Here is a 115,725-nt window from a genome sequence, read left to right on the forward strand (position 1 = left end):
GCTCTTCACTAGACTGTCCACATGGAGCTGTGGCCAATCCTTGTATATTTGAGCGCCTAGAAGTCCATTGAATTAATGCTTGCCCCAGTTGTTAAACGGTTGCCTGACATCGATCCACTGTTTCTTTGAGACAATTCTTTGCCTCTTGATGCAACCGGCTTTCATAAATAGGATCATAGTGCTCTTGGATTGATGGATATGGAGATGGTGAATATTGAAATGGTGGTTCTTGCGAGTAATTAGGTTGGAATTGGGGTGGTTCTATATATGGTTCATATGGCTCATAAGGTGGTTGGTATGGTGGATGTGGGTTAGGGTCATATGGAGGTGAATGGTGGAAAGAGGCTTGTGAGTATGGCGGTCCCAAGTTGTGTTGAGGAAGTTCATAGGCATATGATGATGGTTGTTGATAGTCCATTGGAGGTGGTTGTTGCCATGAGGGTTGATTAAATCTTTGTGACTCCTCCCATCTTTGATTGTTCCAACCTTGATGCCTGTTCTCATTGTAATTTCTTCTTCCTGCAACATAATTGTAACCAGACTCATAGCCAAAGGGGTGAGAGTTCATAGTAGCAAAATAAAAATAAAAAATGAAAATAAAAACAAATTTAAATTAAAAGGTTGTTTAAATTTTGAATTTTAAATTTTTGAAATTCGAATTTTTGAAATTTGAAATTTGAAATTTGAAAATTTTTTAATTTAAATTTTGAAAATTTTTAAATTTGAATTTTGAAATTTGATTTTTAAAATAAGATAAGATAAGATAAAAATTTTAAAAATAAAAATCTGAAATTTTTTTTTTCGAAAAAAATAATAAAAATATTTTTGAATTTAATGTGAAAAGAGAAAAACAATAAAATGACACCAAATTTCAAATTTTTTAGATCAAAACGAAGAAAACAACTAAGAACAGCTTGAAGGTCAAGATGAACGCGAAGAACAACTTGAAGATCAAGATGAACACTAAGAACAAATTTTTGAAAAAAAAAATTTTTTATAAAAATCAATAACCTCTTAATTTATGAAAAAGCAAAAATAAAAACAAATAAACAAGCAAAAAAAATCAAAAAAATATTTACAATAACCAATAATAAGGCACACGTTTGCAATTCCCCGGCAACGGCGCCATTTTGACGTTAGGATTTTTGCCAGTAAAAAATGTCATAAAAACAGTCGCGTTGTAGATATAGTCTCTAAACCGACAGAAATCCCTTCGTACAAACGTTTTGGTTGTTACAAGTAACAAACCCCTTTTTAAATTGATAACCGAGTATTAAACCTCGGGTCGTCTTCTCAAGGAACTGCAGGGAAGTATGTTCTTATTATTGGTTATGAAGATTGTAAATTGGGGGTTTTGGAAGTAAGGAAGCAGTATGTTGCACAAAAAGAATAAGATAAAATAGTAATAATAAAATAAACTCTTGGCAAGGTATGAAGACTGGAGGTCCTATCCCAGTTATCCTTATCAATTGTAATGAGAATTGGATTTTTCTCCCACTTTATTAACCTCTAACTATGAAGGTAAGTTAAGTGGATGAATTAATTCTTGAAGAATTCCAATTTTCAATTAACAATGAGTTTGATAACTCAAGAGTCACCAATTATTTAACCAAAGCCAAAAGGGGGGAAATTCTACTTGAATGAAAATAATTTGGATAAATACAGGGCATTAATAAATTAAAGAGAGCAATCATGAATCTGAAATACTTCGAATTATATTAAATAAAATGTTCAAATCATAAAATGGGAATTTATAAATTAAATTGAAAAAATAAATAAAAATAAAGAACCTGGGATTGAGAGTCACTCCTAAAACTAAGAGAAATCCTAAATCCTAATCCTAAGAGAGAGGAGAGAACCTCTCCCTCTAAAAACTACATCTACTCCTAAAATTGTGAATATTAGAGCCTCCTGATGAATGGATGCATTCCCCCACTTTATAGCCTCTAATCTGTGTTTTCTGGAATTTCCGTCATTGCGATGCGGCCGCATGGATCACGCGGTCGCGTCGCCTAGCGTCAGGGAAATTATAACATATTATATATCAAATCGAAGCCCCGGATGTTAGCTTTCCAACGCAACTGGAACCGCGTCATTTGGACCTCTGTAGCTAAAGTTATAGCTGTTTGAGTGCAGAGAGGTCAGGCTGGACAGCTTAGCAATTTCTCCAACTTCTTGCATTCCTTCCACTTTTGCATGCTTTCTTCCCATCCTCCAAGCCATTCCTGCCTTATAATATCTGAAATCACTTAACACACATATCAAGGCATCTAATGGTAATAAGAGAGGATTAATAATAAGCAAATATAAGATCAAAGAAGCATGTTTTCAATCATAGCACAAAATCAGGAAGGAAATATAAAACCGTGCAAATATTATGAATAAGTGGGTAAAGAGTTGATAAAATCCACTCAATTGAGCACAAGATAAACCATAAAATAGTGGTTTATCACAATCCCTTAGTAATGGATCTGCTAGCATATACTCGGTTCCTATATGTCCTATGAAAATCTGTTTTTCCTTAAACTTTCTCTTTGACAACTAAGAACTTGATGTCTGTATGCTTTGATTTTGCCAAGGTCTTATTATTGTTGGAGTATAGTATTGTTGACTTATTGTCACAAAATATCTTTAATGGCCTTTCAGTGTCATCTACTATATGCAGCTCAGTGACAAAGTTTCACAACCATATGCCATGAAATCGGAATCAGAGTACCTAATGATCTCCAAATTTTCTGATCTCTGATAAATAAGCATGTAATCCTTTGTTCTCCTTAAATAAAGCATTACGCGTTTAACAGCTATCTACTGATCTATGCTCGGATTGCTCAAGTATCTACCCAACACTCCCACTATAAATGATATATCGGGACGTATGCAGATTTGAGCATACATTAAGCTCCCTAGTGCTAATGCAGAAGGTTTATCATACATTGTTGTCCTCTCAATATCATTTTTAGGACATTGCTTGAGACTGAGCTTGTCTCCTTTAGTTACGGGTGTGTCCATTGATCTACATCTTTCCATTCCAGATCTACCTAAAATATTTTCGATATAGTTCTTTTGTGATAATCCAAGAATACCTTGAGAGCGATCTCTTAGTATCTCGATTGCTAATACAAAAGAGGCATCACCAAGATCTTTCATTTCAAATTTGTTCGATAGAAATTTCTTAGTTTCATGCAACAAGCCTATATCGTTATTGGCAAGTAGAACGTCATCAACATATAAGACCAAAAAATTATTTACTCTCACTGAACTTGTGGTATACACATTCATCTACAATATTTACCTCAAAACCATATAAAGTAATGACTTGAATAAACTTGTGATACTATTGACGGAAAGCTTGTTTGAGATCATATATGAATTTGCTCCTTTTTTTTGTTGGATCTCTTTAATGACACTTCTTGAGGTTCTTGAGCTTGTTGTATGGGTTGGGATTGAGGAGGATTCTCATTATTTTCCTGTACTGTAGCAGTATCTTGAGCAATAACAATATTCTCATTATTCTCGTGTACTGTAACTGGATCTACAGTAGGATTCTCATTGTGCTCTTGTACAATAACTGTATCTTGAACAATAATAGGCACAAAGACCTAATCATTGTCAGTTACAGAATCCTCATCAAAAGCAACATTTCTAATATTTCCTTCCCCCCCAAACTAAATATCCCAAGAAATCTCGCATTTCCCGTTTCAAAAATAGACCTTGATGCAGGATTGTAAAATCTGTACCCTCGTGAACGCTCAGCATAACCAACAAAGTAGCAACTAATTGTCCTTTAGTCCAATTTTCTTTCATGCTGCCTATAAAGTTGTGGCTTAGCTGGACATCCCCAAATATGAAAATGCTTTATACTGGGCCTTTTTCCAGTCCAAATTTCATAAGGGATTTTTTTCACTGCTTTGTTTGGCACCCTATTAAGGATGTACACTGCGGTCTTTAAGACTTTTCCCAGAGTAATTCAGACAAGGAAGAATGACTAATCATACTTTTCACCATGTTCTTAAGAGTTCGGTTCCTTCGCTCTGCAACACCATTCATGCTAGGTTTGCCTGTGATGTGTGAGCTTCCTTTCTATCTTTTCCTAGTGAATTTCCATCTAAATTACTAAGTTTAATCAAGATTTAATTACTTTTAGCCACTATGAATGCTACTTTGAGTTGTTTGAAATTTTTGTTTATTTTAGATAGCATTCGGATGGATTTGACAGAGTTTTGTAGCAGAAAAGGAAAAAAACGAATGATGCTGTCAACCCCGACCCCCTTGCACTCAAACAGAAATAACTTCAGCTACAGAGGTCCAATTGATGTGATTTCAGCGGCATTAGAAAGCTAACTTCCAGAGATTTTCAATGATATATAATAGTATACCCTTTTCTTCCACTTTGTGCGAACACTCCACGCCGACGCCAGATCAAAAGCTCCAAAGAAAGCTTGCGCGCATCACTCCACGCTGAACTTAGGTTAATCCAAGTTCAGCGTGGACTCAAGAAAAAGCACGAGTTTAACCACTGCCTCCTCCACGTTGAACTTGCGAATCCTCAAGTTCAGCATGGACGTTAATGAAGGAGTGGTCCCCAATACGTCCAGAGGCTGCACGAGAAGCAATTAATAAATTTTGATTAAACTTTATTTCTTTTATAAATAGGAAAAGATATTATTTAATTTTTAGAAAATATATTTTACATTAATTAGGATTAGATATAAAAGGAAAAAGAATCATTCCTTCGGAAAAATCTCTTCTCTTCTACCTCATTCCGCAATTTACAGTTTTTCTGAATCCTAGTTTTCTCTCTAAACCATGAGCAACTAAACCTCCACTGTTAAGGTTAGGAGCTCTGTCTATTGTATGGATTGATACTATTATTTTTCTATTTTAATTTATGTACTAATTTATATTTCAAGAATTATTTTCGTTTTTTATCTTATGAATTTGGGTGGAACGGAAGTATGACCCTTTTCTAATTGAGTTCTTGTATAACTTGGAAAAGCTCTTTACTTGAACAACATCTTGAAAATAATTTCTCCTAAATTTCTAATTACCTGGACTTAACGGGATACGTGACATATAATCCTCTTATATTTGGGTAATTAGGGTTTTTGTGGCATATAAACTAGAATTAAGCTTCACCCTCTAATTGGAATTAAGTGACCAATGAATTGGCGGTTGATAAATTTTAGAGGAGACTAAAAAGGTATTAGGGTTTAGTCACACATAGTTTGCCATGAATTAAATCTTGCATGATTGAAACAGTTAGAAAGAAAAGTCAATCCGAAAGATAGATAACTCTGAAGCATTAACTATTTCTCCATATATTATTCACAACTTATTCACTGCTTGCTTTCTGATATTCCGAGTTTACTGTTAATACTTCTGAACTCTCTAAACATCATTTTCTGTTTTGTCTAACTAAGTAAATCACTTAACCATTGTTGCTTAGTCCATTAATCCTCGTGGGATCGACCCTCACTCACCTGAGGTATTACTTGGTACAACCCAGTGCACTTACCAGTTAGTTTGTGGTTGTAAATTCCACACCAAATTTTTGATGGTGTATTGTGGAACAATACCGCACTTCTCTAGAAAAAGAGCGAAAGGCCCAGGACATTGCTCACCTGAACCATCATATCTTCCGTAGTATTCACCACCACGATCAGATTTGACAGCTTTAATTTTCTTCCCAAGTTGAAGTTCAACTTCAACTTTGAAAGACTTGAAAACATCCAAGACTTGGCCCTTTTATGGATTAAATATAGATACCTGTAACGAGAGTAATCATTTTTTAACGTAATAAAATACCGTTGTCCATTCCAAGAAACAATAGGGAATGGGCCACATATATCGGTATGTATCAGTTCTAAGACATCTTTAGCTCTCTCGGCACCTAATTTCCTTTCGTTTGTCCGTTTCTCCTTTATGCACTCAATGCAGACTTCAAAGTCCGCCAGATTTAGGGGTCTAAGAATTCCATCCTACACGAGCCTCTGAATTCTCTGTTTAGATATGTGACCTAGGCATTTGTGATATTATGATGCCAAATTCTCATTTAGTTTTCGTTTTGTACCTGTTTGCAGTATTTCATTATTATAGAAATTCAAATCAAACCTATATAGATTATCCACCAAACAACTAGAGTAAATATTATTCAAATTATAAAAGAAACTGACTTTATTGTTTTCGAATGAAAAAAATAACCTGATTTGTCCAAACGAAAAACAGAAACTAAATTCTGTCTAAATGACGGTGCATAAAGTGTCTCTAATAAATCCAAGTAAAATCCACTCGTGGAACATAATCTAAAGGTTCCTATAATTTCGACTACAACTATATTGCCGTCTGCCACATAGAAGTATCTTGCAACATCACTTGGTGGTCGGCTCCACAAGCAATCCTGCATAGTAACACTTACATGAGTAGTAGCAGCAGAATCTACCCACCAAGTATCAACATGTGCATAACTTAAACTAGTTTCAGAACAAACGAAAGTAAGAATTATACCCTTCTTTACACGCCAAGTGGCATATTTGGTACAGTCCTTCTTCATGTGTCTCACCTTCTTACAAAAGAAACAGGTTGGAATTTGACCCTGTTTCTTACCCTTTTTTCTGTTGAGAAGGCACATCCGCAGTAGTATCACGCTTTCTTTTATATTGAGAAGATGAAGCCATGTGAGCACTTTCAGTCTTATCTTGCTGTAGCCTCTCTTCTTCTTGCACACAGTGAGATATAAGCTCATTTAAGAACCAAATGTCTTTCAGAGTGTTATAACTCACTTTGAATTGCCAAAGTGTGCAAGAAGGGAGATCAAAATAAAATGTATGAGTAAATCTTCAGATAACTCTAACTTTAGTGCTTTCAATTTTTGAAGCAAGATGAGACATTTTTGACCTCATTGAGATTTTTTGGAGTGGAAGTGGGTTTCTCCTCTCGAAGAGCTATATCCAGATACATATAATCGAGGACAATCTCTACGGTATCCTTCCAAACCTTAGAGTTTGAACTATTCAGCATGAAAATACTGTTATTGTGCAGAAATATTGGCAGTTGAAGCTATAGTTTCTTTATTAGAACAAAAAAGGAACATGCAGTAAATATTAGTTAAATAATGGAAAAAAAATCCATATTGATATATCTAGAACAATATTAATTTTCAATCTTTGGATAGAAAAATTAACTGTAAGTGATACTCTCATTGTAGTAATAAAATATTGTCAAAATTCCTGTCACACATTAAGTCTTTCTATGGACCGACTGAATGCGCACATGGAAACTTAAACTTCGCAACCTATTTATTACCGCATATATTTTCTATTAATTGGCCAAACAATAACCTTCCATTGGGCCGATTATTGACCGCATCATTAATAGAAAATAAACAAAAGTGTGCAATGCTTATTATTTGGCCAAACAATGAACTTCTTTTGGGCTGATTATTGTCCGCATAAGTAATAAGCATTATTTTATTCTTAATTAGTTACCCAAACATGTATTTACTATCAATATGTGTATATAATTTGGCCAAATACAGATCTTTTTTTTGTCTGATCAACATTCGTATGAATTACATATCACTATATTCTTAATATTTTAAATAAATCAATTTTCACAAAAGAGACTACTTTAGCAGTATAATATTCAATCAATTTATTCCAAAATCAAATCTTTATAAAATAGGTGGGTATAATAATCCTCCTTATGCAACAATTAAAAAATATTTAAATCGCAAAAGGAATTAAATCTTAATAGCGTCTTCTTTTTCAGACTCTAAAGAGAAAAAACGTGATTATAACTATGCAACAAATTCATGTGCCAAAAAAATTTTTTTGATCCGTTAAGATTAGAATCAATCATTATAATTAAATCCACGCAAAACATAAAAAAAAATGAATTTGCCAAAAGAATAAATCCATATGGAATAAAAAAAAAACAAACGAAGAACCTTTCTTTTCTTTAAAAAAAAACTGGATTCATATTCACAGGTTAAATCATGGTGCCTACAAAAAATTTTATAGTAAGTATGCTCTTTATGTACTATTTGTGTATTTTTTATACACTCTTTATTTACTCTTTCAATTTTATTAAAATGTGCTACACAATCCAAAAGCAGCACATATTTGAATCTAATTTCACAAACTCAAATTAAAATTCAAATTCAAATTAAAAAAATTTATAATTTTTTAATGGTTTAATCATAGATGGCTCTGATACCACTAGTTGTCATTTTTCATGATTCAAAGATTATCCATGTTAAATCATTACGAAATAAAATATCTGAATGCGGAAGCGTACCTGAATTCATAAACATGAATCGCGATCAGAAGAGTTTGGATCTTGTGGTTCTTTCGATCTTCTTCAACCAAAGCCTTCTATATTCCTAGGCGGCTAAATTGCAACTTCTCTGATGGGGAAAGAGTTGTTGAGGCGGTTTTGGTATGTTGGGAACCGAAACCTGAAGGCACTATTTATATTTGAGCATGACACCCATTAAACCCTATAACCCAAATAAAATAGTATCTAAAGTCCAAAAAATAATATATCTAAAATACATCAAAAGATAATTATCTGAAGAACAAAAGATAATATCTGATTTTATATATTCTCATTTAATTCCAAATCAAAAGTAATTATGATTTATTCAATTTAGCATTTATAACAATAAATGAGATCACTATTATATAAGTCATTTAATTTGAAATAGCATAATTTGTGATTATAATTAATATATGTATTGCCCACAAAAAAATTAGAAAATTAAATAATTTCCTAACAATCTCCCACTTGGGTCATACATATATATATTATTTCTTAACATAATCACATCTTATAAATTTTATCTGCGCATCTGAATATTATTTCCCTTATTACTTTAACAATTTGGTCTGTCTTATATATTAAATATGAAATTACCGCAGCTTTTATCACGTTAATGTCGTGACTAGACCACGACAATCACCATCCTAATATACTTAACAACAAAGACCCCTTCAATCTTAAAGGCTTGGGTGGAAGCACTTTGAGCTTGGTCCTCAGGAATGAAAATGTAGCAACAAAGATAGCCTTAGTGAGAGAACAACTTCAACAAATAATTGTTTAGATGCAAGACGATGCTGGACAAAATACAAATTGACTCAAATTCTCAAAATGCTTGGAACAACTGTGTAGAATGGGCTAGCAACTACAAGAGGAATAACATTAAGGTTATCATAGAAAACCGTGGGAGATATTTAAGGGCGGAGCCTCATATACAACACACTCCAAATTTCAATTTTTTTTATAAATAATATATAAATTTTAGTTTAGTCCTCCTTAAAATTTTTATATTAATATGTTTATATTACAAAATTGATTTTTAGTTTTTTTATCTCTGCTCTGAGTGTATTCTGAATCTATAAAATTTCTATTTAAATGTCAACTAAGTAGCAAAATATTTTACCAGAAATGAGATAATTATTTTTAAGAAATTTTTTGGTGTCTATGATTTTTGTGTTTAAATTACCTAAAAATAAAGATAAAAAAAGATAAAACCCACTCTTTTATTTTTGAATTCTACGTCTAAAATTTAAGCACGATAGAAAATATCTTGTTTTCAAAGAATATGCAATAGCCAGTGATATAACAAAATATATTATTCCCAAATAAATATAACCTTTTAAGTTTCATGCATGTCTGCATGTTTCTCGTGATTATTACTTATTACATGTTCAATTTGAAATTATTGGTTAGTTATCCAAAGAAGCTATATTACTCTATCATCTTCAATAATGAATATAATAACCACAAATCTATTATGTGTGCAGCATCAGTTAATAACTTAACATACTATTTCTAATTTTCTATGTTCATCAACATGCCAATTATTAAGGTACTACTCAAATGGCAGAAAAACCAGTTTTCGGCGAGTATAAATACCATAAGCCTCCGATTGATGTTTGGCAATTGCAAAGAACACAAGGTCTTGCATTGCAGCATTCATAATAATGCATGTTTTCTTTTTTTCTCTTTCAATGCATGGCTAAAAGAAGAAGTATTCATCATTTCATCTGCGATATGAATCCCTCGTATATGAGCAAAAAATATTATTTTCAATATTTCACCAAGGTTATCAAGGAAACAGCATGGAATAGAAATTGAATAGGCACACATAATATTCTGGAATCCTCTTCTCTGCACTACTTATTTAATAGAGAAGAAATTAGTACATGATGCACATTTATTTTTAAAAATTAACAATTAAACAATTATTTTTCTTAGAGAGAGTCTTGGAAACTAATATTGTAATCAATATTTAATATAAAAAAACTCAAAAATCTTAAAAATAAAAATATTTGAAACTCAATTAAAAAAAATATATAAAATTCAAATTTAACAAACACTCGTTTTAAATAGATTTTATACAGAATTTATTTGGTATTCTGCTGTATTGTTAGCTGAAATCGGTTCCAATAATATTGATTTCCTAACATTATTCTAATAGAAATTTTATAAGTGTTGAAAAGTTATTTGAACCAATAAAATTGGCGGAATTCAGTTTTAATGTATGTATAAAATTATAGGTAATTTGTTAAGTTTGTGAGAATGTTTGGAGACTAATATTTTTAGTAAAAAAAATAAATATTATTTATTCAAATGCAAGAAAAATAAAATAAAATGGTCAATCGCCTAATATTTATCTTAAATGTGGGGCAAAATAATGCAAGAATATCCAATAAAAATGGTACCCATGTGAATAACTAAAGTTTTGGGCTTAAATTTTCACATGTAGTTGGATTGTGGCAATAGGATAGAGTGCTAGGTGTTTAGCATTGAAAGACAAAGATTGAGATGTGTTAAAGGTAGGTGCAGGGACAACAGTTACGTAGAAATTGTTCGTACACGGAAATAAAAATTGATGGAAGCCTAATGTTATTAGTTAACATAAGTTACGGATTCTGTAATCAAATATTTTTTTTTTGGTTTGTATCAGGTATGGCCGGTAGCCCAATAACTAATTTTTTGAGTATTGTAGAGGTACAAAGTGGACAATCCTTTCAAGCAAGTAAGTTTCATTTTCATCTTTTAGTGAGTATCGAACTCGCGAGAAATAGTTAAGTTAAGGAACACAGACCCTCATCTATCTGTGCCCAAATTTAATAATAGAACTTTATGAAGTGGGCTTTTTTGTTTGTAACATTTGTGTAGATAAATAAAAAAAATTGACCAGAATAATTTTTAAAGAAGTGATACATTTTAAAATTTTAGAAATACAATTTTTATTTAATACATCACAGTATATATATACACTAAAGTAAAATATAATTATATCCATGACTAAAATACAAAATTTGGACATACAAAATATATTACCTGTGTATAAAATATCACAAATTATATTTATATTTAAATAATTATTATTTTAATAATTTATATTCAATTTTATTTTTAATATCAAACTTTAATTAACTAAAACATTTTTGTTAATTTCATTTGTATCTATATTTAAAATAATTGAAATTATTATTTTTTCATATTATCATAACATAAATATACAGGACGGATCTATATACATTGTAGTGGAGATAAGTGCCCCCATTACAATTTAAATTTTTTTTGAATAGTACATGATAATAATATTTATTTGCTCCCATTAAATTATTGAATTTAACCTCATAATAATTTTTTACTCAACTTTTGATACTTAATAGTCAGTTTAAGAATTTCATATTAGATGTTTATTAGAATGATCAATTTTCAATTTAAATAAGATTAGTGTTCTTTCTTAAAAATGAACTCAAAAGATATTATTTATCTTTTCTTAAAATTAGTTTTAGTTTTTCCTATAGCAACTATATTAATTGAAAGAATTTTTTTAACTATGAATATTACTAAGAGTTGACTTTTGATTGTATGAGAAGTAAATTTTTAAATAATTGTTTAGTGGTATATGTGTTGAGTTTAGAAAATTTAATTTATAATGATGATCAAATATTATTAAAATATTATTTAAAAAATTATTAAATTGTTATTTGCTTCCAATAGGTTGTTTAATGTGTGTGTTAGTGTGGGTCAAAAGGCAATATGAGCCCAACTTGTTATTAATCAAGCCTTATGCAAAATTAATATAAGTGGTTGTGCATTGAAATGAAAGAAACCCATAAGCTGGCCCAAGAATCTAATAAGCCCAAGCAAACACTTCTCTTGGTCTAACATTATTGTGGATCCGAATTGGAAGAAGAAAGAAGGAATTGGAGCATGCACTCTTTGGTTACCCACTCCATTGGTTAATGGAATTCAAATTTCAATCCAATTGATTGCATGTATTGGTAACCAAATCTCAAAATTAAATTGAGTTTATTGTGTATTGAAAGCTTTGTCTCATCTCTCTCCTCTCTCTTATCTTTCGGTCATGTCAATAGAGAAGAAGAAAGAAGTTATCAGAAGGTTATGAAAGTTAAAAGCTTTCAGAAAAAAAGTAAAGTCACAATAAAGCCTATAGAAGAAAGACTATGAAGAAAGATCTAAAGTAAGGCATGGCAAGATCTTTGCTATTGAAGACAAGATTTTGAAGAAGAACTTCAAGATTTTTCATACTAAGAAAAGAAAGGATCCGCCTCTGTCAGAGAAGAAGATCTCAGTTGCAAAAGTTCACTTCCATTTTTGTTCATCAAAGAAGAAGGTAGCCGCCAAGCTACACGTAGGAAAAAGCAAAAATGGAAAGCAAGGAGCTGTCCTGGGTCAGAGGTTCATCAAGGGTCCGAATTCATTCTTGGGGCTAAAGTCAAGATCAAAGGTTTAGATTGAAGGATCTTGATGAAAAGGGTTGAGAGAGGTACATGCATGTTGGTTTTTGGTTTTCCCTTTCTCTTCTCTTTGTCTGAACCACTGCTGTTTTTTGTTGGAGAAGAAGTTGCTTGGTTGAACCGGTTTCAACCTTGGAAGCTTCCCCTTCTATATTAAGGGTGAACGGTTAAGGGTTGAGATTAAGGAGAGTAAGTGAAAATACAGAGTTCTCATAGCTACCCAAGCTTCCTGAGTTCTTCTCCTTCAAAGATGTTCAATTTGTTTTCTTTTTCTTAGTATTATCTGTCTGGGTCTCATGGTAAAAGACAAACATGGTGAGGTTTGTAAGAAAAAGGCAGTGATCAATATTAGAGAAAAAGCCATAGATGTCTCAGAATTTCTTTGTACATCTGTATGTTGTGTTTCATGATCCTGTGGGGATTCTCTTGCAAGTTGGGTTAGCACTTTGCGGTTAAAAGCTAGGTTTTGAGTCATAGTCAAATTCTGATTGGGTGTAGAATCTGGGTTTGTCTCTGATAGGATTGGATAGATCCTAGCTAGGAAATGAATTGGTGTTTGTAATCTTTGTAAAAGATAGTGAAATTCCATCATCATTGTGATGGAGACTGGATGTAGGCTGTATTGCACTTAGCAGCTGAACCAGGATACTTCTTGGTGTGATTCTCTCTTCTCTGCTTCTTCTTTATTTTTGGTTCACAGGAAACAAAATGAAAAATGTCTCTTAGCTTGTTACAATACAAAACAAAAATGTCTATTAACTTGTTATGAGACAAAAAGTAAAAATATCTTCTGAAGTTCCTTTAAAAGTTAAAAAATAATATTCAGCGAAAATGGAGACTAAGATTCAACCCCCTCTTCTCTTAGCCACTGATTACCATCAATATATATATGAAAAAAAAGAGAGACATTTTGATTGTATTGTTAAAAAAAATTACAAAAAAAAATTACAAAATTTTTTTTAAAGTATGAAACCTAAAAAATAGAATTATAAATTATATATTATTATTTAAATTATTATTTTAGTATTTTAATTTGTAAATTATATATTTTGAAGACTAATCATATTTTACAATAACAAAATATAATTATAACAATAATTATGCTATATGTACATAAAAAGTAACTATCAGTATAGAATACATATTAAAATATAAAATACATATTAGAAATGAATTAAATAATAAATATATTTATACACAGATACATAATGGTTAATGAACAATTTTATAGCTGATTTTTATGCAATATAATATTTTTATTATATAATTTATTAGAGTTTATTTATCTTGTGACTTAAAAATACATATTAAAAATACATATTAAGATTACAAATTGATAATATTTTTAATAGAAATACAAAAAACTTAAGTTTTTAATTTATTTATTTTGCAGTTATTAAATGAAAAAATTTAAAACCTTTCACTAATACTAAACTTGTCATGTGTCTTTAGGACACATATTAGCTAAACCCAAAATTATTATTATTATATTATATATATTTTGCCCACATTGTTAAAATTTTCTGGATTCGTCGCTGTAATTATATATGACATTTCATATTTGTTCCATTCATTTGATCAAATATTGAATCTAACTTTTAATTTTTTTTCTCTTTATTTTTTTTATTTACTCTTCATTCAAACATATAAAAAAATTCATTTTCTTTTTAGTTTTCTTCTTCACATAACTTCTTACCGAATTTAAAATTCGAATGTAAAGATTTTAATAACACATTTTCTAATTATTCAAACCAAATCTCTAAACTACCCGGAACTACGTTCACAAAATCTTCGTACCAAAATATACAAAGAAACCATCCAATTGATCACGACGCACAACGAAGATCGTATCCATGCAATTTTGCATTTCTCGACGTGAACTTCTTTTCCCGGAGAAGAAGCAATGACGGTATCCGGGGAATAAGCATCGGCTAACTCTGTGCCAGCAGCCGCCCTACCAAGAAAAAGACAGAATTTGTAACTTGCTATCCTCTTGCCTAGCGGGCAAAGATTTACTAATTCGACTCATTCACATCCAGATCATGAATGTTTGGAATCCATATTATGCAAGGAGACATTGCTTATCAGACTAATTAGTTAGTTAGCAGGTTACTGATTTAACCAATAAATTACATATTAAAATCATTCATTAAGTCATAATTAAATAATCATATCATATTGGATTTTATTTTACATTCTTAATTTAACAATAACTGTGTTTTTTTTTATTTTATCTTTTATTGAATTAATTATTGTTTTTAAATTTTTATAATTCATAAATTAGTTTATATTTATTATACTATATTAATAAGTTTATATTTATTATATTTTTCAAATATTCATAGAAAAATGAATAAAGACAATAATAACAGAAATCTAAAATATATTGTAATGAATAAAAAAAAATTCAGACAATCATTTTTTTCGTTTCCTCTTGTTTCATGCATCTGTTCATAGCATTATAATTGTATAATTATTCATATTACTTCTTATTATATGTTTGTATCAGGATTAGCTAATAAAATTTATTTAAAACTCCATTATACACTAATTTTCTATAAGCCAAATATTATTTTCGTTTCTTTTTTTCTTTTCATCTGTATCCCATATTATGATTTTTTTTTTTTTCTAAATGTTCACTTTTAAATGTTTCCATAGTTTTTTTAAACATTTTTCATCTACTCAAAAAATAAAATAAATAATTATATATTAACCCAACTTACATACATCTAACCAACTAATTAGAATGTTTTTTGTAATTATTTAAATACACCTACTTTACCAAAAAACATTCAGCTCATCATCACAGCTTGTTATTATTAATTGTTAATTAGTACTAATCTACTTCATCTCCAACAGAAACCAACACACTCATCCACGTAATAATCACTATATACGTCCTGCACAATACTGCAATAACATAAAAAATGTTTTTCTATAAACACTTATCAAAATAGCCAAAAAATAATTATAATATAAGAGTATTACATAAAAATTTCTATTCTTTTGATAAACAAGTGACATACACCTCCTTATCACTTATCCTCCTTCTCACCTACTATTTTGCTACATATTTAAAATTATTAATGTTCTTTCCAAAATTAATTTCACTTTCTTCCAAATCAAATCCCTAACATCTCTCAATCACATTATTATCCATTAAAATGTAATTTCTCTGCAAAAAATATGAAAATTAAATTTAAAAGTTTTAACAACCTCTACTACACAACTTATAGTTTATATATAGACTATTAAAAAATAAAAATAAAATATAAAATATAAACAAAATTAAAAAATAATTTTTTAAAAATAATTATTAACTCGTCATATTAAAATCAATAAATAAGCATACATATGAATATTAAATAAAAATATTAAAATAATTAAAATCATAGTCTATTAGTGCACATATGAGACAATTTAAAAAATACAATAAGACGTATAGTTTAAAATTTGATAATATTAATTATGAAAATTTATTAATTATAAATATTATAGGTATAAAATTATAAATATTATGAATACAAATTATGGATGTTATTAACATGAAATTATGGATGTTATGTGTATGAATTTATAGATGTTATGTGTAAATTTATCAATTGAATAAATTAATTTAAGAATTTGATATTTTTTTTAAATTCAATTATGATAAAATTTAGAAACATATGTGTTAACTTTATATTTACATATGCAATAACTAAAAAATGATATGTGTGTGGATGTAATATCTAATAAACATGAATTTAATTTTTAGATGTTAGTTGTATGTAATTATGGATGTTATGTATATGTACGTATGAATGTTATGTGTATGAACTTAGTTAGTATACAATATAATTATAAATGCACATAAAAGCACAAAAAAAAATTTAAATCAGTTTACTACCATACCTCATCAAAACTAGTGTGGTTTTTCATATTCTCGAAAATTGGTTGACTGACAACAACTTTGTCGAGTGAGTCCGTCTGTTTTTCAAATTCTTCATCAGTATCTTTTACCATAGGTACCGTATTAAGGTCGAATTCAAATGCCATACTATTTGCAACGATAAACGTGACTTCTTGTAAAATTTCTTGACTTATACACTATATATTCTGCTTGCAATGGTATTATAGTCATGATTTTTGAATGATCATAGTTAAATTAATGGAAGGTATATATTACAAAGAATGAAGTGCAAGTAAATGTCTTAACGAAAATAAAAAATTAATGATTTTTTCGTATTTCCATTGATTGATATTAAATGCCTTAAGGGAAACAAAAAATCAAGTGTAATTAACTCAACTAATGTATATTATCATTACCGTCTATTATTATTATTATTATTATTATTATTATTATTATTATTATTATTATTATTTAATGTATTCTTAAATATAAAAATTAAATTATTAAAAAATATTAAATATTAATTATAAGAATGCCTAATAGTAAAGAATATCATACTATAATTAATATCATTAATAAGTAAAGTTGATAAAAATATGATAAGTAAAATGATAAGAGAGTGAGATAAAAAATAAAATTATTATTAAGTAATATAAATAAAAAAATTTATAAAAATTTTTGGCTAATTATGACTGAAAATTTTTTGTTACCAAATTTTTTTCAAAAAATTATATATGCTTCTACACCAGAGAATTTACCCTAAATTTTTACGTTAATGTTCAGATTTCATCATAAGAAGTACGTAGTAGTGCTTTAAAAGGATAAAATTGTTAAATTATTAATGAATTAACAATCTCCAAATTTTCTACCATTGAAAGCTTTAATAAGTGTCAAGTATTTGTTAGCATAATCCAAATTTAATTCACCCTAAATTACCGTGCATGCAATTTATGAAAATAATACGCGTATTTTATCTACCTTTTCTTCTCTTTTTCAATGGTATTTTGTGAATATTTTAATATTTTATTTACGTATCATGATGCTAGCTAACTGATGATCTTAGAGTGCAAACTTGATAATATCCTTCAAATAAAAGATAATATATAACATCTCAATTATTAAACTATATACAAATAAAAATTTTAAAAGATATCATTATAAAATTCATTTCTTCATGAAAATCTAAAGAATGAAAACTAAGCAAAAGTGATAAATGATACAATCAAATGATAATAAATAAATAAATAAATAAATAAATAGCTGGAACATGATTCATGAATGATTCATGCATGATGTATCAAGTTTTTTCATCCAGCTTTCCTTGTAGCGAGTGAGAGGAATACCCACAAAAATTGGTGTGTCGTCATCTCCTCATTATTATTGTCTATTTAGGACTGTCAGCCCCAATGTACGCAGTAGATTATAATTGAGCTGAAATTTACATTCGTATTTTAAATTGATCTTTAAAATTTTAATGGATTTAATTTAATTTTTAAAATTTATTTATAATTTATTTTAATCTTTTATTTTAATTTTTGAATTAATTTTTATCACAAAAATATTAACAGTAAGATAAAATAGACTAATAATATTATCACGTTGAATTATGGAAATATAATGTTATTTTGTTTTTAGCATTCAAATAATAATAAAAAAAAAATCCGTACGAAGCATTTATGGAGAAAAAAATAGTTTAAATAGTTTTAAAAGAATCATTTTTTGGCTATTTGAGTACTATAAAAAAAATAGCGTTATTTTCTTATAATTCAGTATGACAATATTATTAGTCTAACTCAATATACTGTTAATATTTTTATGTTAAAAATTGACTCAGAGATTAACGTGAGTTATAAATATAAATTTTGAAATTTAAATTGAATAAATTAAAATTTTATGGACTTTTAAAATGCATATATAATTTTGGGGGACAAATTTAAGTATTCTCGATTTTAATTTAGGAGATAATTTTTGAGCTTTTTAAAAAAATTAAAGAAGATAAAAAAGGAAAAAAGAAAAAAAAAAAAGATGATGTGCAACGGTTAGTGTAACACTGTTAAATTGTAGAATTAGCTATTTGTGAAGCGAAAGGTCCAAGTTAAATGCGATTCTTCTAAGTTCTCTGTACCAAAACATACGGGAAATATTCTTGATTCGTTATTTCTTGCTAACCTTTAGATTCTGTAGAGAACTAATTTTCTTTTGTCACATTGGGACAGCTTAATTTAATAATTGATAGTTATCCTTTCCGTTACGAAATTAATAATTGTTGCCATCATAATGTTTTTTTTGTTTGGTCGTGATCAAGACAAGTTCGTCAGCAACAGGCTACAGTAATTGTTACATGCACGGTTTTGTGAGATTAGGTAAATAATCTGTTTTGACGGGGAAGAGAAAATAAAAAATAAGTAATTTTTCTAATTTTTTGAATAATTAATAATTTAATATGTGAAAATAGATATTTAAATTAATTAAATAATAATAAATTAAAAAAATAAATTTAAAAAACAACTAATATTTTTTATAATTTATTTTATAGACTTAACTTTAATGGCTATAATAATAATCTCCAAGCTAAGGGCCTAAGGCGCCGTTCATCTTTCTGATGCTATACTGTGTTACGAGATAAAGTTACCTCTGAAATAACTCCAATAATTTTGTGCATATTTGATGCATTATTTTTTTTACGAATGATTAAATTTAATTAAACAAAAATGAAAAGATGTTATAAAAAAATTATTTTTTTGTTCTTCAATATTTAAGTAATTTAATATTTAAAATAATTTTTAAAATTTAACTTTCGACTCAATTTAGTGATTCAATTTTTAATTAATTTAAATTGTACTCTAAAATTTTGAGAGGTGACTTAAACAGACTCTTTCATCTACTTTTATTACCGAACAATGACGTATCACGTTTAATTGACACTTAATACTTTTTACCGTTATATGACGCGACAAAATTCTTATAAGTATAGTTCTCTGAAATTTGAAATTTGAACATAAAAAGCTAACCCCAAATCTCCCAAAATGAACCCCTTTTTTGGTGAATTAGGGAGGATGTTGAGGAGCAGCAGCAGCGAAGCTTTCCAGAGCTTGAGTAGATCACGTTCGCATGGCAGTTGGATGAGAAATGCATATCATGACAAAAGTGGAAAAGTTTCCATCCACATTGGTGTGGCTATGGGATGTAACCCATTTTTTATTGGTATGGTACAAATATGCTAACCCACAAAGACTATTTTATGGATGTCCTAATTATAATGTGAGTTGCTTGAATGTTCGCTACTTGATTCTACATCTTTTTTACTAAATGCCTTTTTAGTTTTGTATTGTTCTTTCTCTTATTTTTTTTTGTTTTTATTTTTTTATTTTTTTGTGTTTTAAATTGTTGAAAAAAGATGGTGTGGTTCATCTGTACAAACAGATGTAAGTAAAAATAATGGTATGATTGAAAAAAATAAAACTCAAATCAACTAAAAATATTGAAAGATCAATCTATAATGGAGAATTAGTGCAGTTAAAACTAAAATTAGAACTTTAAGAATATGAAATATTGTTCTGTTTGGGTTTGTATATATAGGTTATGGTCTATAAAAAAAAATAGTAATTAAAATATGAGATAGCATATAAAATTAGATATATTTTTATTGCAATAAAATGATGAACCATGTCTAAGTAAAAACTGAGTAGAAAATAAAATATGTAGATTACATATAAATATGGTAACTCAAAAGTTATACATATTAATCATTGCAACAGATTAACTACTGTAATATACCAAAATAATTAAACCAAAATAAAATTTAAACATATTAACTAATACAATTCATAGTAGTTAATCATAGTATTCAAGTAGTAGCAGTATTAACTGCTATAATATATCAAACATGATATCTAGAATATCATCAATCATAATTAAATTTCTTCAAATCAAAACACGAAAAACGCAAGCAACTAAATTAAAAGTAGAAAAATACGTTGCTACTAATATCCAACTTAAATCCTCCATTAAACCCAACTTCTCATAAACTAAAAAACAGAAAAATGTAAGCAACCAAATCAAAAGCTCTAAAGCTATCAAATACATTGCCATTAACATCCATATATATACCCAACGCATCACTGATCATTGTGCAAATACAATGAAAAAAATTTTAAACCCTAGCACCCTAACTCTATCAACTATCATAATCAACCCAAATTTTTGATTGACTTATTGATATTAAGTTTAGCAAACAATAATAACATTTTTAGTGATGACAAACATAAGTTTATTTTAGGTTAATAACTCAAGTATGTTGTTGATGTGTTGTTTAGTATATACAAGCTTATGCTCATAATCAAGGTTTTGAAAACCGGACCGGACCGACCGGTTTGACTAATTTAATTGCGAACCGACAATACAAGCGGTCCGATTTATTATCTAAAACTGTTAGAAAGAAAACCGTTCAGAAACCGTCAAACCGATCGATTGACCGTACCGATAACCGGCCGGTTCGAATAAAACGGTGCCGTTTTTTATTTGAAAATAAAAAAATGAAACAAATCCGTGAAGTGTGAACCAACCCTTATTCCCCCAATTCATTCGTCACTCACTCACATCCTGGACTGGAGAACTCTGAACTCTGAAGCAAATGGAACCCTAGCCCTTCTTCGCCGCCGTCGGTCCCAGGTCGTCAGCGCCGCCGCCGTCCCCAGGTCCTCAGCGCCGCCGCTTCTTCCTCTTTCCCGTGTCTAGAACCCAGTTGCTCGGCACGTCCTCTTCATCTTCGCTGGCTTCTCGGCACGGAACCCAGGTTAGTGGCTTCTCGTATTCATCTTCACTGAGGGCTCGGTCTTCTTGGTTTGAAGTTCCGAAATTGTTGTTCTTCGGTCTTCTTCTTCGGTATTCTTCTTCAATTTTTGTTCCATTTTTCTTCAATTCTTCTTCTTCGGTCTTGGTTTGAAGTTTGGTTCTGAATGTTTGGTAAATTGTAATTTCCTGTTGTTGATGGATCTGTCTTGTACTCTTGAATTTGCTAGTTGCTGATGGTTGAAATTTTACAAATTTACAAATTTGTATCATATAGTTTTGAACTTCTGATTGCTCTGTTACTCTATTAAATCATGTGTATTAAAATAAACTTACTCTGTTATATCATTTGTATCAACCAGAACACCTAATACTTACTCTTTTACTCTGTTTTAGTGTTTTCTAATTGCTCGATGGCTCTGATAGTGTTTTACTGGTTCACCAGTTGCTGATGGCTCCTAAATTTTTTGTTCATATTTGCTCATGGTCTGTGGCTGTGGCTGCTTTTAATTTATGTGGCTTAGGCTATTTTTACTGGTTCATATTTTTTTTATTTTTCGTTGATTTCTGTGGCTTAGGCTGTTTTTACTGGTTCATATTTTTTGATTTTTCATTGTGTTGTGGCTGTTTATAATTGCTCGATGGCTCTGATAGTGTTTTACTGGTTTTGTGCTTCTGCTCATTGATTTTGTGCTGCTGCTGTTTTTTTCAGTTTCTAAAATTTTTGTTGAAATTGTCTTGCTATTGCAAAAATTAGAAATAAAATCATTATTGAAATTTTTTTATTTTTGTTTATCTTTATTGATTTCAGGTTTAATGTGGTTACTTTATGCTTGTTTTATAATGTTTGTTGCTGGATGAAGTGTGCTTCACTTGGCATGCCTTGTATCTGATGCTGGAATGGTGGAGCTGCTCCTACAATTTAGAGGGAAGATTGCAACTGCAAAATTACTTATTTTAAGGTAGTTGTGTCAGTAGTTCTTCTATCTTTTAAATGATGTACTTTATGCTCTAAAGTGCAACTTGCCAAAGGCTGCACTGAAGAGGAGACAAACCCATTCGTCTTCATACTGTGTGTCCTATATATTTTATGCCTATGAAATTATCTATCCTAGCTATGAAGATCTACCCCGCCTCTTGTTATATTCTGGTTCTGCACTTGTAGTCACATTTCTTATCTTACTTTATGTGCTAAACATCTAGTTCATGAGAAACTTTATAGAATTAAGGCTAGTGAAACATTGTTATAGTTTACTGGATAATGCATGTTTTTCTAAGTAATACATATACATTTGGTACTTTTCAAGTGTTTCAAGTGATAACAACACTTGAGAGCATTATATTTATGCATTTTTTTTTATTGTTGGAATCAGCCATTCTCTGAGGTAGTTATTAAGGGACAGGACATTTATTCAGTTTCATTATGATTCATTTTGTGTTCATTATTGAGATATTTGTTTGGTTGAATCAGACATTTTTGTGAATATGATAAACACATGATTTGGTATGTGTATAAAGTATAAACTTTTTTTTGATTTCTTACGGTACATACAATTAAATATATAGATGACTTATTAGAATGTTGTTAGTTTATTGCTTGAGTATTATAGTTTATTTTCTAATGATTTATTAGAATGTTGTTAGTTTATAATATAATGATAACGCGATTTTTATTCTAAAACGGTTTTTTCGGTTGGACCACTGATTGAACCGGTTAGACCAATGAACCAGTGAACCAGTGATTAGAGCGATTTGATGACCGGTCCGGTTCTCAGAACCTTGCTCATAACACAGCCTGTAAATCCCGCCAAAAATTGGTAAGTAATTAGTTAATAAGTTGCATTTTAATTAGAAAAGCTAAAAATGAAAAACTAATATCAAAATAGGATAAAGATCGTCGAAATGAGAATTTTGATATCAATATCGAAAATTTGGCCCAAAAATGGGACCGGAAGGATTGAACTGGTTGAATTGGGACCCAAACCGGACCCGTGGGTCCAACCGGACCCAAACTCTTAAATGAAACAACAGCTTTCTTCTTCCTCATTAGCTGCTAGACGCCATAACAGAAAGGGAGAGGAGGAGAGCTCCCTAACCCTAACCAAATACTCCAATCACCATATCTTCCTCGTTTGAGCTACGATAGCCGCATCGTTCGCGGCCACACGCTCAGTGCGTCGAGCTCTACCTTTCTATCCAAACAATTTCACCGGTAAACCTCATATTTGGTTCAGAATCTCTATCCCTCTTTCTTTGGTAAACTTGAAAATCTATGGTGAATCTTGTCCAATTTTTGTGTTCTAGGTTCAAGTTAGCTTCTGGGACTTGTGGGCTCAAGCTATTGAGCATATGGATATGGTAAGAACACCCTAACCCTAGCTCAATCTTGTATTTATGATGGAAAAAACTGAAATTGGAACATGTATATGTATTAGGTGTAGATTAAGTTGGCATATAAGCATTGGATTTGAGTTGGGAGTAATTGGAGGCTTGTTGGTGATCAAGCTTGGTTTGGGGGCTGTTTTAATTGAGCTTGGAGGGGCTGTAATTTTGAGTTGTGAGGCTGCCTTGGGTGAACTAAGTGATTGGCCAAAGTATGGTTTAAGTTTCGCACGTTTAATATTTACGGTGTTATGAAAACTTAGGTTAGAAGAACCATAGGATAAGTTGAATTTGTTAGTGGCATTTAATGAGTAGCTTTGTATTGTTGGTATAATTGTTGATGAACATATATTGGAATTATGAGACATTGAGGTTATTAATTTTATGCTCTTGGACTTGCTTATAATGGGTTGTGTTGATGTTGATGTATTGATGGATTGTTGTTGGTGTTTGTTACTAAAATGTGTTATGTAAAGTTGATAGATTAATGTGTATGAAGGGTTGATTTATGTTAATGGAATTTAATTGGTATATGTTGATGGAAGGTTGACAAATATATGATGAAAGTTGGTATAGGTGAAGAATTGATATGAATAAATGAAGGGTTAATGAGGTATGAGGTAAATGTGGATAATTATTGATGATCAAGGTTGGTTAAGTTGATTATAGGTTATATTGGCAATGGTTGTTGATGAATTGGGTTGATATGGTATTGTAATGCAAGTTTTAATGGTAAGAAACTTAAATCGGAGAAAGTGAGGTTTTGTTGGAAATTGGTTAAAACCAAATTTTGATGAACTTTAGACGTCCATAATATTCTCCTCAAATTTTGGATTAAATTGTGGTTTGTTGCAAATAAAATATGGTTTTAAGAGATTTTGATTGATATCAACTTTGTGGAAAACGGAATTTTGTGGAGAAAGTTATGGACGTTGCAAGTTTAGTGTTTAAATCTGTGTTCAGGATGGCCAAACAGGTTGCTGCAAGTTTCCTGGGCATTCTGCTCATTTTTCGAAAGAACGCCCATCCACGCGTGAGCGTGGCTCACGCGTACGCGTGGAGTGAAATTTTGGCGACGAATGCGCGAGAAGCATGCGTACGCGTGTGATCATATTCACGCGTACCCATGACTCATGCTTACGTGTGACTTGATGTATGCTCTACGCGTACGCGTGGATGCTGCCTGCTGCAAAAATTGGTTTTGACTGTTTTTAAACCAATTTTCCACTTCTAAACCTCTATTTTCTTCCTTTAAGGTTTAAAGTATGGTTTTAGGTCCAGTGGATAAAAGAAGCTAGGAAAATAAGATATCTTGGGGGTGAAGAAAGTTGTAAATGGTGGCTTTTATGAAGGAAATGAGTATGTTAACGAAGTTTAACGCTAAGGCTTGACAAGTGATGATGTATTGATAATAAAATTGCCATGGCTTATGAATAATGATATATGAGATATGAGTTTCTCTGGGTAAAAACCATGGCTCGCCACCACGTGTTCCAGGTTGAATCTCGATACTCTGTTTACCCTACGTCGTAAGGGTGACCGGGCACGTATAAATTCCCGGGTATGGATAGCCCCTATTGAGTGATTATATGATGATTGAATGTGAACTCTATGCATAGACTCTTGGGGATGCGTGACGGGGGACAGTCTAAGGTTTTCGGACTTGTTGGGTTGGCTGGATAACCGACAGATGGGCCCCATCAGCCATAGGACATGCATGCATCATATGCATTTGTTTGTTTTGATTGCTATGCATTTCTTGGGTTTGCCTAATTGATATATATCACCTGCTATCTATTATACTTGCTATTTGTACTATCTGCTCATTACTTGTGCGTGAACTTATTTGGTTGCCTGTTTCTGTTGCATTGTGGATGATGGAGGGATGGAGGAAATGGAGAAATGGTTTGGTGTTAGATTAGGATTGAAATTGAGTAAGTTAGGTAGATTTAGAATACCTACCCCTGTTTAAAGCTTCTGTTTAGTAATTAAGTTGGATAATTGAATGACGAAGTTCTAGGATTGTCTATGGCATTCTCAGGACCTTATTTATTATGCGTGTGGCACTTTTACCGTGCTGAGAACCTCAGGTTCTCATTCCATACTGTGTTACTATTTTTCAGATGCAGGTCGAGAGGCTCCTTGCTAGGCGTCTGGATCTTGAAGCGAAGTAGTTCCTGGATGTATTTTAGGTTTCTGTTCATATTTGTGTATATATATGTGTGTAGCTTACTCCCCAAGTAACTTGTGTATGCTGCTCCTCTTAGAGGTTGAGGGAGAGATATGAGTTTATTGTGGTATTTTGGTATATTTTGGGAATACCTATGTATGTTCATATATATATATATATATATATATATATATATATATATATCCTCCAGCCAGCCTTAACTTCGCAGGCTGAGTCAGGGGCTAGTTATACTGTTTCCTTGGCTTTCCTTTACATCTCGGTTTACCTTTATCTTTTTCCTATTAGGTTTCTTAGTACGCAAGTAATCCTATTCCTTGAGCGTTGCGCTTTTCATTTTGCGATTTTTGTTTACCCGTTTGTTTCAAGGCTCCTACTATACTATTTCTTTCATAAATATATGTATATTTTTATTGTTTAGAGGTTTGTAATACCTTACTATCTCAGTCTTATGGCTTAAGCATAAGATTTAGTATAGTAAGGTGTTACACAGCCCGAATCAAAGAAGTCAAGGAGTCCAACTAAAAAGTCTAAGTGCTCCTAAAACTACAAATTGAAAGATGAGTCCATTACCCAGCCCAATGCCAATCAAAACAAAGAAAAGTAACTCTAAGCTGAAAAGCTATGTTGCTTCAGGTAATGTCCAAAGAAAAAAGAGGAATTCATTTTCTCATTCTATCACTAAACATCTAAGAAAAAAAGTTGCTCTACCTTTCATTAGGCACCAAATCAAAAGAAAAAAAGCAAATGTCTAATCAAAACACAATAAAAAAAAAAGGTAATTTGTTTTCATTTATATGCAAGAAAATCGCTTGATTGTATCTTGTTCCCTCTACACTACCATTTCGGAAAATATGGAAAAAAATGGAGGCAATTTTTTTCTGCTATAAATCAATGGGTAGTATTATTTTTTAGAGCAAAAGCACAAAATTAAGGGCTTGAATTTATCAAATTCATTGAGGATTTGTTTTCAAGGAAGTTGCGTTACTTGTCTCTGATAAAAATATTCCTAATTTTTAGGGCTGATAGAAGAAAGAAAAAGAAAGACCTCAACAAGCTCTAGATTCAAGAAGGTGACTTTGTGAAGTGAGCCCTAGGTGTTGAAACAGAGCTCAATATAAAAAGAAAATTCAACTCGGTTTTGAAGACAATGAGAGAGAATCAGAGCTTTGAGTTTCATTGAGAGTTTTCTTGTGAGAGTTCAATGTTTTGGATAGTATTTCTACATCAAAGAAATATTCCGCCAAGATGGAGAGCTTCATCAGAGAGTGCTGAATCAGGTTCATCTTATAGCATCAAGGCAGTGAAGCATCATCTCCTTCATGGTTTATATTTGAGTATTATGGTTGTATGTAATGTCTTTTTTTATTTCTATTCAGTGAAAAATGCATAAAAGAGAGGCATTAAGAAAAAGTCAATGAGAAAAAGGCATAAAGAGAAATTTGGAGAGAAAAATCAAGATTTATTTCAGAACTTCTTTGTTTGTATTTTTGTTTTGTGTCTGATGTCTGAGTTATATCCCTTACAAGTTGGATAAGCACTTTGCTGTTGAAAGTTAGGGTGAGTTCCTAGTCAAATCTGGCTTGGGTAGAAGTTGGGTTTGTCCCAAATAAGATTGGGTAGAATCCTAGAAAAATTGGTGTATGTAATATTTAATATGATAGTGAAAATTCTACCGCTGTTGTGGTGGAGATTGGATGTAGGTTGCATTGTATGAGACAACTGAACCAGGATATATGGCTGTATCATCTTCTTCTTCACTGCACTAATTCTGTTTTTTATGATTTATGAGATAAAATGAAATGATCTCCTGTATAATCCATCTCACAGACAGAGCAAAAGCTAAGTTACACTTTCTGGTTTGAGGCAAAATTAATCAATTTTAAAAGAAGGTCATAAATCCAACCCTCATTTTCTAAGCCAACAAGAATCTTCTTCAATTGATAAAAAATAACAAAAAATAATGATCAACAAACCTCAACCAACAAAAGATATAAAAATAGAACATCGAAGATTGAGAGTCGTGATTTTGTTACTGACCTACTCTTGCACAAATGGTTGTTCGCAGGTTATTCGTCTTCACTAGGAACAAACGAAGCAGGTAACAACAGCTTCCAACTTGGCCTACAATGACGACATTGGTTCTTCAATTTCAAAGCGTATACGAGAGAAATAAGAAGAAAAAGGGTCAATTGAGTTTTCTGTTATGAATGAACAGTGAATTGGGGTTTAACCTCCTTGTAGTGTCACACGGCTTCGTTTTGCAAATGTTTAGGTAGAAATAGTAAAATGATGTCATCTAATCAGTGTCAGGTGTTAATTAAACATGACACGTCATCGCTATGGTGACAGAAGTGGACGGAAGCGCCAGTTTGAGTCACGCTTCAAAGTTTTAGGGTACAATTTAAATCAATCGAAATTGAAGGGCTAAATTGAGTCAGTGGTCAAATTTCAAGGGCCATTTTCAGTATTAACTTACGTTTAGGCTATGTATTAATTTGGTCTGTAATGTTTCAAATATTTTATTTCAGTCTTAAAAATGTTCGTACGTCCTATTTCAATAAAAAAAATGAATTCAATATTATCTCACCATTAAATTTAATATGAATAATTAGCATATTGAAGATTCAATAACGTTTGATTTCAGTACGTAAGTAAAATCAATCCACCAATGATCACCAATTTAAAAGTTTTTCCTTTGATTCTAGATCGTTGATGATTGATCGATAGGATTTTGAACTTTTTTACAATAAAAAAAATCGAAAAGATGAAATGTTGCAAGAAAATTTTGGTTATATTTTTCGAACACAAAGAAAAAAGATGACTTAATAATAACATTATTAACATATATGTCACTCATTCAGTTAACTATCTGTGTCAAATTTAACGGTAGAATAACATTGAACCCGTTTAAAATTTTTTGGGACAAAATTAAACGTTTGAAATGTTACGGATTAAATTAAAATTTGGCCCAAACGTTGAAAACCAAAATAATACTTTAATTTACCCTAAAAAATTGATAAATTTTATAAATAAAAAATACATACATATATACATATATTTTAATATATAATCTTTTCAAAATAAAAAATATAATCTTTTACTTTTAAATAAATAAATATAAATCATATAAATACATATAAAAATATTTTTATTTATTAAGATTAATTATTATACGGTAAAACTTTTATAATATTAAGGTATTATAATTAATTACAAAATATAAAATAATTAAATTATTTTATACTACTTAACAAAGAATATATTATTATATAATACAATTTTTTAATCCAAATATTTGGAAACAAAGCATGTGCAACTTTTAGGATTCGATAAAAGTATTGGATGCACTAAAAGATAAAATTATTAAATTATTTTATATCACTTAATAAATAATTAAATTATTCGTTAAAAAAACTAAAATTATTTACTTTTGTTAAGAATATAATATTATATAATACAATTTTTTTCAAATATTTTAAAATATGCATTATTTTATTTAAAATATTATATATGCGCTCTAATAAATAAATTAATAAATAAAAGAATGTAGTATTTTTTAATTAAAAATAAATTAAATAATATATAAATATATGGTGATTAATTTTTAATATATATATATATATATATATATATATATATATATATTGAAAATAAAAATCAAATTCAAAATTTTTAAGTCATAAAAATTATGATATTATATAATAACATTTATTTTTAAAAAAAATTAAGCTATTAATAAAAAATACACGAATGATTACGGAAATTTTTATCATTACTAAAAAAATATAATTAACCATTTATGTGATAGGAGAAAGATCCATAGAAATTATAGGAAATTGATGTTGGTAAATAAGGGAGTTGTTGCAGGTGCTTTGTATTTGTGTCTGAAGCTTTCGTTGTTGGGGTTTCATACTAGAATAGGTTTCCCATGTTTTCAATTAAAATACGACATCGACAAATCGTAGGGTATAAATTAAAAGCGTCTTTTTCTTTTCTGAAAATTAATTTCTTCTCATTTGTCTAAATAATAATACGGTATTCTGTTAAACTGAATGTACTATATGTTAAAATAGGCTCGACGAATAACATAATAATTACAAAGTTGTTTTCATATCTTAGTTAATCAATTGAACACTCTTCTTTAGACCAAAAAAAGGTTAATCAATTGAACACTCTTCTTTAATTTTGTAGGTAACAAATCCAGCTTCTAGATTCAATTTCTGTTCTTAATTGGAAAGAATTAATTAACACGGCAAGCACTAAAACCAGTATAATTAATTAGAGTGAAAATTCAATCCGATCCTGATAATGATCTCGAAGGGATAACAAGATTCTTAACAAAAAAAATACCCTTTTCGACTCTTGATTTTTATTTTTATGGGACTGACTAGTTTCTGTGCCAAAAAAATATTAACTTTTTTTAGGACAGGGACTAATCAGCCCCATAAAAATAAAGATCAGAAACTGAAAATGGTAGTTTTTTTTAAGGGTCTCGTTGTCTTTTGAAGTAATTGTCAGGAGGCATTTATAGTTTTTTTCTTAACAGAAATTCTTCGCATACAAGCGATCGATTAGGGCTTGTAAGCCTTACAAGTCCAATTAAAACTAACGTTCAAAACGCGCTTCGAACCGTTCTTCTTCCTCCTCTTCTTCTTCTTCTTTTCTTTCGTTTCTTGCCTTCTCTTTCTCCTCCTCCTTCTTCTTCTTGCTGCACATTCTTCTTCTTCTTCCTCTTCTTTTTTTTTCTTTCATTTCTTGCCTTCTCTTTCTCCTTCTTCTTCTTTTTCTTGCTGCACGTTCTTCTTCCTCGTCTTCCTCTTCTTCTTCTTCATTTACGTGCTTTTCTCTCTGTTTTCTTTCTTCGTTATTCTCGATTTCCATTGTTTTTTGACATCAAGCTCTGAAATCGTTTTTGAAGAAGAAGAAGCAGCAAAAGATGAGGAAAAGAAAGAGAAAGAGTTCTGAATTATGCATAAGGTGTACTTCAACGAATTTTGGGTGTATTTCTTAAATCCTTTGGGTGTAGTTTTGTAATTCTTTGGGTGTATTTCTGTAATCCTTTGGGTGTATTTCTATAATCATTTGGGTGAATTCCTGTAACCGTTTGGGTGTATTTCTGTAATCCTTTGGGTGTATTTCTGTAATCATTTGGGTGTATGTAATGAATAAAGGAGCATTAGCAAAAAGGGGAAACAAAATAGTGAGGCAAAATGACCATAAGGGGGCAGAGTTAGTTAAAGAAAGTGGACACATGGAGCATGGTTTGAATGTACAGGGTGTGAGACGCAGTAGCAGAAGACGCAATATTAGTAGGAAATGAGAGAATCATGTGCAGTAGAAGATTGTGGTATTTGTCTCCTTTCTGAATTCTCATATCTCTTTTCTACCTTCTTTCCTTCTTATAGTCTCTCCTCTCTTCCTCTCGCAGGTTCAAGCAGGACATCATAGCTGCTACCTTTTTTATTTGCCCCAATAATTCCATTGTTATAGCTTTATAAAAACTGTCTTACTCTCTTCCCTCTCTTGCTTATGTTCTGTCACTTAATCCCTACACTTATTAATACAATTTCACTGTAATTTTGAGGCATTTACCACTGCTTATTGTCTATTGCATTGTGTTATAATTTCTGCACCCTTCCATTTGGTGCTTTCATTGGCCATGGCGGAAAACACTTGCATGAAGACGATGGAAGCGGAATTGAAGCGTTTGTCTCAAATGATAGAAATTGTGGCTGAGGAAAACAGAGTAGAACGTGCTCGAGCGCAAGAGGCGACGAATGTGAAATTCGAGGCGATTCAGTCGTCCCTCACTCAGCTCCTCTCCGATCGGTCCCGACAACACTCGCGTCCTTGGTCACAGCCCCGAAGGGTGAGCTTCGATCTTCCTAAATTTGACGGTAATGATGCGTTGAGTTAGATTTTCTCCGCATATCAGTATTTTGAATTCTTTAGAGTACCTCCGGAAGAGCAAATTGGCCTTGCTGCGATGCACATGACTGGCTCTGCGATTCCGTGGTTTCAGATGTCACAACGCTCCGCTCAGTTTCGTTCATAGACGCAGCTCAAGCGTGCTATTGAATTAGAGTTTGGCCCTTCCTTATTTGAGTTTCCCAGGGAGCTTCTGTTCAAGCTGCAAGAACAGGGTTCCATAAGTGACTTTTACGCTGAATTCGTAGCTCTTGCTAATCGAACTCATATCAAATCTGCTGAAGCGTTATGTGACTGTTTCATTAGCGGTCTCCGAGCCGATATTAGACGTGAGGTAAAAGCTCAATGTCCACCCTCACTGATGCGTGCCGTAAGCTTGGCTAGGCTCTATGAAGACAAGTTTTCGACATCTCCGCGGCACACTTCAGGTCCGGCAACCTCTAAGTCTCCATCGCACGGCTCCTCAACACCTGCGCGTGCCTTTCAACGGAACAGCTTGCCTCCCCTGCTTCCTACACCATTTCAGAAGCCAGCTCTCCCACCACCTAAGAACCCCATTCGCCATGTGTCTCCGGCAGAGATTCAGAGTAAACGAGAGAAAGGTCTTTGTTATTGATGTGATGACAAATTCACAGCTGCTCATAAGTGCTCGAATCGGCAATTCATGCTTATGCAAGTTGAGAATGATGAGGTAAATGTAATGGTGAATAGTGAGGACATAATTGTGTCTGAAGGAGAACATTTACAACAGCTGGATGCAGAGGTGATAGACCATCATCTCTCTTACAATGCCATGCATGGCACGTCGGGTCACTCCACTATTCGAATCAATGCTCACATTGGTGAGCTAGAAATCCAAGCACTCATTGATGGTGGGAGCTCCGATTGCTTCATCCAACTGCGGATTGCAAAATTTTTGAATCTCTCCATCGAGCCAGCTCCGGGAGTCCAAGTTGTAGTGGGAAATTTTGACATTATGCAGGTTGAAGGTTGCATCCCTTTGCTAGAAGTGACATTGCAGGGTTATAAAGTGCTGGTCCCTGATGTATTTGTTTTAAATGTTGCTGGTGGTGATCTCGTCATTGGAACCGCTTGGTTGAAACGATTGAGAGCCCATATTGTGGACTATGAAGCAGCTTATATTCGATTCATGCATGAGGGTAGTTTGATTACGGTACATGGGGAGAAGACCAATGCTATAGCTCAGGCAGAATTCCACCACATCAGGAGATTTGTGCATACCAATTCTATTGCTGAGGCTTTCACATTGCAGCTGCAGCCTCAGGTTGAAGCTGCTCATTCTTCCTTGTCTCTGCCTGACGACATACACCCGGAATTGACGAAATTGCTGCACTCATATGCTGGGGTGTTTGCGCAACCTTCAGGCCTACCACCACAGTGCCGTCATAATCACTGTATTCCTCTAATCAAGGGTGCTGAACCTGTTAAGGTGAGACCCTACCGCTACCCTCACAGTCAAAAAGCCCAGATAGAATTGATGGTCCAACAAATGCTTCACGACGGGATTATTCAACCAAGCCGAAGTCCCTTTTTCTCTCCAATATTACTAGTCAAAAAGAAAGATGGTACATGGCGCTTCTGTACAGACTATAGAGCGTTAAACAATATCACCATTAAGGATAGTTTTCCAATTCCTACGGTTGATGAATTACTTGATGAGCTGTTTGGCGCCTCCATTTTCTCCAAGCTTGATCTTCGTTCTGGTTACCACCAAATTATGGTCAGCCCTGAGGATAGATACAAAACAGCCTTCCGCACTCACCAAGGCCTTTACGAATGGCTGGTCATGCTGTTTGGCCCCACTAATGCCCCAGCAACATTTCAGAACTTGATGAATGATGTGTTCCGGCCTTACTTGCGTAAATTTGTGTTGGTTTTTTTTCGATGACATTCTTGTTTATAGCCCTTCCTTTACTTTACATTTACAGCACTTAGAGACTGTGTTAAAGTTATTGCAACAGAAATGCCTTTTTGCTAAGCTCTCAAAGTGCTCCTTTGGAACCAATGAAATTGATTATTTAGGGCATACTATCTCAGACAGTGGCGTTCACATGGAGAAAGCCAAGGTTCAAGCTATTATGGAGTGGCCTCAACCAACCAATGTGAAATAACTGAGAGGATTTTTGGATTTAACTGGGTACTACCGTCGATTCATTCGTCACTATGCCTCCATAGCTAGTCCTCTTACTGAATTACTGCATAAAGATACCTTTTCTTGGGATGAGGGAGCCACAATAGCTTTTAACAAATTGAAGGCTGCCATTACATCTAAACCTGTTTTAGCTCTTCCAAATTTTGAGCTACCCTTTGAAGTCAAGACTGATGCCTCATGGACAAGGGTTGGTGCTGTATTGATTCAAGAAAAGCATCCTATAGCCTTCTTCTCAAAGAAGTTGTCTCCTTCGCTGCAGAAACAATAAGCTTATGTTAGGGAGTTCTATGCAATTACGGAAGCTGTAGCAAAGTTTCGGCATTATTTGCTGGGAAAATATTCATAATTCGTACTGACCAGCAGAGTTTGAAGGCATTGGTTGATCAAACTCTACATACACCTGAGCAACAAAAGTGGCTCCACAAGCTTCTGGAGTATGATTATGAGATACAGTACAAATCGGGGTAGGAAAATGCAGTTGCTGATGCCCTGTCACGATGCTTTTTTACAACTTGGTCTCGTCCTAATGCTGAATGGATGGGGACTCTTAAATCGGAAATTGAGGCAGATGCACAATTACAAGAATTGTGGCAGCAATGCCTTCAAAACAGGCAGGTTGATCCACACTATACGGTCCGAAATGGTATTCTATTATGGAAGGATAGAGTATTGCTCCCTATAAACAGCAGCCTCATTCCTCTTATCCTTCATGAGCACCATAATAGTCTGGGCGGGGGACATTCTAGTATCGCTAAAACTCTTGATCGGATCCGTTCCTCATTCTACTGGCCAAATATGCATAATGACATTCGAAATTATGTCCAGAATTGCTTGATATGTCAGCAAGCTAAGGCTGAAACTACCAAGTCAGCAGGACTGTTGCATCCCTTCCCTATTCCCCACCAGGTATGGGATGACATATGCATGGATTTTATTATATCCTTACCTCCTTCTCAAGGATACTCGATGATCATGATTGTGATTGATAGATTCACCAAATTCGCCCATTTCATTGCTCTGCGTCGTGATTTTGATAGCAAGACAGTTTCTGATGCCTTCATCAAGCACATTGTTAAACTCCATGGTTTTCCCAAGTCGATTGTCTCCGATCGTGATAAAGTATTTATTAGTAAATTTTGGCAGCAATTGTTCCCAGCTCAAGGAACCACTTTAGCGATGAGCTCAGCCTATCACCCGCAAACGGACAGACAAAGTGAAGTCTTGAACAAGACTTTGAAAATGTACCTTCGTTGCTTTTGTTTTGAGAATCCCAAGCGCTGGCTTGACATGCTTCCTTGGGCACAATTTTAGTACAATTCCACTTATCACAACAGCATAAAGATGACCCCATTCAAAGCTTTATACGGACATGACCCTCCTTCCTTGGTTAGATATGAAATTTCAGCAGGGGATGAACTTCCATTACAAGAACTATTGTTAACTCGGGATAAATTGATTGAGCAACTTAAATCTACCTTATTACGCTCTCAACAATTCATGAAGACTCAAGCTGACAAGCATCAGCGATTCGTTGAATTTGAAGAAGGAGACTTAGTATTGGTTAAGCTCCAGCCATACAGGCAGAACTCGGTTGCATTACGTCACAGCCAAAAGTTGGGAATGCGTTATTTTGGACCCTTTCCCATCTGCAGAAAGTTAAGTTCAGTAGCTTACCGCCTAGAGTTACCAGCCGAGGCCAAAATCCACAATGTGTTTCATATTTCTGCCCTCAAGAAATTCAGGGGCGAGAAACATGAATAATACTTGCCACTGCCACTCCGGTCGAGTGAAGAAGGCCCTATTCTCAGTCCGCATACCATTGTGGACCGCCGAGTCATCTTGAAACATGGCCAAGAAGTGCAGCAATTGCAGATACAATGGGGACAAGGTACAGGTGCAGAGAGGACATGGGAGGATGTAGCAGAATTTCTCCAAGCTTACCCAGATTTCAACCTTGAGGACAAGGTTGAAGTTAAAGAGCGGGGTAATGTAACGAATAAAGGAGCATTAGCAAAAAGGGGAAACAAAATAGTGAGGCAAAATGACCATAAGGGGACAGAGTTAGTTAGAGAAAGTGGACACGTGGAGCATGGTCCGAATGTACAGGGTGTGAGACGCAGTAGCAGAAGACGCACTATTAGTAGGAAATGGGAGAATCATATGTAGTAGAAGATTGTGGTATTTGTCTCTCTCCTTTCTGAATTCTCATATCTCATTTCTACCTTCTTTCCCTCTTATAGTCTCTCCTCTCTTCCTCTCGCAGGTTCAAGTAGGACATCATAGCTGCTACCCTTTTTATTTGCCTCAATAATTCCATTGTTATAGCTTTATAAAAATTGTCTTACTCTCTTCCCTCTCTTACTTATGTTCTGTCACTTAATCCCTACACTTATTAATACAATTTCACTGCAATTTTGAGGCATTTATCACTGCTTACTGTCTATTGTATTGTGTTATAATTTCTGCACCCTTCCAGTGTATTTCTGAAGTTCCATTATCTTTAAATTTGGCAAAAAAAATCGTTTTTATGGAAGAAGAAGAAGAGTCGTTCATAATGCATGGTGAGTAACGTGCTTTAGAAACAGGAAGTGGTTGAATACCGTGCGTTTATTTACTCTTGAATGTGAGAGTGTAATGCGTGTATTTTATTGGACTTGTGCCAACTTGTAAGACTTATAAGTCAAAAAGACTTGTATGTGTAGCATGCCTCTTAATTTATATATCTTAGTTAATTTATTAAATAAAAAGTTAATACTAAATACACACCCAAAATAATCTTGCTTATAAACTAAATTATCTTATAATTTCTAGTTTATTAATTATATTATTTTAAAATTAAAATGATTTGATTAAATTAATTTCTCATAATATCCATGATTCATATGTTTTATTTTTTTATCTGTAAGAATAAAAATACTGATAATTTTTATTGGTTGAAAACATTAGATTCTTAGTGAATGTATTGAAATTTGAACGAGTGAGGATTAAGCTACCATTACCTACATATACAGCTTGTCAAACCGTCAAGTTGGTAGGTTGATTTAATTTTACAAAGTGATGAATAAGCAACAATACTATTTCTTTGATTAGATAATAAAGAACAAATTAAATTCAAAGATAGAGATAGATATTTCGCGCTGTCACATCTGAATGTAGATTATTCGTTACTGATTTCCATATATGCTAATTAAAGTAAATACAAATCCCAAATCCTGCACCCACCTGATTTAGAAGCTAAATAAAATACCATGCATTGGTGGATTGCATTCACATGTATGTATATATTTCACTTTAATAATGTGCAGCAGATCATTCCCATCAATTTTCTACTATTTCCTTCTAATTATTGTCTCTATTTTATTATATACAAAAAAAATTATTCATAAAAATAGTCAAACAGTATTTATAGATGACATATTAAAATTTAATTTGATAAAATATTTATTTTCTAAAAATAATTTATAAAAACTAATTTTTAAATAATATCTCTTTAAAAATTATAACATCTATATTTAATAAATTAAATTAAAAATAATTTATAATAAATATAAATAACAATCATTATATTTAATAAAATAATTTTTTAAATTTAAAAATATTATAATAAATATTAATATAAAAATTAAATTTAAATATTAATTGATATGACCAGTAAGATCGGTTACGAATTATAAGCTCGGTAACGCACCCACAATAATAGCCGAGCATTCGCAATGATCGGCATTTATTTACATAACGTCGGACATATGATTAATTTTCTCCCCAGACGTTACGACCTAGAAACAACAGTCATCCCTATCCGAACAAATATAAAAGCAAGAGACAGGAACAAAAGAGGTATGCAATCTCTCTAAGAAAAAGTCTTCATATATATTCTCTTATTGACTTGAGCGTCGGAGTGCCTTTGCAGGTACCCACCTCTCCCACTCTTCCTTTGCCGACGAAGTTTGGATCGCGCCTTAGAAGTTTGCCGACCTTACCAGAAGGACGACTTATACCTCGGCTCAAGCTGGTAAGAACATTGGCGCCCACCGTGGGGCCGAAAAAATTTGAAACATCATTTGCGGTAAGCCCCAAGATCTCCACGCACTCTCATGGCTGATGCTCCCCCGCCCACTTCATCCGAACTTTTGAGGATGGTGACTGAGCTTCAACAAGCAAACCAGCGAATGGCGGAGGACAACCAGAGAATGCAAAGCCAAATTGCGCAGTTAGTGCAAGCTCGCTTAGAGCACCATAACCATGATCATGAGAACAACGAACGGACTCATGTTTCTGAGACACCACAAAGCGACAACGAAGGAAATCAACAGAATGATGAAGCTCAGCCTGATAACGAGGAAGAACAACCTGACAACTCGGCGGGACCATTTACAGCAGATATAATGAACTTCCATCTCCCCAGACAATTCACTCTGCCGACAACTTTAACCCCATATGACGGATTGGGCGACCCAAAGCAGCATGTCAAAAAATTCCGATCTATTATGATTGTTAACGGTGCATCCGATCCAATTCTTTGTCGATGTTTTCCATCTTTTTTAGACGGTCCTGCACTTGACTGGTTTTGCTCTTTGCCTGCAGATTCGATATCCCGTTTTCAGGAGTTGGCTGCCCAATTTGAAGACCATTTTGCAGCGTCCGCAATATATCTACACGATTCTGACTATTTGACGACCATAAGGCAGGGAGCACAAGAAAGCCTGAAGGATTATATCACCCGCTTTACAAAGGTCGCCATGAGGATCCCCGACCTCCATCCAGAAGTTCATCTCCACGCCATAAAAAGCGGCCTCCGCCCTGGCAAATTTCAGGAAACTATCGCTGTGACAAATCCCAAAACTTTAGCCGAGTTTCGTGAAAAGGCCAAAGGTCAGATTGATGTCGAAGAACTCAGGCAAGCAAGGAGGACATAAAGGTCAACCACAAGCAAAGATGACGATAAGCCCCGAGATAGCAAAAAAGCATTTAAGCCGGTCCCTCGTTATGACCCATACACTCAATTCAACACAAAAAGGGATGATATTATCAAGGAGATATTGAACTCTAAACTAATTAAGCCTCCTCGCAAAGCCGGCAATTATCCAGAATCAAAGAGCGTCGACAGATCGAAGTATTGCACTTTTCACCAGAAACACGGACACACCACTGACGAATGTGTCATTGCTAAAGATCTCCTTGAACGACTAGCAAGGCAGGGGCATCTCGACAAATTTATTGCAGGGCATATCCAGAAGAACACTAGCCCCGCCCCAGATACATCAACAGCTGGCGCATCCTCAAAAGGAAAGGAAAAGGCACCGGCCCAACCTAGAGGAGTAATAAACTGTATTTCAGGGGGCTACGCTGGAGGAGGACACACAAGCTCAGCCCGAAGACGTACTTACAGAACCATGCTGGCAGTAACGGATGCCCCAAGCAATCCTCAGCCACTGACGAATGTCCCAGAAGTGACTTTCAGATCAACCGACTTTAACGGTGTTGATACCAACCTAGATGACCCTGTTGTCATCTCCATTCAGTTAGGAGACCTGATAGTAAGAAAGGTTTTACTCGACCCAGGAAGCAGTGCAGATGTCTTATTTTTCACCACCTTCGAAAAGATGAAGCCGAGCAACAATATTATGCAGCCATACCTGGGAGACCTGGTCAGATTTTCAGGAGAACGAGTTCCTGTACTGGGATCAGTGTGGTTATAAACCACACTCGGTGAGCAACCACTATATAAGACACAAGATATTCAGTATCTTGTAGTCGACTGTTTTAGCCCTTATAATGTCATTTTAGGCAGACCCTTTTTAAATAAATTTGCTGCAATCGTATCTACTGTTCACCTTTACGTCAAGTTTCCTGTGCAGGACAATGTTATAGCTACAATTCACGGAGATCTCCAGGAAGCTCGGCAATGCTACAACACGAGCTTAAAGCCATTCAAAAAAGTCGGACAATCTCATATCAACTCCATAATGTCCGAACAGATAACACCAGCCGAACTTGACCCCCGCGCTGACTTCGAAGATCGGCCTATGCCAAATGAGGAGTTAGCAAAGATTACTCTAAATGATGATCCAATGAAATTTACTTTTGTGGGCACTTCCATGAATACAGAGGACAGGAAAAGCCTTGCAAGTTTCCTACAGGAGAATGCCGACCTATTCGCATGGACCTCTGCTGATATGCCAGGAATAGATCCGTCTGTTATAACACACAAATTGGCATTAAATCCAACAGCTCGGCCGATCTCCCAGAAAAAAAGAAACCTCGGCACTGAAAAGCGACAAGCATCAATCGCCGAGGTGAAAAAACTCATCGACGCCAACTTCATCAGAGAAATCAGATTCACCGCATGGCTAACCAATATGGTTATGGTAAGAAAAAATAATGGTAAGTGGCGCATGTGCGTCGATTTTACTGATTTAAATAAAGCATGTCCTAAAGATGCCTACCCCTACCTTGTATTGATACCCTGGTTGATAACTCTTGTGGCTACGGTACTTTAAGCTTTATGGACGCATATTCTGGTTATAACCAGATCCTTATGCACTCAACAGACCAGGAAAAAACGGCTTTCATAACTGAGAATGGTAATTACTACTATAATGTTATGCCTTTTGGTCTAAAGAATGCAGGAGCCACATATCAACGGTTGATGAATAAGATCTTCCAGCAGCAAATAGGCCGGAATATAGAGGTTTACGTTGATGACATGGTCGCCAAAACAAAGCTCGGCGACTCTCATATCCAAGACCTAGCCGAAATCTTCGGACAAATCCGACGATACAATATGAGGTTAAATCCAGAAAAGTGCGCCTTCGGAGTTCAGGGAGGAAAGTTCCTCGGATTCATCCTTACTAGCCGAGGAATTGAAGCAAATCCAGAGAAATGTCAAGCAATACTCGGCATGCAAAGTCCATCCACAGTAAAGGAGGTTCAAAGGCTAACAGGACGATTAGCCGCCCTATCTAGATTTTTACCATGTTTAGCACCTAAATCCTCAAATTTTTTCCAATGTTTGAAAAAGAAAGCAAAACACTTTGAATGGAACCAAGATTGTGAAATGGCTTTCAAAAGCTTAAAAGAATTTCTTTCAAAACCCCCTGTTTTACAAAAACCAAAGTCCGGCGAGCCATTATACATATATTTGTCTATTACTGATGTTGCCATTAGTTCTGCTCTTGTAACAGAAACAGATAAGAACCAACAGCCAGTCTATTTTGTGAGCAAGTCCTTACAGAACGCCGAACTTCGCTACCCAAGGTTGGAAAAGCTCGCCTTAGCCCTAGTATTCTCATCAAGACGCCTCCGACCATATTTCCAGAGCCACACGATCATCGTCAGAACGGGACAACCTTTACGGCAGGTTCTTTCGAAACCCGAGCTGGCAGGAAGACTAATTAAATGGGCCATTGAGTTGTCGGAATTTGACATTCAATATCAGCCAAGAGGGTCGATCAAGTCCCAATACCTAGTTGACTTTGTTGCCGAGCTCACGGAACCATGGTCAGACGCATCAGGTCCAAGGTGGACCTTGTTCGTAGACGGAGCTTCCAATCCTCAAGGCGCTGGCGCTGGAATACTACTCGAAAGCTCGGATGGCATAGTGCTCGAGCATTCCCTCAGATTTTCATTCAAGGCCAGCAATAACCAGTCCGAATACGAGGCCCTCATAGCAGGGCTCAGGTTAGCCACCGATTTACATATCGATAATTTAAAAGTTTACTGCGATTCATTATTAGTCGTTCAACAGGTGAACCACAGTTTTCAAACAAAAGACCCGATCTTATTGAAGTACTTGGATATTGTCCAACAACTACTAAAAAATTTTTCAACAATCCACATTATTCACATACCTAGGGAGCAAAACCATAGGGCGGATATTTTGTCAAAATTAGCAACCACACAAGCCCACACCACTACTATTTTACAGTCAACTCTAGATAAGCTGAGCATTGATGCACTTAATGTTCTAAACATAGTTAATAAAGATAGTTGGCAACACCCTTACATTCAGTACCTCCGTTCTGGATCCATTCCGAAAGATATTGAAAATAAAGGCAAATTCAGAAGACAAGCCTCCTATTATACATTGTTAAATGATAATCTGTATAGGCGAGGATACTCTCGACCTTTGTTAAAATGTTTGAACAGGGTAGAGGCCGACCTTGTCTTATCCGAGGCTCACGAAGGCATTTGTGGAATACACTCTGGAGCTCGAAGCCTGTCACAGAAAATTCTTCGAGCCGGCTTTTACTGGCCAACGATATGGGAAGATAGCAAACACAAGGTCAGAACATGCGATAATTGTCAGAAGCATTCGCCGACCATTCATCTACCAGCAGAGCATCTTCATCATTCAACGGTAAGCTGGCCATTTGACAAATGGGGAATAGATATTCTAGGACCATTCCCTACTGCTCCAAGACATGTAAAATATTTGGTAGTTGCAATTGATTATTTTTCCAAATGGATCGAGGCACAACCTTTAGCAAAAATCACATCAGCACAAATGATAAGCTTCGTTTGGAAAAGCATAATATGCAGATTTGGTATACCAAGTCACATTACAACTGACAATGGTCGTCAGTTTATCGACCAAAGTTTTAAAGCTTTTTTGCAGAATCTAAAAATAAAACAACATTTTTCTTCCGTCGAACATCCACAGTCCAATGGGTTAGCAGAAGCTGCTAATAAGGTCATTCTCCAGGCTTTGCGAAAAAAGCTCGACAGTGCAAAAGGGTTATGGGCCGAGCTTGTCCCAGAAGTATTATGGGCGTATAATACTACAGCTCATTCAACAACAAAGGAAACCCCATTTCGTTTGGTCTATGGATCTGAAGCCATGATCCCTATAGAAGTGTCACAGGGCTCAATGCGGACGTTAGCTAAAGAACACGATCAAGCTCGGCAAACAGAGCTCGACTTAATCGAAGAAATACGAGAAACAGCAGCCATTCGGCACCGAGCATTACAGCAGCAACTTAGCCGACGATATGGGCAAAAGGTGATCCCAAGATCCTTCAGCACTGGTGATTTAGTACTCAGAAAAACAGAGCAAGCTCGCCGACCTCCCTCCCATGGGAAGCTCGCCACAGCATGGGATGGTCCGTACAGAATATCCGAAGTCCTCGGCAGAGGAGCATACAAGTTGGAAGACATAAATGGCACTAAACTCCCTAGCACATGGAACGTCGGGTCCCTGAAGCGATATTACAGTTAGTAAAACAGCAGCCCAGTACTCTTTTTCCTACCATGAGAATTTTTTCCAAAGGGTTTTTGCTCGTGAAGGTTTTAATGAGGCTGGCTTACCTTGAACAATTAAGATATTTTACAGGTACTGCTGTTTATAAAATGTAATTTTTATTTTATTTCATACACACTCATTAAGCAGATCACTCATTCCCCGAAAGGGACTTATTCCACGCAACGATACACTCCTTTAAAGGAGAAACCGATGATATCTAAAGTCGCATTACTACAATAACGAATGCGCAAATAACATAACCATAACTGTCATTCAAGCCATCTAAGGGCAACAAAATACATGATTGGGAAACAGACAACCCTAATCAAAGCAGTTTTTCACAAATAAGTACTTAAGTACAAAATACTAATGTTCAGCAAAAGAAACCAAATTTTTGCTTTGAACAGTTAAACCTTTCAGATATGCAACAAAAAGCAAGTTACTAAAGCTACACAAAGAAAATATCAGTCAACCAAATTATCGTCTCCCTCCTCACCAGTCTCTTCGTCATCGACGAGTTTACCATCCGAATTATCTTGCCAGGATCCATAGCTGAAAAATCTTCATCCGGAAACAGAAACCTTGCTTGATTAACAGCTCGTTGAAACCCCTCAGCAAAAGCATCCAAAATATCACCTTCCTTACGACTCTCAAGCTCTTTCATCTTCGCCGACACCTCGATAACTTGATCACTCAAACTCGTCAAGTCATTTTCTTTTTTCTTCAGCAAACTAGAAATCTCTTCATGACATTCTTTTTCCGCTTTCAAATCAGTCTCAACCTCAGATAACCTTTTTTTCAAATCACTTACATTCGTTTCCTTCAGCAAAAGTTGCTCCTTTAACTCGGCAACTCGGGAGGCCTCACCAATCGACTTCCTATGTTTTTTCTCCTGACTCCGCCCAATGCTAGCTAGCCGAAAACCTAGTACCTAATATTCACAATTCAGTGTTCAGCCCTCAAACACATTTAAAAAAAAAAGAGAGAAGAAACAGAAAAAGAAACCTGTAGAAACTGATCAACCCCTATATCCCCAGCCTCCTCCACTCGCCTAATATCTGTCACAGTCTGAACGACTTCATCGGCCACAATGTTGAAGGGAAACTTCTTGTTCCACACTGACGAACTCTCCCCCTCCTCTTCAAATAGGTGTAGCCTCTCCTGCTTTGTCAAAAAGTTTGATAAATCTTCCAACTGAACGCTTTCGTCCTTACCTTGTACATCATCTGGCAGAGCTGACTCTGACTTCCTTTTTTTAAAAACAATCGCCTTCTTCCTCGGCGGGGCTGATTAACTTCGGCACCTCCATCAGCCTTGTCTTGATTGGACGACGATCCCTCAAAGTTTTTGGTCTTAAATCGAGACCTCAGGCTAGATGCAGTTACCCCGGGAAAATTACCAGCTGCGACATTAAAGCATTATTTGGTCAATTCATCAACAAATGTTAAAACCAACAAACAGTCTTTTCAACGTCTTACCAAAATATTTTATAACCGAACTCTTATCTTCTTCCCAAGGAAGCAGATCCGAAACCGAAATTAAACCACCTTTATCAACCATCTCTATCAGAAACGAAATTATACATTCATTTTGACTGTTTATGAACTCGGGACCTAGTATGTGTTGCGGGTGGCAACACCAGTATATGGAAAATTTTTCCCCCAAATGCTCGTCAATGTAAAATGGAAATTCCTCATCAGCCGATTTTACTTTCAGAAACATTTCTTTGAAATCTTTAAACGACGATTTATAAAGCTTGAAAACAGAAAAACCCGGTGTACTATTCAGATTAATCCACAGACCTTTCCATACCCCTTTAGCTTGAAATAAGCAAAAAAACAGTTCTAAATCTGCTTCAATTTCAAGAAAATCCATCAAAGCTTGAAAACACCTGATAAAAGCCCAGCCATTTGGGTGTATTTGAGAGGGAGCGCAATTCATTTGTTTCAACACATTACATTCAAAACTAGTGAAAGGAAGCTTCACTCGCAACTCCTCCATGACACAACTATACATATAAAAACTTTCAAAATCATTTTATCTATGAAAAACACGATCAGACCAACTGCATGGCAGCAGTTCCACCCGAAACCCAGCCCTAACTATCCTACCCAGATTTACCCTATTGACACTCTCAATATCAGAAAACAATGAACCCCGTATGTGAACGTCTCTCTCAACCCAGCTATAATCCTCATTGTTTTCAACTTGAGGTAACAATTTTTTCTTTTTATCACCCATTCTCAGTGAAAGATTAGAAGCAGAAGAGGTAAAGAAGGTTTACTAACCTCTGGTACTCATGCTTCTATGAAAACCTGATGCTTCCCACTTAAACAGAATAGCAAAGGAACCAACCTTCATCCGAAGCCACTAATTAAATGAACTTTTCAGTTCCATGAATTAATCTACACCGTTTACCTAAAACCCACTTAGAACGGTTATGGAACAACTTGGAAAGTTGAACCCAGTCATAATAATGACTACGCACAAGACCCAATAAAACAAACCGTTTCATAATAACTTCACACTTCTCTATTTATAAAAAGTATTTCTGAGTGAACCACGTTGACCTGGGGCTCCATACACCGAGCTATAACTCGTCAAAAAGCTCAACCCGTCTCCTCAAGACCAGGCTAAGCTTGGGGGCTGTGATATGACCAGTAAGATCGGTTACGAATTATAAGCTCGGTAACGCACCCACAATAATAGCCGAGCATTCGCAATGATCGGCATTTATTTACATAACGTCGGACATATGATTAATTTTCTCCCCAGACGTTACGACCTAGAAACAACAGTCATCCCTATCCGAACAAATATAAAAGCAAGAGACAGGAACAAAAGAGGTATGCAATCTCTCTAAGAAAAAGTCTTCATATATATTCTCTTATTGACTTGAGCGTTGGAGTGCCTTTGCAGGTACCCACCTCTCCCACTCTTCCTTTGCCGACGAAATTTGGATCGCGCCTTAGAAATTTACCGACCTTACCAGAAGGACGACTTATACCTCGACTCAAGCTGGTAAGAACATTAATTAATATATAAAATTATATTAAACTTTTTAATTTTAATAAACACAAACCATACTTTAGATATCTACTCAAAATGCTGCAATCTTCAATGTTAACTTGCGTGCGTCGTTGAAATTCAATGAATCTCTGAGCAACTGAGATAATCGGTTATTAGCATAAAGCTTCACAAATAAACGAAGTCCATTTTTTCTTTGAACGTCAGACATAAAATAAATAGGAATTGAAACATCGTCTTCACAATTTCTAAATAGAGAATGCATTTAAATAATTTTAAGTGATATGATATTGATAAGACCTCTTAATAAAATTTGACTCTTTTAAAGAATTAAAAAAGTTGTTAGACATATTATTAGAAGGTCCAATCCTATCTCTACTCTAATAAATAAATAATAATAATGCTAGGTACAATCCTTCACATGATGGATGAACAAATCCGGTCAACAACTCGGTTCATAAACAGCTAGTCTTTCATTAATGATTTTCGGTTTTATGGTAATTAATTGGCTTTAATAATTTTTCAGTGAGGGGTTTTGACCTAGACTTTGATACATATGAAGCCTAACTTATGAATTATATGTAGCTTAATTAACAATTATGAAGTTGTAACAAATTATTTGCTCCAATTAAAAAATAAAAAAAAAATTGCCAATATATGCAAATGCTGCATTTTACCGATGAAGTCTGAATTCTACTATCTATTTTGTCTTTATGTTTTATTCTTTAAAAAAAAAAGACAGATAGATCCTAACTTTTTAAATTTTTGACAAATACATCTTTGACAAAATTTAAATACAAAAAAGTTTCTGACTTTAATAAATGGAGGACAATTTAGCCTTCTGTCTATTTGCCTCTCATACACCAAACGGAACTGGCTGACGTGGCTAAAACGGTGTCCAGGTGTCTGTTACGGTACCACGCTGGAAGGAGAATAAAGTTCGAAGGACAAATAAGTCATTGACGTCATTTTACAAATAAAGTTCGAAAGATAAATAGGTCATTGAGAATTTTTTTTTCATTATGCTTCTATTATGCTTCTATTATGAGAATTTAGTTTATAAAATTATGCTTGTATTTTGAAATCTAGTTAACTTGTTGTATTTTACAATTTAAATTATTTGTATTAAAATTGCAGAAATTGAGCTTGTTCTGTTTCTACTTTTTTTCTTAAATTGCATTAGTTCAGATTTAGTGCATTTGTGTATTATATTAGAATTTGTTAAATTGCATTAGTTCAGTTTTCATCATACTAGTGGCATTAGTTAGCATCATTTCATTTATGCATCAAGTTAGTATTAGTTCATTTGTGCATCATTCATGTATTAAGTTAGCATTAGTGCATTTGTGTATTATATTAGAACTAGTATTTTTATCAATAATAACATTACGAGAATAAATTTTTTTTAAAATTATAGTTCACTTTGTTCTAACAGTATAAATTATGCATGACACAAAAGATTTATAAAATTAAACTACTTTTACAAAAAAGTCGTAAGTTGACAAAAGTTTCTGACTAAGAAGATCAAGATATCTGCAGATAAAAGATTAAATAATAAGATTTTTAGTTATTATTTTTATATGAAAAAGTCTAATTTTTTATTAATAATTAATTTTAACATTCGTTATCTAAAATTTAAAATAATTTAATGTGTATACTTTTACATTTAAAATATTTTAATTATAAAAAATATCGAATGACATATTTTAATTTGTCAAATTACTAATATAAAATATAATTATATATAGAGTAAAAATAGTAGAGAGAAATATAAAAATGGAGAGAGGTAGATGAGAGAATTTAAGAAAAAAGTTTATTAATTTTAAAAAAAAAAATTTTGAAGGACCTATTTGTTCTTCGAACTTTATTCTCCTTTCAGCGTGGCACCGTAACGAACACCTGGACATCGATTCAGCCACGTCAGCCAGTTCTATTTTGTGTATAAAAAGCAAATAAAGAGAATGACTAAATTGTCCTCCGTTTATTAAAATCAGAGACTATTTTGTATTTAAATTTTATCAAAAATATATTTGTCAAAAATTTAAAAAATCTGGCATCTATCTGTCTTTTTTCCATTCCTTTAATAGGTTAGGCTGGGTTCTCAAACATGAATGAATACTATCAAGTATATATGCAATATCAGTTAGAAAACTTCTAATGTTGATATATCAATTGTATATCGTCACCTAACATATAATTCAATTAACTTTCTTGAAAAATGTATTGGTGTCGCTATTTTACTTAATTTCCTCATCCATTAGCTTGATCAATACACTACGGAGCTAAACCCCATTAAATTCTTCATTTTTCAAATAAATATGGTCCCGAACCGGGGTACGTAAACTTTTTGAACTCCTTCGTAAGGCCATAACACATTAACACATAATTGTGGAGTCACTTGTTTTCTACGGTAGAAGATATAATTATTTACGTATTTTGTTTTATTAGTTTAAATTTTTACCAAAACTTATTTTAGTATTTGTTAATTTAAAAAAAAATTAGTATAAGGCAAATAAAAAAAATACAAAAATAAATACGCAAATTAAAAAAAAAAAAGACTTTTATATAAAACTCAAAGTGAATTAAATCGATTCATGAATTAACTCGAATTTGACTTATTTACAGCTCAATAAACCGAGCTCATGAATTTATGAGCCAAATTTAATTAATTCGGAATTTGAGCTCATATATTAAGAGTTTGTTTAGCGCCATTCTCGTTAAAGATATGTTTTTAAATGATATTTTTTTAAAAGATATTTTACAAAAGTAAAAGTGATTTTATGTTTGGATATCTCATGTAAAAAGATTTTTTTATTTATCAATTATGTTTGAATAAAATAAGATAAAAGTACTTTTTTGTTCATTTATTATGTGAAAAACATCTTTTTTTAAGAAAAAATATCTTTTAAAAAAAGAGGTAAATTGTAACTTCTCAAAAAAATATTTTTATTTTTATTTTTCTAATACTTTTATTTTTACTATTAGAAATTTGCTAAACACACTAAATTTTTTTATTATTAAAAAAATATTTTTTTTATCGATTTAATAGCGTCCAAACAAGCACTAAATGAACCAAACTTAAACTTAGATATATAAGCTCAACTCATTGACTCATAAGATGACTCAATTATATATTACTTATTAATTTTATTTAATTATATTAATAATATATTATAAATTTTATACTTTTAATTTATAGTAATAATATATAATGGAAAAGTCTAGGGGCCAGCAACTTTGTTAAATTTTGACCAGCATATAACCAGCAAAGAAAAGTGAACCGTTGGATGAAAGCTCACACTAATCTCACACCATTAAAATCATTATTGATGGCTATTTGATGGCTAAAAATCACAAAAATTGCTAGCCCCTTAACATTCCTCATATATAATTTTACATATGTAAATAATTTTTACATATAATTATGATAGTTAATATAAATTATAATTAATAAACAGACAATATGGATAAGTGATAGTTTTTCTTATACATCATTTATAATTTATTTATATAGAATTATAGATTATATTTCTATTATTTGAGTCTATTTATAACCTTAAACTAATTTATAAATTTTTGGTGAGTCAAATTTAAACTTTATAAATAAATTTAATTGTTAATCAATCAAATTTAATTTTCATGAATCAAGTTTAACTTTAACCTAACTTAATTTAATTCATCACACTCTTAACTCTATATTCTTATATGAAAGAACGTTAGAAATATAATTATTTTATAATTTTAATAATACCTTTTAAATATTACTAAAATTAATAGCCATTATAATGACATAATGCATGCAGATCATATATATATATATATATATATATATATATATATTCACTTATATATTTTAGGTGTTTTTTTATTAATTTATATGTATCGGTATGATAAATAAAATAAACAAAATAAAGATTATCAATGTATTATATTTTTTAGTCATTATTTTTTATTTATTTTTATAAAAAATATTATATTAAAATATGTACTAAAATTTTCTTATAAATAATTGTAGATAGACATATAAATTTTTCAGTTTATCTATACATTTAAGTGTTTTGGCAATTAAGTTTAATTAAGTTGGACCAAATTAAAAAAAAAAAAACTATTTTCATCATACTAACTTATACATACGTGCATTTCAATAATGCAAAATATACTCTTCTTTATCTTCGTCTTCATCTTTTATTTCTCTTTTTTTATTTCTTTCTCCTCTTCTTCCTCCTTCTTTCAAAAAAAAAATTATAATCTACGTAATAATTATTTATTTATTTATTTTATCTATTGCATCGATACATATAAATATAATAATAGTATGATAATTGAGAATATTAAATGAGATTTGAGAATAATTAGTTATTCTATTTTTGAATTTGAATTATAAATTTGGATGAGATCCAAATCGATTATGTTTTAAATTGTTATGATATGATTCATAAAATTTGAAATATTCAGATTTAGAATTTTAAGATATGATTCAAATTTGAATTGAGATTAAATTTAAAATCAGTAACAAATCTCATACTATATATATGTATGCCAAGTGTTTTATTCTTTTACCTCTACGCACATAAATGTATGTGAGCCTAATTCTTTGAGAAGAATTTTATGGCGTGCAAATAGTTGTAAGAGGTTCCTCAATTTAGATCAGATGTCCATTGATCAAGGAGTTGACAGTAAAGATTGGTCTCTGTGTGGATATGCATAGCGCCTTCGTACTATCGAAGGAGAAAGTGATTTTTACTAAAATATCTAAAGGTATTTAGATCTGATCTATATATATTAAATTATTGGAATAAAATTTAAGCACAAAATAGATCTTTAAGGATTACTTTCTTTTCTTCTGCTGCGTGTTATAAACACATGGTAATCCTTCAATTTTTATAAAAATATTATATTAAAATATGTACTAAAATTTTCTTATAAATAATTGTAGATAGACATATAAATTTTTCAGTTTATCTATACATTTAAGTGTTTTGGCAATTAAGTTTAATTAAGTTGAACCAAATTAAAAAAAAAAAAACTATTTTCATCATAGTAACTTATAGGGTCAATTTTTTGGATATGGAGCTCGTATGTGAGCTTTTCATGGATATGGAGTTAAGGTGGGTTAGACATGGATGTGGGGCAGAATTTTGGCAGGTTTTGGGAGGAGGACTCGGACGGTCCGAGTTCTCTGTTCGTGGCTATGGTAAACCGGAAGACGCACGGTCCGAGTTGGGGGGGGGGGGGAATCGGACCCTGCGAGATGGCATAGGGGAGGTACAACACGCAAGGTCCGAGTTGCGTGCATGGAGTGGATTCGGACCGTCCGTTTTGGCTGGGGATGGCAGAACCGGTTTATGAACACGCATGGTCCGATTTGGTTGCTTAGTATATTTTTGAATGAAGTTAACCTAGTCGGATGGTCCGAGTTGAGTATAGAGTGTATATAAAAGTGTGCAACGAGTTAGCGTTTGGGGACCCTTCTTCTTCCCCTTCTTATGCGCCGCTTCGTTCCTCTGTTTCCTTCTTCTGGATCTCTTATATGCTTGTTCAAAATCAAAGGAGTGTGTAGTTAGTGTTATGTTTTTTTTTTTGTGAGTAGGAGAAATGAGTGATAGAGTACTAATAAAGGTGTATTATTTTGGTCAAATTTTATTAGAAACATCTGAAGGGGTAAAATTTATTTGTGAAAATCCAATAGATGTTGTTATTCCTTTTATCATTTCCTTTGAAGAACTGAAAGGTTTGATCTGTGAAAAGATTGATTCTGAGGGGGCAAAAAAAATATCCTGTGTTCTATACAGATATCCCGTACCGGTATTTGGTGGGTTTGTCCAATTTCAAACAAGATATGTGACGGACGAAGCGAGCATGCAGGAGATGTTTTCAATGTATATTGAAAACCGGGCACAGATCTCGTTTATCGAGTTGTATGTTGAGTTTGAACAATCTGAGGCAGACCGAAACATTCTACGGGAAGATTATAATAGTGACAGTGAAGAAGAGTTCGAAAGCAACTACGAATGTGTTGGTGCAGATGGAGATGACGATCATGGTGAGGGAAATATGGATCCGGATGTGACAGAGGTGGCAGATGCACTCGCAAACGATATGCCGTTTGGGGAGCCTTCATTCATGCGAGTTCTGGACTTGGAAGCCATGCATGTTCCGGAGTTTCCGGAATATATGACTGCAGGTACGTTAATATTTAAATTATTGTCTTTTTTATTTATTTATTGAATTATTTATGAATGAATTATTATTTATTACCCATTATTTAAGCATGCGTGGATGTCATGTATGTGTTAGACATTGAACCGGTTGACCTGATCCTATGTAAAAAAAAATTTTAAAATAGTAGGAAGTTAAAAAAATAAAAGTCAACATATGTGTTAAGTAATGTTTGAAACATATCACATTATTTTAAACGAATATAGAACATAGAATTTAATATTTTATTATTATTTACGTTAGGGTCTGATTTATGTCATACTTGATGCAGTTAATATTGATTTAGTATGGTTTTGAAATATATATGTATTTATTGAAATTTTTCCCATGCTTGTTGTCCTGGCAGAAGTTCCTATTGTCGCAGATGGTGAATTTGCTGTTGGGATGGAGTTTAGTTCCCGGGAAGCTGTTATTAAGGCAATAAAAGAGTATACCATACGACGAAGCGTAGATTACCGGGTTTATGAGTCTGAGCCTTTGACATTTTATGCCAAGTGTACACAGTATGGGTCAGGGTGTGATTGGCTTATCAGGGTTAGTCTGATCAGCAGGAAGTATTGTTGGGTTATAAGGAGGTATAATGGTAGTCACACTTGTACCAGAGCCACCATTTCACAGGATCATGCGAAGCTGGACTCCATCACAATTGCAGAAGCAATAAAGCCATTGGTTGAGGCTGATCCCTCCTTAAAGGTAAAGTCCGTTATAGCAGAAGTGCAATCGAAGTTTAACTATACTGTTAGCTATCGGAAAGCATGGTTGGCTAAGCAAAGGGCAGTAGAAAAAATATTTGGAGGTTGGGAGGCATCGTACGAAGCGTTGCCTATATGGTTTCAGGCCATGTGTCATAAGGAACCATCAGCTGTTGTCCATTTTGAGACTATGCCTGCATACCAAGGCGATGACTTGGTTGGTCATATTCGGGTACTGCATAGAGTATTTTGGAGTTATTACCCCTGTATCAGGGCATTCAGACATTGTAAGCCAGTTGTCCAGGTGGATGGGACTCACTTGTACGGAAAGTATAAGGGTTGTCTCCTAGTCGCAGTCTCACAGGATGGCAACAACAACATCGTTCCAATTGCGTTTGCTATTGTCGAGAGAGAGACTTCTGATGCGTGGCACTTTTTCCTTAGTAACTTGCGTCAACATGTTGTCACTCGGGATGGTGTGGGACTGATATCGGACCGACACGAATCCATCAATGCAGCTGTGGAACGGAGTAACGGAGCATGGTCACCTCCTAGAGCTTTTCATATGTTCTGCATCAGGCATATAGAGTCGAATTTTCTGCGGAAATTCAAGGCACCGTACCTCCAAAAATTGGTCGTCAACATTGGTAATAATTTAAGTAACTTATTAACAGTAGTTAAATATTAATATTTGTTTTCGACTTTTATGATTTTTTTTTTCTTTGGTTTCCTCTAGGATATTCCAGGACGGTGCGGGAGTATGAAGTGCGTTACCAGCGATTACGGGAACGGGGGGAAGCGTATACCAACTGGTTAAACCGAATTCCTCGCGAACAGTACGCATTGGCGTTTGATGGTGGATACCGATGGGGTCACATGACAACGAATCTAGTGGAATGCATCAATTCAGTGTTGAAGGGTGCACGCAATCTTCCTATTACTGCTCTTGTCAAGGCAACATTCTACAGGCTAAACGAGCTTTTCACCAGAAAAAGAGCAGAGGCAGAAGCGCGGATTAATGCTGGCCATGTGTTCTCCGAAGTCGTGACCTCGAAGTTGCATGCAAACCAACTTGCATCAGGAAACATACAGGTCAGTTGCTTTGACCGGCAGAATGAGGTCTTCGAGGTGCGTGAGATGCCAAGCGGACTGGAGTTTGCAGTCGATCTACGCGCCCTTCGATGTGATTGTGGTGAGTTCCAGGTGGACCGGATCCCCTGCAGACATGTGTTCGCATGTTGCGCAAACCAGCGACTGGATTGGAAGCTATATGTGCATGATGTGTATAAGATGGACCAAGTTCGGCGGGTGTACCGAGCAAGATTTAGGCCACTAGGTAACCCGACGACGTGGCCTGCGTACAACGGTCCTCGCTACGTACCGAATCCGTATCTGAGACGTGTCTCGAAAGGGCGCCCCAGGATGACGCGTTTCTTGAATGAGATGGACACGCGAATGTTACGTCGTCCTAGGCGATGTACGCTATGTGGAGCTGAGGGACACAGTCGTAGTAGATGCCGTCAGTCAGCTGGTAGAACTGCCGACGGAGATGCTCAGTAGGTTCACATTGTGGTTGGTGTGGCACGTCACTATTATGTCATGGGTTGTCATTTTGATAGAACTTGACCTGATATGTGGAACATTATGTAATGTTTTTCTGATGTTTTTATGTTAAAACGGTTTATGTATTGCAATGTGTTCCTTGTAGAACTGGCCGGTCCGGTTCAACCGGATTTTATGAATGACCCGTCTGGTCCGGTTCAATCTGATTTTCTGAAAAAACCGGCCGATCCGCTTCAATCTGATTTTTTGAATGAATTGGCCTTTTCGGTGCAATCTGATTGTATAAATGAACCGGCCGGTCCGGTCCAATTGGGTTGTATACATGAACCGGCCGGTCCGGTTCAATCTATTATTCGAAATGAACCGTCCGGTCCGGTGCAATCTGATTTTATGAATGAAATGGTCTGTCCGGTTCAAGCTGATTTTATGAATGAACCGGCCGGTCCGGTTCACTCTGATTGTATAACTGAACCGGTCGGTCCGGTTCAATCTGTTTTTCGTAATGAACCGGCCTGGCCTGTGCAATCTGATTTTATGATTGAACCGGCCTTTCCGGTGCAATCTGAATGTATAAATGAACCGGCAGGTTCCGGTCCAATCTGCTTGTATGACTGAACAACAATAATGGGTACATATACAGCACCTGTACCTTACTGCGTACTAAAGGTTAGCAATACCTGAATAGTGTCCGTAGTGCATAAATACTCTAAACATACAACATAAATGTAGTGCGTACATACTCTAAACATACAACATAAATGTAGTGCGTACATACTCAAAACATACTACATAAATACAACATGGTCCACGTGATTACTACTTAAATAAATAAGTTACAAGGCAACTACTTTCTCATGGCCCACTTCACATCCTTGACTAAATTCTTGCATTTCTTGGCCGCCTTTTTGAAGACAGATGGAGTGTAGCGACTAGCACTGCGACGTGGTGGATCAATCCTCAGATTGTAACCTTTGGAGGTTTCATCCGGAGTGCGTGCATGACCTGTATAGAAATTATAAAAAATAATTAAATTATGCGCAGCAGGTAATCACAGCAAGACATAAACCAAATAAGATTTACTAAAAGTAAAAAATAGATGCCAGTTATGAACATAAAATAAAAAAGTAATGGAACATGTAAAGTAGAATACAAAACATAATACCATCATTACGAGATTCTTCATCCTCGTCAAACTCCTCTATTTCATCGTCATCATGATCCTCCTCGTCATCCGGGTCATCTACTAGATACGCATCTGTCTCCCTCTCGGGTGTGTTAGCATCTTCTTCAATGAGTCCCATGGATACACGGTTAGGATTCTGACTAAAAAAAGCTCCGCGTCCGTCATTACTCCTACTAGAGTCAACCGACACAAACCCCCCAGAAGCAACCGATGATGTATGGCCCGGATACCTAGCATCCAATGAATACCTACCAGCCATGAAGTCAGGCTGTTGGCCATATTGTGGTAGTCCAGGATCTGCAGACATCAACCCAAGCAACTGGCTAAAGGAACCTCCTTCTCCTGTTTCAAATTGTGAGGTGCCCCAATATTGTTGACTGATTGGAACTGATGGGGGGAACTGTGTCTGAGGTACATAATGGCTTGAGGACTGAGGTTGTTCTTCTGGAATCGGTGTTGGAGGTAATATATGCGGCGAATGTGGCTCTTCTACTTCATTGTCAGCATCCATATCCTGACTACCCTCATCGGTATCCTGATTATCCTCATCCAAATCCTGATCACCTTCCTCCATATCCTGATCACCTTCATCATTATCTTGACCCACAAGATTTGACATGTTCAAGTGGTTCCCATATTTTGATCGGTACCAATGCATGTATCTATCTAGTAGATCATGTGAAGGCATCGGAAGCTCAGATAGAATGTAGTTATACCTGTTTGACCAATGCATCACCCATTTTGAATGACTCGCTTCCGTGGCCCAATTAAGATTCTTGGGCCCCTTCAGGGTTTCTCCATGCGCCTTCTCTAGATTCCGCTCCTGACTAGGTAGTCCCTGAACCAAACCAAACTGTCGCCTAAATCTATCGGTAGCATGCCACTCGACACATTCAAATGATACCAACGGAACTGTAGCACTCCAAACCACCGACTGCATGTAGATTTCAGGAGGAATGATGTTCGGATCCACCCGATCCACAGCATAAGCAACCCAAACAAACTGGAAAAAATAAAGGAACCTCAACATAACAGTCCACAAAGCCAATTACAAAGACAATGCTGTATACTTATGTCTTAGACCCTAAACATAAAACTAATACTACTTTCATTGAAACATACCTGCCCTTCCTGAAGTTCATCAAATGACTTCCTAAAGTGAGCTAACTTCAAGTATCTAAATCGTCGGTCACCACGCTCCCAGTTCCGCCACCTATTATGATATATTCAATTACCTCAGCTACCATTAAATGAATCATAAATATCAACATACGGGTACATTCTAACAAATTATTACCTGTTTGCTAGTGGAAAACTTCGAGGTTCCCTAGGTAGCGGCGATAGGTATGGCATCCTGATCCAAGCCCAACAGAGTAGAAGTGTTAGTGGACCATCTATTTCCTTGCAGTTAAAACGGGATGCACGGCATAATGCCCTGTAGAGATGTGTCAGGCATGCCGCTCCCCAACTATACTGACCAATACTACCAAAATCACGTAGCAAGGGTAGAAATTTCCAATGCACTCCTGCCCCAGACTTATCCCCAAACAAGATCGTCCCGATCAACAACATAATATGGCACCTCACATACCTCTGTATACTGATATCATCAATCAACTGTAAATTTTCTTTTAAATCACGCAGCCAGGTAAGTTTTATGCAACTAGATCTACAGTCAGACATACGCGGTGCAACTCCAAATTGAAGCAAACACTCCGCCTCCAACGCTTCATAACTGCTCATTGTCATCCCTGTGACCGGAAGACCATCTGTGGGAAGACCAAGAATCATAGCTACATCTTCAAGTGTCACAGCACATTCACCAATGGGAAGGTGGAACGTATGTGTCTCTGGGTGCCAACGTTCAATTAGAGCATTTACCAATGCTTTCTGACACTGCACTATCCCAATCTGAGATGCATGATAGAACCCGGTAATTCGCAGATGATCCTCCACCCTTTCGTTGTACCGATCCGGAGGAAGTGGATGGTTACATGTCAACATTCTTGATTTCTACAAAAAAAACATAACAAATTACTAATCAAATTATTAAGAATTGCTAATGAAACTCATTACAAATACATATATTCCTAATCATAAATCTCAACAATATTTACAACATCCACAATAATATCGAACATTAATTAATTAATTACACTTTTGTTAAAAAATTTTTCCCCTGCAATACAATACAAAAATTTGAATAAATCTATATATGCCATCATTCATATTCTAACAACGCTAATAATTAACTTGCTAATAATAATTACTACATTTAAAATTATTTAAATTTTCCCATAAAGAAATATCTAACATGGCTTAATTAAAAAAACCTTTCTAATCAACTCAGCATTAACACTTTACCACAATAATAATAACATCTAACCAAAATCGATAACAGTTACACTTAATTTCTTAAAAACACATTCATTCAAATACCATTGGCTTACAAATAATAATTATACTACAATTAAATAAATTTATTAAAAATTTACATTATGTTCTACTTACTACTACAGCCAAAAACACAAAACTAAAGAAGAACAACAACATAACCATAACAAATTTTCTTATCATGATATATATAGTTAATAATACTTAAAAAAATATTTAAATACAACCTAACAAATATTTCAAAATTAGTCATAACCATTCTATCTATTTATATTCTTCAACTACATATATCTCTAACAACTACATAATCATAACAAATTTTCTAATCATGATTTATATAATTATTAATCTGTAAAATAATTTTAAACAAGTCATAATCATTCCATTTATGTTATTCAAATGCATGTCTAACTAACAACAATAATATAATCATAAAATAAATTTTAATCATCATAAACATAATTATTAATCTGTTCAACATAATTTAAAATAATCTAACTAATACTAACAAATCAGTCGTAATCATTCTATTTATATTCTTCAACTGTGTATCCTAACAACAATCATAATATTGAAATTCTATTTTTTAATAACTATAACTATAAAAAAATTAAAAAAATTCAAAAGAAATTCAAAAAATACTTACATAATCAGGATCACTGAGATAGTGAATAATATGAAGCTCAGATCGATCAACATCTTTAATTTTTAATTTTTTCCCCATCAATGATGCTCCTCCACCATGCAAGCTTTCAGAGAAATGAAGATGAAGGTTTTGGGGGAGAAAGGTTGGTGAGAGTGAAGGAGGGATTCGGATGGTAAGGGAGCAGGGTTCTCCTTTACTAAGTGTGTGATGCCCACCGAATAGGGACTCAAGGGGGAAGCGCCGCGTGTACACTACAGCACTGGAGTCGGACCGTGCGACTACCCAGACCAAAATCGGACGGTCCGTGACGCACGCCAACTCGGAGGGTCCGAGTCCCTCACCAACTTCATCACCATGCACTGGACTCGGACCGTGCGTTTTGTTGCTTGAACTCGGAGGGTCCGAGTCCCACTCCCCCTGACACCACAACCTGGTTACACACCAGCCACCCCCATATCCCTGTGATACCCCAGCCCCGGTCCAATATGAAAATTAAAAAGCGTAACTTATACATACGTGCATTTTAATCATGCAAAATATATCCTTCTTTATCTTCGTCTTCGTCTTTTATTTCTTCTTTTTCATTTCTTCCTCCTCTTCTTCCTCCTTCTTTCAAAAAAAATTATAATCTTAGCGATAATAAACATCTTCCTAAAAGCTTAAATTGATTTTGGGGTTCACCAAGAATCGAACTCTTGACTTTTCGGATCTAGTGCTCTAATACCATGTCATGATACTACTCATCCCAAAAACTTCAACTGATGAAAAAATGTAACACTAATGATTATATCTCTAATACTTCCTAAACTTTCATATTGTATAAATATTCCATTGGCTCTTCGTACTTTCTCTATCTACAAAGACTAAATGTCGTTCACGCCACCACCACCTCAATTGCTACTCTCAATATCGACCTCTCTCACGAATGGGGCCGTCGTCTTATACAGGAACCATCCACCAAAAGCTCTGGACTCTTCCTAAATCTTGAACAAGCCAACCCAAAACAACCATGGCTAGTTACTCCATCGATTTTAGGCATAACTCGTGTGCATTGCACTTCCAATCTTACCACGTTCTTTTTCAATAATTACTGATTTGTTTAATTTGTTAATTATTTTGGTTTAGCAATGGATAACATTTATCATCCCTTCATCATCGAATTTAGTGTGGTCATCCGAGTCAACTACTTTTGGTCTTCTACCCCACACATGCTAGTTGTCACGCTCGGATTGGCTATTCCGCTTTAGCCAACTTAGTCACGGTTCGAATCCCTCTCTTCGAATCCCGCTAGAGAGACAATGAATTATTGAGTTATAAAATGAACATCTCCCATACTATTTAGAATAACCATCCGAGTACTAACGATAATAAACATCTTCCCAAAAGCTTAAACTAATTTTGGAGTTCATCAAGGCTCGAATTCTTGACCTTTTGGATCTAGCACTCTAATACCATGCATGATACCACTCATCCCAAAAATTTCAGCTGATGGAAAAAGGTAACACTAATGATTATATCTCTAAACTTCCATTATACACATTGTATAAATATTCCATTGGCTCCTCGTACTTTTCCTTTATATTTAACACTGTTGACTTTTTAATTATGAAACAATCTTATCCGCGAATAGCCGCTGTAAAAGTTAGCAATTCATCATTATTATGGTTTTAAGTCTAAAGCAGCTTTATTTTGAATTATTGATTTCAGAAAGATTGGTTGATGCCTTAAGGAAGCTCCCTCAGTACAGCAATCGATCTCTAATGTTCTAATGTATACGCTACCCTTAACTCAGAATTCCACTTCATGAATTTCCCTTCCCGTTTAATAATTTCCTTAAATATTAATTTTACTTACTCTATTATTAATTACATAGATGATATTGTACTAGTGTATGTCCCTCATGATTTAACACATGAAAATGAAGCCTCACCGGATATCATTGACTAAAACTAACACACCTTATCACTATCTACACGACTTCATGCATCTTTATTAAATTTCCTCCTCCATAGATATGTATATAAAGCCCTCTCCAGCCTAAATATATTTCCATAACACTGAAGCAACCTATTATTAGCATAGGCAGTTGATCAATATATATAATTTTCATTTCATGAAAATGTTGTTGCTTGGCACTAAGAAAATGTTCCTCCAAATTCTTTGGTGTTTTTCATTGATTAGTCTTAGTTCCCAAACGAGGAGTCATTACAACTTTGTTGTGAGTTATATTACTCCTTGTTAATTATATATTACTCATAACATAATTAAGAATAATATATATTTATAGTAATGGCTGGCTAAGTTGATTATTGTATTCTCACAGGTGAGAGAAGCCCGGTACACAAGACTGTGTTCCACAAAGAGCATTTTGACGGTGAATGGAAAATTTCCAGGGCCAGCTATAAAAGTCTACAAGGGTGACACAATCTATGTTAATGTTCACAACAGGGGAAAAAACAACATCACTATCCACTGGTATTTTATTTTTCTCTTTCCTTCTTATAAATTTTGATGATATCACAAGAAAAAACCAACAATTTACTCCCTCCTTTCTTAAATGTGAATCTTTTAATAAAACATAAAAGGCATTCTAAATTAATTCTCATTACAAAAATTCAATACAAAAAAAATTATTACATTAGGAAATAGTAATATATGTGAATATGTAGATGAGTAGTGAACAAGAGCATCTAAATCATTTAAATTTTGCTTCATAAAAAATACAGTATTTAATTAATTTATGTGATAAAATTACTTCTCTTAAAAATTTAAACCGTCACATAAAATTATACGAATTTTTTTTAACATGATTTCTTTCTTTTTTTTTTTTAATTGTCTTCGTATTAAAATCTGTTCTTTTAGAATGAATAACGATCGAACCGACTTTTAACTTATAAAAACTCTTATATCATGTCATAAAATTATTCTTTTAAAAATTTAAATAAATAAAAAGAGACATATAAATACCTTATAGTAATTTAAACTAGTCGATATAAGTGAGCATATATTATATCTATCTAGGAATATAATATTGGATAAATATTTTAAAAAGGTTAAATTTAAGTAGGTTAATTACTTATACATATATTGGCAGGCATGGAGTGAAACAACCAAGAAATCCATGGACAGATGGTCCTGAATACATAACTCAATGTCCCATTCAACCAGGAAGGAGTTTCAGACAAAAGATAGTATTTTCAACAGAAGAAGGGACCTTATGGTGGCATGCTCATAGTGATTGGTCAAGAGCCACCGTCCATGGCCCAATCTATATCTATCCAAAGAAGAATAGTAGTGGCTATCCTTTTCCCAAACCTCAGTATGAGGTCCCCATCATACTTGGTATAATCCTATACCTTTGTCTTGTCCTTCTCAATTTTGCCAATTCAGATATATAACTTCTGTTTTTTGTCCATGATGAATGCTTGCCCCTACCGGGTAATAATTCTCTTATTAGTTTGTTAATTATTGAGAGAAAATTTTAATTATTGTTTAAATGTTGATATATATTATTTAATTTTTTACTTCTTTTAATATTTAAAAAGAGTATTTTAATTATTATTCTTGTAATATTGTATGTGGACAAAAGCATCACTATCTTAATTAAATATATGATTATTTTAAGGTATTAATAAAAGTTTGTATTTATTTTTACTTAATTTATCATTTAAAAGAATGCTTAAAAGGAATTAATAATGATATACCGTTACTCTTGCAAGGTGTAACATAACTATACCCACAAGAAAAAATCTTTACACCTAACAAAAATTCAAAAATTTCCTTTATTATTATTTAATGTGTATTTGGATATAATTTTTGGTAAAGTAAAAACGGTTATCATAAATTTAAAACGCAAGAGTAAAAAGAATAAATCAAATAATGTTATTTATCTAAAAAATGTTTTTTTTTTAACATCAAATGACGAGAGATATCTAATAAATCAAGTAAGATGTTATATAATTTTATTAGATATAACTATTTGGGTATTTTCTCTTAAGTATTATTAATTTAACTTTTTGAAAAAAAAATAATTTTATAACATGATATCAGAATTTTAATAATTTAAAGGTCTAGAGTTTAATTTTTATTAATTCTAAAATTAATTATTTTAACATAAAATCAATAAAAAAAACCTGTACAAAAAATTTACACAACCCTAAAAAAATTAGTACTACAAAAAAATTTTTTAGTATCGTTAAAAAATCAAAAGAAATTTGACCGTAAATAATTTATCGTCAAAATGAATTATACGGTATAAATTTCGCTAATAATTTAATCTTGACAGATTCATTGCGTCCGATGATAATTTTTGTCAGATTTAACAACAAAATATGATTAATATAAAAATAAAATTTGATAAATGTTATCGACAAAATTTTTTTAATGGTACTCAACATTGTTTTTTGATAGAGTGTGTTCATCAGGTTTATTTATCCTATACATGCGTACATATTTAAATAATTAGACTTAATTAATTATCTATACATACACTTTGACATGCATATATAGGAGAGTGGTGGAAGAGTGATCTCAACAAGGTCTTCACACAATTTATTAAAAGTGGAGGAGCGCCAAACAATTCTGATGCCGTCACCATTAATGGCCAACCTGGAGATCTCTATAATTGCTCACAATCTGGTACACATCAAAATTTCCCTTCACATGCAATCATTAACACAACTACTATAGTATATATACTTTACTATCTCTATCACTAACAAAAAAAAAAAAACTTTGTAATTAAATACATTAATCAAAATGTAAGTATTAGAAATATATTACAGTGAAAACTCAAGTGTAGTCGATTTCATGTGAAATTGATAGGTGAAAGTCGTTAGATGAAACTTTAGTCAAATCAGTCAAATCATTTAATGGCTCTCAATTATCAACTTCACGTGAAATCGACTGCACCTGAATTTCCACCATATATTATTCATGTTTCTTCTTTTATTAATTTAAACTTTTAGAAAAAATATATGATAAGAATAAGTAATGTTAAAACAAAAGGGAGTACTATATATAAATATATAATTTTATTCCTTAATTAAGAGTTAACACCAAATCCCCGATGTAATTTGAATTTTCAGGGACATTCAAGTTAAATGTAGAGCATGGCAAGACCTACCATCTGCGCATAATTAATGCGGCAATGAATCTGATCCTGTTTTTCTCGGTCTCGAAACACAACCTAACACTGTTTGCTCATGATGCAATGTACACAAAGGAATTAACAACTTCTTACATTTGCATAGCTCCTGGTCAAACAATGGATGTATTATTGCATGCAAACCAAAACCCTAACAACAAATATTACATGGCTGCAAGGGCTTATTCCACTGGGGTTGGAGTTCCATTTGATAACTCCACAACCACAGCTATAATCCAATACAATAATAATAATGAAAATTCAACTCCTTCCTTTCCTTTTCTTCCAAGCCCTAATGACACAAAATCAGCTTTTGCTTTCATTAGAAGCATTAGGGGCTACCCTGAAGAAAACCCTTTTACATGCCCTTTAAATATCAAAACTCACATAGTTACCACAATTTCTGTGAACACTTTTCCATGCCCTAGAGGCCGATCACCGTCATCATGCCAAGCACCGAATTCGACGATTTTCGCCGCCAGCATGAACAACATAAGCTTTGTAACCCCACGCACTGATATCCTGGAAGCCTACTACTACCACATCAATGGAGTCTATAGAAAGGGTTTTCCGAGTTTCCCGCCATATGTGTTCAACTTCACTGGGGATTTCTTGCCTCTTGAACTCAACATACCAAAGAGAGGAACAAAGGTTAAGGTTTTGAAGTACGGTTCAACGGTGGAGGTTGTTTTCCAAGGGACCAACTTGGTTGCTGGCATAGACCATCCAATGCATATACATGGATTCAGTTTTCATGTTATTGGTTATGGTTTTGGGAATTTCAACAGGAGCAGGGACCCCAAGAATTATAATCTTGTTGATCCTCCTCTTCAGAATACTGTCATTGTGCCCATTAAAGGCTGGGCTGCCATTAGGTTTAGGGCTACCAACCCTGGTAAGTACCATGTGAAAAATCTATTTACGAATAGGTAGAAACTGAGGTGCAATTAACTTAATTGATATGAAATTGATAGTTAAAAATTGTTAAATAATTTAATAGGTTTGACTAAATTATCGCTCTCGACTATCAATTCATATGAAATTAACTGCACTTGAATTTTCATCTTACGAATATACCTTTTTCTATTGGCTGAAGTATTTGCAATTTTATAATATAATGTTAAAATTTTTGTAACAAAAAATTTAGAGAATTCGATCTTTATTATCGAGAAAAAAATAAAGTTCATCAATAATCACGTTTTAATTTAAAAAAAAAAATGTTTGCGTGAAAGAATGTGTTTGATATAATCTTTTGTATATTTCTTTTCATTAATTTAAAATTTTAGGATAAATAATTTGTGTGACAGATATTAATAAATTGTATTGTTTGAATTTCAGGAGTGTGGTTAATGCATTGCCACCTTGACCGGCACCTCTCTTGGGGCATGGAGACAGTGTTTATTGTGAAGAATGGCAAAGCCTCAAATGAAACATTACCACCTCCACCACCAGACATGCCTCCATGTTAAAGAGTATATATTCTTGAACAACCTTTGAATATTATCGAATGTAGTAGTTATACCTAGCTAGCTACTTTAAATTGGTATCTATCAAAATTAAGCAATCTTTTAATTTACTTTTGGCTCCTTTATGAGACTTCAATTTATATGTTGTACTAGTATACATACGTACAATAATGCCCTTTTTATAATTTCTTTCAAATACTTACACTATATCTCATCTTTCTTTTTTATCAGGGAGCGTGAAAAGGAAGACCGTAAAAAATCTACAATCTTTACACATTACTAGTACTAGCTAGTATATTGTAATTTTTTTTTTTTTTTTATATGGCTTTGTGGGGAAGGGGAAAGAGAGACAGAATAATACCCTTGAAATGAAAACAATCCGCGGCCGAACTCTGATCTGTGTTAGCAGTGTAAATGAGTTATGGTTTGGAGTAATTTGAATTGTATTTGATTTGGACCAATTTCTGTTACAATTAGATGTGAAATGAAATACATTATTTCATTTTGTTGAATATTCTTTACTTTACTTTACGTCACGATAACATGCAAAGTGATTCAATTTTGGATCGCATCGTCCAATAAGAAAATAATATATATCAAATCTAGATTGATTTTATTGCCAAAAATCATTGCAACCACTTTTAATTTGATCGATGTAAAAGATCTAGATTTTACATTATTTGTGGTATATATTATTTTATGGCTTTTTCCCTAAAAGTTGACTATATTATTATACATTTCCATTTGCCTCCCTATTAATAAACAAGAATTAAACATATATTAGCTCTCTTAATAAACGAAATTTACTAATATACCTTTTTCATTTTTCATTTTTCTTTTGGTGCCATGACCCATTAATCCTACTACTTGCACTAAGCAGATATCAACTGTATATTTGACTTTATCCAAATAAAATACCAACAAGTATTTGAAATCCTATATTATTGTTATAATATTCATTTATAATTCCCCTTTGTTGAAAATCAACTAGAGAAACTGCTAAACGAACAAATAATAATTCCATGGGCGCGGCTTCTTAAAAGTTAAAAAGAAACATTCCTATAAAATAATAAGAAAATTCCTTATCATCGTATGCAAAGTCAAAATTGACCTTTTCATTATTTAGTTAGTTCTTATGATTATTTGGATAAAGAAGCTACACGTGACACATCAGGTTCTTTTTGTATCGCGTTAATTTTTCATATTAGAGCCGCAACATTTTGTCCTCTTAGTAATTACGACTTGGCAACAAAGCTCACGTCACGTGCTATATATACTATTCCAATTATATTCTCTTACGCGTAATCAAAGCTTTGTCAAAGTCACCACTATATATAAAATACATGCATATATACCCCTCTCTTCCAAACAAATTCATATCAAAGCATCAAACGCAAAAAAACCATTAGCATATCAACATTCTTTATTTATTTATCTATAATATTATAAACTCATATTTTAATTTAGATCAAGCATTTTGTCATCATAGATAAGAGATTCTCAATGAAAATCCTCACTAGCTTAGGAATATTATTGTTTCTCAATGTCATTCTAGTTACTTGCCAAGCAATGCGGCACCATAAGTTTGTGGTAAGTATTGGGGCTTAATTATTTAGGGTAATTATCTAAATCAATTTTTAAAAATTTTAATATTAAATATTTTAGTCGAAACGACGGTTTTAAAATATTTAATTATCTAATATTTATTTTCGTTAGGTAGTATAGTTTTTCTTTAATTTGATCTAATTAATCGAAACGACGGATTTAAAATTTTAAAATTTTTTAAATAAGGATAAATATTAGAAAATGTTTTGTATATTTTGAAATTTAAAAGATTAAAGTATTTGGTTTAAAAAATTTTAGAGATTAATTTTAATAATTAATCCATTATTAATTAACACCACCTAACTCATTTAAGATGTAAATAAAACTTCAATTATTCGTTATCCATGCCTATTATTATTATTATTATAAAGTAAAAAACTAAAGCATATAAAAAATTGCAGGTGAGAGATGCTTCCTTCACAAAGCTTTGCAGCACAAAAAATATCTTAACAGTAAATGGAGAATTTCCAGGGCCAACATTGTATGTTACAAAAGGAGAAAGCATAATTGTTGATGTGTATAACAGAGCTAACTATAACATCACCATTCACTGGCATGGAGTGAACCAACCAAGATATCCATGGTCTGATGGCCCTGAATTCATCACTCAATGTCCCATTCAACCTGGTGGTTTGTTCTCTCAAAAGGTTATCTTTTCTGAAGAGGAAGGCACACTTTGGTGGCATGCTCACAGTGATTGGTCTCGTGCTACTGTTCACGGTGCTATTGTCATTAAACCCAAGCCTGGAAATACATATCCATTTCCAAAACCACACAAAGAGGTCCCCATTGTACTAGGTATATACTTATGTCTTTTATTTGATTTCATCACTTTATGTTTTATAATTACTTTTCTAATTGTTAGAGTTTGAAATTTATTAGGTGAATGGTGGAAGGAAGACATTGTCCAAGTTTTCAATAACTTTGAAACGGGGGGAGGAGATCCCGTTGTTTCAGATGCTTATACTATCAATGGCCAACCTGGTGATCTTTATAATTGCTCAAACAAAGGTATGTTAATTATAATAACACTTTATAATTTTCATTTATGTTACTTTGTGTTACTAGGTGGAAGTCAATTTTAACCTGTGACTAATATTATTCTAAGTCTTATTTTTAATTTGATTAGACTAATTCTTAAAATAACTTAGATGTGTAGCATTAGTCTTTTTCGTTCATGTTACTTGTGTTACTACCTGAAAGTCAATTTTGTTTAGCCAACGTCAGTTAACTTTTCAATTTGAATTTATTGGTTGCAGAAACCTTCAAAGTAAATGTGGAACATGGCAAGACATATCTTCTGAGAATGGTGCATGCTGGAATGCAAGACCTTCTCTTCTTTGGAATTGCGAAGCACCAATTGACAGTGGTGGGAAGCGATGGAAGCTATGTGAAGCCATTCAAAGTGGATTACATAACAATATCACCAGGTCAAACCATGGATGTGTTGCTTGAAGCTAATCAACCTTTGGATCGTTATTACATGGCTGCCAAAGTGTATTCAAGTGCTTCCAATGTTGCATTTGACAACACAACCACCACAGCCATTCTGCAATACAAAAAGGGAAAACACATTATTCCATCATTTTCATCAAGAACCCCTCACATGCCTTCACTTCCATCTTCCAATGACACCAATGCATCTATCAACATGATAAGTCAAATGAGAAGCTTAGCAGATGAAGCACATCCAATTGACGTGCCATTGAACATAACCACCAACCTGTTCTACACAGTTTCGGTGAATACATTACCATGTTCAACATGCGAAGGTAGTCATATACCAGGGAACCGCCTTGCAGCAAGTGTAAATAACATAAGCTTCCAATTGCCATCGGGAAACAACATTTTGAATGCTTACTATAACCACCTTCAAGGTGTATATACACAAGATTTTCCAGATGTGCCACCAGAACTATTTGATTTCACTGCTTCCAATTTGTCCACATTTCTTAGAACTCCATCGGTAGATACAGAGGTGAAGGTGCTTGAGTATGGGTCCACGGTGGAGCTTGTTCTTCAAGGGACTAATTTGCTGGCTGGTACTGAGCATCCAATGCACTTGCATGGCCATAGTTTCTATGTAGTTGGATGGGGATTCGGAAACTTTGACAAAGACAAAGATCCTCTCACATATAATCTTGTTGATCCTCCTTATCAGAATACCGTCGCTATACCCAAAAATGGATGGGTAACCATAAGATTCAAGACACAAAATCCAGGTGTGTGGTTCATGCATTGCCACTTAGAGCGACATCTGAGTTGGGGAATGGCTATGACTTTCATTGTCAAAAATGGAAAGAATCCTGAAGAGAAGATGTTGCCACCACCACGAGACATGCCACACTGTTAATTCAAGCAACTAACAACAAATTAGATTTGCACATACTCAAAATATTCATTCATTAATACAAAAATTAGATTCATTCTTTTATTAGTTTTTTTATTGCTTCATTCATTCATTAATTTCTATTTGTTATTCTTTTGTTTTATTCTTTTCAATTTGTAAGTCACGTTGCGACCATCATAATAAAAATTGGAAGTAACTGTGTCGTTATATATTGTTCCTTCATTCCAAGATATGGTATATAAGCAGAGAACCCAAAATTAAATCATTGTCATTATCTTGGAATAACACATAATAAAGAGTAGTGAATTGTTGTATTTAATTTCATACCCTAGCTTTAAGGAAAATTTTTAACTTTCAGCGGATAAATAAACTTTTGACATTTTCTGCCACGGGGACTTGATGATTATACTATTAAGCAGATCTAAGGGTAATACGTCAATAGTAAAAAGTCAAAATTCTCTGTTCTCTGTACGAAAGGAAGACCTCACAATTATATTAAGCTTAACCGTAAATGGCCAATTACAAAAGGAAAAAGTCATTGTTGTTGATCTATATATATAACAAGGGTATATAAACTTAGTACTTTGTGATCTCTTTGCTTGTATATACTTAAATGTTAATAATAAGAACCAAAAGAAGAAATATCGGGGAGGAGGGAGACGGGCAGTAGTATGACAAGGGGTGCGAGAGGTGGGGTGATTGAGTGGCGGTGGCATGCATGGCAGTGGGGTCATGGAGGTGATGGGGGAGGTGAAGCTGATGTTGAGGATGACAAAATGATGATGATGATGGGTGGCTGGCTGGCTATGAGAAAAGATGAGGGTGTGTGAGAAGAGAAAAGTTCACGTTTTTTGTGTGATTAAATTTATTTTCAATATGTATTTATATTTCAGCATGTATTTTATACTGGTGGCTGATTTTAGTGTACACGTAGCATAACCCAAATTTTTTATAGGGCAATTTACGTTTTTAAATTGTTTGAACCTCAATTTTACATAAATACATTGTTTCAAAAACGGATACGTAAATACATTGTTTCACTATTTTATATAAACCGCTACTGCCAGTAGCGGTTTACAATTGCACAGAAACCGCTAGTACCAGTCGCAGATTATGTGTATTTTTGGCTGGTCATAAACCGCTGCTGCCAGCAGCGGTTTATGTAGGTTGGTGTGCGTGCGTAAACCGCTGGTGCCTATAGCGGTTTACGTTTAGTATGTGTCAATAGGCTCCCTATATAAACCATGGAGGGGCCAAATGTAGAGAGGTAGAGTTTTATTCACAAATGGATGAGGAGGATAGTATTAAAAAAATACAATACTCAAAGTATTAAATTATATAAATCAAGACTATTTTTTTTATTCTCATCTCTTTTACAATTTATAAATAATAAAATAATTTTTTTAGCCAAAAGTTTACTAAATCATATATTTTTCTCCTTAACAATCACTTCATTCTCTTTTATTTATATCAACCATACAAGAGATACTAGAAGAGTTTGAAACATTTGTTGTGTTCTTTGAGATTTAGCTAAATAAATTTTTTTATTTGTGCAACTTTGTTGTTTTATGTCAAAAAATAAAAACTATTTGTATTTTATAGTTGATTGATTGGATAAATAATAGTGATAGCATCATAATTTTGATGAATAAAATAAAAAATATAAATATGCATGTAATAATTTTTTATTTGTATTTATTATTAAAATGAAACTAAATAGCAAATCAAAGAGGGAGTATTCACAGAATACTAAAATATATAAACTAAGACTAATTTTTTTTTATCTTCATCCCTTCTAAAATTCATGAAAGATAAAATAATATTTTAGTAAAAAATAGTGAATTTTTTTATTTGATTTGCTATTTTTAGTGAAAAAATTCACTATTTTTTACTAAAAATAAATTATTTTATCATTTATAAGTTTTAGAAGGGATGAATATAAAAAAAATAGTCTTAGTTTATATATTTTAGTACTCTGTCAATACTCACTCTTTGATTTGCTATTTAGTCTCATTTTAATAAGAAATATAAATAAAAAATTATTATATGCATATTTATATTTTTTATTTTATTCATCAAAAGTATGATGTTATCACTATTATTTATCCAATCAATCAACTATAAAATACAAATAGTTTTTATTTTTTGGCATAAAACAACAAAGTTGCACAAATAAAAAAATTCATTTAGCTAAATCTCAAATGCAAATAAGCAGCAAAGAACACAACCCATGTTTCAAAGGTCAAACTCTCCTAGTATCTCTTGTATGGTTGATATAAATAAAAGAGAATGAAGTGATTGTTAGGGAGAAAAATATATGATTTAGTGAACTTTTGGCTAAAAATAAATTATTTTATTATTTATAAATTGTAAAAGAGATGAGAATAAAAAAAATAGTCTTGATTTATATAATTTAATACTTTGAGTATTGTATTTTTTTAATACTATCCTCCCCATCCATTTGTGAATAAAACTCTACCTCTCTCTATTTGGCCCCTCTATGGTTTATATAAGGAGTCCATTAACACATACTAAACGTAAACCGCTATAGGCACTAGCGGTTTACGCACGCACACCAACCTACATAAACCGCTGCTGGCAGCAGCGGTTTATGACCAACCAAAAATACACATAATTCGCGGCTGGTACTAGCGGTTTATGACCAACCAAAAATACACATAATCTGTAGTTGGTACTAACGGTTTCTGTGCAATTGTAAACCGCTACTAGCAGTAACGGTTTATATAAAATAGTGAAACAATGTATTTATGTATCCATTTTTAAAACAATATATTTACGTAAAATTGGGGTTCAAACAATTTAAAAACGTAAATTGCCCTTTTTTATACTGACATGGTAAAAAATTAGAAATATAAGTAATTTTAGAAAAAAAATATTTAAACCATAAAAATTATAATAAAAATAATAATTTAATTTAGATTTTTTAACACGGTAAACTGTAAAAAGTTACGTAATAATTTCAATTAAAATTAAATTTTAAAAATAAAATTGAAATTTAGTTTAATAATAAATATAAATTTAAATGTTATTAAATATAAGAGATATTTATTTTTTTTCAAATTTTATATAAAAACATATTTTATATTATCATTTAAAATTTAATTTTGATACATTAATATAAAATAATTTTACGCATAAATAAAAAATTATATAATGGTATGTCGAAAATAATTATCTTTTAGAGATATATATACAACCTTCACATAGAGTTTAGGGATAAAAATGGGTTGGCTTTGCCTTAAACGAGCTTGATCCATGTTGTAAATGCATGATCTAAGTCTAGGTCTATTACTTTTCAGTTTTTCTTTTGTTTAATTATTCTATTAGTCCCTATAATTTTATGAAATTTTTAATTAAGTTTTTATATTTTTATTTCTTTTAATTGGATCCTTACACCAATTTTTTTTTAATTGTATAAGAATTCAACTAAAAAAAATTGATACAGAGACTCAAATAAAAAAAAAATGTAGAGACTCAATTGAAAAAAAATTAGTATAAAAACTCAATTAAAAAAAAATATAAAAATCTAATTAAAAATTTTACAAAATTATAGAACCAACAAGATAATTAAACTTTTTTTTTTCAATTTCAAGCTCGACCTATTTAAAAGTCTACAAGCTGACGCACCTATTCAAAAAGCTATGTCTATTAAGGCCCAGTTTGGGTAACTAACTTAATTAAGCTCCTTTTGATAAAATAACTTAAACAATAAATAACTCTGTTAAAAGTAACTTATAAATAAGTTATTTTGTGTTTGGATTTTTAACTCTAAAAATCCTTATTTTAAAGAAATGTAATGAAAAGTATAAGTATTATGAGAGAAGTCATTTTTTTTAACTTCTCTATAAGCTCCAAAATAGCTTCTTAGAAAGTTGCAATTTGGTTTTGAAAATTGCACCCGACATTAATACTACTACTTTTCATAAGTCAAAAGTTAAAAAAAGCTCCTTCTAGAGTTTTCCAAACGGGCCCTAAGTCCATTATAACTCAAAAGTCAAAACAATAAGCTTAAAAAATATAAATTAATATTAGATGTATTCTAGCTAAAATTTATAATTTATAATTTACGTATTATATTGTATTTATATATCAATTTTTAGCAACATATCATAACCATTCTTATGATCCATAAACATAAATTTTTTCTTTGAGCAAAAAAAGACTACAATCTATTTTTTTTTGGGTAATTAAACGAGGGTTAAGCCTATTTTTTTTTATACAAATTTTATTATTAATAAATTTTATGATACAAAGAATGGAAGTACTAATAAAAAGTACACATATTTTGTCTGGATCCATTCCTGCCAACAGTATAATTCTAATGCTAGCTGGTGGTAGGTCCAAAAAGTGGTATCTTAAAGATACCCTTAAACTATCTTTGGCTAACTCATCAGCCCCTCTATTTCCCTCTCTGTACACATGTGATTGTGAGAGTTTGACAATCCAGTCTCTGCTTAGTAGGATCTTTATTCTTTTAACCAAGCTTTCAAGATGTGCACCTCTATGTTTGTCATCGCTCACATGGTCGTAGTAGAATCAGCTTCCAGAATGATTCTACGAAAACCTAGCTCCCACGCCATACTCAAACCATGAAACATTCCCCGGAGTTCTGCTTGAACGGCAGAGCAATGTCTCATCTTAGCCATAAAACCTGCAACCCATCTATCTGTGTGGTCTCTAAGACCATCTCCAATAGGGAATTCATCCCAATTTCATAAAAAGTAACTCCACATAAATTTTTACGTCATAAACAATAAATAAGAACCGAAAGCATCTTTATCTTCTCCATTAGGAGGAACTAACTTTAGTCTCTGTTATGGTCCTACTTAATTAATTAATTAAAATACTTGAAATTAATGTAATTAATTTTTTTAATAATATAATTTAAAAATTTAAATTTAAAAATAATTCACTATTAAAAGATATTAATATTAAATAAATTTATATATAACAATAATACACAATATATAATTCGGAATTACACTAATTTGTAAAATTACTTAATACAAAGAAAAACATAATTAAACTCTATAGTTGACGACAAGCATTGTGAAATTGTCATGTGTTTAATCAAGTCCTCTTTCAATTGTCTATGCTGCTGCCTATTTCGAAGTTGGGCATTTCTTTGGAGAAATTGATGGTATGGTGCAAAATCTTCTTCTCCCAACTGAGGTTGTGATAAGCCATTTCAACATCATCAAACTCTAAGCCTTGAGCAAAATTTTCTGCATAAGTGTCTCTTTCATCTTCAACAATCATATTATGCAATATAATACAAGCTCTCATTATGTTGGCAAGCTTCTTCTTTTTCCAAAAACGAGCTGAACCACGTATAATTGCAAAGCGTGCTTGCAACACTCCGAATGCTCGTTCCACATCTTTTCTTTGCCCTTCTTGGTATTGTGCAAATAACTTGCGTTTCTCCCCTTGTGGCTTTGAGATTGATTTGACAAATGTGGCACATTCAGGATAAATACCATCTGCTAAATAGTATCCCATTGTATAATTATTACCATTAATAGTATAATTTACCTCTGAAGCACGATCATTTAGAATATCATCAAACACTGGAGAACGATCTAACACGTTGATATCGTTATTTGAACCAGAAACTCCAAAGAACGCATGCCATATCCAAAGGTCTGAAGATGCTACAACCTCAAGTACTATGGTTGCAACCCCACGATAACCACTCATGTATATACCTTTTCACGCCTTTGGACAATTTTTTCATTGCCAATGCATGCAGTCAATGCTACCCAACATGCCAGAGAAGCCACAACCCTCCGCCATTTGTAGCAGGCGTTGTATGTCATTTGGATTGGGTTTTCACAAGTATTCATCCTCGAACACCGAAATGACACCTTCAACAAATTTTTTCAAGCATTCAATTGTAGTGCTCTCCCCTATGCGCACATAATCATCAACAGCATCAGCTGCTACGCCATATGCTAACATCCGTATCGCAGCGGTACATTTCTAGAGTGGCGACAAGCCTCTTCTTTCAGTTGCATCAACCCTCTCTTGGAAATACGGATAGACGTCTGAGAGAGCGTCTACTATCCGAAGGAACACATGTCTTCTCATTCGAAATCTCCGTCGAAAAATGTCAGCATTATACACCGGATCATCTGCAAAGTAATCTTGGAAAAGGCGATCATGTTCTACTTCTCGATCTCTGTTGATCCATCTACGAGTAATTGGGATAGAGCTTCTATCGATATCTTATTCTTCTGAATCTTCGAGTAAATATTCATCGATCCAATTATCTATGAGTGTGTTATCTTGCCGTCTTCTTTTTCCATACAAAGCCTCATTAAACATATCATCAAAATTTCTAGCCATATCTAGAAATGTAATTTTTAGTTCTCTTTCGAGGTGAGAAAGTAGAGTTGAAGTGGAGTTGCGGAGTCATTGATAGTTGATATTTATAAGTGTGTCTGCAGTAAGTACCTTAACGGCTAATTAACGGCTAGTTCTGCAACGGCTAGTTCTGCAACGGCTAGTTTTGCAATGGCTAATTTTGCAACGGCTAGTTTTGCAACGGCTAGTTTTGCAAACGGCTAGTTTTGCAACGGGTACTTAACGGCTAGTTTTGCAACGGTCACTTTCATGAACAATAACGGCACAATAATATTGACTAATTTAAAAACTTACATAAGAAATAAATAAAACAAACTACATCACATATCAGTAATACGCAATAAAAATAAGAACATACTACATAACTCTACGAATATAAGGAACCATTAAGTAAACCACTTGGCGATTATTTTCTCACATGCAATCTCATGAAGAGCTCGTCGTTTTTCACTCATTGTAGACGTGTCATCATTAAGTATTTGCATATCCATCTCACTTTCCCTTTCCTTGGCCATCCTTTCCATTTTCCTTTCTTTTGCTTTTATCTCCATTTCTTTAATATACCTCTGAGTTTGTAATTCTTGTTCTTTTATTGCCGCTTGAATTTGTAACTCCTTCTCTTTGATTGCCATCATCTTTGCTCTATGTTCCTTCTCCTCTTCTCTTTCTTTTTCCCTTTCCATTAGTTCATTTTCTCTAACATTCTTAACATCTTTGATAGAGATAATTTTTTGACAACCGATTATTTTCTTTCGCTAAAATCTTCAGACATCTGTGCTTTTTCCTTACCTTTTCGCTTGCTCTTCTTTGATCCTTGTGGGCGAACGGAAGAGTCCACACCGGGTTCGTCAGCCAACGATGCTTCTGGGTTTGATAAGGATGAGTATGCTCCAGTTGCACTAACCTTGGTTCTCTTTGAGCCGCCACTCTGTGTAGGTAGTTGGCTTCTTCATTTTTGCTCCAACCGAAGCATGTTCCATTGCCTCTCAAAAGTGAATTTTTGACCATAATGTGTGGAATAAAGTTTATAAGCCAACTCCTTTATATCATCAGCGTTCGAACCACTCCTTATGTTTCGACTAGCTTGATCGTAGCAACCAGCAAATTGTGCAACAACCTTGTTGATCTTATACCATCGTTTCTTACATGCAACTACCCCCCTTGTCATGTCGGAGTAAAATTCTACACAGTAGCTATGAATTCGACTCCAAAATGTTTTCCCCTTTTGATCGGTACCAATTATAGGGTCAGTTGAAACATTTAACCATGCACTGATCAGCATCTCATCCTCTTTCCAATGCCAGTGTTGAATACTATTTTGCCTCCGATCTTCAATATCATCATCATTGAGGTCGATAGCATCTAATCCACGAGGGTTGACAAAATCCAAATATTGCGAATTTGGACTAGATTGTATAGGAGTCTGAGAGGATGGGTTAGAAGAGCCACCAATACCAGATGAGTTATGTCTTGATGCACTGAATTGAGTTGGAAACGGCAAGGAAGTTGGAGTAACATTTTCGATAGAAGGGTTAAATATGGATGAAAATGAAAAATGGGGTGTTTGTGAATTTTGATTTTCCGGTTGGAATATAGGAAATTTGATTATTATAAGGAGCTTGAAAATTGAAATTAGAAAGATTTTGTGGATTTGGATTTTGAAATGTATTTGGTAGTGTGAAATTTTGATTTGGAACTTGAAAGTTTGAGGTTTGAGATTGTTGGGTATTTGGAATTTGAGGAAAGTTTTGTAAGTAATTGAAGAAAGAGTTGAGTTGGTTTGGATCTATTTTTTCAAACAAAAAATAATAGTAGCAGAATTTTGATTTTGTAAACTTGGAAGAAGACGAAGAAGAGTAGTAGAGAATGTGAGAATAAAAGTGTATCTAAGTGGTATATATAGAGTAACAAAATATTAATTTATTAATAATAATGGTAACATAATAACAGCTAGTTTCTAACGACTATTTTTACAACGGCTAGTTTTGCAACGGCTAAATTAATATAACAATATAAATATAAATAATATTTAATATTAATTATAATATAAATAATTAATATAAATTATTAATTAAATAAAAATTTAATTATTTAATTATTATAATTATTAATAAAATAAAATATCAATATTTAATATAATTATTTAATTAATTAATATTTTATATAATTATTTATTTTTAATTTTACTTGCTATTTAGCAATTGTGTATTTGTTATCGAGAGTCCCATTTAGAAGAACTCCCTCGTTTTAAATTGCGTGAAGAAACTCAAGTGAGTTCTTCTCCAACGCCCCATCTCTCTTTTTTCTCTAACAACACTGTAAGAAAATTGCAAATATTTACTCGTTGAAGATGCTCTAATAACTCCGCCTCAGTCTGTGATTTTTATCCATACCTCATGAGGATTTCCCAAGCAACTTGGATTGTTATTTTTCTTCCAATCTTGCTTAAAGATCCCTGCTTCTCAAACGCCTTACGTATATCCTTCACATATTGTAAAATGAGTGTCTCCGGGATCTTCTATAATCTTATCTAGTCTTTTGACTATTTATTATTTTAATTTTATTTTAGGTTTATTACGAGTGAATAATTAAAAGTCATAATTAATTAAAAATAATTTATTTTTACAAAAATATATTTTGATGAGCTCAACAAATTTTATAGATATTTTTTAAAGTTTGTAATATGGTCTTTTTAACTAATAGACTTTACAAAAAATTTAAATTTAATCTATTTGATAAAAATAAAATAAGTCCAGTTGAGTCTAAAATAATGAACCGAACCACGAGAAATTTAACTTACTTTTAAGATATCAAAATTAAATTCTATTTTTTTATTAAAATAAGTATATAAAACTAATTTTGGCTAACTCTTTAATTTGGATTTTCGTTACCCCTCTCCGGCTCTCCCCCTCTCTGGACTTCAATTTGTAAACATTTTCAAAAGTTGTTAGCTAGGTCAAAATAAATGCAGTGGAAGTGGAACTAGTTGGTAAAAACTGTTAAACTCGAGTTCAATTTTTCGTTACTAGTATAAGAGTCACTTTCATGAAAGGTTTATAAATATTTCTGTAAATATTAACTAATCTAAATATAGTCTTAATTTTAATAGAATAACTAAAACTACCGAAAATTTTGCTTTCAAAAATATGAAAAGAACATACCGTGATTGCTGGGTTTTGAAAAGGAAACAGAGGCGCTGAATCAATGCATAAAATGGGCAAAGAAATGTGGTTGATCAATTAATTAAACAAACATGATCAATTTGACTTGGAATTCGAAATGAAGTCAGCAATACATAAATAAGGTGCCCTCCACCGGTAGTTATCATTTATTGGCACCGACTATGTTGAAATTGTAGCCGGACAACACAAATAGTATCCAAGAAAGAGTTAACTAGGCCCGTTCATTATTGTTTGCAGCTTTTAAGGAAACACATATACGTAGACTGTAGAGTATTTTTTTTTGGTGACTAGACTGTACACTACCACAAAAATGGGGTTTAGCCACCAAATTTTAACTACGAACACTAAATCGTGATAAAAATAAATGACCGTATCTTCTATTTATCACGAAACATTGTTACGTGGCTAAAATTTAACCTTTTGCCACACACAATATTTTTCGTAGCTGTACGCATGTACTTTCTGCTTACATTAACGTGTCATGACTATCCTGTTTTGAATAAATTAATTTCTTAAATAAGTTTATTAATGTATAGTATCATTTTTTTAAATATTATGGCATTAATACATATTTATGAAATTAAATTTAAAAATATAAAAAATAAATTTAGATAAAACAAAAAATTATAAAAATAAAGATAATATTCTAATATTTGAGTTAATTATAAAGATAAAATTTATTTAGCTAAAATAATATAATTTTTTTTTTGTGACTACTAAAATAATATAATTTGAATAGATAATAAAAATTTCAATAATTTTTAAGTATAACAAAAAAATTTAGTTTTTTTTTAAAATAAATTATTTTATCATTTTTTAAAATTAAAAAAAATGAGGATAAATAAAAAAAATTAGTTTTTATTTACATGATTTAGTACTCACTATATATTTTTGTGAGTACTGTACTCTTATTATATGCATAATTATCTTTTTAAAAATTATTTTGTGAAATTATGAATTAAATTTTTTATTTATACTATTATTTAATTGGTATATTTCATTAATTAATTATTTTATAATAATTTTTCGTTATACAAAAATTAATACTAATTAATTTATGAGTCACTTATATAAAAGTTTGTAATTTTGTTAAGTAACAAAGAAATTAATTTGTAAAATTTCTTATAACAATTTTATGTGATAATTAGTTTGTCTAATGTAATAAAATTTTAGTAACTAATTTAGTAATTAAAATTTATTAAATATTAAATTTTTTAGGTAAAAATGTTTGCAAAACTTAGTTAATGTATAACTCTTATTATATTGTTTCGTGTATAATAGGTAAATAATTAAATAATAGTGCATTGTTTAAATCGTCAACTATCAACTGCATGAAATGAGAGATTGTGAGAGTCATATATTTATTAAAGTAGTTTGTTGGTTATTTATTGTTATTATAATAAAAATTAAAAATAAAAATATTACAGACTCAAAATTTAAATTTAAATTTAAATTTTTAATCATTTTTAACCATTAAAAAATAAATAAATAAATAACTATTGTATTAAAAATAAAATAATTTAAAGTATATTTAGTAGATAATAAACAGTAGAATGAAAAGAAATATTCTTAAGATTAAAAAAAGTTAAAAGACGATCTAAATAACAATAACCAAACTGAATTTTTAAGATTTAAAATTTTAATGTGCGCTTAACCTGAAGTAGTTTTTGGCGGAAAGTTAAAGTAATCACTAATCACGGACAAATTCCAATCTAACTTCCCATCATTCACGTTGTATTTTAACTCCTACTTTTGTGCAGCACTTGAAAACACTTTTTTTAACCACACTATATGAACCCTATCATATGATAAGATATCCTCCAAACTCAAAATACCGATTTTTTTCTTTCTTAATTTTTGGTGTTATTTGTTGGTTTTTTTTAGCAGATTTTTTCGTGGAGCGAAAACCTAATAACTTAGGAGAGACCCTTTTAGCAGAACTACGATAACCACAGGTCAACAACAATGAAGAATTTGCAGAAGATTTGGACGAAATAAGTTTCAAGCAACTGTACCTACCAGAAAAGATTATAATGACCCTTTAGTCGTGAATGTCAAAGGTATATGAAATTTTAATTTTTTTTACGTGATTTTTTGAGTTCTAATATTTAATTTATTTATTTTATTCAATTTTGTATTCGGTTGTAGACACTTCTACGGGAGAAATCACAACTGGCAAAAGGACAACAATTCAAGTTTGGCATTTGAAGAATAAGGACAACAATTCAAGTTTGGCATTTGAAGAATGATGAAAAAGACATTATGGAACTTGATGGGCATGGACAAAGTCGAGATAATGCGCAAATTTATTGGTAGGTTTTTGGGTGTAATGGCCCGTGGAGCAATGTTGTAAATTGGGAAAAAAAAGTCTTTGGTGCTGAAAATGTAGACGTGTGATAAATTTAGAGAAGCTGGTTGAAACTTCAGAGAAAAAGCTATGGATATGAAGAAACCAATGCAAGATTCAATTGGCAGCTCTGTATAAATTTTTGTTATCAAAATACAGTGATAAAGTATCTAATTTATCCAGTGATATGCCAGACATTTAATTTGTGTATTTAATAAGTAATAGTTGAAATTTTAAATATATTTATTTTAGAAGGGATTAGAATTTATTTTATTTATGTTAAAAAAAATTTATTTCTTATTATATATAAGTTTAGACTTGTATTATTATTATTATTATTATTATTATTATTATTATTATTATTATTATTATTATTATTATGAAAAAATGTTAGATATAATATATTTAAAAAGTTTGACTTTTGTTATTAATGTTATATATATAAATATAATTTTAATTTAATAAAATTGTTCAATTAGAGCAAATTTGTGTGAAAAACAGAGTGAGTTAGCCACGAAAATAGTGTGATTAAATAATCCAATATTAGCCACAAAAAAATTGTGGCTGAAAAACCCGGCCTGCACAAATTATTTAGCCACGGCATTATACGTGGACAATGATATATAAATTGTGGCTCTTTGAAGGTCTCCACGGTGTTTAAAACTGTGGCTAGTAACGTTAAAATTGTGGCAAATTGAAAATGCAACCCCCGATTAGCCACAAATATTCTTTCGTGGCCAATGTATGGTTGCTACGCTTATCTTAGAGTTTAGCTACGATTTTTTTCGTGGCTAAACCCCTTATTTCTTGTAGTGGTAGAGTATATATAATCCATGCAACCAAGGAGGTAGAGATCACTTACCACTATGCACTGAAAATACTGACCTTTTATTTTCGTAAGAAAAAAGTTTCTATATGTTTTTCACTGTATAATAATAATTAACATTTAATATTTGGGCAAAAAACCAGATTAAACCAAGGGAAGTTGAAAATTACTTGAATAAGCCAAACTGAAATTCGTTTCTGCAATGAGCCAAACCCTATATTTATATAATTCGAACCAGTGTGGTTCGAACTCAATTCATTAGTAATTCGAACCAGAGTGGTTCGAATTATGAAGAGGGAATTCATTCAAGTAAATCGAACCAGGGTGGTTCGAATTACTTGGGAGGAAAACGTATCACATAATTCGAACCACACTGGTTCGAATTATATAGGGAGAAGCTGCATCAAGTAATTCGAACCAGGCTGGTTCGAATTACACAAATTGAATTCGAACCAGTCCGGTTCGAATTAGTGGTAGACAGTGCAGTATATATATGGTTCTAAACGTGAGTTGCTCTCATAGAGGGTGTAATATGGCTAGTGAGGAGAGTTTTGGGGTTTTGGTTCACCATAGAGGATCCATTAAGAGAAAAACTCGCTCCGGTGTGAAGTTCACAGATAAGGATCCTCTCTGTATCGTCGTGAAACCAACGACGAGCTATGATGATCTTGTTAGATCTGTGCTGATGAAACTCAGTCTGGAAGGTGCGAAGCGAGTGAAGAAGTTTTTCTATCGCATTCCAATCACTGTCTTGCAGGATACGGTGAAGTATGATTGCTTCACGATTGGTAGTGATGAGGACCTGCAAGTCATGTTCCTATGTCGGAGGCAGTTTCCCGAGGTTAGGACACCAGAGTTGTTGGCAAAGTTGGTTGATGTGGTATCCAGCTCAGGGGGTTCGAACCGGAATGCCACCACTGAAGCAGCGGCAGCCGGTTCGAGTTCAAGGCCTGCCGTTGCTTCTTCGTCCGTCCCTGTGTACGAGCCAGCGGTCGAACCAGTCGCCTCCCCGTCTTTTGCTGTTGATCTGAATGATGGAGTAGGCGACGTGGTAGGATCAGTTGATATTCTGCCGAACGCTTTACAGGGAGTTCCACCGGTTGGCGTCGGTGACGGAGTGTTGGGTGATGTAGAGGAGGACGACGTCGAGCCGGATACGATTGAGGATGACAGCGGCGACGAGGTTGGAGCGACTGAGCCTGCTTTGGTAGTCGGTGGTTCTAGTTCTGGCACACAGCAGTATCCACCACATTTTTCCTCTTTGGACCTAGATGCCATGAGGCAAGAGGGTGTTTCAGGGCACTCTGTTGGATTCGGAGCTAGAGATGCTGAAGGGACTGCTGGTTTGACAGAGTTCCAGGTTGGTCAGCAGTTTCAGGATAAAGACGAGGCCCTGTTAAGTGTGAAGACTTACAGCATCCGGCGAGGGGTACAGTACAAGGTTGTGGAGTCTGATCATCGCCGTTATGTGGGCAAGTGTTCTGAGTTTGGGAATGGGTGCACATGGTTGATTCGACTGAGTCTGCGGAAGCGCAAGGGCATTTGGGAGGTCAAGCGGTACAATGGACCTCACACTTGTCTTGCGACCTCCATCTCGAGTGACCACAGGAGCTTGGATTATCATGTGATTTCCGCGTTTGTTATGCCAATGGTTAGGGCCGATGCATCCGTCAGCATCAAGGTGCTCCTAAATGCCACGGCAGCACACTTCGGGTTTAGGCCGACTTACAGGAGGGTCTGGATGGCGAAGCAGAAGGCAATTGCCCTCGTATATGGTGACTGGGATGAGTCATACAACGAGCTCCCCAGGTGGGTTTTGGGAGTCCAATTGACGATGCCTGGTACTGTTGCAATCCTACGGACGAGCCCCGTTCGAGTTAGTGGACAAGTAGACGAGTCTCAAGCTTTTTTTCACAGACTTTTCTGGACGTTTCCACCGCTCATCCAGGCATTTCGCCATTGCAAGCCTTTAGTTAGCATTGACGGGACCCATCTGTATGGGAAGTACGGGGGTACTTTGCTCATCGCGATTGCACAGGACGGGAACTCCAACATTCTACCCGTTGCATTCGCACTAGTAGAAGGTGAGAATGCAGAGTCTTGGTCATTCTTTCTCTCCCACCTTAGACAGCACGTGACACCGCAGCCCGGTCTTCTGGTTATATCGGACAGGCATAACGGCATAAAGGCTGCGCTTGAGGCTCCGGACGGGGGTTGGTTACCTCCATCTGCATACCGTGCATTCTGCATTCGACACGTAGCGGCTAATTTTGCCCTTACCTTCAAGGGCAAGGATGCACGTAGGCTTCTAGTGAATGCCGCATATGCCAAGACCGAGGTTGAGTTTGATTACTGGTTTGATATTCTTCGGTCTGAAGACCCGGCTATGTGTGAGTGGGCGAACCGGATTGATTATTCCTTATGGACTCAGCATCGTGACGAGGGACGGAGATTCGGTCACATGACGATGAATATCTCGGAGTGTGTGAACTCAATCCTAAAGGGTGTCAGAAACCTCCCTGTTTGCTCTTTGGTGAAGGCAACTTATGGAAGGCTTGCGGAACTCTTTGTTCGCAAGGGTAGAGAGGCTGAGGCCCAGATGGGAACCGGACAGCAATTCAGTCAGTACTTGGTGAAGTGTATAGAGGCCAACTTGAAGAATTCGAGGTGCTTCACGGTGACTTTGTATGACCGGGATAACTTCGAGTTCACCGTAGCCGAGACCACCCCGACGGGCTCTTTCTCATTAGGTACCTACAGAGTATCGCTTGCATCCAGGACCTGTGACTGCGGGTACTTCCAGGCACTTCATTTTCCGTGCCAGCACGCACTTGCATGCTGCGCCTACTCACGGGTTACCTGGTCCTCTTATGTTCACAGCGTGTATCAGATTAGTTCAGTGTTCCGTGTGTACCAGATGGGATTCACACCGCCGATACCGGAGGGATTCTGGCCACCTTACGACGGGCCAACCGTGATCCCGGACCCTGCCAAGAGGCGGGCAAGAGAGGGTCGTCCGAGATCCACTAGGATACGGACGAACATGGACGAGGCAGATCCGAATCGGCCAAAGAGGTGTGGCCTTTGTCGCCAACCCGGACACACCCGCATAAGTTGCCCACAGCTTGGAGGACCGTCTCACACGGGGGGCCAGTAGTAGCGATCTTGTTATTGTTAGTGTTCATTGATTTTATTTTTCCTGTAACTTGTTATTGAAGATGATTTGTGTTATCTATTTATCCTTTTAACTTCTAGTAATGAAAAAGTTGCATCTGAATTTGAATTTGGTTAGAAATCCCATGACTGCAAAAGTTGATAACTACAGTGTCATATGATTCAATGATAATACATAGTCACTAATCCACAAGGTAAATAACAGATTTTTAAGTACAATAAAATGAGCATACAACAAGGAAAAATAGCTCTAAAGTAAATCATCTAAAATACATGAGTGAACCCTAACGTCCAAAACACATGACATGTAAATCATCTAAACAAGTGGGAGCCTGTCCCACAACGACGGGGAACCCGTGGCCTCTGACCTCTGCGGATGAACGGCTCCTCATCCTCTATCTCATCTGCGTCCTCATGCGGGGTAGGCTGTGCGGGTGGCGTAAAATGGAGTGGTGCGGCAGACGGCCCGGCGACAGACTGTGATGCAGCGGTGTAAGCGGAATGTGGGGTACCTCCCAAAGCAAACTGGTCACCAACAGGAGTCGTAGCAGGCTCGTTCAGATCAACATCTAAGGGTGCCTGCGTGGCAGGGGTCTGAGGACGCCTCCTGCCCGGCTCGTCCTCCTGCATGATAGCCGAAATCTCCGCCAGAAACCGTGGACTGCCGAAGTCCGGATCGAGCGTATCTGCCCCAAGGAAGTCCTGCCACTGTGATCCGGGAATAACCCATGGAGTACCGTCCTGCTGAGGCTGGTCGTCGGTGGGTACTCCAACAAAGTAATGTCCAAAAGGACCGGACCCAAGTCCAGCGTCACTAGGCTCAGCCCCGTCACCCATCCCGGAGCCATACCACTCACCTCCGTGAACCCCATCCTGGGTACTACCACCAGCAACTGAGGCCGCCCCTGCACCATCCCCGCCCTCAGGCCCATGCTGATCATCGTCATCGTCCTGAGGGTCAGGTGCAGCGGCATGAACCGCAGCACGCCCTCTACCTCTACCAGGATGATGTCGTCGTCGACCCCTAGCGGGGCCGGCCTCGTCGCCAGCCTCCATAGCACGCTCAAGCCAACCCCAGTCACGCTGGCTACGACGTGTGCCCACGCGAGCTCTCCGATCAACCCGCCTCCTATCCGGCACGTCGTCAGGCCGATCCATCTCAGGTACTTGCCCAGCTCCCCGCTGTGAGGCCTCGACAGGAATAGCAGCGGCTCTCGGATCGCCCAACTGCGGATCCGGAGACAAAAACCTCTTCCCGTGCTGACTCCACCAATCCAAAAACAGATGCGACGGACCAGGGTCAGCAACAACATCGAATCTCAGCACGCTCTCCGTACGGTCCTCCCAATACTGATGCCACTTCTGCAAATGGGACGGGAACCATCGATCGCCGCCTCTGCCGTCCTTCGACATCAGAAAGTCGATGTTTAGGGCGGCCTGTGGACGGGGCTGCACCCCTCCAAACTGCGGAAGAACTCTGTCTACCTGATGCCACTCTATAACGGCAAAGTAGATAAGCGATGTAACAGACCGCCACAGCACCAGATGCCGAGGCTCCAAAACCTCGGGATGCACGACCTGAAGTACGTCAGGGCTACTGTACGGCATCCAGATAAACTGCACGCATAACGATACAATGTCAGGGCAACTCGTGATGCCAACTCGTAAATTGTGGTTAAATAAAAAAACTTATTAAGTTACATACTGACCTCTCTATCCTGCAACCGGTCTATCCATAGCCTCCACGTCTGAACTCTAGGACCCTTCTCGCTACTGGAAGGGATGTAACCTGACCACCTGCAACATGCACATGTTTTACCGCTACTTATATGTGTGCTTAGGGTATCCAATAGTAAATTGAAATAGACAAAGATTAGAGAAGTACCTCGAGGCCAGTGGCCAGCTGAACGTCTCAAATCCTGCAGGCCTAAACCGAGGAAATCGCCAGAAAATCCATGACTGAAGTAGCTGAAGTGGGCCCGCTAGCTTGATAACATTTCTGTTCGCCACACGGCACATGCACCGGTACAACCATGCCAGTGCTGCAGAACCCCAGCTGTAGGTCCCCATCTCCTCCAGCCTAGCTACAAACGGAAGCCATCTGATGTGAACGCGGTTACCCGACTTGTCCGCAAAAAGCTGCGTGCCCAACAACATCATGATGTACGCACGGGCATAACGACGCACAGTATCCTCATCAGCTCCCTCCGGGCACTCACCAAACGTCTCCTGAAACCAGCTGCAGTTGACCGCGTACTTCTGAACCTGGTTAGGAGGAGGTACCACTCCAAACAACTCCTCGAACCAAACCCAGGCTGGACGGCCACCCTCGATGTATATATGGAACTCTGATAGGCAGCCGCTGACGTAACGCCCGTCCACTGGCAAACCCAGCTGGTATGCCACGTCCTGCAGTGTGATAGTGCACTCTCCGAACGGCATGTGAAACGTGTGAGTCTCCGGACGCCATCGTTCAACAAACGCACTCACAAGGGCCTCGTCCAACCGGAACCATCTATCGTTCAACCTTGCAAGATGGTAAAGACCAGCCATCTGCAGGTACGGAACGTATCTGTCATCCAGGACCATGCCCTGCTGCCGCCGCATGCTCCTGATGCATCGCTGAGGCTGCGGAAGAAATGAACCGCATTCTTAGAACCAGCTTAATTACCGGTGACAAACATAATCAACACGATAATTGATAAACCAAAAAATCTTACTATGTATAGCCGCTTAAAAATACCAAGAACGAGAACCATTTGCATAAGAAACTTAAATTAGAAACCCCCATAGGCTACTGACATGAAAGATCTAACATTATAAAACCACAACTAAACCGCCTACATAAACCACTACTAGAAACCACTAACGTAAACCGTTAACGTAAACCGCTTACATAAACCACATACATAAACCACTAACATAATCCACTAACATAAACCACTAACATAAACCACTAAGATAAACCACCAACATAAACCACTAACAAAAACCACTAACGTAAACCGTTAACGTAAACCGCTTACATAAACCACATACATAAACCACTAACATAAACCATTAACATAAACCACTAACATAAACCACTAACATAAACCACTAACATAAACCACCAACATAAACCGCTAACAAAAACCACAAACGTAAACCGATAACGTAAACCGCTTACATAAACCACATACCTAAACCACTAAGATAAACCACTAACATAAACCACTAAGATAAACCACTAAGATAAACCACCAACATAAATCACTTACAAAAACCACTAACATAAACCATTTACAGAAATCACTGACATAAACCACTAAAATAAACCACCAACTAAACCAATATCTTACTCGCATGCCAAACCACAAACTCACATGTACCGGTAAAACAAAGTTATTTCCGTACTAACCTCTTCGTTGATGACCCCAGCTATATGGGCGACTCCGTCCAAGCGATATAACCGCGCCGGATCGTCTCCCATGAGCAGAATATTGCGTTCAGGTCTTTCGCGGAGAGAATCTGGGTCGTTTTCTCTGAGATTTGGTGGGGCAGGGGAAGGTGAGAATGGTTCGAATAAGGCTGATTCGAACTCCTTATATAGCCCATTCCCTAGTAATTCGAACCAGGGTGGTTCGAATTACTAACAACCTTCCTTAAGCGTAATTCGAACCAGGGTGGTTCGAATTACATGAAGAACACATTTCCCCCTAATTCGAACTGGAGTGGTTCGAATTACTTGCATAGGTAGTTCGAACCAGTCTGGTTCGATTTACATTCAATTTTTTTTTCGAAATTCGAACTGGTCTGGTTCGAATTATTTGAGGATGAAGTTCGAACTACCCTGGTTCGAATTACATAAAAATATGATCTGCCTCATTGTTGTATCGATTTTCATTTTGGCTCATATAGGTAAATTTGGATTGATGTTGGCTTATTATAGTGTTTTGCCCTTAATATTATAAAAATTTAAAAATAATATTTGCACAATAAAAATTATTTATCAAATCAATTGTTATGTATCCGTATATAAATATACATATAAATTTATTTTATTTTTAATATACATTTTATATTAATAACTGATTTTAGTGTATGTATAATATAATTAAATATGTTAACTTTTTTTAGCTATAAATTAAATATTTTAAAATGTATCTATATAGTAATTTTTTATTTTAAGTTTTTAACACATATTACTCATATTTATTTATTTGTGGAAGACAGTGATGAGAATGTTAGGTTAATTACTTACCCGTAGTAACCGACCTAGCAAGTAGCTAGCTAACTAGCTAGAATGGCTAGAAAAATCTTGCACATCGAAAAAGCTCATGCTTCCATGAATGACCAAACCTTGACGCGTTGCTCCGCTATCATTTCGATGCATAAAATTCATCATCAATACAATAATTTCAACAGTAATGGCTTCGTGAATTTCATGGCGTTAGTTGCTATATCAACTCCACAATATCCAACAACGATCTTTTTAACTATATTTTAACATATTTAGTTGTACCTTTAACAGAGTATATATTCATTTTATATTTGTTCATTATTATGATACACATGCATGGACTTAGTATCTTAAATTTAGCTTTATCTTTTGTATCTCTTCAAATCTATCTTAAATATGTACTTTCCATGGTAAACCAATGTTGCATTCACATGCACATGGATGGAGTATGTTTAGGGTTTAATTAATTAAATGAAGTGCCAAAACTTTGCATGGTCACGCATACAAAGTATATATATTTGACCACGTTTTATTAATTGAAAGTTAATAAGGAACAAAAGACCGTTTTATTTCAAGGTCCAAGATTATATGTATAGTAACAGATGGAGAAGTATATATATATATATATATTGCTTATGGTATACATAAGTTATAATAAGTACTGCTACTACAATAATACATCAAAGGATATACTTATAGCTATCTCACATTCTCTCACACATTGTTCAACTAACCTTGAAGGCAGTGCCAACTTATTTAGAAGTAGTTCACATTGGTATATTTTACACAACAATACGCATAAGTCCTAGTGAAAACACTCATTTTTATATCGTCAGTCGTGTTTTTTTTTTCTTTTATATATTCGTAGGTGAAAGTTAAGATACGAATATACAAAAGAAAATAGTTAAAACAACTGTCAATATAAAATAAAAAGAGTATATTTTCATCAATATTTAGTTGGAGTAAAAATTTATGTATAGTTATTTTTATGTAAAATTGATAATTAAAATTTGTTAGATAATAAATTTGTTAAATGTATTAAATTATCTAACAATTTTCGATTAACAATTTCACTTAACAATAACTTTACTTAAATTTTCACCTTATTTGCGACATCTCACATATAATATTAACCAACCCTTGGAATAGCCACAACCTTTAGAGGGGTTTTCATTTCACAAGAAAGCTTGAGCACTTCGGTTAGGTCAACAGGGTTAGCCATGTCTTGCAGCCATTCAAACCGGTGAACCAACTTAGCCACCCAAAGGGTCACAGTGGCAAGGCCAAGGTTCTTGCCGGGGCAAACCCTACGCCCGGCACCGAACGGTGCAAGCCTAAGGTCAACGCCCCTTATGTCAAAGTCAATGCCTCCTTGAGCCTTCAAAAACCTCTCAGGTTTAAACTCCAATGGATCCTCCCACACGTTGGGGTCGTGAGTTATGGCCCACATGTTCACCATTGTTGTGGTGTTCAATGGGACCACCATGCCGTTGCTGAGCTGGACATCTGATGTGGACAAGCGGGCCCATGAAAGGAGTGGACCAATTGGGTGCAATCGCAAAGTCTCTTTCACAATGGCCTCAAGATATGTTAGTTTTGCCACGTCAGCATCTGTAATGTTGTTCTTGTCCCCAAGAGAATTGTGAAGCTCATTGCGAAGCCTAGTCTGAATTTCTTGGTTGAAAACAAGTTCCGCCATTACCCACTCGGTTACAAGTGCTGTTGTGTCTGTGCCACGGAATATCATCTCCTGCAGATAATTAAACAAATTATATGCTCCAAGATTCAATACTATATATGTTACTGAGTTTTTGATAATGTCATGCTGGGAGTAATGACAAATAATAATGCTAAGGAGGAAATCTTTTCATCCAACATTAATTAATTTTTTAAAAATCATTTTATTTATTTTAAATTTTAAATTTTAAATAATTTTAAATTTTAAATTTTCTTAAAATAACTTTTTAATTAAAAAAATAATTAATATTCACTGTCTAAAAATTACTTTCCTATACTTTTTCCAATATAAAATATGGCTAGTTAATTAATTTACAAGATAACTTAAGTAAACTAATCTTTTGTAGAAAACATCAGACACTTTTTGTTTTTCCGTGCTGTGTGAGAGTATGTTGTATCCATCACAAAAACCTATGACAATCATAAGACACCCACGAAATTTAGCCATGTGTCAAAATTCAATATTTTCACGACAAAAAAAACTCTATTTATGTCTTAATTAAAATCACCCTTCCACACAACTACACTAACTTTTTAAATCTATCTCCGTCAAACAAAACTCGCGTATCACTAACTAGGGGAGGGGATCTAAGGATGCTTAATGTTTTGATTAAACTAAAATACGGTGATAATCATTTTCCTAAGATACACGTGTTAATAAGATGCATGTGCATGCATAGTCAACCACCTTTAATTCCTACGTCATTATAATAAGGTAAAAGATTTTACATGAAATTGATACTTAAGAGTCGTTAGATGAAAATTTAGTCAAATCAGTCAAATTATTTAACGGCTCTTAGATATCAACTTCACGTGAAGTCGACTGTACCTGAGTTTTCACCTTGTAATAATTAAGATATGAAAAAATATAGGTAAACAATGAAAATATTAAATAATGTGAACAATAGATATATTAGATGTTCATTTCATTAAGTGTACGGATGGTTATTTTAACATTAAAATTTAGATGGATAATTTAGAGATGTAGTATATTTTTATTTGATCGGTGGTTGTTCATGTTGTTCAAAATAGTCATTGTTTACCTAATACTCCCCTTAAGATATATATAGTGCAAATTAAAGAACACAAACCCATAAAACCGCAATCATATCGTCATCTTGGAGCTTTTCATCCCCTTCCAACGAGAGCAGCACATCCACGAAGTCTGATCCATCAGAAATAATCTTCTTGTCCTGACCCAATCGATGTTCATCCAAAACCCTCTTCACAAACCTCTTTACGCGAGGAGTAAGAGCGGAACACCGTTCCTTGATGTGAAAAGGGTCGTAGAAGAACCTCATCCATGGAACATAATCACACAAGTTGAAAGCTCCTAAGAGCTCAAACCCTTCCCTCACCATCTCACGAAGCTCCTCAACTTGGTGATCGCTATTCTGGTTTTGTTCTTCCATGTTGTATCTTTTTCCAAAGACGGTTCCCATAATGTTGTTAAGAGCCGCATCTTGGAGGTGTTTTCTTAGGAAAACAACCCCATTTTGTGATTGTTCTTGAGCCACAGCTTGCAACATGGCGGCGCAATCATGCCTGCGACCAGCCTCATGGGCCGCGATGCGCCTAGGAGAAAAGAGATGAATGGATGCAATCTTTCGAAGTAAACGCCAGTATGAGCCGTTGGGTGCAAACCCAATGGCGCGACTGAACATGAGGCTCTTTGCGGAATCTTTAATGGGACGATCCGCAAAATGGGGCGAATTCAAGATTTCGCGTGCCATGTTAGGATTTGAGGTGATAACTGCAGGTGTGGAGCCTAAGCTGAAGGCCATGAGTTGTGTAGCGGAGAGGGTGGAAGCAATGGAAGCTAGGGTTCGGTGTGGAAGGCCATGGTTCAAGCTGAATAAGATACCAAAGATTGGGAACCCTTTGGGCCCTGGAATTGGGACAGGGCCCATTTGGTTCCGGCCGTTTCGCCAAGCTACTCCTCCCATTGGGAATGCCCATACTAAAATTCCAATGGAGAGAAGTGCAATTGAGGCTACAAAGATTAGATTGTTAAGCATGTTATTTTGTGTTCCTAGTATGGCTGGGAGTGTAAGCACCCACCAATTTGTGTCTAAGGTGGTTGAAGATATCCCCATTGTGTAATTGACAATGAAATCGAGAAAAGGAGGAAATTGGTGTTGGGGTGAAGAGGAGGGGCATGAGGATCTCGGTATAAATAGTTGTGCATGTGCATGTATTTAGTAGAAGTTTAGTTGGTAGTGTAGGTTTGAAGATATTTTTTTGTGATTTTTGAATTGGCAAAAGGAGTTTGCTTGTAATGGAAGTTAGAGGTACGTGGCAATTTGCTGAGGGTATAAATGCGGCCAAAACCGTATACTTGTTCCTTTGTTTATTATTTTGCTACATTTACTCCTTCAATTAGTGTTGAAGTGGCCAAATACTTCGCCACATGTGGCCTTTCTCATTGAAGAGTCATGCTATTTGCACCCTTGATTTTGGTGTATATGTGTAACGGTGACATATGTCGCCTTATTCAAAAGAAGAAAGTAAAATGTTACTACGTTAGTACAACTATATTAGAGCGCAGCCATCCACTATTTAGCAACAAATCTTAAATAAAATTTAGATTTGCAGTCAATTAATTCTTAATTTGTTAAACTAAAATTACATGGATATCAAGGGTTATATGTTAGATATAAGGTTATGAGTATCGGAACCGTTCTAATAATTAGTTTATAAACTGCGACAATTTGTTAAAAAACTTGTTAACCAAATCGTGGCAGTTTTAAACCGTCACAAATAATTTAATCTTATTTTACGATAGTTATGCCAGCGATTTATTAGAATTGCCACAAAATTAATTCTTCACACCCTAAATTGTAACGGTTATCGAACCGCTAGTATGTTGTTAAAAATCGTCGCAAATTTCCAAAAAAAAATGCCGTTATTTTCTGTGTGTCTTGCAGTGAAAAAAATCCTGAAATTAATAAATCATCAATAAAAATTCAAAAACAGCACTAGCAGTATAGCAAAGTCATTTTTTAATCAATAAATTCAACAAAAACACAAAACTCCTGTAATCTTATCAATGATTTCACTTTAGAAATCAAAATAAAAAAATAAAAAGAAAAACATATTGTTCTGAATACTGCCATTAACCTTCGACATAAATTGAGCGTGATGGAGAGTAAGACAACGGCGAGACGACGATAAGCACCACAAAGGCGGTTAGATGACGGCGAGCAGCACAAACAGAAAAACCGTGGAAGGATGGAGGATGAATGCCGAGCCGAGACAGAACAGAGCGAACAACGAGTTGGGGATAGGATGAACAAGGAAGCTGCGGGCAGAACCGTGGAAGAAGCTAGGGTCACTTTTGCTTTTCTTTCTCAATTGGACAAAGGAGGGAGTTGGGGGGAGGTGGGCAACGTGTTCTATATTTTTATTTTTATTTTTTTTAATTTAACAAAACGATGTTGTTTAGGAAGAATCGACTAATTTCTAATTCAGTCTAGTTAATCGATTCTTAACCGACTCAGCAATTTTCTATTAGTTTTATCACATAAACGGTTTTAAATATAAAACTGAATTATTAACATTGTAAATTCTTAGTTAGACCAGTTCAACTGGTCAGTTCGATCTGATTTTTCAGAACTTAATCTTTTAGATTAAATGATTTTGTTGTTAGAAAATTTTATTTTCTTTACCTATTTTATACCTTTCAGTTTATTCAGTGGCATGATGTGGAACACCTAGAAAACACTTCTCTCATAAGAGTTACCAAAGTCCTCATAGCAAAGACATGGAATGTTCAGAATAAGTGTGCAGACTTTTTTGCCAAGAAGACTCAATCTCTGCCCGCTAGTCTTTCGTGTTTCTTTTCCCTACCCTAATGGCAGTAGGGCAGAAATTATGGCTGGAGCTAAGTTTCCTCCTGTAGTGCCTATGTAGTCTTTTGCTTTGTCTGAAATATCCAGCCTCGTCCCGAATAAAAAAAATATAATTATATTAATTATTTTTAATTTGACTTATATATAGTAATTTCATTACTAAGCTACTTTAACTAATAAAATAAATATGTTAAGATTATTTACCAATTTAAATCTTGACGCAAATAAAATTAATATTATACTATTTTATTTGTGTTTTATAAAAACTTATAAATAGGTATAAATAAAATAAAATTTTAAGATTTTAGTCTCAAATATACCAAAAGCATCTTACAATTTTTATCTATTAGAGAGTTGCTATTTAATTCTACCACTAAAAATTCGATAGATTTTAACTAAGAAAAATTATATAAAAAAAAAAAAGGTCATGTATTAGAATCAGGAATAACAAACCAATATAATAATCAATAACTACATCAAAATCATTTAATTGTATTCATGGACCTAATTAAATATGCTTTCACTTTAAAATATATCTTTTTGATAATTTAACATAAATTAAATAATGGTCTTAGGTTATGGGTCATAGTCTGTATGTGTTCAATGTAGAATACTAATCCTTGACTCATGGTTTGTGTTCAAAAGAGAGCTATACAACAAGTAAAAATAAAATAGAAGAGTAAGCCAACACCAATAATACAAACTTCCATAATATATAAACTTAGCACGATATAAAAGCATATTTAAACTAAAGGCTACTTTTGATAGGTTGCGTGAGATTTAATCAAATTCACCTTCATTTAAAATAATAATCTTTAAGCTAGTAATAGAAATAAGTCAGAAACGATTGAGAATCAATTTTTTTAGTTATTAATAATCAGTGTACAGCCAATGAATTATAGTTAAAATGACATAATCTTCCTATACTCACTTAAAAAATTGCAGGTTCAAATCTTTCTATTTTTGGTTAAAAAAATAATCGGTTCACATTTTTAACAGAATTAAAAAGTAATAATATCCCTTAGCTATTTAATTTAAGAGAATTGTTATAGAGCCAACAATAAATAAATTTATTAGCTAATAATATTTAAAAATATTTGTTAAAAATATGATGTTAGGTTAATGAATTAAAAGTAAAATTTAACTAATTTGTATTTTAAAGGTACATTTTAAAAATATAATAATAATAACTTTTTAATACTTTTAATATATTCAATGTATTGAAAACGAAAAAAAAAATTGTAATAATTTTTATAAAATATTTTTTTTATAATATGCTTAACTTATATTTTTAGGGCATAAGTTTACAAAACTTTTAAAATATTAGATTGTTGGTTAAAAGTGTTAACGAGTTAAACTCTAAAGTGGTCCTTGAGATTCACGGTTTGCACAAATTTAGTCTCTGACTTACCAATTGCACCATTTATGTCCCCAATTTTGTAAAAATTGCACCAAAGTCATCACTAGCCACATCTCCGGGCAAATTAATGAACGCCGGCAGTGACCTGGCACTGAAAAGCCACGCCCGCCCAACCTTCTTTCTTTCTTCTCTGAAACCCAGCCTAGCTCGCAGACCTCCACACCAACCTTTCATCCGTCCGTCCGTCCCTACTGCCGGTGACCACCGTCGCTAACCCTCCCTCCTCCCTTCTTCCTTTTCTTTCTTCCCTATTTCTCCATTTCTTTCCTCTTGTACGCAACACCCCTGTTCGTGGCGCCACCTCTGTCTGCACCTTCCAGTTCCGGTGAAAACCACTAGCGGTGGCAAAACTCTGTGCCGCTATGACACTACCTCCGCTCCTTACGCTATCTTCTTTTTTCACTCCTCAACGCAGGTTCCATTCCATCCTCTGTGTCTGTTTCTTTTTTTTTTCTAATTATTTTTTTATTTCAGTGTCTTTTGATTCTACTTTTACTGATCTTGTTAGACTTAGGATAGTTGATTATTTCTGTTTCTGGACTGAATGTGTATTGGCTGGTTGAAATTTTTGGGTTGATTGATGCTTACATTAAACTGAAATTGCTATTTATGAATCCTGCATACAACCTGTTCGATAAATTGCCTGAAAGTTAAATCTTATGTTTGATCATCATCATAGGCTTCAAATTTTGTTTTCATTAGGCATTGTAATTCATATTGTGCAGTTTTCTATAAGTTTTTATGATGATTGAGATTGAATTTTGGTTATGCACTTAGTAAATGTTCTTGCTTAACACCAAATTGAACTGAAATTTTAGAATTCATTCCTTATTTGGTGTTATATGTTAAGTGCATACAGAGTTAGCAAGTGAATTGATGATATTGCGTATCCATGTAGTTGTTGAACATAAATGATCATATACACAATCACACGAAGGTGACGATGCCATGCTAGAAATTGGGATTAAAACTAGGTATAGAGACCACATTGGGTCAAACAGTTTCAATTGCCACCTCAGCTTGCCGTTATCTACGCCAGCGTGGCTTCTCAGTGTCAGGTCACTGCCGGCGTTCATTAATTTGCCCGGAGATGTGGCTAGGGACGACCTTGGTGTAATTTTTACAAAGTCGGGGACATAAATGGTGCAATTGGTAAGTCAGGGACTAAATTGGTGCAAACCGTGAATCTCAGGGACCACTTTGGGGTTTAACTCTGATGTTAACTAATATAAATTAAAATTATTAGTTCTAAAATTTTTTTAATTTTAATTATGTAAAACGTTTTACACTATTAACGTACTGAAACTAAACTTATATACTAATATAGTAATATTAAATTAAGAAAAATTTTAGAACTAAAATTTTAGAACTAATAATTTTAATTTAGAAGAGTGCTAGGAAATAATAATTTTTATGATTTATAACCATTAATAATATTTTTAATAGTGTAAGATTTTATCCAATAGTATGAGATTTAATAAAGTTATTGCCCTAGAGTTTTCCTAGTGTAAAACTTGTTAAATTAAATTCTTACTATGTGACTGGTTACTATAGGATAATTGAAAGAAACCTCACAAATTTCAATATCCGGTTGTGCGCACATTAAAGTCGGATCCCGGAGCTCCGAATTCAGTTACGAGGCGCGCGCGTGTGTTAGGGCGGGAAGCCAGGCTGCACCGTGCAGTGCACAATCACATATGCTTGATGCGTTTTCCCACCACACCCACTTCGATGCCGCACGTGCCCACGCGCCATTCAAGACTGCACAACTGCATCAGTACCTTACGCACCAAGTAACTTGTTTTCACACCGTACCTAGCTCTATCAAATATCAATCTTCAACATAGGACCATGTGTCTTTCTTCAAAATCAAGCAGTTTGCTATATATTATATAACACGGCTTATTATATGACAATATGAAATCAAGGTATTCAATAATTAAAGAACTTTAATTTTGGTTTATATTATTACGATCAAAACTTCAAATTAGACGTTATCCATATATATATATAAGTCTATTGGTTGGTCAATGAATTGCAGAGATTTTGAGTACTTATTTTATCTATAAAGACTACTCCATTATTAGATTTACATATGTTTAATGTTAAAATAAAATGGCCCTACTACAAGAATTTATTCAATACGTTTATCGTATATCTTTTCCATGCAATAATGTAGACTAACTTGATCTTTATTTGACGATTATATATTATTATTAATGGGACCATTGGTTGTTCAATGCATCTATGGTTGCAAGCAGATGGAGCTATAGATATGTAAGGAGTGTTTATGCTTCGCTAAAACACGTCTTTTGCCACGCTTTTAAAGCGTGGCGAAAAGCTGAAAAAAGCGTGGCGATAGCTTTTCGCCACGCTTTTTGAAATACCGCCACGCTTTTGAAAGGGTGACCTATCAAAGGGTGGCGGTTGCTCTATCGCCACGCTTTTTGCAGCCTATTGCCACGCTTTTTGTTTGTCACGCTTTTTTACAAATTGCCACTTGGAAAAGCGTGGCTGTAGGTGGGAAATATGGCCACGCTTTTAAAACGTGGCGATAGGTGGAGATACGGCCACGCTTTAAAAGCGTGGCGATAGGTGGAGATACGGCCACGCTTTTAAAGCGTGGCGATAGGTAGAGATACGACCACGCTCCATAGCAAAATATACAGCCACGCTTTAAAAGCGTGGCGAAAGCCTTGTTAAATTAAAAAAAAAAATTTCTTTTCATTACTTGATCTTCATTGCTACACAATATAAATTTTCAATCCTTTTTTATTACCAAACCTACAAATATCGTATGCAATTTTTATTACAAGACAAATCAAACAATAATTAGTGAGATATATAATTTACTATAATTGTTTTATACATTAAAAAACTATTACTCAAATACAAAATAAATCTCGAGTTCAAATTCCAAAACTAAAAACCAAAGAAAAATATAGAAACAATACAAGTTAGAACTGCTCATAATATATCAAATTACACTAATAGAGATGATCATCAACCTAAATACTTAGTAAAAGATCAAAATCAACCTAAAACTGCTCCACTTTATGCATTAAGCGTTCAAGTTATCCATTCCAATACTAGCCTGCAGCAAAATATCAAGAACAAATTGAGCCATCAAAAACGATATATATAAAAATATTATAAAAAATAATCTAATTTATGCATGTATTAACAATTCCAAATTAAACCAGGTTCACATTCCACTATAAAATACTGTTAGATTGAACCACATATAGCCAGAAATTGAATTGAATGCTCACTGATTGGTAAATGCAAATCTAAAAGTACAATAACACGAAACTAAACTATGCTCAAAATACCAAACTAAATTATTGAACAACTATAAAGCAGATGCATTATTAGCTCTTTTTTCAAGCGACAAAATTATTTATTTGCAAAACCAATAAAGCAATAAGGTTGATGCAGAATGCTTAAGGTATACCGGTGAGGGAAAAAATCTGCATCATGTTGAAGAATCCAAGAAAGCAGTGAGATCAACCATGTCTTCAAGTTTGAACTTTATGCCAGTCTCCTCTTCAACCTGTCAGAGGCACAACTAAGCCATGAAGAGAATTGGAGAGAGAGAGAGAGAGAGAGAGAGAGAGAGAGAGAAGCCTCACGAAAAATTTGAGAAACCCAATGCACTTTCCAAACATGTCTACACCCTGTTTACACCAAAAAGAGTCCAACTAGTTTCGTTGATTTTGATTTGAGAACATGAATAAGACTAGAAGACTAACAGGTTAGTAAGTTACTTAAATTACCACTTAACAAGGCCTAATTATCAGAAATCATATCCACTTTTTAAACACTGATGATGCAATTACCTGAATTAGAACTTGTCTCAGAGCCAAGGTGCCATCAGCTAGAATCCCAATCTCACTTTGCAAGTTATGCAACCATTGAATCAGAATACCAATACTTCCCTAATATAAAGATAAAAAAAAAAAGTGCAATTTCAATTACAAGAAGTTACAAAAAGAAAGAAAAAGAATAACTTTGTATAGATCAATATCAGCCAATACAATAAAAAACCATGAACATAAGTCTGAGCAAGGGGCATAGATTTTCCCAGTCAATTGGCTTGGGTTAAAAATAAAACTATTTTCATCAGTAACTTCATTGTTTTGGTCAGACAAATCTAGGCCTGAAAGATCTCGAGATAGCACCCTTTCAAGATCTTCATACTCACCTTGTGATGGCGATACTTCAGTTCTATCAACACTTGTAGGAAGGATATTAGAATTAGTAAAGAAGACTTAGATTACCAGCTCAACTTGTTTGGAGGCCCCAAAATCTGCAAGTTTAATGCAACCTTTATTATCTACAAGAATATTGGCCCCCTGAAATTGATTACAATTGAAAATTAGTAACTCAAAAAAGGAGATCTGACATGCTAATCAATGATACTACAAGAAAAATCACATTATTATTATTATCAAACTTTGGTGTCAGGATTCAGAACGTTCAAGACACAACTCAAAATAAGAAAGAATCATCAACAGAAGCAATTGTTTATTAAACAGTAGCAGTAAATAGCATGTTTTCGAGGTTCAAGCAAGCAGCAAACAGAATTCATATGACTTAACCAGTTCCACAAACTGAAATCATTGCAGTTCATATAATATGGACCAAGCAACAAGCAAAGCAGCACTCAGCAACAACAAACCAAGAAAAATTAATGAAACAGTAACACTTTCACAGCATCTATTTTGGACAATGAAAAAAAAAATACAATACAGCAATCACAAGTCCAGAATTCAACACCAAAACAGCATAATAAACAAGTTCATCCAGGGCAACATTCAGAGGAAAGACAAATTCATTCCGAACAGCAGCAGTAAACAAAATAAAACCTACATCCACTAACCAGTCCAGATTCTCTAACCACCTAATTCAACTAAACTAAATTAGTTGAACTAAACAAGCTAAACAGAATGAGCTAAACCAGATTAAATGAGATGAAAAGGGAACCTGGGAAGCAGGGAATTGGAACAGGGGAAAGGAAGGGAAAGATTGATGATGATGAGTGAATGGCCGGAGCAACACGGTGGCGGCCTAGTGGTAAAGATTAAAATATTAAAATACAAATCAGAAGATTAAAATGCAAATCAGAAGACATCAAACAAAAATATCTCAGAGTTCACGTCAGTAATAGTTAGTCTTCCAAACTGACGACATTTCTTGGATTCAATATTTACAAATTGCCTAAAGACTCAAACCCATAAAAGAATTGCTGCATTTAAAGAGAGGAAATTACAATATTGGACCTACCCAAAAGCTTCAACCTATTTGAATTCTTTTGGAATGTATCTTCTAGCTTTCTCTGCCTTCACAAGATGGAGTTAATACAAGGCACTGATAAACAAAGAAACAGAACAGTTAATTAAAGAAACAATTTCCATTTCCCACAAATTAAAGTTGAACATACATAAACAACACTTAGAGAAAGATTCATTGTTACAATTTTGCAGACTTAATGAATTACCTTCCTCTAAATACCCATGTGATGTCTTGTAAAGCCACCAAAGTTGTTTCCAACATGTCAAGGCCAGCCTGGTTTGCAAAGATAAACACCGGCACTGACTATGATCCAGACAGAGAATCATATATATCTTAAATTAAAGGCTTTCATGGAAATGATGAACTCTACTATGAACAAAACATCTGCCATACCTTCAAAGAATAGCACAAAATGGCATCCTGATGATGCCACAAATGTTTAAGCACTGACTCACCAATTTGAGAATCAAATCTCAGCAACTCTGCCCCCAAATAATAACTGTTATTAGAAGAAAAAAGAACACAAAAGTGAAGGGCATCATTAGATACTTTTCAAGAATGAATATTCAACAATAAAGCTTGAACACAATACAACAGATGCAGACTTGCCTATAACTGCAGCAGATCCAGTTGGCTAGTGTAAGAGCCTCTGGAGAACCAGGAGAGAGTTTTGAGCCAACTGCCGGGTTTATACCAGATGGAGAAATCGCCATGGCAACCCTCTGCACAGAAGGAAGAAAAAGGAAGGCAATTGAAGAACAGAATGAAAGAATGGTAGCATCTCTTGTTTGTTTCTAGATTATATGGTTCAGTAAAAAATTATAACCAACTCACATCATCCATATAAGAAGGCAGAACCTAAGGTATAAAATATAAGCATTTCATTTCCTAGTACTGTTTTACCATTTTGTCCTAAATCTTTGAATCTATCTATTCTGCCATTCCAGAAGCCATCTTGTAGAAAAAGCAACAAAAATAAGGGAATCCATACCTGATATTCAAGTAATGGTTTGACACACTTTGGTTTGCAAGAGTCTTCGAGATATCTCTTTTGATCAACGGGTTCGTCGTCAACCCTAAGTGCAGGTCAATAAATAAGAAAACAACAAATTAACATAGGATCAGATCCATTGGAGAAATCAAGTACAAAGAGAACAGATCTGACTGAGGAGACTTACATTGCAGTTAGCGTTGGGAGCAGAGAGAGAGACGACACTGACGATGCAGAGGAGATCGGCGAGGAGGGCGACCCTAGTGACGAGGGGGAGACGAGGCAGAGGGGAGGCTAATGGCGCAGCGAGGACGGTGCTGGTGACGGCGGGGATCTGAGCTCTTCCAGGGTTGAGAGATGGGAGTTGAGAGTGACAGCATAAGATCGAGTTGAGAGTGAGAGAGGAGAAGAGATCATACCTTTGGAATCGGAGGGCTTGGAGGAGAAGAGAGCGTCGCGGATACCTTGCCGTCGCCCATGTTTGGTGGAGCTTGAAGGTGAACAGAGAGATGAAGAGTATGAAGAAGAAGATGAAGATTAAGAAGATGAAGAAGATAAGAGTATGAAGAGTATGAACAGTGACGAGCTCTTCCAGGCGAAGGAGCTCTTCCAGGCGAGTGTGGTTTCGAAGGGAAAAGAAGATTAGGGTTAGTGTCTAACGGGTTGGGGACCGGGTTGCGGGCTGGGTTGCGGGTCGGGTTGCGGGTCAATGGGTTGGGGACCCTCTTGCCACGCTTTTACAACGTAACTGTTTCTCTCTACGGCCACGCTTTCGAAGCGTGGCAGAAAAAAACCTTTTGTCCACGCTTTTAAAGCGTGCCAAAAGAGGACCAGGATATGGCCACGTTTTCCAAGCGTGGCCTTAATGAAACCCTTTTGCCACGCTTTTAAAACGTCCTTGTTGCTCTCTATGGCCACACTTTTGAAGCGTGGCAGTTTTAAAACGTGGCCGTTTCTCTAATCAATTGCCACCCTTATAAAAGCGTGGCCGTTGATCCTTTTCGCCACGCTTTTGAAGCGTGGCAAAAAAAAAAGTGGCCAAATCTCTAATCTATCGCCACCCTCATAAAAGCGTGGCCATTGACCACTTTTGGCCACGCTTTTAAAGCGTGGCAAGAAAAAAGCGTGGCCATAGGCCTTTTTTCTTGTGTATTGCTTTCTTGGACACTTTTTTTTTTTTAATTTAGTGAGACTTTGCCAATATAGGTGCTGGTATGTTCAAAAGCAGACAGTTTTATCTTTACTAAAAGACTAGTCTTGACGCATTTTGTTGGTCGAATTCTTAAAGCTATGTAACCTAACGAAAATGAGTTGTTAGTTTTTGAATTTTGTTCGTTAAGTTAGGGTTTAGAGCCAATAAACTATTTCTCTCAGATGTGTATACATATCCTCTCTAGATTTTTTAAGTTAAAAAAAAAAAAAAATGTAGAAGAAAGACAGAAAAGTGTCCGAGCAGCATCATGCTTCTAGAAGTGCGAATTCAAAATGTACAAAACCCCATGCCAGATGACAAACATATCACTAAGGTAGCAATTGGTTAGGAGATGGAGACTGGGCTTAGTATTGTTATATTATACTTAGTGGTTAGTGGTTAGAGATTGAAATTAATTTCAGTTTCTATTTCTAAAATTTTAGTCATTTTAATATTTTTAGAAAGTGAGGACATAGAAGACTAAAATTTTTTTATGAAAACTGAAATTTTAATAAAATTTTTTATCAAAATATCTTCATTTAATTTTTTAAATTTTAAATCTATCTCTCAATATATATATTTATTTTAAATTAAATATAATATTGACTCATAACTAATTCAGTTTTAGTCTTTCAGTCTTTATTTCTTAGTCTTAGTCTCTTAATCTATCACAATCTCCTTTTTAAATGCATTCTAAAAATTACTACTATTTTTAATAGGATTTTCATGAGAATGCATGTATCTTATAGCACATATATTAAAAGTAGGATTTTATTATCCAATGTCTTAAGAATAAGAATATTGGTTAAGCATATCATAAAACAAAATATTTTAATATATTGAATATAGCAAAAGCATTAAAATATTTTTTTTATGATATGCTTAACTAATATCTTTAGGACACAGGATAGCAAAACCCTTAAAAGTATTATTGATAAAATATTTTAAAAGTTTCCTTATAATAAACATATAAAAAATAATTAAAATTTTATATTTATATTTTTTATAAATGAATTTTTATAAAAAAACATTAATATATGTTCTTAAAGCATATTAATTAAACTTTTTTAAAACATTAATAATGTATATTATGTGCATACAATTTAAGAGAATGTTAAGAATTAACACTTTATTTTAGTGTGAAAAAAATTATTAATATTAATTCAAATATAATACAAGAACAAGAAAAAATATTGTTCATCTAAAGTTTTTCTACTATTTCTATAAGTTGGTATTTTTTATGATGTCTAAATTTCACTCATAAAATTTAAACATAAAAATTTAAATTTTATTTTATTCTATTTTTACTTTTAAATAAATTAAGTATAATTTTAATAAGGTGAAAATTCAGATATAATTAACATTATATAAAGTTAATAATTAAAAATTAATAAATAATAAATTAATTAAATCTAATAAATTATTTAACAAATTTTAACTATTAATTTCATGTAAAATTAATTATACTTGAATTGAATTTTTACCTTTTAATAAACACCGAAGAATTTTCCTACGTTTAATAAGAAGATTCAAAAGCCAACGTATCTCCTTGCGAAGTGTGCTCTTGATTTGTGTGTTTAAAAGGGTTACAATAATTGAATTGGTTCGCACGTAGGTTACGCTGAAAGAAAGGTTTACCACTTGCATTTTTAGAAGATTGCCAATTTACACAAACAATAATAACTAGCTCCTGTTCCTATGAAAACAATAATGCCTTAATTTCACTGTCTATTGATGATATTAAGAAATTCTTGGTGCCAATGAAACACCATTTACAACGGAGAGAATCGATTTTAAAAAAGTTTATCTAAAAATATATGTTAAATTATAAATTAAAATTTTTTATTAAAAATATAAAAATTTAAATTTTCAATACGTTTATTTTATATTTATTAAATAAAAATTTTTTAAAATCTTTTACTAATAATAAATTTATTATATACTCTTAAGATATATGTTAGTTAAATCTATTTTAAAATAGACTTTTTTTAAAATAAAAAATTCCATTATTTAGGCAAATAAATTTGACTATAGAAATTTATTAATATACATATTCAATTGCATTTTCACATACTAAAATTGCAGAAATTTAGGATTACATAATTTCCACTGATACTAACAACGAAAACGAAACAACATAGATGGGTCATTTTTGCATATACTACCAGCAAAAATGAAACATTTTTTTTCATATTTTCGTTGGTGTTGGCAGTGAAGATAAAATAATGGAGCTTGTGATAAGGATTAATGTTGTGAGAACGGACCGGTTATTAAATTGATCAAATAATTAATTCAGTAGTTTAATGATTTAACTGGAGTTAAATCGTGATTAAACTGGTATAATTAAATATACATTAAAATTAATTAAATTATATAAAAATTTAATATATAATTTTAAATATATCAAATTTTCCTTGCTTCGCCTAGTTCTGTTTTTCCAAAGGTTTCCTTTTTACTAAATTAATTGATTAAGCTACATGCACAATTAAAGTTTTCTGTTTTATTTTAATTAAAATTTTAAAACCAGATCAATAGATACTATGGAAAAAAGAAAACTGTATATCTAATTGAAACAAAGTTCTCACGTTTTTACAGTGACTTGAAATCCAAAAAGAACAAGAATATATAAGTGATAATACCTCGAATCCAAATCTGACATGCTTAATCAGAACTAGTTAAAATATCAACACTATAACAGCATGAGTTTGAGAAATTTGAAAAAGCTGCTGACTAAACTAATATAGCAGCCTCATTTATGATGTTTAAGTACTATGTTAATTTTTCAAAGTCTGATTCTGAACCTTGGCAAGCTTGCTTATCTCCTCAGGATAATCAATGTAGTACTGCATATGCTCCTGCAATTTCAGTCTGCACCATCCAAACAAAACAAAACAACACAATTTACACAAATTCAAACAAATCACTCTCCATAATCAATTAGTCTCAATCTCACAATAGTATACAACACAAAATTACCCAAACTCAGAAAATAACAAACATATATTAACAAAAACTAAACAAAATCAAAATGCATAAAAATAACAAACATAATGTTCTACAAAAAAAATCAACATTAACATATATTTTTATTGTATGAAACGAATTTAATTCAGAAAATTATTTTGTGATTGCATCTTCCAAATCAGAAAATCAGGAACTAACAAAATTAACTATCAACAAAATTAACTCAAACAAGCCGCAGTAATTTAGAATATTAATCCCAGCAACTCAAAATCACAAAATCAGTATTATTCTAACTCAGTAACTCAAAATAGTAAACCTAACCACTCAGAATCACAGAATCAGTATTATTAAAAAAATTGAAAACAAGCGAAAATAAATTAAAGTACCAGCAGCGAGGGAGAAAGGAAGTGACGGCGACGACAGAATCGAAAGTGATAGCGACGAGAAGGGAAGTGAGCTCAAACAGAGAGGGACGGATAGAGAGAAAACTTGAACAAAGAAGTGAGCTCGGAAAGAGAGACAGTGAGCTCCGACAAACAATGACCGACGGACCCAGCAATCCTTCGCGATGGCGATGCTAGGAGAGGAGGAACGTCGAGAAGATGGCCGAACAAACTTTTCCACCGGCGACGATGGCACCTGCAGTGAGGAGAAGGGTTTGGCGACGAGTGTGAGTGATAGATTCTAGATGGTGGCTAGTGAGTGGTGGGCTGGTGGCTGTTGAAACTTCGAAGAGAAGAGGAGGGAGTGAAGGCTGAAGGGATCAGGGGACAAATTAAGGTTTTTTGAGTGAAAGAAGGAAGAAAGGGAAGAGGAGGGGTTTTGGGTTTCACATTTCAGCTTCAGGCCTTCAGCCATTTATTTTTTTTTAAAGCATCAAAGTGATGCCGTTTCGATCGATTTTAAAAACCGGTACTTTCAAAAACCTCGCCGGTTCGGCTGGTTCATCGGTTTGACCGATTTTTTTACCAATTTTTTACAGTACGATTTTGGAGGTGGACCGGAGTAATTAGATGACCGATTTTCGATTAACCCAGTTGAACTGGTCGATCCGGTTCGATTTTCAAAACCTTGATAAGGATACAGAGTTTTTTGGAAAATAGGTTACATTCAATTATATTTGAAATGGGATTGGTCTTTACTGTTAATATATCTTATTGTTATTAATCTATTAATTAAATAATATAATTAGGGTAAAATAATATTTTAGTTTTTAATATTTAGATAAAATTATAATTTAGTTCTTAACGTCTTAAGCTTCCTATTTTTGTTCAAAAAAATTTTTAAACGGGTTCAATATTTTCTTTCCGTTAAATTTGACATACACAAATAGTTAATGGAACGACTGACGTGGATGTTAACAATGTTATTATTAACTTATATTTTTTTTTGTATTAGAGAAACATAAACAAAACTTTCTTGTAATATTTTTTTCGATCTCCTTATAAAAAAATTCTAAAATCCTATCAATAAATCATCAACGATCTAAAATTAAAGAAAAAACTTTTAAGTTAGTGATCATTGGCGGATTGATTTCACTTAAATACTGAAATTATGTGTTATTGACTATTTAATATGCTAATTATTTGTATCAAATTTAATAGTAGCAGTATGTGCAAAAATAACCAATCTATTTTGTTTCTTTTTACTGCCAGTACTAGCAAAAACTATATATATAATTTTGATTTTTGTAATTTTAGCCTACGAAAATACAACTAAACATGGATATTAGTAAATGGCCATAATCTAACTTATTTGCATAAATAATGATTTTTTATTTTAAAAAACAAACTTTTTAAAATAAGTCCCACCACCATTTTAGCAGAATTTTTCTTATTAGTTATTAGGACATTTTGAGGTTATTAATATAACAAAATTTTTTTATTCTTTTAAATAACTACATTATAAATGTATTGAATTTGATAAAGGGTTGTTTGTATTTTTTTATTTTTGGACTGTTTTTCAATCATTATTAAATTTAATTAAGTTAATATGAAAATATAAGAATGATTATATATTTCACACCTATGCTCATGCAATCACTATAAGGGAACCAGAAAATAGCGACATTTTTTTGGAGAATTGCAGCAGTTTTAAACTATTCCAAAATAACGTACCAGCGTTTTATAACTATTGCAGTTTAGGGCGTAGCTATTTGATTTTGTGGCGGTTTTTACGAATTGCCACAATTTTCTTTATTGGTTTTAAAAAAAATTTGCAGCGGTTATAAACCGCCGCAATTCTAATAAGTGTTTCTTTTTTAAAAAAAATGCAGTTGTTTTCAACCCGCCACAATCTTCTACATGATATTTAAAAAAATAATTGCTGGACTACAATACACTGTACCATTTTTCTTTACTATAACTTATTTTCTTTACGTCATAATTGATTAAACTTAAGATACATATATAAAAAAAGACTAAATAGATAAAACCATAATTTTGTATAATTGGAAAAAAAAAACTAACTGATAACACTAATAGAAGAAAATAATTTGATTGTAATAAACAGGAAATGCCGAACACAATAGGACAAGCACCTCTTCCTTAAATGAACATAATCTTAATCACAATGATAATTTTACATTAGGTGGTAGGCTTGATATAAGGCATCCCTTGTATTGGGAGGCACCAAAATTGAACAAGACACCTGAGAAAAAATAAAATATTAGCAAAGGACTACTTTCACAAATATTTCTGTCCCTAACGTTTGGGGTAAGTCCCAAAGTTGTCCCTAATATTTCAATCGTCCTATTTAAGTCCCTAACGTTTCAAAATTGACTCAATGTTATCCTGCTGTTAGGGATTCATTAACAGAATTGACGGCGGGACAAAATTGAGATAATTTTGAAACGTTAGGGACGTAAATAGGACGAAAACGTTAGGGACAAAAACGATACATAAAAATAAATTTTAATTTAATTTTATCTTTCAATAATATTAATTTTTTACTGTACATAGTATTCAATTATTTTTTAATTACATCTAAATAAATTACACTTAATCACATTGCTTTTATTTTAAATAAATTTATTTTTTTATAATTTTAAAGAATTTTGATACATTAGAGATAAAAGGTATAATTTATATTTTATTGTATATATATTATTTTTTTTTGCAAGTTTATATACTAGTCATTCTACAAACATTTCATGATAACTAAAAATCTTTAAGAGTAAAATTATAAAAAAAATAATTTATTTAAAATGAAAGTAATATGATTAAGTGTAATTTACTTAGATGTGATTAAAAAATAATTAAATACTATGTATAGTAAAAAATTGATATTATTGAAAGATAAAATTAAAATTTATTTCTATGTATCGTTTTCGTCCCCAACGTTTTCGTCTTATTTAAGTCCCTAACGTTTCAAAATCGTCTAAATTTTGTCCCGCCGTCAATTCTGTTAACGGATCCCTAACGGCAAGACAACATTGAGTCAGTTTTGAAACGTTAGGGACTTAAATAGGACGATTGAAACGTTAGGGACAACTTTGGGACTTACCCCAAACGTTGAGGACAAAAACGATACTTTACTCTAAAATAAAATAAAAATACTTGTTTTTGGAATCTCTAACCATTCCAATTGATTCTCACAAAAGAGAAAAAAATTAACAAATATTAATTGAAAATCATATGGAGAAATGGCAAATAAAGAAGATCTTTGTTTCAAGGCAATTTTAGCATCCTAGCATGCAACTTTTCTCTCTATACACACACAACACAAATTTCACTAAAAAATAAATGAATTCGAAGCTAGATTAGCTAAAATTGAAAATGATAACTGAAAAAAAAAATCAAAAGTTAAATGTAAATGCAGAAAGAAAAACAAAATCAGAAATACAAACACGAAACTTGAAGCATAGAACTCAGATAAAATCTCAAAGCAAATAATGATTTTGGTTACTTAGTTAAATTCCACACTCAAAGAGGCACCAACTAACAAATGAGATTTCACCGTACCGGTTTCCTTCAACATTTCTGAAGAAACAAACAAAAAAATAAAATAAAATTTGAAAAGGGAGGAAGAAGAAAACTGACAATACCAAAAAGTGAAAGCAGTGTCATCGGCGAATCAGTAACGACAGAGGTAATCGGCTGTGGCAGCGCATGGATTCAGTGATTGAACTCATTAAACAAATGGCTTCTAAAGTTGCTACTCCTACTGTTAAATCATCAACACTCACGCAAATATCAATTTAACTCTTTAAGCACTTCCTAATATATGTATATAGCTCATCTAGTAGTGTTATTGGTCCAGGATATACATGTAGTATGGTTTGACTCTAAAATTCTTAGATTTTAAATCTTAAAAATCAAATTTAGCAACCCAAACCTATACCATCGTCAACTAAGAAAACAAACATTAACGTTCAAGAATACTCAATCTTTTATCATCATTTATTATCCTCAAACTCATCAGATTACATAATCAAAATTTAATTAGTAACAATAAACCTCTAGCTCAAGCATTCCCCTAATAATCAAAGAATTATTTTTTCTTACAACTCCACTGACTATCAAATATTATTATATTATTGAAATTGAATCCATCAAAGACTCAACAAAGATAAATAAACCATCAAAACAATGATTAACTATTTACATTTATTTACTCAAACTAAAAAACTCAATACAAAGCACATAATAAATAAAAATAATAGTACCTTCAATTCCTTTAACTTTACACAACCATAATTAACCTGAATTAGTAGAAGATATAGGCAAAATCTGAATCAAATGAACCTAAAAGCATAATATGAACCAACAAGATATAGAAAATTTTGATCAAAATAGAATTCAAATTTTGATGGAAGAATGAACCAGTGACCGGAGAGAGGCCGCGATAGCTCAGATCGCGCACGGTGGAGGTGGGAATAAGGGTTTCACGCATGGTGAAGGAGAGGAGAATGGTCAACGACGGTGAGAGGAGGATGTATGAGCAGTCACGCGACTCCTCAACGACACAGAGGCACACGGTGGAACAAAGAATATGGGATGGGTTTCGCACATCGTGAAGGAGGGATAGGGGTTTCACACAATGTGGAGTAGAGGGAAAAGGTCGACATCAGTGAGAGGGGGATGGGTTGGAAGCCACGCAACTCCATGATGACACAACGGGCCACGGTGGAGCAGAGAATAGGGGTTCGGGCGCTTCCACTCTCCTTTTACGGGTTTCTGCTTTTCCTTGATTTTAGGTTCTCTGATGTTAGTAACACAACCACCAAGTATATGATAAAGGGTTGGGGTTAGCGGTGGTGCTTCATAGAATCAATGCCAATCCATCCAATTCTGTGTCATATTAAAGAGCTTGATACCGTATTATGAAATTATTTATCACAAATTTTTAAAGTTGTAAGAAGAACGATACAAATAATTATAGAAAGACGATAATTCCACTTTCAAATTAATAATACCACTTTTTTTTAATTATGTTTTTAAATTTTCTTCTAAAATTATCTACAATCTTCATAGATTTGACAAAAAAAATAAAAGAAAATTGATATGCCAAATAACAATTATATACATGTTGATATTTTTTTTTTGTCAAATGAGTTAGATAACTCTCAATTTTAGGCATTAAATCCCATATTTATACACATATTTAAAAATTTTATCTATTATTTAGTCATCACCAAAATTTAAATTTAGATACAACATATTTAACCATCCAATCAAAATCTTAGTTGCTAATTTGCTATGCATGACGATATTTAATTTGTAATCATTTCGGAGTTATTATGTATTAGGCCTCCGCCTTTATATTAGTCTTTAACCTTGTTTTTGACAGGTCTTAGCTTAGAATTGGGCCTCCACCATAGCTTAGTCTCCTGCAAAACCCGTAGAGTGCAAGGCTAAGATAGGTGGCAATTACATTCCCTGTGCTACAAACAGTGTCAAAGTGTTTGAGTTCAGAGACCGATACACAATTTGGTCAATATTATACTAAAAGGTGGTGTTTATTTATTAAAAAAAATTAAAAATTATTATTTAATTTAAAAGATATAAAAATAAATAATTTTTAAAAAATTAAAATTTATTAAATTAGACAAAAATTTATAAATACTATAGAATTAGCCACACAATTTAGTGTCGGTATGTATATTTGATTTAGGGCAAATTTCATAAGTAAAATAATTGGAAACTCAAATTACCTAAACATCCTAACTGCAAATAGGTTATATGATTGTCCTTTTTAGGAATTTATATAATTTGATGGATTCAAAATGAACTATAAATACACATATCTGCTGGAGAGAAAAATGATTAAGTGGACATTGTGCCTCAAACTAATTACTACGTCTAGCATGACACAATAGTAGTTCGTGGGAGGTTGGAGAGAATCACTTCCTGAAATACTAATATGTGGCTCTCTGCAGCGAATCACTTTGTGATGAGTGTATAAGTACACTTTAAACGTGAGTGGATTATAGCATCTCCAACGAATTACTCCTTCCTTTGTCGAATTCTCCTTCGCCGTAATTCGTACCACTCAATCACGATCTCCTTTCTCCTTATTGTCAAGCTATTTCGCTGTAAATTACTAATTCGTCCTAACCTCTTATAAATTGTTTAATTTTTAAGCTCTTTTAATCCGATTTAGAATTTCGCAAATTATATGTAAATGGTAACTCGTTACAGCTTTTTAGCAAATTAAATAGATGTAAATCAGGATCGAAATCGTCTAACTTTTTTGCAAGTAGAACATTTGGATAATATATATCTCTCCCAAAAATAATTTATTAAAGTAAATTGTCCTTTGATTTATTTGTAATATAATATTCTACAATGTACGGATGTGATGCTGCACTTATTGTCATTTATACTTATTATCTTTCGTTTAATAAAATTCAGCTCTTATTTACAAAAGAAAAGAAAAAGAATACAGTATATGAGTGATGTATGATCAAACAAGTAGATAAAGGCAAATGAGTTATATCTCAAATGACATAATCTCCTTATATTTATTTAAGAAGTTGCGGATTCGAGTGTCCCTATTTTTGGTTAAAAAAAAAAGATAAATAAAAGAAAGGGTACTTGAGTTAAAAAATTCATCTTTTTACAAAAAAATAAAATAAAATTTTTAACCTATTTGTCTCATTTAAGTTAACTTAAAATTTTATCATGTTATGTGTACATCATAAAAGATGGTTGAATCGCGTCTCACGTGGTTTAGACATGTGAGAAGAAGACCGATAGAACATCCAGTCATGAGGGTGGATGAGATGGAAGATGGATAAAGGGCGAAACGTAGAAGAAGACTTAAGAAGACCATCCATGAGGTGGTCAAACGAGATCTACATGTAAACGGTCTCTCTGTAGACTTGATATATGACAGAGTACAATGGCGTCGTTTGATTCATGTAGCCGACCCCACTTAGTGGGACAAGGCTTTATTGTTGTTTGTTGTTATGTGTACATCAAAATCAGTTATAAAATTAGTCAATAGTATAGAATATATATTAAAATACAAAATACATATTAAAAATATAAATTATATATATATATATATATATATACAACAACAACAACAACAACAACAAAGCCTTGTCCCACTAAGTGGGGTTGGCTACATGAATCAAACGAGGCCATTGTGCTCTGTCATGTATCATGTCTACAGAGAGACCGTTTACATGTAGGTCTCGTTTGACCACCTCATGGATAGTCTTCTTAGGTCTTCCTCTGCCTTTCGCCCTTTGTCCATCTTCCATCTCATCCACCCTCCTGACTGGATGTTCTATCGGTCTTCTTCTCACATGTCCAAACCACCTGAGACGCGATTCAACCATCTTTTCCACAATGGGTGCTACTCCAACTCTCTCCCTTATATCTTCATTCCTTATTTTATCCAATCGCGTATGACCCTTCATCCATCTCAACATCTTCATCTCTGCCACACTCAGCTTATGTTCGTGCTCCCCTTTAACCGCCCAACACTCCGTACCATACAGCATAGCCGGTCTTATAGCGATGCGATAGAATTTACCTTTAAGTTTTAAAGGCACTTTTTTGTCGCATATAAAACCAGATGCACTCCGCCATTTTGACCAACCTGCTTGGATCCTATGATTTACATCCTGTTCAATCTCTCCATTGTCCTGTATGATGCACCCAAGATACTTAAAACTTTTAACTTTTCGTAGGGTGTTTTCTCCAATCTTCACCTCTATATTGGGGTTTTCCCTTCTCAGACTGAACTTACATTCCATATATTCCGTCTTGCTACGGCTTATGCGCAGACCATACACTTCTAGAGCTTCTCTCCATAACTCCAACTTCTTATTTAGATCTTCCCTTGACTCTCCCATAAGGACGATATCATCGGCAAAAAGCATGCACCATGGCACAGGCTCTTGGATGTGCTCTGTGAGTACTTCCAAGACTAATGTGAAAAGGTATGGACTTAAGGATGATCCCTGGTGTAATCCTATACCAATAGAAAATTCCTCTGTCACACCACCTTGGGTCT

The 115,725-nt window shown here is 33.8% G+C and overlaps 10 protein-coding genes and 1 pseudogene across 11 annotated transcripts; 6 read left to right on the forward strand and 5 right to left on the reverse strand.

Annotated features, from left to right (window-relative positions):
* Positions 1-22,288: 22,288 nt before the first annotated feature.
* LOC107616325 (uncharacterized) lies at positions 22,289-26,091 on the forward strand. Its single transcript, XM_021110750.2, has 4 exons — positions 22,289-22,427; positions 23,770-23,823; positions 23,901-24,059; positions 25,971-26,091. The coding sequence occupies exons 1-4, from the start codon at positions 22,366-22,368 to the stop codon at positions 26,089-26,091; spliced, it is 396 nt and encodes a 131-aa protein (XP_020966409.1). The 5' UTR covers positions 22,289-22,365.
* A 12,142-nt stretch (positions 26,092-38,233) lies between these two features.
* On the forward strand, positions 38,234-43,356 carry LOC107616323 (uncharacterized). The gene is made up of 4 exons (XM_088499368.1): positions 38,234-39,036; positions 39,157-39,814; positions 39,998-40,507; positions 40,672-43,356. The coding sequence occupies exons 1-4, from the start codon at positions 38,234-38,236 to the stop codon at positions 43,354-43,356; spliced, it is 4,656 nt and encodes a 1,551-aa protein (XP_088355494.1).
* Positions 43,357-52,002: 8,646 nt separating this feature from the next.
* Positions 52,003-54,878, forward strand: LOC148546798 (uncharacterized). Its single transcript, XM_088500539.1, has 3 exons — positions 52,003-52,591; positions 52,973-53,965; positions 54,055-54,878. The coding sequence occupies exons 1-3, from the start codon at positions 52,003-52,005 to the stop codon at positions 54,876-54,878; spliced, it is 2,406 nt and encodes an 801-aa protein (XP_088356665.1).
* An 847-nt stretch (positions 54,879-55,725) lies between these two features.
* LOC148546799 (serine/threonine-protein phosphatase 7 long form homolog) lies at positions 55,726-59,261 on the reverse strand. Its single transcript, XM_088500397.1, has 5 exons — positions 59,105-59,261; positions 57,362-58,077; positions 57,187-57,277; positions 56,044-57,067; positions 55,726-55,883 (listed from the first exon to the last, which is right to left on the reverse strand). The coding sequence occupies exons 1-5, from the start codon at positions 59,180-59,182 to the stop codon at positions 55,726-55,728; spliced, it is 2,067 nt and encodes a 688-aa protein (XP_088356523.1). The 5' UTR covers positions 59,183-59,261.
* A 1,822-nt stretch (positions 59,262-61,083) lies between these two features.
* On the forward strand, positions 61,084-66,228 carry LOC107619797 (laccase-15). Its single transcript, XM_016322080.3, has 7 exons — positions 61,084-61,322; positions 61,428-61,579; positions 62,199-62,446; positions 63,614-63,742; positions 64,192-65,145; positions 65,589-65,722; positions 65,948-66,228. Exons 1-6 carry the CDS (start codon positions 61,218-61,220, stop codon positions 65,717-65,719), a joined length of 1,719 nt encoding a protein of 572 aa, XP_016177566.1. The 5' UTR covers positions 61,084-61,217; the 3' UTR covers positions 65,720-65,722; positions 65,948-66,228.
* A 991-nt stretch (positions 66,229-67,219) lies between these two features.
* Positions 67,220-69,759, forward strand: LOC107616322 (laccase-15-like). 2 transcript variants are annotated; one of them, XM_088499630.1, is made up of 5 exons: positions 67,220-67,306; positions 67,723-68,119; positions 68,204-68,332; positions 68,581-69,670; positions 69,711-69,759. In XM_088499630.1, the coding sequence occupies exons 1-5, from the start codon at positions 67,220-67,222 to the stop codon at positions 69,757-69,759; spliced, it is 1,752 nt and encodes a 583-aa protein (XP_088355756.1). The 2 variants fall into 2 exon arrangements, with proteins under 2 accessions (XP_088355756.1, XP_016173780.1); XM_016318294.3 differs by lacking the exon at positions 69,711-69,759 and having other exon boundaries at positions 68,581-69,674.
* Positions 69,760-74,774: 5,015 nt separating this feature from the next.
* LOC148546800 (uncharacterized) lies at positions 74,775-75,389 on the reverse strand. Its single transcript, XM_088499369.1, has one exon. The coding sequence runs from the start codon at positions 75,387-75,389 to the stop codon at positions 74,775-74,777; it is 615 nt and encodes a 204-aa protein (XP_088355495.1).
* Positions 75,390-77,004: 1,615 nt separating this feature from the next.
* LOC107616320 (glutathione S-transferase T3-like) lies at positions 77,005-78,453 on the reverse strand. Its single transcript, XM_016318293.1, has 2 exons — positions 78,449-78,453; positions 77,005-77,533 (listed from the first exon to the last, which is right to left on the reverse strand). Exons 1-2 carry the CDS (start codon positions 78,451-78,453, stop codon positions 77,005-77,007), a joined length of 534 nt encoding a protein of 177 aa, XP_016173779.1.
* Positions 78,454-82,896: 4,443 nt separating this feature from the next.
* On the forward strand, positions 82,897-85,567 carry LOC107616319 (uncharacterized). The gene has a single exon (XM_016318291.2). It carries the CDS (start codon positions 82,904-82,906, stop codon positions 85,565-85,567), a length of 2,664 nt encoding a protein of 887 aa, XP_016173777.2. The 5' UTR covers positions 82,897-82,903.
* A 5,368-nt stretch (positions 85,568-90,935) lies between these two features.
* On the reverse strand, positions 90,936-93,639 carry CYP78A7 (cytochrome P450, family 78, subfamily A, polypeptide 7). The gene is made up of 2 exons (XM_021112466.2): positions 92,635-93,639; positions 90,936-91,556 (listed from the first exon to the last, which is right to left on the reverse strand). The coding sequence occupies exons 1-2, from the start codon at positions 93,637-93,639 to the stop codon at positions 90,936-90,938; spliced, it is 1,626 nt and encodes a 541-aa protein (XP_020968125.1).
* Positions 93,640-111,963: 18,324 nt separating this feature from the next.
* Positions 111,964-112,522, reverse strand: LOC148546801 (uncharacterized; annotated as a pseudogene).
* Between the last annotated feature and the right edge of the window lie 3,203 nt (positions 112,523-115,725).

The sequence above is a fragment of the Arachis ipaensis genome, chromosome B9, assembly GCF_059453495.1.
Source record: "Arachis ipaensis isolate K30076 ecotype BB chromosome B9, ASM5945349v1, whole genome shotgun sequence".
NCBI lineage: Eukaryota > Viridiplantae > Streptophyta > Magnoliopsida > Fabales > Fabaceae > Arachis > Arachis ipaensis.

Bases quoted from the DNA above. Each gene is read 5' to 3' on its own strand.
- LOC107616325 (XM_021110750.2), top strand. From the start codon at position 22,366: ATGGTGGAGCTGCTCCTACAATTTAGAGGGAAGATTGCAACTGCAAAA. The intron at 22,428-23,769 runs GTAGTTGTGTCA...TTTGTGTTCTAG, and splicing joins GCAAAATTACTTATTTTAAG to GTTCAAGTTAGCTTCTGGGA. The intron at 23,824-23,900 runs GTAAGAACACCC...TATATGTATTAG, and splicing joins CTATTGAGCATATGGATATG to GTGTAGATTAAGTTGGCATA.
- LOC107616323 (XM_088499368.1), top strand. From the start codon at position 38,234: ATGGCTGATGCTCCCCCGCCCACTTCATCCGAACTTTTGAGGATGGTG. The intron at 39,815-39,997 runs GTACTGGGATCA...TTTCCTGTGCAG, and splicing joins TTTCAGGAGAACGAGTTCCT to GACAATGTTATAGCTACAAT. The intron at 40,508-40,671 runs GTAAGAAAAAAT...GGTTATAACCAG, and splicing joins GGCTAACCAATATGGTTATG to ATCCTTATGCACTCAACAGA.
- LOC148546798 (XM_088500539.1), top strand. From the start codon at position 52,003: ATGAGTGATAGAGTACTAATAAAGGTGTATTATTTTGGTCAAATTTTA. The intron at 52,592-52,972 runs GTACGTTAATAT...TTGTCCTGGCAG, and splicing joins TCCGGAATATATGACTGCAG to AAGTTCCTATTGTCGCAGAT. The intron at 53,966-54,054 runs GTAATAATTTAA...GGTTTCCTCTAG, and splicing joins AAAATTGGTCGTCAACATTG to GATATTCCAGGACGGTGCGG.
- LOC148546799 (XM_088500397.1), bottom strand. From the start codon at position 59,182: ATGGGGAAAAAATTAAAAATTAAAGATGTTGATCGATCTGAGCTTCAT. The intron at 57,278-57,361 runs GTAATAATTTGT...ATATCATAATAG, and splicing joins AGTTTTCCACTAGCAAACAG to GTGGCGGAACTGGGAGCGTG. The intron at 57,068-57,186 runs GTATGTTTCAAT...TATTTTTTCCAG, and splicing joins ATGAACTTCAGGAAGGGCAG to TTTGTTTGGGTTGCTTATGC.
- LOC107619797 (XM_016322080.3), top strand. From the start codon at position 61,218: ATGAAAATGTTGTTGCTTGGCACTAAGAAAATGTTCCTCCAAATTCTT. The intron at 61,580-62,198 runs GTATTTTATTTT...ATATATTGGCAG, and splicing joins AACAACATCACTATCCACTG to GCATGGAGTGAAACAACCAA. The intron at 65,146-65,588 runs GTAAGTACCATG...TTTGAATTTCAG, and splicing joins GTTTAGGGCTACCAACCCTG to GAGTGTGGTTAATGCATTGC.
- LOC107616322 (XM_088499630.1), top strand. From the start codon at position 67,220: ATGAAAATCCTCACTAGCTTAGGAATATTATTGTTTCTCAATGTCATT. The intron at 67,307-67,722 runs GTAAGTATTGGG...AAAAAATTGCAG, and splicing joins TGCGGCACCATAAGTTTGTG to GTGAGAGATGCTTCCTTCAC. The intron at 68,120-68,203 runs GTATATACTTAT...GAAATTTATTAG, and splicing joins AGAGGTCCCCATTGTACTAG to GTGAATGGTGGAAGGAAGAC.
- LOC148546800 (XM_088499369.1), bottom strand. From the start codon at position 75,389: ATGAGTGGTTATCGTGGGGTTGCAACCATAGTACTTGAGGTTGTAGCA.
- LOC107616319 (XM_016318291.2), top strand. From the start codon at position 82,904: ATGGTTCTAAACGTGAGTTGCTCTCATAGAGGGTGTAATATGGCTAGT.
- CYP78A7 (XM_021112466.2), bottom strand. From the start codon at position 93,639: ATGGGGATATCTTCAACCACCTTAGACACAAATTGGTGGGTGCTTACA. The intron at 91,557-92,634 runs GTTTGTGTTCTT...AATTATCTGCAG, and splicing joins ATATGATTGCGGTTTTATGG to GAGATGATATTCCGTGGCAC.